The sequence below is a fragment of the Phoca vitulina genome, unplaced genomic scaffold, assembly GCF_004348235.1.
Source record: "Phoca vitulina isolate PV1807 unplaced genomic scaffold, GSC_HSeal_1.0 scaffold9, whole genome shotgun sequence".
Taxonomy (NCBI): Eukaryota; Metazoa; Chordata; class Mammalia; order Carnivora; family Phocidae; genus Phoca; species Phoca vitulina.
Window position 1 is genome coordinate 52,335,147 of NW_022589712.1, and position 111,197 is coordinate 52,446,343.

Genomic DNA, 111,197 nt, shown 5'->3' on the forward strand with positions numbered 1-111,197 from the left:
ACCTCTGAAACAAATAATGCAATATATGTTAAGAAAGAAAAAAAGAAGAAGAAGAATGTAGCAGGAGGGGAAGAATGAAGGGGGGGAAATCGGAGGGGGAGAAGAACCATGAGAGACGATGGACTCTGAAAAACAAACTGAGGGTTCTAGAGGGGAGGGGGGTGGGAGGATGGGTTAGCCTGGTGATGGGTATTGAGGAGGGCACATTCTGCATGGAGCACTGGGTGTTATGCACAAACAATGAATCATGGAACACTATATCTAAAACTAATGATGTAATGTATGGGGATTAACATAACAATAAAAAATTAAAAAAAAAAAATGAAAAGACAACCCACAGAATGGGAGAAAATACTTTTAACTCCCATATCTAATATGGGACTTTCATCAAGTATATAAAGAACTTTTACAACATAACAATAAAAAGACAAGTAACTCAGTTTAAAAAAAAAATTTTTTTTTAAGATTTTATTTATTTGCGAGAGAGAGAACGAGAGACAGAGAGCATGAGAGGGAGGAGGGTCAGAGGGAGAAGCAGACTCCCTGCCGAGCAGGGAGCCCGATGTCGGACTCGATCCCAGGACTCCAGGATCATGACCTGAGCTGAAGGCAGTTGCTTAACCAACTGAGCCACCCAGGAGCCCAACTCAGTTTTTTAAAAAAGGTTTTATTTGTTTAGTTGACACAGAGATAGAGAGAGCCTGAGAGCACAAGTGGGGGAAATGGCAGAGGGTGAGGGAGAAGCAGGCTCCCCGCTGAGCAGGAAGCCCGGCACAGGACTCGCTCCCAGGCCCCTGGGATCATGACCTGAGCCGAAGGCTGACACTTAACCGACTGAGCCACCCAGGTGCCCCATAACCTGATTTTTTTAAAGGGCAAAGGTTTTGGATAGACGCATCTCTAAAGAGGACATATAAATGGCCAATAAGCCTATGACAAGATGATCAACATCATTAGTCATTAGGCACCTGCAAGTCAAAACTACAATTCGATACCACTCAAGCCCACTAGAATGGCTAAAATAAAAAAGATAGATGATAACAAATGTTGATGAGGATGTGAAGAAATTGTGACCTTCATACTGGGTCACTACCATCCAATGCTGGTGGGAGTGTAAATGGTGCAGCCACTTTGGAAAACAGTTTGAAAGTTCCTCAAAATGTTAAACGTAGTTACTAGATGACCTAGCAGTTCAGCTCCTAGGTACATACCCAAGAGAACGGAAAGCATACCTCCATACAAAAAACTTGTCCATGAGCGCTCATAGCAGCATTATTCATAACAACCCAAATGTCTGTCAACCAATGATTGGATAAACAAAACATGGAATGGCCATATTCTGGAATATTATTCAGCCATAGAAAGGAATGAAGTACGGATGCGTGCTACAATGCGGATGAACCTTGAAAACACTGTACAAATTGAAAGAAGCTGGTCATAAAAGACCACATTATGTATTGTGTTTATATGAAGTATGCAGGATGGGCAAATTCACAGACAGAAAGGAGGTTATAGTGGTTGCCACAGGCTGGGGAGAGACGAGGGAGAATACCAGTGGTGCTACTGGATACAGGATTTCTTTTTGGGGTGATGGCAAGTTCTGAAATTAGATAGTGATGCTGGTTGCACAACGCCGTGACTATGTGAAAACCAAGGAATTGTACACTTTAATAGGATGGATGTTATGGTATGTGAATTATATCTCAAGAAAGCTGTTTTTCCAGATGGGTGTGGGCGGTGGGGGTGGGGGGCGCGGGGGGGGGGGGGGGAGGGATCTTTCCCGAAGCAGAGTTGTCCTATGCATGGAGCTGTATCAGAAAGGGCAAAGTGAGAGGGGCCTTAGAGAATGACAACAATAACAATTATAACCCCTCACTTCATTCACGGAACAAGTAGTTGTTGACGACCTACTACAGTTTAGATGCTGCGGATACAGAGAAACAGACAACATCTCTGTCTTCATGGAGATTCTATTCTAATGGGGAGACAGGCAGTGAGCAAATAAGTCAATGTGATCTCAGATAGTGCTAAGTGTTACTCAGAAAAAGGAGGGACTATCGTAGATGAGAGGCCCGGGAAGGCCTTTAGGGGGTGACACATGCACAGAGACCTGAACAAAGTGCATTTTGTCAGTATTTCTCTGATGCGGCACTGAGTTTAGATGTGCATGTTACTTGATCCTCTTAATAACCGATTGGGTAGATACTGGTATTATCCCCATTTTACTGATGAGAACATTGAAGTAGAGCAAGATGGAGCTGGTGTTCATACCCAGGTTTGTCCTTTTATAGCACTTTATAACTTTTCAAAGCTCTTTCATGCAAATGGAATAATATATGCAGAAGTGCTTTGTGCATGATAAGGTACTATGCAAATGTAAGTAATTATAACTATTTTAATGTAATCTGGTTCGACCTCCATGGCATGCATCCCTGTGAGGGAGATAAGGTGTGTAATATTATATCATTCTTAGACAAACACAAACACACACAGCTGTGAAGTGCAAGGTAAAGTGACTTGTGCAAGGTCACAAAGTTAACTACCATTATTATTCAGAACTAACACCTGTTTTTAAAGTTTTGTATTTTTGTCTCTGGGGTAATAAATTCTATGTATTTTTCTGGCCAAGCCTATTTATAAAACTATATTAATTATTAGAGTGAAAAACAGTTTAGCAGTCCTAAATAAATCTTCAGATGATCTTTTCTTCTGTATCTTTGATTCCGCTCACTCCACAGGCTCCTTCCTTCTCCCTGTCTTTCCCTATTCCCTAACTTTTCCAGACACCGACACCCTCACATACAGACTCCAGGAATTACAGAGAAGGCATCACATGCCTCTTAATTAGCACAGGGAAGAGGCACTTACTGTCTTAACTGAATGAGACCAAGTCATTAGCTCTCAAGACAGAGAGTCAGAGTGCAGTTAGTAAGGGAGATATGGATTTCTTAAGGTGACTACACAGGGTCTGAAAATCAGTCTTCAAAGTGATTAAATGTGGGGCGCCTGGGTGACTCAGTCGGTTAAGCATCTGCCTTCGGCTCAGGTCATGATCCCGGGGTCCTGGGATCAAGCCCCACATCAGGCTCCCTGCTCAGCAGGAAGCCTGCTTCTCCCTCTCCCACTCCCCCTGCTTGTGTTCCCTCTCTCGCTGTGTCTCTCTCTGTCAAATAAATAAATAAAATCTTTTAAAGAACAAAAAAACCCAAAATGATTAAATGTGCTTGATTTTAGATGCTCTAGGTCAGAGGGAATTAGCAACATCCCCGAATGTCAGATCTGTTAAGAGCAGATAGTAGCATTTATTCTCCTCTTCATCCAAGGGACCAGAGATCGGCCCTTCCCTGGACATTGAGGGCCAAAGCCAGAGGCTTTGAGACTGTAGGATTTCAGAAACCCCACGCTGGGGATTTGCTTTGTGAATGGTGCCTTGGAGCAAAGTATCTGGTTAGAGGTCTGAGGATACTTACCTTAACCAACCTCCTCCCCGTCTCCCATCCTCTGTAAAGTTTGGTTCTGGACCTCTTTCCTGAACCTTTGGATAAATTATTGCTTAAACCTTCTGTAGGGATTGAAGATAAGGCTGTATCTAAAACTGAGGACTCGGGCCCCTTCATCGTGGGCCTAGGAACCTCATGGCTGACCAGGAGGGGCCCTGCCCCAGAGGAGGGCAGCAGGAGTAATTTCTATTATGTTCCACCTGAAAAAGCTGCTAGATGCATCCTATGAGGGAAAGAAAACAGAGGGGCTGAGAGCATGTTATACGAACATGGCAAAGTCTTATTTATTTATTTATTTATTTATTTATTTATTTATTTATTTAAAGTCATCCATCCGTGGCAGCCACCTTGCTGTACCTACTAGACCAACATTTCCCAAAATGCGTTTCCGCAGACCCTTGTTACATGCATTTATTTATTTATTTATTTATTTTAATTTTATTCATTTATTTGACAGAGAGAGAGACAATGAGAGAGGGAACACAAGCAGGGGGAGTGGAAGAGGGAGAAGCAGGTTTCCCACTGAGCAGGGAGCCCGATGAGGGGCTCGATCCCAGGACTCTGGGATCATGACCTGAGCCAAAGGCAGACGCTTAATGACTGAGCCACCCAGGTGCCCCTACGTGCATTTTTTAAAAGGGGGAAATGGTCAAATACTTTGGGAAACCTCACATCTTATCCTTCATCTTAGAGATTTATATTCTTGTTAACATATCAAGGGTTTCAATCTCCTCTCTTCTCTTTGTTCTCTCTTCCTGCGTGATTCCAGTTCAGGACCCCTTCATCTGACACCTGCCCGTGAGGGGTGGGTCACCGCAGCTATAGCAGGGATGGGAATAAGGCAGCCTGAACAAATGAAACTGAGATTAATTTTTTTCTTCCTTTTGCCCTTTTTAAAAATCCTCCTTACCCTCTGACATTATATTAATGATATAGTCTTAGAATTTGACGATAAAGTCCAGATTCCTTATTTTGATCTTCAAAACCCTTTACAAACTGGCTCCACCAATATCATCTTAATCCCATAACCAGGTGACTTTGCTGGAACAGACCTAAGAATCAGATGCCCTAGGACAGTGGAGCCTAATGGCCTTCTTTACTTTGTAACTATTTACATTTGCATGTGCCAGAAATGAGGAGCCCTCTGGATAAAACACTTGAACCCTGTCCACAGTTGAGGTAAAGACATGTACAGACAAGTCTGATTGACTGGGGGTCCCAGGTGGAAGCTGAGAGAGCACATTGGTAAGTAAGGGGAATCTGGATGCAGGGAGCAGGGTAGGGAGCAGATGCACAGAGGAATGTCCCTGTCCTGCACTCTGACTGCCTGGATTAAAAACTCACCTCCACTGCTTACCACCTGTGTGTCCCTGGGCACATTTCTTCATCTCTCTAAGCCTCCTGTTCCTCATGTCGAAAATGGGTGCAGTTCTAGTACCTACTTCATAGAGTTGTTTGGGAATGAAATGACCTAATGTATGTATAGTATTCAGCAGTTCCTGTTATCAGTAAAATTCCTGTTATCAGCTATAAGGCTAATTTAGCATCAAGGAGTTTATAGGAGCAGGTCTGCAGAGAGTGGAAATTGACCTTGGAACTGCACTTTATTTGTGTGCTCTGGTGAGAAAATGCCTTTGTCTATGAACTGAAGGTTCTGTGATTCCTTGGCACTCAAGAATCCTTTCTGTGGACTCCTCCATTGGCTCTTCTATCCCCCCACCCCCAACTTCAGAGAACACTCTACTGCCATCACCAAGCAACATAGTAATATTGGGGTATATTCTTTTTGCAAGAGCAATGACATGGACTTCAACAATCAGATGCAAAGGTTCTAGCACTTAAGCAGTGGCAACAGTCGTGGTGCAGGTTGGGCAATGGCCCCTCTGGATTCCACTGTGGTCTGAGCCTGCAGGGCTGTAACCTCCTTAGCCATGGTGGAGAGCAATTTGCAAGTCCAAAATGGGTACACAAGAGAGCTCCCCCGGTCATTTGTGCAACTTCTGCATGAGGCTGGATTTCCTACAGCCTGCCAAGCAGGGATGGAGAGCCATCAAAATTGGGTGAATGAACCTAAATCTGGGGAAGCTCTAGGCCCTTAGGCTACATTTATACACTAGTAGCAATCATTTATTGAGGACCTACTGTTGCCAGGCCCTGGGTTGGGCATCTTTCATTTACTAAGCATACATGAAAAAGTTATTCCCATTTTACAGAGGAAGTTAAGCCATTTGCCTAAGATCACATGGGTAGGAAGAGGTAGAGCCGGGTTTTGAATTGTAAGCTGATCTGGAAGTCCAAACCCTTCCCTTCTATGCTAGTCTGCTTTTCTCTATCTATACTTCCAGCCATATCTTCCAGTATTGCACACACTCTTTAACTTTGTCTCAAATCTATCTTATCAGTTTGGTCTACAGTTCTTCCTACTTTTGTTTCCTAAAGTACTGCCTTTTTTGAGGTTCAGTAGGCATATAGTGCCTTGCCTACATGGGAGTCATAGTCACCAGTCCCTTCTATATTAGCCTTCACTATAGACTTTTGCAGCTTTTATCTACTGACAGCGGATTTGGGGGAAAATCTACAGCTTTCCTACTCAAAGTGTAGTTCATGGTCCAGCTAAGTAAGCATCGCCTGGAGTTTGTTAGAAATGAGGAATCACAGGGGCGCCTGGGTGGCTTACTCAGTTAAGTGTCTGACTTTGGCTCAGGTCATGATTTCAGGGTCTTGGGATCGAGCCCCCCTGGGTTCCTCACTCAGTGGGAAATCTATTTCTTCCTCTCCCTCTACCCTTCCCCCCACTTGTGCTCTCACTCTCTCTCTCTCAAATAAATAAATAAATAACATCTTCAAAAAAATTAAAAAAAAAAAAAAGAAATGAGGAATCACAGATCCCACCCCAAACTTACTGAATTAGAACCTTAATTTTAATAAGGTCCCCAGGGGATTCATATGCACACCAGATTTTGAGAGGCACTAGTCTATAACTTTGAGCAGAATCCCTGAAGCCACCAAGCTTTGGGGTAGTTCCTACCCCAAAGTACAGAGCTTTCTAAAGCTAATACGTTGCTGCTCAGCACCTCAAAAGCCCCTCAAAATCACCTGATGGGGTATCACCTACCCCAACCCTTAAGCCCCCAACACTTAAGCAGGCTGTAGGTTTTCATGGTAATTGGAGGCAACCACCATGGGAAAAGACTGTGAAAGGTGCTTCAACATGAAGAGGAGCTTAATTTTATAAATGATCGTAGTCATTCTAAAATAAGGCCACCAATTGGAATCAGAGTGGGAGGTGGGGAGAACAATTCTGATATAACTGGTATAGAGAATGGCCTAGGCATTGGAAATTTCTTAAGTTCCCCAAGTGGTTCTTATATGTAGCAAAGTTTGAGGACCACTGAACTACTGTGAATACCTTCTTTCAGTTAATATAATTCTAGGGTCTATGTTATATTCAAAGGTAACACAGGCTTTCCTATACTTGATTTTAAGACTCACCTGGGGTAATTGCTAAAAATAAAATAATCAGGCCTTATTCCCAACTCACTGAGTGAGAATCACCAAGGGTCTGGGAGCTGTAATTTTAACCAGCACCTAGGTGCTGTGCTCCTCCTCATAGAGGGGATTTGGAAGATACTGCTTCCAAAGACCAGTGGATTAGAAGCTCTAAACCCTGTAGCAGGTGCCTGCTTTTATCATTTTCTTGTTTCTGGAAGGGCACCTGATCTTTGCCCATCAGGAACTCCTTGGGTTTAAAAGTGTAAAAAAACGGTCTTGGTATCGTTCTACAGCTTTTTAAAGGGAAATGTTTTCTTATAAAGTGCTCAGGCTGACTGTAATCTAGAGCTTAGCACAGCTCTTGGCACAGGGTCTCAAATATTTGTTAAATAAATTAGTGAGTGGTAAAATAACTCTGAAAAGGAGCACCAGAGTGGCTGGAAGAAGGAACCAGCAAGCAGACTAACTCCCTTAAATTCTGACTTTTGAGTCAGGAAGTTTACTTCAGTAAACTTGACATATGACAAATAGATAAATTAGGAAGTGGTTATTCATTTCACAAAAGGCTGACTTGATTTACAGAGGATTCATTAAAGCAGTGTATTTCCCAGACTAGCAGAATCAGCATCACCTGGGAACTCACGAGAAATGCAAATTTTCAGGCCACGCTGTAGAGCCTGAATCAGAAACTCTGGGTTATGGGGTCTAGCAATCTGTGTTTTAAAAAGCCTTTCAGGTGATTCTCTTACAACTAAAGTTTGAGACCTACTGTACCAGACTAATTCTTTACATGAGACATTCCCCACAACAAACGAGACAAAGGATGTCCAAGAATACACTTGTTGCCAGAGGGGACCTTAGCTGTATTCTCTGATCAAGTATCCCTATGCATCTTCAGAAAGCTTGTACACCGTAGTTGAGTATTTCTTTAAGAAAGCACTTTATATATAAATAAGTATAATTTGCTTATATTTAACCTGAATAGTTTTATAGTGTGAGATAGAAAAATATCACAGCATACTGCACAGGGTGAGAGTTAAGTTCTCTTTTTTTGATCTTTTTTTCCGGTAATATGCTGAGCCGTAATATAAAATATATTTCTTGCTATGAATAATGGTCAAAAGCAGTTTGAAAAGCACAGCTGCATATGGTACAAGGTTTGGCAGTTCTCATGCATGTGAACAGAGAGTGTCATGTAAATAGGTATGCAGAAGGGCTCATTATAAGGATCAAATCAGTAATCCCTGCTAAGAAAGAACATTCCTTACGTTCTAAAAAGGCTTTCTATTTCTGTGGTCCTGCCTCAGATTTCAAGCAGCAAGTTGCCTTCCCAGGTTGGTCAGTTGTTTTTCCCAGAGTGTCTGGGTTTTGGTGAGAGGAAATGCAGACATTGGCAGATAATTAAGACACGTACGCTAGGCTACTAGTATGTGCATAATACTGCGAAAAATAATTCATTTAGCATTTCCTAATGTGGAAACGAATGAAGGGCATCCAAATGAGAACAAGCAGAGGCTATTTATTCAGAGCTTGCCACAGCAAGAGATTCTGCCACCATCACTTGGGTTTGGCAGGGACTTAAAGCCAGGCAGGGGAATGGGGAAGCTTTATAGTGCAAAGAAGGGAAGGCTTCACGTATGCTCTGATTAGGGGTGGTTGGCATGGAGAAGCTGGAGCCAGGCTAACTCAGAGCGGGTCATCCTGTGTGATTGGCTTAGGCAGCATATTTGGCTAGTTGAGGGCGCCTGGGTGGCTCAGTTGGTTAAGCGACTGCCTTCAGCTCAGGTCATGATCCTGGAGTCCCGGGATCGAGTCCCGCATCGGGCTCCCTGCTCGGCAGGGAGTCTGCTTCTCCTTCTGACCCTCCCCCCTCTCATGCTTTCTCTCTCTCAAATAAATAAATAAAATCTTTAAAAAAAAAAAAAAATTTGGCTAGTTGATCCCGATTTGAAAATGGGGGCAAAAAACTGGAAGCTGGCAGTTTTTGACCTAGTCCTGATGTTCTGGGCTGATTGCTGAAGAGACTGTGTTTTGATTTCCTGGATTGGTTGCTGTGAAGATTATGTGTTAGGGTTCTATTGTCGTAGAGGTCTAGTCTGTCTCATTACCCGTCAAAGCAAGGCACCAACTTAACCTGTCGGGCAAGTTTATTCATTTATTCAACAATTAGGGTCTCTTGCCAACTTGTCCAGTGAATAAGAAGTTAAAATGAGGGTTGAATCTAGGCAGCCTATAGGTCAAAGTTTCCCTCCCTCTGTCTGAGTAGTTAGTGTTGGCAGGGATGACCCATAGAAATGTGCTTTTGGTGGACTGGAAATGCCCCTGATGCTGAAACATCTTGGCTCGTGATCATTCAGCTCAAGGTGGCTACTCTGAGTCTGTGCTAATCTGAGTGAGCCATGAGAGCTGACCGTAACCACTCACCCCTCCATAGCCCAGTGACAAAGCAGGCTCCCAACCCAGCTGCTTGCCCTCGTCTCAGGCTGCCAGGCAAAGGTTGCCAACCTTAGCAACCCAGAGAGGTCAAACTTCCAATATCTTTCAATTAAGGGTCTCAGCCAGATGCCAACTGCAGCCCAGGAAGTAATGGCTAGAGGATCTCACCATTTAACTGCCCAGTTTCTGTACCCCTTCCAAAATTTGGGAATCTCCCATCTTGTGAGGCAGAACCTTCATCTCAGCATAGAAGATACTCACTTCCTCATCTCACCAAATACCCACTTTCCCAGTCTCCCCTGCAACTACGGCATGGCTGTGACCCAGACCCACCAAGTGGGCACAACTGTATGACTTAAGTCTCCAACTCTATACAAATGCAAAAATCCCACAACACACACTACTTCTTGTTACCTACATGTTCTGCTGTTCCATAGTGTGAACGAGGTAAAGTGGGGAGAAACAGGAAAGGAAGAAAAGGGAAAAAAGAGTCAGTGAAGCTTGTTTTATTTATTTTAAAGATTTTATTTATTTATTTGTCAGAGAGAGAGAGAGAGAGAGCACAAGCAGGGGCAGCAGCAGAAGGAGAGGGAGAAGCAGCCCCCCCTGCTACTGAGCAAGGAGCCTGATGTGGGGCTCCATCCCAGGACCCTGGGACCATGACCTGAGCTAAAGGCAGACACTTAACCGACTGAGCCACCCAGGTGTCCCAGTGAAGCTTGTTTTATTATTATTATTTTTTTAGATTTTCTTTTTTTGACAGAGAGCGAGAGAGAGCACAAGCAGAGAAAGTGGCAGAGGGAGAAGCAGGTTCCCAGCTGAGAAGGGAGCCCAATGCAGGGCTCTATTCCAGGACCCTGGGATCATGACCTGAGCTGAAGGCAGACGTTTAACCAACTAAGCCACCCAGGTGCCCCTGAAACTTGTTTTAAGTGGAAGATTTTGATCAGGCTTTTGCTCAAGTTTAAGCAGAAAATACAGTTTCTGAGATTGTAACAATTAACATGAATTTACATAGCAGGTAAGAGGATAGAACATATAGAATATAACAAATAAAAACAATTATAGGGGCATCTGGGTGGCTCAGTCGTTAAGCATCTGCCTTCGGCTCAGGTCATGATCCCAGGGTCCTGGGATCGAGCCCCGCATCGGGCTCCTTGCTCAGCGGGAAGCCTGCTTCTCCCTCTTCCACTCCCCCTGCTTGTGTTCCCTCTCTCGCTGTCTCTCTCTGTCAAATAAATAAATAAAATCTTTAAAAAAACACCAAACCAATTTTGGGGCACCTGGCTGGCTTAGTCAGTAGAGCATGTGACTCTTGATCTCACAGTTGTGGGTTTGCACCCTACTCTGGGTGTAGAGATTACTTAAAAATCAAATCTAAAATCAAAATAATTTTGTTGAGTAGTGGGGGAAGAAATTCAATAAATAAACAAATCCATATAGAATATATTACTTGTGAGACATGCCTTGAAGAAAAATAAAAGCAAATAAGGAGATAGAAAATGAAGGAGGATGCTACTTTATTTTTTTGTTAAGTAGGCTCCACACCCAGCGTGGAGCCCAACTCAGGGTTCGACCTCATGACCCTGAGATCAAGACCTGAGCTGAAATCAAGAGTCAGTCGCCCAACCAACTGAGCTACCCAGGCGCCCCAGATGCTATTTTATAAGGAGATCAGGTAAGGCTTGTCTGAAAAAGTAATATTTGATCAGAGACCTGAATGCTGAGGGCTTCAAAGGGGACCACTGGGATAGCTGGGGGAAGAATATTCCAGGCAGAAAAACTCACTATGCGCAAAGGCCCTGAGGACAACAAGGAGGCCAGTGTGGCTGGAGTAAGTTAATGAGGGGGCAGTGGTGGCCATGGACTGGGAGAGCTGGGACATAGGGCAGATGACTTAGGACATTGCAGACCCAAACACTCGGCTTTCATTCTAGTGAGATAGGAAGACTGTGGAGGATTTTGAGGAAAGGAGGCTTTTAAATGATTTTACAGGGTTTTGAAGGATCTTACATACATATACACCCAGATGTGTGTTATATAAAACTGGTGAAATCCGAGTAAGATCTATAGATGGTACCAATGTCAATTTTCTGATTCTGATACTGTATTTTAGTTATAGAAGATGTTACCATTGGAGGAGGCTGACTGAAGGGTACATAGGCTTCTCTCTCTCTACTATTTTTGCAACTTCTTGTGAATCTATATTTCAAAATCGAAAGTTGAAAGGAGGGAGAAAAAAAAAAAAAGGATCCCTGGCTGCTGTGTAGAGGACAGACGTGAGGCGTGACAGAGGTGGGCAACAAGATTGAAAGGAGAGAGGGTAACAGGATGTGAAACGGAAGAGCCAGCCAAGTGAGGTAAGGTGTGTCAAAGAAGTCTTTTTGGGGACATAACTTTTGTATTCGATCTTAAGAAGATTTGATTGATATCAAAGAGTGGAAACTATATTCTGGGTAGAGAAGAAAGAAGAACATAATAGAAATGGTGACCTAATTCACCCTCTTGTTTCCTGCAGGACTGTCCTTCAACCATGCTAGTTCAAACCATTCCTTTTTTCCTCTTTCTTTAAGGCATCCCAAGGGGATTGCAATGTCTCGCGCTCATGCACTCCTTTACCAAAGTTAATTTTAAAAGCAATATTGCTAATATGTAGCTTGTAACCTGGAAGCTGGACTTAAAAGTATTTTTTCAACTCTGTTCGTCCCATTCACAGACAGACTGGACTTTATGCTATTCTCCAAATGTTCTTTGAGCTGACTCCACCTGGATTTTTAAATTCAATTTCTATTTAAGTTTTGAGGCCTAGCTCAATTGCCATCTCTTCCTTGAAGCGCTCTGATGTTCTCTGACAAAAGAAATACTTCTTTCCTGTGAACTTCGCAAATATTTTTATCAGTATACCTCTTATAGCATGTATCACTTCCTTCCTTGGGTTTTTGCTACTTACTGAGATAGTATGTCCTCTTCATTAAATTGTAGGTGAATTTCCAGAGGTCAGAAACGCTGTTTTAAACTCACCACACTTACATTCTCCACACTGACTAATAGTGTGTGAGCTCTGTGGATGTTAAATGTTGAACGAATGAATTGCTTCTTCTTCTTTTTAAAAAAAGTTTGTATTTATTTATTTATTTAAGAGAGAGAAAGAGAGAGAGAGAGAAAGCAAGCATGAGCAGTGGGGAGGGGCAGAAGCAGAGTCCCCACTGAGCAGGGAGCCCGACATGGGACTCGATCCCAGGACACTGAGATCATGACCTGACCCGAAGGCAGACGCTTAACCAACTGAGCCACACAGGCGCCTCCCTGAATTTCTTCTTTATAATAATCTGCATATTTGGAGATTAGGGGGTACATTCATTTTGGAGTTAGGGAGGTATTTTTATGTAGTGTACAGTTACTTCTGTGTATGGTTGTTACCACCTTCAGGAATACTCCTTCTACCTCACCCTCTGGGCAAAGTCAAGCCCTATTGTAACATGAAAGAGTGATACATCTTGATTCAAGATATGAATGTATCCCAGGAGGCCTGGCACCTGAAGTATAAAGGTAGTAAAGGAGAAACATATTTTGAAATATACAGAGCCAGAAACTACTCTATGGAAAATTCTTCCACTTAGTAGGTGTTAAAATTGTAGGCAGAGGATTTGGTTCTCGTTGAGGCTTTTCAAAAAGGAAAATCTCTCTTAGTAGGAATATATTCAATATGCAATGTATACAATTATAAATGTACCATAGTTTTAAAAAATCCTAATGGAAATCATGCAAATAAAATTTATTAGAATTCTTCCATTTGTAGTACACAAACCTATAGCAATTATAATTATTATGAATATTAACTATTTTTAGTAGACTTTATTATTTTCTTTTGGAGCAGATTTAGGTTCACAGCATAATGGAATGGAAGGTACAGAGATTTCTCATATGATTTCTGCCCCCACTCATGCATAGCCTCTCCCATTATCAATGTCCCCCCATAAAGTGGTACCTTTGTTACAACTGATGAACCCACATTGACACATTATTATTATCCAAAGTCCATAGCAAATATTAACTTTTGTACCTAATTTTATAATCATAATTTATATTATTTTTCCTAATTAGGGTCCCCCCATCTTATATGCTTCAAGACCCACAAATATTTGCTTTTCAACAAGATGATTTGTTTTTTCCTGAAGTTCTAATCTTTACTGAGAATTTTTTTCTTCTTACCCAAATACATGGCTTTGAAATTTGCCCATAGTGAACTCTTCTGTTTATTTATGGCCATTCTTCCAAGTTGTATTTCAATCTGGGTGGGAACTCTCATCAAGAGCTATTTTATGGCTTACTGAACAATGTCAATCATTATTTTTTTTAATCAAGCAATTTGGATATGTTCGCAATTAATTCATAAAAGAATGACCTGAGTTTCTTTTTTTTTTTTTTAAGATTTTATTTATTTATTTGACAGAGAGAGAGAGAGCGAGAGCAGGAACACAAGCAGGGGGAGTGGGAGAGGGAGAAGCAGCCTTCCTGCTGAGCAGGGAGCCTGATGTGGGACTCGATCCCAGGACCCTGGGATCATGACCTGAGCCGAAGGCAGATGCTTAACGACTGAGCCACCAGGGCTGAGTTTCTTGATACATCATTGACAACTGGTTTTAGTAAAATAAATTCTCAGCTTTGTAATCACAAAAGTAGGGATAGAGTAAGAACAATGTTGACAAGTCTAACATACTCATGAAAAGAGAGGAGCCAAAATACAGACCTACTCCCAATACTTAAGAAAAGCCACTGCCCTCAATTCCTCTTTTAAAATTGTTTTCATGGGGCACCTGGGTGGCTCAGTGGGTTAAGTGTCTGCCTTTGGCTCAGGTCATGATCCCAGGGTCCTGGGACAGAGCCCCACATCGGGCTCCCTGCTCGGTGGGGAGTCTGCTTCTCCCTCTGCCCCTCCCCACTGCTCATGCTCTCTCTCACTCATGCTCTTTCTCCCTTGAATAAATACATAAAATCTTTTTTTTAAAAATTGTTTTCATGGTTCTGGAGTTGAGTATAATCAAGTCCGAACACTTTTCCAACCCATACCTCCCTTTACATTCTCTCCAAGTATAAGACTGTGGTTTCATTGCATCCTAACGGCCTTACAGGGGTAGAGAATGAAAGGATTAAAATGGTTTGATACATTTTATCTAGTCAAAGTTCCAACATATAGGTCATGATCTAAAATTTTAACTGTAATAATGTCATGGAAGCTTTTTGTAAATCATAAGTCTTGTACAAATATTACTTTGTTGATTACAAAGTTTAATGTAATGTTTAACGATTTGTCATTACTACGGTGGGGGGTAACTCTTCATCTCTGTTAGGACAAATAAAAAAGAATTGGTTACTTTGTATTAGAAGAGATTTAGCTCTTTTAAAAAATTTTTATTTATTTGAGAGAGAGAGTGCAAGCGCGGAGGAAGTGGCAGAGGGAGAGAACCTCAAGCAGACTCCTCACTGAGCACCGAGCCCCATATGGGGCTCAATCTCATGACCTGAGATCATAAGTCTGAGATCATGAGCTGAAATCAAGAGTCAGACACTTAACCGACTGAGCCACCTAGGCACCTGAGATTTAGCTCTTAATGGAAGAAAATCCTAACTCTGAAACAAAGTAATAAGGGGTTTAACATTAAAGATGATTTGCTAGGCTTTGGCAGTGAAGGTTATTGTAAGGTGGGGGGAGGGAGAAAAGAACTAGAAATAATTGCATGTACCTACCTAATAATTTGGGTCTTTCCTGTCTCTTTGAGGTTAATTCCATTAAATGGAATATTAAATAATATTGATTATGGCCACACAAATGTATTTTGGTACGTATAAATATAAGTCAACACCAGCAGTATGAGGATGATTTGGAATGAAGGACAGATTTGCTCTAAGGAAAAGGTAAATTATTAAGAAGAACCTAAAAATAGTGAGGCTTTCTATACTTGAGAGGAATTATCTACCTAGCAATTGTAATGAAGTTGATTAAAATATTGATTTAAAGACACATAGACAATACAAAAATGCCCTTTAAAACATGCTGTTAGATTAAGAACAAAATGTGTTTGTAGATCTGGTTCTACATATTCACTTACTATTACTAAATATTTCATTAAAATGATCTTTGAAAGAAACCATTGTGTTAATTTAAAAATACCACTGAATTAGAAATTGTGATTAATTAAAGGTATAGTTCAGATTTGCTTTGGAGAATATTTGGGTGATCTGAGTTTATTTATGTTCAGTAACCTTAAGTTCTAGGATAAAATGTCTTTATATCTTTAAAAACAGAAGATACCTATGAAAAGAGAGGAGCCAAAATATAGACCTGCTCCCAATACTAAAGGACAAACCACAGCCCTCAATCCCTCCATAAAGTTGTTTTCATGATTTCAGAGTTGAGCATAATCAAGCCCTAATATCTTTCCAACAACAGCCTTCACATTCTTTAATCTGCTTTAAAAAAGTCATGTTTTAGATTGGTCGGGAGGTTAGCAAATAAGTACGATTTGTTCAAAATATTATTTTATGGTTTGGTTCTGTTCAAGCCACTCTTATGCATGAACCCAAAGCTGCAGTGAAAAGATTATTCCTGCAGGAAAAAAGTCAGAAGAATATTTATCATCAATAATTTCTATTATCACAAGGTTATAAAACTGATGTATTTGCACAAATGCTGATGAAAATATATAATCAGAGTAATAAAAAATAACCTGTTCAGCATTATTAAAACCTAAGAAGACTTAATAACAAATTCAACATAAACAAAAGAAACTTAAGGAACCACCCACTTCAGTTGAGGCAATTTTATGGCTAATTTGTTTCTGAAGCAAGGCAAATTGTTCTGTGCATATCTGCATTGGGGTAATCAGAATGTGGTGCTGACTTCATAGTTCAATCCTCTTCCCCTCACTTCTCTTTTATTTTTTCACCTCTAATACAGCCTTTGAAAACTTTATATAGAAAAAAGTGAGGAGGGAAATGCAGAGAAGACGATTTTTAAAAATTTCCTTTCAAAATGGGTAGGTAGGACACTTGAAAGGGAAGAGACAATACATGTGAAAATAATCCATTATGAAGAAAAGCTTTACCGATTATGATAAATGCTAATTTTGAGGACATAAAATAAAAGACATGTGACCAGATTTCTCTTCCAACAATGGAAGGCATATTGAAAGAAAGTTAGTAAATAGATGGTAGTCTTAAAACGTGTTTTAAAAAAACAGTGTAATGTGTGGTATTTTCTTATTACATTTTTTCAAAGTATTTTCACTATAATTCACTTTAATCTTCACAACCACTCCGTGAGGTAGTTCGGGTGGGTCTTTCCTTTTGATCCATAGAGGCGAGATGGAGACACTGGGATAAGCCTCAGGTGGGGCTGCAGTGGGACCGTGGGGTCACTCCCAGATCAGGGCACCAGTCCTCCCGCTCCCAGCTCAGCTGACTCTGGCCTCTGAGACCTCAGAGGCAGCCAAGAGAGAGGCTCCTGAGAGCTACTGCTTCCTTAGCCGTCCCTTTAGAAGCACATATCATGCCCACACCTTGCAAGGAGAGCCAGCCGCTCCGAGGGAAATGTTAAGGTCCACGACGAGGTGGTGGCTAAAGGTACCGGCTTTGTGGCGTCAGAGTGATCTGAGTTTGAATCCCCAGACCTTTCTTCACTATGCATGACTTTAGGCAATCTCTCTGACCCTCAATTTCCTCATCTGGAGAGCGAGCATGCTTTGATTTATTCCAAGGGGCTTGTCTGTGTTGGCGTGTGGTTTCACCAGCTACCTTCTCATTAGATTCTAGTACTAAATCTGGGTTTTGCATTTTTGTATTATTTTTGTTTTGTTGTATAGGCTGTTAGCCACATATTAGCCCCCCACCCCAATCTCCCATTCTACTCTCTCTGCCGTCCTATCCTCTCTTTTGAAAAATGAACTAATGCTGAAAACAGGTGGAAACAGAGTGGTGACACCATTCAAAGGCAGGGAAGAGCCAGGATAGAGATGTGGTTCGAACATTCAGGCGCTAACTTCCTGTTGTGTGTAGGACCTGATGGATGTAAATGCCATTCACTTTGTATCCCTTGTGCCTGGAGTACAGAATCATTCCATATGTGTTTGCCCTCTAGGGGGTTATGTATCATTTGGGGAGAAAGCATGTATTCTGTGAGGTTGTTAGGTGTATGTCCAAGTGTCATTTGCCAATACACCCCTGCTGTCTGCTTTGGTCATGTGATGTTATTCCCCCTCACCCCCAACTCCCAACCATGCCCCTGAGGGTGGCAGGGCAGCAGCATACCAAAGAGATGTGCTGCAGAATTCCAGAGGCTACCTGGGCCAGTTAGACATGAGGCAGCTGACCTAGGCCTTGAAGGAGTCCACAGTGGCTAGAAAAAAAGAGGGTCAGCTGATGCTGGAGTGAAGAAGTCTGGGCAAGTCATAGAGACCTGATTGGAAGCTACAGCAGAGATGTTGGAATCAAGGAATGGAGATGTCTTCAGTGGACACTTGGTACCAGCTCTGAGAGCCCTGACTCCTGTTTCCTGCCATGATGTGGGTCAGATGTATGTATTCTTTATCACATCAGAAGGACAGTGCTAGTGTGTCATTTCTTGTGAGCATCCTAATAAAGAAATATATTCATATTCCAATTAAAAAAAAAAAGAACTGTGAGAAATCGATGTGTGTAGTCTAAGGCTCCCAGACTCTGTGGTATGCTGTTATGGCAGCCTGAGCAGAACAAGACACGAGTCTTCCTTCCCAAAAGGAGCGTGTGAATCTTCACCCCTTTCTGAGTGATGCCTGGGCTAACCACAAACAGGAGAGTTTAGCAGATGTCATCCCCATGAGTCAGGATTTCCAAGCATGCCTGGTGGTCCTTGAATCCCCCTTCTTTCTCCACACTCCAGCCTCCTTTATCCTGGAGTCAGCTCTCCCTGGGAGGAGTGGTCATGCTTTGCAAGGCTGTTCTTACCTGCCTGCTTGTCATAAAAAAAAAAAAAAAAAAGCAATAAAGGTCTTACTTAGCCTACTGCCTGGGTCGAAGAAAACACTGGTGACCTGGTGTCTAAAAGTATTGCCTCTGGGATGGGTAGATCACTGTCTCTATCGGCTTGGGGAATCTCCATCTGCATCTCCATCTCCATCTGCAAAATGGGTGCAGTGTAGATCGCAGTCTTTTGGTAGCAAACATTACTTTGCAAACAAACCACAACAACCCCCCGCCCCCACCCGCGCCGCCCAATTCTGAATGACCCTTGTTTTCAAAATGTGCGGACTGGAGGAACGGATCTGGAACCTAAAGAAGTATTATCAACCAGGGAAATTAAATAAGCGAGAGGGCAGACAAGGTGAGGTAAGGATGGGAGAAGGGAGAAGCAAGGAAGCCTCAGCTCTGCTCGGAAAAGCTGCGGCTCCAGGAGCAGCCAGGTGAACCGCGCGCACCCACTGTTCCGCGAGTCTTTGCTGGGACCCCCGAGACCCTGGTGGGACGCTGGGAAAGGAGGAGGAGGAAAAAGGGCGGGGAGAGCGGGTGAACTCTAAGGCTAGGGGCGGAGCTCTAGGGGAGGATCTACAGAAGCGCGAGGGGCGGGGCTGTGGCTTGGGGGCGGGATCAAGGGCGGGACATCTCTGAGTTCCACGGCTGCGCGCGCCACGTCTTCCTTAGCAAGTGTGTAGGGGAGAGTCAGAGGGAGGGAAAAACCGAACGGGGCGGGAACTATCTCTTCTCGCGAGAGTTGGCGACGGCAGCGGCGGTGGCAGCGGCGTGTCCCTGAGAGTAGCGTGGGGGCGGGGAGGAGAGGCGGCGGCAGCGTCCGAGTTACGCCACACAGGGCAGGGGTGCTGGGTGCTGGAGCGCAGAGCGGGGTCGTGGCGGCGGTGGTGAGAAGAGAGAGGCGGAGGGGGGGGGTGCCATGGCGGGACAGCAGTTCCAGTACGATGACAGCGGGAACACCTTCTTCTATTTCCTCACCTCATTCGTGGGGCTCATCGTGATCCCGGCCACATACTACCTCTGGCCCCGAGACCAGAATGCCGGTGAGTCTTGCCGGCAGCTGCCCGCGGACCCGCGCAGGCCCCGCCGGCCCGTCTGGGCCGCGCCGCCCCCGCCCAGCCCAGCCCAGCCCAGCCCAGCCCCCAGCGTCGGGGTGATCATCCAGCCCGGCCGAGCCTAGCGTCCAGGCGTCCGCCGCTGGCGGGGCCCGGCTCGGCGGTGTTTCCCTCGGTTTCTCTCGGAGCTCCTCTCCATCCCCCGTTTCATTGTCTTTTTCAGGAGTTTCGCTTCGCTCCCTCTAACCCATTGTTCTGGGCGCTCCTTGCAGCCTCCTCCTGCCTCTTTGTCTTCTCTGCCTCTGATTTTATTGGTTATTTTTCTATATGGAGGGAGCAGGATGGGATGGGGAGGATGGGAATTGGGAGGTGAGAGAAGAGTTGGCAAAGGAGGAAGCCGAATGTGCAGGCACAACTCTGAGCCCCTTAGCCAGGGTCCTCTTCCCTCACACCCCTGTTTCCCTCTTGCAGCTGTCGTTACAGATGTTTTGGGCACCGTCTGAGCTGGGTGGCATGCTTTGGACTCCCAACTGAGCTCACCAGTCGCCCCTCCCCCCGTCCCTTTCCCCTGTTGCTCTTTCATTTGTTCACTAACACTGTGGGGTTGGAAGCAATGCAGTTATTCCCCTTAGCAACAATAGGCTGTTCTCTATTTCCTTTTCTTTGGAGTTTCCTGTTTATGGCGGAAAAAGTGCAAGTATGAAGGATTAAGTCTAGTAGGTAGTTGTTAGGTAGCTGGTGCATTCGCTTTTAGTTCTAAATCTTTAGACATTAAACACGTGGGATTAGAACACAAAATAATATAGATTCTTTTGGAGGCATTTTATGTTGCACTGTACTAGGATATATGACAAGTGATAATCTTAAAGCTGATGGAACTGCCAGGCCCTAATAGGTTATTTAACAGTAACTAGTAGGTTTTGAGTATTAACATTTAGGGAAAGGAGGTACGCTAACTTGATTAAGCGTCTTCTTTGAAGTTGGGTGTGGTGGAAGTCTAGGTTGTCCAGGTTATATATTCTGTTTGGGGGAGATTGTTAACAGTGAAGCATTGAATCAGCTCAGAACTTGTTATGCTTTAAGACTGACTCAAATGCCCTGTAAAATTCTTGAGTTACATAATGGAATTAAATTGAGTTTAGGATAAATAGCAAAGGATTCCATTTTTTAGTACATTCTATAGTTTAAATATCCATTAGGTGCAGAAATCTGCCCAAAGTTACCAGTTTTCTTATTCAGTGGACAGTTTATGAAAATTGGATTTTGGACTCTTGTGCCTTCTTTTCCTAAGTGTATTTAAATTTAAATGGGTTCTTTGGACAGTGGTTGTATATAAATGATTAAGTCTTAATATTGTAATGGTTTCCCTTATCTGCAAAACCTAGGCCATTCTAATAATTTTATTTTGAATTAAAAATGCACTTTTCAGTATAGTAGTTTATTTTCACTTAACCCTTTGTGTGTGCATCTGGTTGTGTGGAAGACAAAAGGGTATTGGGAGAGTAGGTGGGTTTGGTTAGAATGTGTTACGAGAAGCTGCTGGTTTCAGAAATTAGTCATTTTAATCTACACTGGATTTCTGAAATTTGAAAGTCCTATTTTTGTGGTGGGTTTTATTTATGAAATTATGAAATTTGCCTGATAACTTACAGGCAAGTTATACTTGAGCTCCTTCAGCATATAGTTGGTCTTTGGAAAAGTGGTAGGGAATTAATAGTGACTATAAGTTATGGCCTTCAAATGTCACTTTATTTAATCCTCTTAAAACACATTGAAGTAGGTACTATTATTATTATCTCTATCCTTATGTGAAGAAACTGGAGTTTAGAGAGCTTAAGTAACTTTCTTCTTCGTGGTGGAGCTCAGTCTGCTTAGCTTCAAAGTCCTCTGTTGTCTCCATATTGCTAGATAGAAAGGTGTTGATTTCTCCTACTTTACCTCTGGCTCTCTGCTTCAGGCTTGCCTTAGTAAATGTGCATGTGTTGATGTATTTGTTTGGTTTTGCTCACAACTGCACTGTGAAGATTAAGGTGGACACTTAAATGCTATTCTTTTTTTTTTTTTTTTTAAAGATTTTATTTATTTATTTGACAGAGATCGAGAGAGAGAGAGCGCACAAGTAGGCAGAGAGGCAGGCAGAGAGGAAGGCAGAGGGAGAGGGAGAAGCAGACTCTCCACTGAGCAGGGAGCCCGACGCGGGGCTCGATCCCAGGACCCCGGGATCATGACCTGAGCCGAAGGCAGCCGCTTAACCGACTGAGCCACCCAGGCGCCCCTTAAATGCTATTCTAATCATCATGAAAATTGGTGGACACCACTTGGACTATTTTTGTGTATCTACCATAATTGAGTTGTTTCTTTAGGATTACAGTGCTATTAAAAGGATGTTTTTATCATAATGACTTTTTTTCTGAAGTTCAGTTTGCAGTGTCTTGAATATCAAAGAGAAATCTTAGAATTAATAGGTTCACCCAAAGCTCTGAAAAAGGTTTTTTTTTTTTTAGATGTTTGCAGCAAAATAATTTGGTGACTTGTATCAACAGGAGGCTACTTAAAATCTTGATTCTTCTCACTTAGAAAATAGTCATTAATATGGCATATTAATTTGGAATATTAATTTGTTTGATTATTGCTGCTGTTTTAGACCCTCGAGGGCTTGTAAAGGTAGAGACACTGTACTGTCTTTCTGAAATCTTAACAATTCTGAAATACATATTTCCTCAAGGGTTTTGAAAAAAGGATGTGGACCTGTAGTAATATTTTTGATTAACACAACAGGATATTTTATTTTATTTTATTTTTTTAAGATTTTATTTATTTATTCATGAGAGACAGAGAGAGAGAGAGGCAGAGGGAGAAGCAGGCTCCCAAGGAGCAGGGAGCCCGATGCGGGACTCGATCCCAGGACCCTGAGATCATGACCTGAGCCGAAGGCAGATGCTTAACCATCTGAGCCACCCAGGCGCCCCACAACAGGATATTTTAATACTTGATTTTGAAGCTTATTTTATTTCATTTTCCTGTGAAACTATAAGTAACCAAATACAAAAATGTTGGCATAGGAGTTTGAATTTCAGAGTTCTTATGGCAATCTTGACTTTTCAGAGATACTCTCTGTAGGAAAGCATGAAAAGGTTTTCTTTGCCAGTAAGTGTACATTTTTAAAGTCCAGTGTAAGTAATCTTTGTTTAGTTTTTTAAAAAGATGATACATGTGGGTCTTTTAGTTTCAAGGTTTAGTTGTTTCAGTGTTGCTCCTCTGGAATTATTGGGCTCTTGAGTCCATTAGCATGGCACCATTTCACAGACGGTAAAATCTAGGGTTTGAGAAATAGAAGTAGCTTGGTCATTGGCATATTTGATATGTTAATTGAAGTTACTCTATTATCCGGAACACTAATGGAATCCTTTTGCCTCGATTTTTGTCTAATCTGGGCTAAGTGCACACAATTAATACCCCTTTTAGTAGTTGAGGGGTCCTATTTATCTTACTCTCCTGGTTGTTTGCAAATTGGCTGAATAAGTTGACTGAATACTTTTTCAGACCATTATGGACAAAAGCTCTGGATGAAGTAATAACAGAGGGTTTAGATTTCCTTAAAACAGTGGTTCTCAACCCTGGCTCCACATTAGAATCACTTGGGGAGCTTTTAAAAACACTTTTACGCACCCCCAGATATTCTGATTTAATTGGTCTGGAGTGGGTGCTGTGTATTGGTTTTTTAAAAGGTCCCTATGTGATTGTAAATTGTAGCTAGCAAAGGGGAGAACTCCCTTGGTAGTGGTCTTTTGCCGGAGTTGTCATTTTGGGAGATGGTGTATTTTTATATGTGCTCTTTGCTAAAAAACAAAAATCACTAATGCCTTAGCCTTTTTGTTTTACATAGTTAAGAAGCACTTATTGTAGAACAGTGCTGTAAAGTTCCTGTAGTTGAAAGCCGAATATATATCTTAAAACAACGTTAATAATATAGGTTTACAATGGTATTTGACAAGAGGAAACTGCTTGTAATTATTAGAATTTCAAATAATCAAGAACATGCTTTTATTTGTCCCATAGGTGAAGGCTTATTGATCCTTTGAATTGAGATAAATTATATCATTACCTTTTCCAAGTTTTTGTTTTTTTAACTCCTTGACTGTATTTTTTTTAAACTTATTTGACCTTACCCCGTATCTTTTTCAAAACTGCCTGGTTTTGAAACCTGTCTGGATCTGCTGCTTTGCTAACAGTGTGATCTTAGGCAAGTTATTTAACTTCTGTGTTTTTAGTTTACTCATCTATAAAATAGAGACAGTGAGTTTTTTGTTTTACAGAATTAAAATGAGGATTAAACAAATAGATATACTGTACTCAGGTTTTTTCCCCATGGTTTGAAAGGATTAATGAAACTTTAAAAAAAGTTACATTTCTTTTTTTTTTTTTTTAAAGATTTTATTTATTTATTTGAGAGAGAGAATGAGAGAGAGAGCACATGAGAGGGGGGAGGGTCAGAGGGAGAAGCAGACTCCCTGCTGAGCAGGGAGCCCGATGCGGGACTCGATCCTGAGTCTCCAGGATCATGACCTGAGCGGAAGGCAGTCGCTTAACCAACTGAGCCACCCAGGCGCCCCCAAAAAAGTTACATTTCTTTATTCTTTGCTTGCCCCCTCTCAAGCAGTGTACAAGTGATTCAGCTTTCTGATGGGAATGTGAGTAGGAGTCCACTTTTAGTGCTTACTAGTGTAGTAAGAAAACTCTGAATTTGGAAAGTTAGAAGTTTTGGTTTTAAGTTCCAGCCCAGTCCCTATTTTGTTATTTCTGAACTCAGTCTCATTTTCTAGGTACAATAATAATAATATGCCCTATAAGAACTGATTATGAGAAGCAAAGCAATAAATGCATATAAACATGCTTGCAAAACCAAACACAGTGTAGAAATTCCTTCATTTAGTAGATATTTATAGGGCATTAACTCTGTGCTAGATGCTGCTTCTAGGTGATGGATCAGATCTTTTCAGCGCATATAACATTTTTCTTAATAAGTTGTATATACACAGTGCAGAAAAGCACACACAAAAACAGAACAAACATTGCTTGTAATCCCATCACCCAGAGGTAATGAAACATTTTGGTGTATGTACCTCTCTTTTTTTCATCCTGTGGGGATGACTTTAAACACGGTCCTTCCTCTTGGTGGGGAAGGCCCTACACCCCCCCTCCAGCTTGAGACAGATAATAGTGATTGTCCTCATCTCAGCTCTGCTGCTGTCCATTTGAATATTTGCTAGCCCCAAGGTGGGTATGCTGAAAGCACTCACAATAGCACTTTGAGCTAGACTCGGGTATTATCCCAGTTTTACTAATGAGAAAACTAAGTCCTAGAGAAGGAAGCCAATTTACCTAAACCCATATAGCCTCTGGTTGGAAGATTGGGTGTTGGATCCAAACCTGTTTTAATGCTAGAGTTTTTCTTGTTAGCCATTACTCTTATACTGCCTTCTGTAATTAATATAGCGCATTATAGTAAGTATTAAAATGGTAAGTGGAAAGTGCTGTGGGAGCACAGAAGAAGGAATGAATAATTCTGTTTGGGGATTTGGGTGTTTCATGCAGAGAAGGTGATTTGAGATAGGTCATAAAGGGTAAGTGGGGAAGTGTATTCCTTATGTAGGAGAAAGTATATGCAAAAGCATGGAGATGTTCAATAAATGGTAAAAATTTAATGTGCCCTTAAGAGTAAATCAGCCATTTTAAGGAAGCTTATACTTTGTTTTGTAAGTTTTGGGTAAACAGTGGAAGTTTCTAAATAGTTAATGACATGGTCAGTTTTGCCATTTTAGGAAGCTTATATTTTATCTTGTAAGATATTGGGTAGACAGTAGAGTTTTTAAAGTAGGGTAATGACTTGGTCAGTTTTGCTTTTGTGGAGCATTGTGTGGAGAATGATTTGGCAGAAGAGGGTGGAAGGTGGTGGTTGCTGGGTAGGGAACTAGATGGAGGAGGAGTCCATTTCAGAGGCTTATTAGTCCATTGAAATGTAGGGGAATGGGCAGATTAGAAAGAGAATTCTAAGACAGCTTGGACTATTTATATGGAATATAGAAGTACCTTGGAGGGAATGAGAGAGTGGAGTGCAGATTTTGAATTTTCACTTATTTCTGTCTTTGCTTATTTCTCCCTCTCTTAAAAGCTGTTTGGTGTTTGGCTCAATAATAACCTACTTTTATCAGTTTGGGGATTGAGTGCAGGGAAAAAGATGGGGATGATCATTTTTATTTAAAATGAAATATTGGCCTTATTTATTGATTTATCTTGATTTCTAATTACAGTAGAGTTGATTATCTCAAGCTCTTGTTGAGTGGATTTTAACAGAAAAAAACTGGCTAATATCAGCTTTGTGTTCACAGGAGAATATTTTATGAATGTTCATACTTTATTTAGAGCATATATTCTTCCTAAGACTTTAGATCTTGAAGGGATACTAGAGATCTGAGAAGTTTGAGTCATTTTATTTATTTATTTTAAGGTTATTTTTTTATTTGAGAGAGCAAGAGAGAGTATGAGCGGGGGTGGGGGTCGGGGTGTGGGAGAGGGAGATGCGAGGGGCTCCATCCCAGAACCCTGGGATCATGACTTGAGGGGAAGGCAGATGCTTAACCAACTGAGCCACCCAGGTGCCCCAGTTTGAGTCATTTTAAAATAAAGTCATTCCCCTCTGTGTTCTATCCTGACAGAAAGGGGTATCAGACATGTACTGTATGTGCACTTAAGTCCTACACTGTAGAGGGGACCAGCAGGCACGTTGGCAGTATGAATTATGGTACAACATTTAGGCTTTGTAGATGTGGTGACAAACAATGGATTAGTAAATGCATTGCGTACAATTGTTTTTATTTAAAGGTCATTTTGCATACTTGCTTGATCTTGGAAGAACCTGAAAAACAAAGATAGGCTTATTTTCATTTTCTCAGATATTTGTTCCCTTAGTCATACTTTTTATTTAGACATAGAGGAGGTCACAACAAATATATCTATATTGTAATTGGACTTCATTTTAAAGAATGTTTACTATTATCAGACTATCTGCACCATCTCACCATCACATTGTTTCTTTGAAAAGTGTTATTGGTTATTCATTCTCTTAAGAAGGTGTTTCTTACATTTTGAGAATTGTGTTTGTGTCAGTATGGATGGAAGGGATTTTCTCATGTAGATTCCAGATTTTTTTGGCTTTAGGTTTTTTGCTTGTTTAGTTAAATCTAGTAGTTATTGATTGAACCTTCACTGTTTGCCTATACTGGGAAGGCAGAAGATAAGAATATGAATGCAGTGTATATCTTGTTTACAAGATTTTATTTTGATAGCATTTGCAATCCAGGTAGGGTGGGAGGATTAGGATTAGACAAATACATGAATTATTATATCCAGAGCACAACAAAGGAAATGTAAGAAAAGTGAAAACAAGTGCTGTGGAAGTTAGCTAGATTAAGTATTTACATCTGGTTGGGAATGATAGTGGGGATCTAGAGGTATTTTGACTAAACTATTAAAGGATAAGAAAGATTTAATGGGTAGAATGGTGGGGTTGGTAGTGCAAAGAAATCACATGAGGGAGGCACCTGGCTGGCTCAGTTGGTTCAGCATGTGACTCTTGATCTCAGAGTCATGAGTTTGAAGCCCCACGTTGGGTGTAGAGATTACTTAAAAATAAAATCTTAAATAAAAAAAAATCACATGAGGAAAAGTACAGAGGCTGGAAAGCATGGAATGTATTCAAAGTACAGATCAGTTGAAGCAGAATTCATTCAGGGAATAAGTGAGAAAAGGCCGGAAAAGTTGATTTAAGTCATATGGTGGAGAATCTTATATGCCTAGCTGAAGAGTTTATGTGTGATTTGGTTGACAGTATGTCATTTTGGGACATTTTAGAATGTATTTTTACAGTTGTGGTGTATATGAATTAATGTAATAACATCTCATAGAATGAGAAAGAACAGAGATTAAGAAGCAGACAGGAGATAATGAGGGCCTGAACAGTGGTCGTGGCAATAGGAAGATAAGTGACATACTTGAGATGTTACTGAGGTGGAATCTTTCTTTTTTTTTTTTTAATTATGTTGGTAAGGTATATATAATGTAAAATTTATAGTTTTAGCCATTTTATTTTTTTTATTTTTATTTTATTTTTTAAGATTTTATTTATTTATTTGACAGAGAGAGAGATAGTGAGAGCAGGAACACAAGCAGGGGGAGTGGGAGAGGGAGAAGCAGGCTTCCTGCCAAGCAGGGAGCCCAATGGGGGACTCGATCCCAGGACCCTGGGATCATGACCTGAGCCGAAGGCAGACGCCTAACGACTGAGCCACCCAGGTGCCCTAGTTTTAGCCATTTTAAATGAACAATTCAATAACATTAATTACATTTACAATGTTGTGCAGCCATCACTGCTGTTTACATTTTTCATCACCCCAAACTCTACCTGTTGAGCAGTAACTCCCCATTCTTTCTTTCCTACAGCCCCTGAAAAACTCTAATTTATTCTTTGTCTCTATAAATTTGCCTATTCTAGATACCTCATGTAGGTGGAATCATACAATATTTGTCCTTTTGTGTCTAGCTTATTTCATTTAGCATAATGTTTTCAGGATTCATCCATGTTGTAGTATGTATCAGAACTTCATTCTTTTTATGGCTGAATAATATTCCATTGTATGGATATACCACATTTTTATTCACCTATTGATGAACACTTGGGTTGTTTCCCCTCTTTGTCTATTGTGAATAATGCTGTAGTGAACATTGCCATACAGGTATCTGTCTAAGTACTTATTTTCAGGTCTTTTGGGTATATTCCTAGGAGTGGAATTGCCGGGTCATATGGTAATTCTATGTTTAGCTTTTTGAGGAACTGCCAAACTGTTTGCCACAGTAGCTGCACCATTTACATTTCTACCAGCAGCATACATGGGTTCCAATTTCTGCATATACTCTTCAACACTTATTTTTCTTTTTTAAAAAATTGTAGCCATTGTAATAGATGTGATGAAGTGGTATTTCACTATGGTTTTGATTTGCATTTCCCAAGTAGCTAATGATGTTGAGCATCATTTCCTTTGTCTGTTGGCCATTTGTGTATGTTCTTTGGAGAAATGTCCATTCAAATCCTTTGCCCATTTTTAAATTGAGTTGTTAATTTTTTTTTTGTTTACTTGAAGGTGTTCTTCATATATTCTGGATATGAATCCCTTATTAAATACATGGCTTGAAAATATTTTCTTCCATTCTGTAGATTGTCCTTTCACTTACTTGATTATGCCCTTTGATGCACCCGAGTTTTTAATTTTGATGAAGTCCAATTTATTTTTTTTATTGCTTGTGTTTTTGTTGTCATATCTAAGAATCTATTGCAAATCCAAGGTTGTGAAAATTTATCCCTATATTTTTTTTGTAAGAGAATTACGGTTTAGGTGTTGAGTTGTGTAAGTTCTTTATATTTTGGATATTAACCCCTTGTTGGATACATCATTTGCACATGTCTTCTCCCATTTAGTAGGTTGCATTTCCTTTTTGTTGGTTTTCTTTGCTGTGCAAAAGCTTTTTATTTTGGTGTAGTCCCAATAGTTTATTTTCACTTTTATTTTCCTTATCCTATATCTATTCTTTAGTGATTATTTGCTATTCCTTTGTACCATTTGTAACTGTAGGCAAGTTACTTAACTTCTCTGAGCCTCAGTTTTTTAAGTATAATACGTACATATATATCCCCAGGATTATTAGGACATCTTAATGAGAAAATTCATGCATTTAACAAATATTTATTAGGCATGTACTATTTGCCAGGCATTGTGTTAGGCAGTGGAATGTGGGGTAAACAATGTAGGTGGGATCTCTATTCTCTTGAAGCTTACCTCCTAGTGTGGGGGAGATGATTGACATACTACATGTAAACAGTAGAATATTAGATAGTGATATATACTGTATAGAGAAGTAGAATATTCAGAGAAAGTCTTCTTGGGAATGTTCCTTCAAGCCGAGTGATGTAAGGAAGCCAGTCATTCAGAGATCTGAATTGGGCGGGAAAAGCCTGTTACTGCCTGGATGAACAGTTGTGTGTGTACAAGAGCCTTTAAGCCAAAAACAAGTTGGTCATAGTCCATGAACAGAGAAGACCAGAGTGGCAGGGGTTTGCCAGCTGAAGAGAATAATCTGGGATAAAGTCAGAGAGGGAGCTGGGGTGCAGAGCATGTTTGTAAGCCAGGGTAAGAAGCTTGGATTTTAAGTTCAATGGGAAGCTATTGAAGGTTTTTAAGCAGAGAAGTGACAAGATCTTGACTTAATATTCTCCTATTTCTTAATGAGATGAAAATAGTTTTTGGCCACCTTGCTTATTTATCCTTTTACAGACGATGTCTTTTCTACTTAAAATGTTTAATTAAAAAATTCTAGTTGCATATTTAAAAAATCACATACTATAAAATATCATACGGATGGTCCCGGGTCATAATGGTTCAACTTATGATATTTGGACTGTAAAGTGTGAAATTGATACACATTCAGTGGAAACTGTGCTTCGAATTTTGAATTTTGGTCTTTTTCTGGGCTGGCGGTACGTGGTACAGTACTCTCATGATGCTGGGCAGCAGTGAACCACAGCTCCCAGTCAGCTATGTGATCATGGGGGTAAACGACTGACACACTTACAGCCATTCCATACTATATGCCCATTCTGTTTTTTACTTTCAGTACAGCATTTAATAAGTTACCTAGGTTTCCTTCTCGTGTGTAGGTGGCAGATGAACCCAAGTTTCTGAAACCTTCCGATTTAGATAATCTGTGATTGTGTGCACTGGTGGTGGTGAGTAGTGTTTAGTCAGTCCTCTGTTCATCCCAAATCCAAATGGTTCTGACCTCACCTTGAGAATGACACATTTTGGCTACCTATTCAGATTCAAGTTAAGATCATAACAGAAGCTTTAGTTTCTCTTAGTGTATTTTGAGATTAGGATGATTTAGGTGAGCTATAGTTTTGGAGGTCTAGAGCAGTGAGTCTCAATTTTTCACTAACAGATTATCATTCTCATGCCTCTTCTCTTTTGCAGCATTCTGGGAACCAAACCGCACTATTATAGTAAAATGTGTTTTCCTATTTTTTAAAATTAATAAAACGAAATTGTCCCAACAGTGAGTGAGCCAGTATCATCATGGTGAGGTGATATAGTCTCAACTAGCTGCAGAAGGACTTTGGGTAGCTAGAAAACTAATGTATAATGTCTTTTAGACTTTTTGGATTATTGAATATAACCTTTTAACTCTTGGTACTATTTTCTTGGACCCCCGAGGGATTTAGGAATAGTTTTAGTAGTCACTGAATTTTGGAAAGAGAAGTGTGGTACTTTTTTCTTTTAAATAAATTATGTTCTCTCTATATCATTTAGCCTTGTTAATTTAAGTAATCTATATTATAAGGCATTCCAAAATTTGTTTCTCAGTGATTTTTATAATTTTCACAATATCAAAATATATATTGATATATTTATTTGAACTGAAAAATGAAGTCATACTTTTTTTTTGACCAAGTTTGATTTGTCTAATTGATTTAATTAAAATGAGGGCTGCCTTTGCCAATTTGGTTATATAGGGTATGTTTTCTATAAATTGAATGATTTAAGGTAATCTGCAGCTTCCAAGTTTCAACAAACTATACTTAAATTAGAAGATAAAGCTATTTTGTCTGATGTGTCGGATTGGCAAAAATGTACTTTTCATTTTTAAAAATAAGTTTTGGTATTTATGGGATATTTATAAGCTTATAAGTGACAGCATAGCAGATCTTTTACTCTCATTTTAGTAATTTATCAACTTAAAATATTTATGTTTTCTTGATAACACCAAAAAAGTAGCATCACATTTTAACATCTGAAAGTTTATAGATGTCAAACCTGAGTATGATAAACTTACTGATGTTCTTTGGCAATATGTGCTAAAGCATTTAGAGGTGAGGCATCTTGATGTCTGCAGTTTACAGGAAGATAGTTCAGATAAAAAAGAGTGGGAGGGGAAAAAGGAAACTAGAGGTAAGGCTAAGAGCTGCAAAATGTTAATATTCGGTGAAAGGTATTGTTCATTGTAATATTCTTTGAACTTTTCTGAAGGTTTGAAGATTTTTGAAATAAAAAGTTAGGAAAAAATAGTCACGGGGAACAAAAATTAATTTTAAGAGACATTTGTCAGTATCATAAGAAATGACTTATCATGGGGCGCCTGGGTGGCTTAGTCGTTAAGCGTCTGCCTTCGGCTCAGGTCATGATCCTGGGGTCCTGGGATTGAGCCCCGCATCGGGCTCCCTGCTCCGCGGGGCGCCTGCTTCTCCCTCTCCCACTCTCCCTGCTTATGTTCCCTCTCTCGCTGTGTCTCTCTCTGTCAAATGAATAAATAAAATCTTTAAAAAAAAAAAAAAAGAAATGACTTATCAGGATAAAAATATGTTACATTAGGATAAAATTATGTGGGGGAAGTAAAATGAGGGGTTGGCTTGTTCATGAAGTTTTGTAAATGGATGATGGTGGCTATGAAATTGCTGTGGTATTTAGATTTCATTGGTGTGTTTAAAAGTGATGGAACTATTTTATTTTAAAATGTCAACTCCATGTCAAAAATGACATCTTTTGCAACTCTTCAGACTTCTGATAAAAAATTTGAGATGCCAAATTAGAAATCTACAAGTAGATAATATGATTTTTAAAAATTCTTTTTGCTGTAATCAGGCAAACAGGTTTGAAGACTTCAATTCTGGCTAGCATTCTTTCAGTTCTTTGGCTTCAAGGAATATGGTGCTAGGAGTTCACTCAGATATACTACACCCTGGCAGATCATTCTGGTATGGACAGATGGTTGTGACTATTTTAGCAAAGACATTGTATAGCTTATGAAAAACAACCATAATAACCTTCCCCCAAACCTGTACTATTTCCACAGACTTAAAAACTTTATGTTCAGCTGCTGAGAGCAATCGTAATATGTTATATTGTTTTTTAAACCACAGAATTGTTTTACGACTTTGTAATTTCCTTTTTCTATAAATGTGGATGATTTCTTTAAAAACTATAAGTTAATGGTATTATTAATATAATTTTTACTGGCCATGACACTAGTAATTGTACAAACTAGAAGTTTATAAATGAACTTTTTTTTTTTTTTTCCTAAGTGTCTTCTAAAAAACTGTCTGGAAGGACTTCACTTGTGATATTTACTTTGACTTGAGGTCATTCATGTAGAGATTTGGAATGTGTGCTCTCAATATTTAGTTGTGCTGGAAATCTAAATGCCAGTGTGTTACTGTGTAAACCATAGCTTGTAGTACTTATTGATTGTCTTCAGTATTATCCTAAAAAGTTAAGATTTAAGTTTTGGATTGGAAGAGTGAGGCATAAAATGTACATGTACACATTGTGAAAAACTACGGGGCTGAAAACCATGTGTACTTTTTTTTGGGCCAGAGACATTGGGAGAATATCATTCCTTTGAATAGATCAAGTCATCTGTTAATAGAAACTTCAGCGTTGCTCTTATAACCTTATCAAACATTTCCTTGGTTTTATAGTTGAAAATGGAAGACTGTGGAGGCTTAATTTAATGAAATACAGATTAAAAAATCACGGGTGATATTTTCAAAAGTGTCCATAATTTAACCATGAAAATAAAAAAATTAACATCACTACCACTTCATTCTCAGACCCTATTTAAGTTTTGTCTCAGTGAAGTTCTTTATAGCAAAAGATCCAGTTCAGAATCACACATGACGTTTAGTTGACATGTTTCTTTAATCTCCTTCAGTCTGGAACAGTTCTTCAGCTTGTTGACTTTGAAGATTATAGGCCAATTATTTTGTAGAATGAACCTGCGGGTTGTCTGGTGTTTTCTCATGATTAGATTCAGGTTATATATCTTAGGCAGGAATTTTACAAAACTGATTCTGTGTGTCTCTTATTGCATTCTATCAGATCATATATGGTTGCATTTTGTCCCATTGCTGTTGATGTTCACTGATCACCTGATTAAGATAATGTCTGCCAGCCTTTCTGTATTAGTTTCCTGTTGCTGCTGTAACAGATTACTACAACCTTAATGGCTTATTACAACACAAATTTATTCTCTTACAGTTCAGCAGGCTGGAAGTCCAAAATCAATTTCACCGGGCTAATCATGGGGTTGGTAGAACTGGTTCTTCTTGGAAGCTCTAGAGTTGAGTCTGTTTTCTTGCCTTTTTTAGCTTCTAGAGACAGCCTGTGTTCCTTGGCTTATGACTCTTCCCTCCATCTTCAGAGGACATCACTCCAACATCTGCTCCCATTGTCATATCACCTTCTTTGTCTTTAACCCTCCTGCATCCTCCTTTTAAGGATCCCTGTGATTGTATTGTGCCCATCCAGATAACGTAGGATACATCTCCCCATCTCATCTTAATTTGGTTGGATCTGTGAAGTCTTTTTTGCTATGTAAGATAATGTATTCACCAGTTCAGGATATTAGGATGTGGACATTTTGGGTGGCAGTCGTTCAGCCTACCATATTTTCCCACTGTAAAATTATTCTTTTCCCTTTTGTAATATTTTGTGGAAAGACACTTGGATCCCTTGTTCTTGTTGGTGGAGAGTGGTATTTAGAAACTAGATCTGGGTGTTAATGTGCTCACTGCTATTGATCTTACACACTGCTCCTAGGCTCCCTTAGTACTGTTGGGGAATATATATGTATAGAATACATCTGTATTTCTACATTGAAAGATACTAGTTCATACCGAAATCTTCAGTTCCAATGCAGTACCACAGGATTCGTTATTTTCGATTTTTTCATATGTGTAACTCCCTTCTCTGACAGTGAAAACTGACCCCAGTTATCTTTTATATGTTAACTTATTTGATCAGTCCCCCTGCATATTACCAGTCTCCTTTGCTGTCACCACCCCTTCCCGTATATGGATCCATTGTCATCACACCTGGTTCTGATACCTCCTACCACATACCTCTCCTATGTGGGTGCTTTCCTCAAAGCCTGGTGGTAACAGGGTAGTTGGGGTTCTTACTTACATGGTGGCTTTGGAGCATTCTATTATATGCAAAGTTCTTTTACTTATTTAACATCTCATTTAAGCACTGCAGTTTTGTTGTTTCTAGTATTGTGAAAAAATTTCTATTTAGTATTAGCCAGCTGGACTCAGTGTAGGTGATCTCAGTTTTGTTGGCAACAACCAAAGCATTATAGTCAGGAGCCAGTGGACCATATGCCTTCTTCTCCCATCAGGCCTGATCAGGTGTTGACCTTGGCCCTTTTCAATGTCATAGAGCTTCTTCATAATCTGTTTGATCTGGTGCTTGTTGGCCTTGACATCCATAATGAACACAACAATTATTGTTGTCTTCTATCTTCTTCATGGCTGACTCATTGCTCAGGGGGAACTTGATGATGGCATAGTGGTCAAGCTTGTTGCTCTTCCAGGGAAAATATTTGGGCTGCCTTTGGAGTATCTTGGGCCACCAGAAGGTGGGTGACATGCAGATCTTTTGTGTGTGTGTGTGGGGGGGGGGAGGCTGGGGTTGCCTTTTAGCATTGCCTTGTTGGCCTTCCAAGCCTTTGTTTTGGCTTCAGCTTTGGGAAGGGGAGGGTTTTTTCCCTTTGCTTTCTGCATGCCATCTTCGTGAAAAGATACATTTTTATTTTAAAACTTAATTTTTTTTTTAACTTAGGAAAGTTATTCAAGTGATGGTAGTGAGTTTAGTAAAACAATACATGGTATTTTGGCTTTGGTTTAATTCCTCTTTAATTGAATTGCAGATTTTTCCTGGCGACTAAAATAATGCCTTTTCTTATAACTCCTATATGAACCTATTTTAACTTCTTACGGGTTTGGGTGACTTTTCTAATTTAACGTAATTATTCTCATAATTGAATAGTACCATTTCTGCTTAGCTTCCTTTAATAAGCTGCATGTTTCAGCTATTTTATACTTTTTGTACCTTCTATAGCAAAAGGGAAAGGAAGAGAGCATTTCTCAGAAATTGCTGATTATGTGACTAAATATTTTGGGTTCAAGTCAGTTTTTGTGTTTTCAATTAGAAGTTATTTAAGTCTCACATGAAAATGGTTGCCTGGTAGTTGAACAAGATTTTCCACATAGATCATTTGTTCTGAGTGGCAGAAAAATTAACCTATATTGTCAATTTTTCTTAAAAGTTATTTGAGTAGGTAGTCTTTTATATTCCAGTAAAATTTTAGCATGGTAATGAAGGTTAGTATGGTATTAACTGGTTTTGCCTTCATGTGAAAAATGCTTTAACTTACCACCTTATTTATTTATTTTTTTTTGACAGAGCAAATTCGATTAAAGAATATCAGAAAAGTATATGGAAGATGTATGTGGTATCGTTTACGGTTATTAAAACCCCAGCCAAATATTATTCCTACAGTAAAGTAAGTAATTGGTTTCAATAAAAAAAAATACTTAGTGCTTACTCTTTGCTAGGTAACATATAAAATATGGGTATAATGATAAATAAACCATATGTTTAAAGAAATTGTAGCCTTAGGTAGAAGTAAGATGTGAATTTGGGAGCTTTCTAAACAGTGATTTAGAAGTTCAAAGGAGAGAATGTACTTCTGACTTGGGGGAGGAAGGGAGAAAGGGAAGTCAAATCCTGAAGGAAGACCTTGTGCATCTTGTCAGGATTTGCATTTTGCCTTAAAGACTATGGGAGAATCTTTAAAGATTATCAAAAGCAGGGAGGTGACATAATCAAGTTTGCATTTCATAGTGATAATTAAAGTTTATTGAGCACATACTGTATGCCAGATGCTGTGCTAGGGCTTTATGTGTTATCTCATAATTTTATTATTAACTTCAAAGTAGATGTTCTTGCTATTTTGTCAGATGAAGAAATTAAGAGGAAGATGAGGTAACTTGACCAGGGTCCTGGAGCTAGAAGTGGTAGAGCCGGGGACCTTTTATTTTGGCAGGCCCATCTGATTAAACAGGCCATTAGCATGTTTAATTAGAGGAGGCTTATTTGATTTTGTGAGGCTATGGGGTATGCTGGTTTAGAGCCTAGGCTTTGGGTCTTCACCCTGAGTCATCAATTTTGAGGTAGTAGGTGAATCTGTAAGGTGAAAGAGTTGCTATTATTGGAGGATTGTATCTTGTGAATTACTTATATCTATCTATCCAGTAGATAGGAGGGGAAGAACTAGCAGTGATAATTAGTAAAGGTAGAGCCATTGATTTTTTAATTTTGGTTTAAATGATGATGATAGTTTTCAACATATCTGTGTAACTTCAGGGGGCTTAAATGGTTTTTCTTGGTAAGGTTTTACTCTGCCTAGTTTGGTTCCTTTGCAGAGGGAGGGAAATTTTAGCTTTGGTGTTAAGAGTTCTTCATTGATGCGAAACTAAAAGGCAAAATTAGTGTTTAGAAGAGTAGTTTTATGTTCACTGTTTATTCTTTGCTTTTGCTTCTCATTTTAAAGTTTTATGAGGTAGCAAGGCAAATAGTTGTGGCCTCCTAATCTCTTCCTTTTTTGGTTTTGGTCAATACTTTGTGGGTATCTGAACCACAGTTTTCAAGGAAAAAACCCAACTCTGTGAAGTTCTCTTTAGTGATTAGTAAACTGATTTATGTAAATGGAAACACAAATTAAGGGATGTTTATAAGTGAGGAAGAATTAAATAGATAACTGGTAACAATTTAGATAAGGTCAGAAACATCAAAACCTTTGTGCTGCTTAACCTTAAAGCATTGTTCACAATTAAGCAGTCATTGTGTGATGCTCTAATTTCAGCAAGTTGCTTCCAAAATGACCTTTAAAATATACTTAGAGTAAAAACACAAGACTTCACAAGTTGATCACTGACGCTATATGTAGGGAAAAACGCTTATCTTTTCACAGGACCTAAATATGTTTTTAAAAAATTGGGTGTAGATCATGATGAAATCCATTATGTTTCCACCTTTGCTTTGGCTTTCAGGAAATTAAAGCATAGTGTTATTGGTTGTTACAGTTTTCATCAGCCTGGGGGGTTCTATGACGAGCTTCTCTAATCCTCTCTTCATTCTTGAGCTTAGAGAGCCAGGTGCAACATGGAGAGCATCTGTCGTGGGGTATAGTATATCCTAGGTGTTTTGATTTCTCTCCCTGCTACCCTTGTTTGCTTTTAAGTCTTGTTTTAGTGGTTTTCAATTTTACTTTTATCTTTGTTTTCTGAGCTTTCTTAGCCTTTTGGGGTATTGGCAAAACAAAATGTGGAATTATTAACTTGTAGATTTTCAAGTGTTCTGTAGCATATCGAAGGTATGGCAAACTTTGGGTTTGAGTTAAAAATTACTATGTAAATTATTCTCCTTATTCATTCAATAAGTAGTCATTGTGTGCCGATTATTTATGTGTCAGGTAATATACCAGGAACTGATATATTGTGATTAACAAATAGATGTGGTTCAGCAACTTAACAGTTGTGGGAGAAACTGGCAAGTAAACAAGTAATGATAATAGAGTTTAGTAAGGGCTGTGAGGGGTGTGCCATGACAGAGCAGAGGAAGGGCCTTCTGGCTTGAGACAGAGAAGGCTTCTCCGAGTGAGGTCAGGGCTGAGATTGGGTAAGACATCCTGAGAACAGCTAACAGGAATTGTTTACTATCTGTGAGATACCTTCTAGGTGCTTTACATACCTAATCTCTTTTAATTCTCAAACCCACTCTATAAATTGGAAACTGAGTTGTAAAGGACAAAGCAACTTTCCAAGATCTCTAAGTTAAGAAGTGGTCAAGCTGGGTGGGATTTGATCTCACGTAGTTTTCCAGAGCCTGTGTTCTTAATTACCTCTCCCTAGATAGCTAGGTAAAAGTGGGAGTGTTCCAGGTAGGGCATTCTTTTCCTCTTTGGGGATATAGGCAGTATGGAAAGAAGTTTGCAGTATTAGGTATTTAATAAGGATTAGAACATTATTTTGGCTAGATGGAAAGAAATTTGTATCTGAATGCCAACCCTGTTTAAGCTACTCTGGGGTTAGTCAAAAACTCAGTAAGATCCTGTCCACATGCTCAAGGAGCTTGCAGTGAGTTAGAGGAGAAAAGTCATGGGTTTTGCTTCTTAGTGACTGTAACCCTGGTTTCCCCATTGATCACTTTGACAAGGGTAAGGACTGCTTTGAGGTGAGTCTTGAAGGATGAATAGAGTTTGGATAGGCAGAAATGGGGAATGGGAATTTTAGGTGGAAAGATTCAAGAGCGAAAGCATGATGGTAGGAAAAGCTTAGGGAACTTTGGGAGATGGGGATTTTGTTTTTTGTTTTTTGTTTTTTTTTTTTTAATTTGGGTGATAAAGGTCAGTAGGTGGATTTAAACTTGATCCTAGAGGTTCATTCCAAATAAATATTTTTAAGCTAGGTTTCTACCAAATGAGCTTAAACACATGGAATATTTTCTGTCTTTGAAAAGAAGGTCACTCCAATTTTGTTTGATTAGGCCTCGTAGGATTCATTTTATGTCTTTAACGGTTCCTACTTAGCATAACAAATTGTGATATAAAGTTAGTAAAATAAAAAAATAAAATTACTCAATTTCATCACTTAAAGATAGCCACTATTAAGATGATTTACCTTCTATATTTTTAATAAACTTTTATTTATTAAAAATAGCATATTATACATATTATACATATATCTTGGAAAGCTGTTTTTCTTGTTTTAATTTAATTTAATGATCTTCCACAGCAAATATTGTTTTTATTGGCTAGATGGTATTTCACTTTATTAATATACCGTTAATTTGTTTACTACTCTATTGATGGACATCTCTGTGTGTGTTTTCTGTTGTTATTTCTGTGTATTCTGTGTATTATTTCTGTTATATATCTGTAACCAGCTTTTTATACTTTATATACCTAATTCTAGTTTACTTCCTTCTAAATTTCTTGAAATAGTTAAAAGGGTATGTACTTCTTCAGGGTTTTGATACCTTGTTGCCAGACAGTCCTTCAGAGTGTAAAGGGTATGAGTGTTCCTTTTTTTTTTTTAGCCTCTCCAACACTGGTAATATCAGTCTTTTAAATATTTTTACTAAACAGAGCATATTGGAGAGAAGAGGTTAGGTTTGTTGTTTTTTTTAAACTATATATTCCTTTATATCCCTTTTTATCCAATTATGTACATCTTTCTATATCTGTATTGGCTAATTATTTGGCTGTGTCTTGGTTTATTAGTCTCCTATAAATGGTTTATTTAATTAGTCCCATATAAATGGATATTTAATGTGTTTCTAAAGTTTTACTGTTATAAACAAGGCTATTCATTCACCCATTATTTTTTGCAGTTTATCTTACTCAAAGTCTAATTATTAGGTTAAGAGCAGCTCTTTTTTTTTTTTTTACATAAATGGTTTATTGAATACTTAGTATTAATATATTTTGATCTAATATAATGAGACCAATAAGTTGAATTAAGTTCTATACATAAAATTCTGCAAATAGTAATTGAGGGAATATTACATGTAAGATTCTAGGTGCAGACTACTAGATTCTAGAGAATTCAAAGGTAAAAAAAGGCGCTGTTCTGGTTGTGACAGGAGTTTACAACTCAGAGATTATAGAATTGAGTCAATATCATAGCGATGTAGGATACTTTAGATTGTTTTGTTGCTTTGTTCTGCCATATGTCTTTACAGATTCTTAAAGGAAACCCATATAGGTATATTTATTTATACTTCACTTATCTTTTTCCTAAACAGGAAAATAGTTCTGCTTGCGGGATGGGCATTGTTCTTATTCCTTGCATACAAAGTTTCCAAAACAGACCGAGAATATCAAGAATACAATCCTTATGAAGTATTAAATTTGGATCCTGTAAGTAGTATTTTTCTACAATGCACATTAGTTTATTGACCCTGTGAAAATACTGTAAGCCCATATCCTAAAAGGAATTGGGTTGTGCCTAAAGAAATCAGACTTTGGATGTGTAATCCATTATTATTCTAATGTATATATGTTTTTTAAGCTGCAGATGTTAAATTCCATCCTAGTAAGGCTTGGTTTGAAATTGATAAATACAAGAATGTTTGAAGATGAGATGAGAAGTTAGTATATTTTTAAAAGACTTTTATAAGATTGGCTTAATGCAAAGTTAAAACCAGGGGGTTCATTTATGTTAGTTGGATGGTAAAAATCTCATGATCCTGTGTTAGTTGACACTAAAGCAGTGTGTTAAGTCTTTCTGTCTTACAAAGAACTGGTTGCATTGTTAATGGTTTTGTAGAAGCAAAATTTGCATCATATCATCTGATTTTTCTTATTGCGATGATCATGATCAAGAGAGATTTTTTTTTAAGATTAAAAGATTTTGGGGGGACAATTTAATGCCATAAAATTCAATATGAAAAATTTATTAATAGAAATTGAGTCTAATTAGGAAACAGGTAGGTAAACTTCTTAAGTGTTTAATATTAAAGTATTGATAAACAAATGAAACCAAATATTCTTCTGATTATTTCTTAGAAAAGGAGTTAACCTTTGATTTGAGAGTTTCTTCAGACAGACTTAATTTACTGTGATCACTTTGATATTTAAATGTTGCTATCTTTTTATTTTACTTTAATATGGCATTGTGTGGTTTCATCCTTAAATCCTTGGTGCCTGGTGTTACACAACACCCAGTAGGTGCTCAATAAAATAAACATATTGGACAAAATAAGTATATTTTTATTTAAAAAATACATGGGATGAAACTTATGGGACAAATATATAGGATGAAAACGTTTTCTCTTTCTGAAAATACCCGAATAGTTTATATTTAAAGTTCAAAATAGGGTGAATTATGTTTTTACAGCATTGTGCTTATTTTAACTAAAACAAAGCTTTCCTTTTAGGGGGCAACAGTAGCAGAAATTAAGAAACAGTATCGTTTGCTGTCACTTAAATATCATCCAGATAAAGGAGGTGATGAAGTTATGTTCATGAGGATAGCAAAAGCTTATGCAGCGTAAGTATCATAGGACCCATTACACATTTTTAGGAGTGGTAAAGATAGTTTTTTATTTGAATAAAATAGTTGTCATAAGCTTTTAAATGCTGACCTTATATGTTGAGTCTATTATTTATGGAACTGCCTGACAACCCTAAACTGCTAATTTAACTAAACTTGAATTTTAAGTAACTTAGAGTAGTGCTTTTGCCCTGTGAAGTTAGTTAAATTCAGTAGTAGGTAATATGTTAATTGAGTTATTTTCTAAGCATTCTGATTAGAAGAGGATATACTTACACCTTGTTTTCATATCTAGGCTTTTTTTAGACTAGATCTATTTCTCTTATTTTGGAAATGTAGCTTATCTTATTAAGCTATCTAAAGACTAGTTTAATTTTTGGGAAACAAGATAAGGGTATATAAAATTAGAGATAGTCTTTCCTTGAGTGTTAATATTACAAGAGATAAAAGTTAACTGGATTCTTCAGGACTCATAGGCATATCCCAACACAACTCTTATGTTAAAGAGTAAAATACAGACAAAATGTTGTCTATTTTTAGAGGACTCAGTGATGTATAATTTTGTGCTGATTTTAAAAATAGAAGTAAATAATAGGACGGGCGCCTGGGTGGCTCAGTTGGTTAAGCATCTGCCTTTGGCTCAGATCATGATCCCAGGGTCCTGGGATCGAGCCCTGCATCGGGCTCCCTGATCAGTGCAGAACCTGCTTCTCCCTCTCCCTTTGCCTGCCACTTGCCCTGCTTGTGCGCCCTCTCTATCTCTATGTCAAATAAATAAATAAAATCTTAAAAGAAAAAAAAGGTTAATAGGATACTCAGATGTAATAGCAAGTAGAAGTGGTATATGACTTACAGAAGTTTGGGAAATACTCATTTTGTGCTTAATAAAAGTATATTGACTGTGTCTCCTCTCCCCTCTTTTTTGTGAGTTGCTTGTTACATATGTGAGTATGATTCTGCGATAAAGCAGTGCCTTCAGGAACTTCTGAAGTGTGTACTACATTTTGTTTTCTGCATGGCAGATGTCCTCCAGATTGCTGTCTTTCAGTTGGTGTCTCCCCTTTTTTCATTGTGTCTCTTCCAAGCATTTACTCTCATTGCACAAGTGTTACAGTGCTTTAGTTGCTGTCTTCAGGTAATTTGAGAAGAACTGAAGATACCCAGAGGAAGTCAGGTAGCTAAGATTGTTTAATTGGTAGTTTTAATTTTAGTCCCTTTGTTCCCCCCTCCCCGCTCAGTTTTCAGGTATTGTAACATTCTTAAGTTCATGATTTTGTTCTCACGTTACTGGAAATCTGACTCTTTATGTTGTATGGTCACTATTCTAAAAAGTACAGAAGAAGAATATATGGCCTTTGGTTTTAACTCAATTATATGATCAAGCTATAGAATGCTTTTTTTAAGTAAAATGTCTTAAATAGTTGATGGTCCGTAAGACAAATGAAAGAGTAAAATAATTATGGGACCCAGAACTTTGAGATCTTGTAACTTGTATAAGTATAAATGGATTAGATAAATATAAGTTCTGGGTGATTGAAGTTCCCATTTTATGCATAGTTCTAGCAGCCTAAGTATAACTCAAGCAGCTTTTGGAATGCATTTATAGGCTTTGAACTGCAAAGTTTTTTAGAATTTGCTTTGGCTGTTCAGGATATTTTCTCTTCCCTTATTTGCCCATTATAATAACAAGCTGGGTCATTCCTATTTCTTCATACCAGTTTCTAACTTAAAGGAAAGAAGGTGGTTAGTTTCGAGGAGTTAGACCAACTATTGAATTTTCTGGTTCATAGTTTCTGGTTTCTCTTGGATATAGTTGGGATTTGGCTTTTGGGTGTAAAACCTATGTTTAAGCTACTTTATAACAAGTGGACAACATAGATGTTACTTTAAAGCTATTTTTTAAAAAAAACCGTGTTTTTGTGTGTTCTATGCATGAATATGTAACTTAGCTTTACGTAGTCAACTCAGGGTCATTCACCTATAATCTAATGAAAACATTCTCTAGATCAGGATGTAAAATCTGGGACCCCTGAAACTGTATACAGAATTTATGTGTATTTGTTAACTATGCATTTTTCCAGGGCCAGAAGGGTTAGAGATTTTATCAGATTTGTAACAGGATCTATGACACAACCTCCCACCTGCAAAGTTAAGGGATCTAATCATGTTTAGGAAACTTTATACTCCTTGAATTTTTAAAAATTATGTTAATATTATTGGTCTTGTTTAAGCTTATTATATATGAATTATACTAAAATGACATAACTTTTTTTTTTTTAAGATTTTTTATTTATTCATTTGAGAGAGAGAGCAAGAAAGCCAGCACAAGCAGGGAGAGAGGGAGAGGGAGAAGCAGACTCCCCGCTGAGCAGGGAGCCTGATGCGGGGCTCGATCCCAGGACCTAGAGATCATGACCTGAGCTGAAGGCAGACGCTTAACCATCTGAGCCACCCAGGCGCCCCCTAAAATTACATAACTTTTAAGTGTTTTGTCTTAGGAGTGGTATACTGAAGCACTAATAAGTAGCCAAAAATGTTGCTTTCTTACACTTTTAAAAAGTTTATGATAAAGTTCTTTTAATTTCATTGAGTATGGAGCATGGTGCCTGTCACACACCAGTTGTACAAGTCAGCTTAATGAGTGAATTAATGGAATGGTAATCAGCTGTGTATGCAGTTTGAAAAAATCAAGTGCTTCTATGATGTGAGCTATGCTTTATTTTGCAAAATCGAGGGCATTGTATAGAGAACAAAGCAGTTTATTATGCTGCCATCATTAAAAAGGTAGAGCGGACAGATAATTATTTTTGGGAAAAGAATCTGATTAGAGGACAGAATATTGAGAAAAATAATAGCAAAACCCCTGGATAAGTGCAAAGTTGTACAGGGAAACCAGGGCAAAATTTTTTGAGAAATATCCTTCCCTTAGCAGAAAAGAGCCACCATAAGCACCGTCCTTATGAACCTCTCTACAGTGCTTTTTGTTGGCTTCTGTATTTTACTGTGGACTTAGGTCAAATAGTATAAGTGGAGTTAAAGTTAAAAAGGGACTGAAGATGTCAATGTACTTGTTTTCATAAATGACCAAATTGATAAGTTTAAAAATATTTTCAATTCCTGACGAACATAAATGCGGAAATCCTCAACAAAGTATTACCAAGTCACATTCAACAATATATTAGAAGGATCATTCACCACAATCAAGTAGGATTTATTCTGGGGATGCAAGGACGTCTCAGTATTTGCAAAATCAGTCAGGGTGATAGACCACATTGATAGAACGAAGAATAAAAATCAGATATCATCTCAGTAGATTCGGAAAAAGCATTTCACAAAATTCAACATCTGTTTTATGATAAAACTCTCCCTCAACTCTTAGAGGGAACATAGCTCAACATAATGAAGGTCATATATGAAAAACCCACAGCTAACATCATACTCAGTGGTGAAAAACTGAGCTAAGACAAGGATGTCCACTCTCACCACTTTTATTCAACATAGTACTGGAAGTGCTAGCCACAACAGTCAGACAAGAAAAATAAATAAAAGACATCCATATTGGTAAGGAAGAAGTTAAACTGTAACCTTTTGCAGATGGCATGATACTATACATAGAAAACCTTAAAGACCACCAAAAAACTTTTAAAAGTAATAAATGAATAAATAAATAATAAATAAATGAACCCTGTAAAGTTGCAGGGTACAAAATTAATACCTAGAAATTGGTTGCATTTTTACACACTAATAATGAAATAGCAGAAAGAATTTAAGAAAACAATTTCATTTACAATTACATTAAAAAGAATGAAATACCTAGAAATAAGCTTAAGGAGGTGAAAGACCTCTGTACTCTATATAAAACACTGATGAAAGACATTAAAGATGACACAAAGAAATGGAAAGATATTCCATGCTCATGGATTGAAGAATTAATATTGTTAAAATGTCTGTATTACCCAAAGCAATCTACAAATTCCATATAATCCCTATCAAAATACCAATAGCGTTTTTCACAGAACTAGAATAAATAATTCTAAAATTTATACGGAACCACAAGAGACCCCGAATAGCCAGAGCAATCGTGAGGAAGGAGAACAAAGTTGGAAGTATAACAATTCCAGATTTCAAGATATACTACAAAGCTATAGTAACTAAACTGTATAGTATTGGCACAAAAATAGACACACAGATCAGTGGAACAGAATAGAGAGCCCAGAAATAAACCTGCATTTATATGGTCAATTTCTGACAAAGAAGGCAAGAATATACAATGGGGAAAGTCAGTCTCTTCAAAAAATGGTGCTGGGAAAACTGGACAGTTACATGCAAAAGAATGGAACTGGACCACTTTCTTACATCATACACGAAAATAAACTCAAAATAGATTAAAGACCTAGTTATGAGACCTGAAACCATAAAACACCTAGAAGAACATAGGCAGTAATTTCTTTGAGATCCACCATAGCAACATTTTTCTAGATAAAATTCATAAGGCAGGGTGCCTGGCTGGCTCAGTCAATAGAGCATGGGACTCGATCTCAGGGTTGTGAGTTGAAGCTCCACACTGGGCATGGAGCCTACTTAAAAAGATTCAAAAAATTATAAGGCAAGGGAAACAAAAGCAAAAATGAACTATTGGGACTACACCAAAATGAAAAGCTTTTGTACAGTGGAGGAAACCAATAAAAAGGCAAACTACTGAATGGGAGAAGATACTTGCAAATGACATATTCAGTAAGGGGTTAATATCGAAAATATATAAAGAACTTACATAATTCAACACCAAAAAACCAACAATACAATTAAAAAATGGGCAGAAGACCTTAATAGACATTTTTCCAAAGAAGACATATAGGTGGTCAGTAAACACATGAAAAGATGCTCAACAGCACTAATCATCAGGGAAATGCAAATCAAAACCACAGTGAGTTATCACCGTTCACCTGTCAAAATGGCTACAGTCAAAAAGAAAAATAAGTGTTGGTGAGGATGTGGAAGTTTCCGTGCACTGTTGTTGGGAATGTAAATTGGTAAAGCCACTGTGGAAAACAGTGTGGAGGTTCCTCAAAACATTAAAAATAGAAATACCGTATGATCCAGTAATTCCGCTATTGAGTTTTTACCCAAAGAAAACAAAAACATTCATTCAAAAAGATATATGCACCCCTATGTTTATTGCAGTATTATTTACAATAGCCAAGATATGGAAGCAACCCAAGTGTCCATTGATAAATGAATGGATAAAGAAGATGTGGTACACACACACACACACACACACACACACGACTATTGTCCATAAAAAAGGTTGTGATCTTGCCATTTGTGACAACATGGATGGACCTAGAGGGTATTATGCTAAATGAAATAAGGCAGAGAAAGACAGACCATATGATTTCACTTATATGTGGAGCTTAAAAAACAAAACAAATAACCAAAAAGCAGAAACAGACCCATTAATACAGAGAACAAACTGAGGTTGCCAGAGGACAAGGGATGGGAGGATGGGCAAATGGGTAAAGGGGAGTAGGAGATACAGATTTACAGAAGAAATAAGTCATAGGAATAAAAGGGAATATTTTAAAAATAAGTCATAGGAAATACAGTCAATGTTATTATAATAGCATTGTATAGTGAAAGATGGTAGCTACACTTGTGAGCATAGCATAACTTAGAAACTTGTCAATCTCTATTTTGTACACCTGAAACTAATGTAATATTGTGTGTTAACTGTACTTCAGTTAAAAAAAAATTAGGGGGCACCTGGCTGGCTGAGTCAGTATAGTGTGTAAGCCCCACATTGGATGTAGAGCTTACTTAAAAAAAATAATAAAAAATAGAATGGTTTAGAGGAAAAAAATTTGAACTCATTGAAAATTTTTGCTAGTTTTTAAAGATACTTCTGCATTTTCACTCTTAATGTGGAGCTTTATTGAATAGAAAACTACATTTGTGTGTATATTCTGGGAATGTTAAAATTAGGTTTGGATATAAACATAATCTTTTGCCACTTAGTCTTCAAAAAATGCCTTTCTTATGATACTACTGGTCATTTTGTGTGTGTCTGCCTTGTCTGCTTAACAACATTGTAAAGTTTTTGAAGGAATTGAAATTTTCTTTTAGTATTTTTTTAACATCTATTTTGGGACCTGGAATAAAACCACTCTCATTTTGTGCCTTGAGCCATGGCCCAGATCAAGGGTAATATTTCTTTTTATGTGTTTAAAAAAATCACTCTGTCATTTTTATATTGCTGGGTTAGGAAGCTGTTGCTTTAGCAGGTATTATCCTAGTCCTTCTGGCAGTTGGTTTAGGAGAAAATTGTGACCTCAGCACAATGCAAATGACCTTTTCTATAGCAATGGAATTTTACAGGTATTCATTTTTTTCTTTGAGAATGTGGTACCAGTTTTGGGGGGATTATTATTATTAATTTGTATTAAGTTTATAAATAGGTATATATTATTATTAAAGTCTAAACAGTGCTCATTGAAGAAATTTTGGAAAATATATGAGGATATAAGAAGAAATATAAGAAGAAAGTCACCTGTAATCCTCCCTGCCTTCTCAGAAAATGTAGTAACCTTTAAAGTTTTATCTTCCTGCTTGAACTCGCAAAACTTGAGAAACCACGGGCCAACCAGGAATTTCTGTAAAGGCTCAGTAGTTCTCATTTGCTTTAATGTAGAACTCCTTGCTTTCCTCTCTCTCTTTTTTTCTGATTTCAGAGAGGCTTTTCTTGATTTTCTAAAATTAATATCTATAAGAAATGAGTTGGTTAGATAGAGTTTGTATATATGAGTACTTTTCAGATGTGCCTTTCTAATTTTGCAATTTTGTTCTTTTAATGCTAGTTTAACTGATGAAGAGTCGCGGAAAAATTGGGAAGAGTTTGGAAATCCAGATGGCCCTCAAGGTGTGGTAAATAATAACTACAAATTACTGGTGATATGGTGTATATATGTGTGTGTGTATGTGTGTGTATAATGAAAATATTAGTAGATTGAAAAGAATATTTTGATTTTCTTAGTTAATAGGAAAATTATAACCTCAAGGAGCTAAATAGATATTTAAATGAGCTCTCTTTAGCTAATTTTTACTTTATTTTTCTTTCTAGCAACTAGTTTGAAAGATAGAACTTAGATCGGGTTGATGAGAAGAGTAATCACTGTAATTATTCATCATTTCCAACTAGCAGTTGATAAAAGTTGGATGAAAACAATCTGTTTTTCTTTATTGACTTTAAAACATTTTCTTGTATATTCACAGTGTTTACAGTACCCAGGACATATAAAAGAATTTAGATTTAATAAGGAATTCATGTACTTTGGTTGAGTTTCTCCCCCCCCCACCTTCTGGAAAAATCCATTAACTTTTATGTAATGGGAACACACATAATATAATCTTTCTTAAAGCTTTTTTTGGGTTGGGGGGAGTTGGGAGGAAGAATTTTGGGATATAACTAAATAATAAAACTGAAAGTGGAGATTCTTCAGAAATACTCTTTCTGTTTTAGCCACAAGCTTTGGAATTGCCTTGCCAGCTTGGATAGTCGACCAGAAAAACTCAATTTTGGTGAGTGCATGTAAATAAGACACATTATAATGTGTTAGATATAGCTTAGTAATATAAAGGGAGCTATAAAAAAATACTGCAGTGCTGTTTTTAATGTAACTGTGTATTGTGAAAACTTTTTACATAATGGAGAAAAGAATTGGTTCTCATTATTAGGTTGCTATTTGGGCAGTGTGTTCTAAATGTAGTTTTAAAACCTTAAAGTTGTGATTTCTTTTGGAGGCAGTTTCAGGTCAAGTCTTACCATTGGTTTGGAGAACTTTGGTTTTATATGGTATCCTAAGTAGTACTCAAAATTGGAATTATCCTTCATTTTACATTTATCCAAGCTAAATTAATGTTATAATATATGCTAAATTAATGCTGTATATATTCTGTATGGTACTTAGGGAGGCAGTAGGATATCAGACTTTTTTTTTTTTTAAGATTTTATTTACCTGAGAGAGAAAGAGAGAGAGAGAGATGAGGGGCATAGGGGGAGGGAGAAAGAATCTGAAGCAGACTCCGCACTGAGTGTGGAGCCCAACGTGGGGGCTCAGTCCCATGACTGTGAGATCATGACCTGAGCCAAAACCAAGAGTTGGACACTCAACCAACTGAGCCACCCAGGCACCCCAGGATATCAGACTTTTAATCAGTGATAGACGCTGCAACTCTAAAACGTTGGGAATTACCTTAACCTATTGTTCAGGAATAGATGTTTCCCTGTTTCACATTTCTTAAAAATGATTAGGAGCTGTCTTTGAAGCAATAAAAAAGAAAATTCATATAGTCTGTAATTTGTTTTGAAAATGGCTGTTTAATGTTATTTTATGGCTGACGAACATTATCTTAAGGGATATGTGGTTTCATATATAAGAGTGTCTGTCATGCTTAGGATTACTGTGGGAATACTGGAGAAGAGAAAGATAGTTAGCTACCTGATTTGGGATCAAGTAGTAGGAGAAAAATCTAAGATCAATAGATAGAAATTACTTGTAAACAGAACATTATGAAGTTGTTCCTTGATAAGGAACCAGGCTTCTATTATTTATTTCTAAGACACTAACTACTTGCGAAGGTGTGCATGTATAAATACCTGACTGGACGGAAAATACCATTTATAAGGCTGTTTTGCTGGTGTTATCTACAGAGCAGATTAAAAGGTAATTTATTATAGTGGATAAAAGCATAAAATTTTAGAGTTGAAATGCCTGGATTCCAATCCTGGCTCCACCACTTACTAGCTGTGTGACTTGGGACAAGTCATGTAACCTGTGTTTGCTGCAGGTTCTGTATTTGCAAAAGGAAAATAATAATGGTACCTTTCTCATAGAGTTTGAAAATAAGGATTAAATGAAATAATACATGAGGAGTGCTTTTGATAGTGCCTCTCCCATGTAAACCTAAAAATAAGTGTTCTTAGGTATTATAATTGACCTGTGAAAGGCATAATTATTTTCTTTTCCATTCTAGGTTTTACTTGTATATGGATTAGCATTCATGGTTATCCTTCCAGTTGTTGTAGTAAGTTCTAACTCTTTTTATTAACAATTTTTGGAAAGGGAATTGGTGGCATGCTTTAGAATCTCCCTGTAAGATTGCAATTTGTATTAGAATATAATCCATTGATCCTTGAATTTTAAGAATCTTATATTCAAGTATACTTTAAAGGTCTTCTAAAGGTGATATCATTTGAGTATGTTAGAGTATATCTCCTCCCAATACAAAAGTTACACAACTGAAATAATACAGATGTATTTAGAGTTTAGAATGTCTTCCTTCATCACCTCCCTCAACTTCATTTCTTCATTAGAGATAATCACTGATAAGTTTGGTGTTCTCCCTTTCAGATTTTTTTAAAAAATATTTATTTATTTATTTTTGAGGAGGGGGAGGGACAGGGGAGAGGGAGAGAAAGAATTTCAAGCAGACTCCCTGCTGGGCATGGAGCTCTGAGATCATGACCTGAGCCGAAATCAAGAGTTGGACGCTTAACCAGCTGAGGCACCTAGGTGCCCCTTTCAGAGATTTTTCTATGGATTGTATATACACACACACTTAAAAAAAAAAATGTCATCTTACTGTATGTATTGTTCTGTGACTTTTTTTGCTTCCTATATTGGAGGCACAACATATAGAGCAAACTCATTTTAAAAACTATTGCATAACACCTCAATATGGAGATAACATAAAGTTTATGATTTTACTGTTTCTTTTGTGACTGGGTGGTTTTCTTTCTGGTCTTATAGTTCCTCTGAGTCCCATAGTGAGACTGATAATTAACTTGTCTTGCCTTCTTCATAGGTTTGTTGTGTGAGGATCCAGCTATATGGAATCATGTGAATGAAAGTAGTATATCAACTGTAAAAGTGCTCCTGCACTTATTTATCAAATATTTATTAAATACTAACTGTCAGAAACCAGCTTGTTGCTTTTATAGCAATGGGTTGTTTTGTTTCTGTTTTGTCTTCAGCTTCTAACTGAACCATAAATGTTTTAATCATATATATGTAGTGAGGTAGGTTGGTGTTTAGGTGTTGGCCAGTATGAATACTTGCTAAATAATTTGAAATATGTAACAAAGCATTTGTTCTAAAGTTCAGGTATTGTTACTTGTTTTATGAACATTTAGAAAATTTGACCAGAAACATATTCTGCATCAAACCTAATATTTATTGTGGTTTTGATGCTTTATTTATTGTTTAATTTTATTTGCATTTTAGGGTTCTTGGTGGTATCGCTCAATACGTTATAGTGGAGACCAGATTCTAATACGCACAACACAGATTTATACATATTTCGTTTATAAAACCCGAAATATGGATATGAAACGTAAGTAAATTTAAGTAGCTGTGATATTAGATTATTTTCCAAGTCATTTATGTGATATATATTCAACTGGAGACATTTCATTTCAGTTTTATATTCTGTTCATATAACTAAAGCTGGAGGAGAATGCTAACACCCTTTATCACATGTATTTCTTTTTTTTTTTTTTTAAGGATTTTATTTATTTATTTGACAGAGAGAGAGAGAGCACAAGCAGGGGGAGTGGCAGGCAGAGGCAGAGGGAGAAGTAGGCTTCCCACAGAGCAGGGGGAGCCTGATGTGGGACTCGATCCCAGGACCCCGGGATCATGACCTGAGCCAAAGGCAGTTGCTTAACCAACTGAGCCACCCAGGCGCCCACATGTATTGTGTTTCTATTATTCCCATTTACTCAGCTATATATATATATATTTTTTTTTTCCCCCTAGAAATTGTATGGTAAAGCTTCATGTGGGTTAATTTTGTAATAATACTAGCTAATATTTCTTGAGTATTATATACCAGGCATTGCTAGGGATTACGTATGTGTTAATTCAATCTTTATTTTGCTCCCATAAGTAAGTTTCTGTTTTTAAGCACATTTTATAGATGGGGAAACTGAGCTTAAGGATACATACAGTAAGTGGTAGAGTTAGGATCAAACTCAAGAGGTCTGGTTCCCAAGCCCTAAATCAGTACGTTATACTGTATTAGTCTCAATAAAATAAGTAGAGGTCTTGGATGTGTTGAAAGAAAATTGCCAGAATATTTAATTCCCAGATTCTTATTTCAGAATTTCTTTATGGAAAAAAAAAGTTCCATTTAAAATACTTTCTTTGATTCCATAAAGCTAACAGTATGAATTTTATCCTTGGAATATATAATGTTGCATTTCAGAATCACTGCTCTGCAGAACTTACAGACATATCATAGAAAAACCCTGCTTCCCCTCCTTGGGGGAAAAAAAAAAAGAAGACACAAGTTTTAAAAAGTTTTAAATTGTGCCTCACTGTAGAATACATTTTTGTTCCAAAACCTAAATTGAGTTTTCTGTAGTTTGGATTTGCCAGTTTTATTAATTTTTTTGGTAATGAGAAAGAGACTTCTCAGAATCATGTAACTATGTGAACAGATCTTTTATTTTTGGAGTATTTTTGGAATGAGCAGGTCTTTTATTTCTGAGGAATAAGTGGTTGTTACTCTCCCTTTTACACACATATATCACTTTTCCTTATGTTGAATTGAGATATTAATATAGAAACCCCCTTATGAAAGTGTTTCATGTTTATGGTGTGTTTTAATGTGTTTTTTTGCGTCAGTGATCTTGATTCCTATTTTATTTCTGACAGTGACACTTAGCCTTACACAGTTCTATGAGAAAAGCACTGTTTAGTTGCTGGTGGGCTTGGTTATACATCCTTGATTACTTTAGTGTTGGCATCATTTATTATACAGCTGTTTTAGGAGTAGATGTTTCATGAAACATTTGAGGGTAGTGATGGTAGTTAGTGGCTCACACATACTACTGTGCTTACTGTGTGTCAGGCACATCTGAAGAAACTGAAGCCCATAGAGAGGTGAAGAATATTGTCCTAGGTCATTTAGTTAGGGAGTGGAACTCTGGGGTCTGTGTTCTTAACCTCTGTACTGTCCTGCTTTTTGTGAATACATTGCGTGCATTTTCTGCTGGAAGGTGAGATTCATGACTGTAGTGCCAGTCATCAGACCTAAAACTCTCTCTAACTCATTGTTTCTCGGCCTTGTTTAACTATGGAGCCCCTCTTTATTTCACTTAATAGTTATTAAGATCACATGGGATACTTAATAATTGCTCTGTAGAAAGTTTCTGTGGAACACATGCTTAAGTCTAGAAACAGATGCTATTTAAACTGATTTTAATGCATCCAGTGCTTTGGGGCCCTTAATTTGATGGATATTTCTATTTACTTGTGATAGGTAATATTGTACATATTTTAAAAAGTGAAATGTTTCTTTTTTATGGGAAAAATGAATACTTGTTAATGGAGTTCGGATGATTTTTAGCTTTCCATGCAAGTGGAAAATTGCCTCAGTGTAGGATTAATGAAATATCATAGGAGAGGAAGTTAATAGGTGAGCAAATGTATTTATTTACCTTCATATTACTTTTGTTTTCTTAGGTCTTATCATGGTTTTGGCTGGAGCCTCTGAATTTGATCCTCAGTATAATAAAGATGCCACAAGCAGACCAACAGATAATATTCTAATACCTCAGGTTAGGCCTAACTCCCAGATTCCTTGATATAAGCATTTAGGTATTAAAGTTAATGCTTTTTTAGGTATATATTTTTTAATAATTATTTTATTTACTCTAGCTAATCAGAGAAATTGGCAGCATTAATCTAAAGAAGAATGAGCCTCCACTTACCTGCCCATATAGCCTGAAAGCCAGAGTTCTTTTACTGTCTCATCTTGCTAGAATGAAAATTCCTGAGACCCTTGAAGAAGGTAAGATTCTAATATCTGCAGGGTTTTTTGTTTTTTTTTTAACATTTATTTATTTTAGAGAGAGAGCACACGCGAGCTGGGGGAGGGAGAGGATAGGGGAAAGAATCTCAAGCAGACTTGGAGCTGAGGATGGAGCCTGGGGTGGGGCTTGATCTCACGAACCTGAGATCATGACCTGAGCTGAAACCAAGAGTCAGATGCTTAACTGACTGAGCCACCCAGGCGCCCCTTGGCAGGGTTTTAATAGTACAAAAGCAGTGGATTTAATTAGACCTCATGTGCAGTGTTTTGGCCCTGTTCTTTTTTGCTCAATCAAATAATTGCTCAAGGACCTTTTAAAAAGAAAACTTTATGCTACATAATTCACAAATATTTTGAAAGTCTAAGGTTAAAGTCAGATACTTTGACAAATGTTAAAATTTAGTATTTCAAGGTGAGAGAAGACTCTGAGAAATGTTTATTCAGTTGCAGATTATATAGTAATTTCTAGTGACTTTTTAAAAAAGATTTTGTAAGCTTTTTAAGCTTTTCGGGGGAAGAAAAAATGGATTTCACAACAAATATCTCAGTCAACCACCACTACTACCATCACTTCCAGCAGTAATTGCTGATAAAGGATTTAATTTTTATTGAAAGCTTCCTAAATTGCTTGAAGCCACCTCTCTATGTAAAAGAAAAGCAGTGGATTGGGACAGTGCTGTTTCCAGGGACGTCATGAATTTGAGTGTCATTTCTTCTTTACTTGCATTACTTCATTTGAAGTTTTAAAAGAAAATTATTATACCTAGGGAATAAATGTTCTTTCTGAATGAAGCTCCTCTTCTTCTGTCCCTTTTTAAAGCCAATAATAAAACCAAATGCCTCCAAAAACAAGGCTAGCTGATGCTCAGTAATTGGTGATAAGATAGGATACTTAGGATGGAATGAAGGATCACTATTTAGGCATTGTTGTTGGAGTTGCAAATTAACCAGTAATTCTGATTTTTCTAATATTCTGTACAGATATGAAACCATCTCCATTTTTTACCAATTATCTAAGTAACAGGGAACAAATATTTTTTTAGGTTGAGTACTAACCCCAGTGGATGATCTTAATAGTTAACCATTACATGCAGTAAAAATGAGTCTGTCTCCTTCCTCTTTCTCCCCCTTCTCTTTCTGCATTGAGTTAAGATTTATTCTCAATCTTAGTCTTTGGACTTATTCATAGTTATAGAAACTTAGGTGCACAAGAAGAAGATTCTTAAGGTTCTTAAATATAGTAAGATTAGAATTAAGTTTAAGACTATTCTTCCAAAAAAGGAAGTTAACTTATGAAGCACACCATAATATTAAAAATTTGCCTTTGAAACATCTAATCTGATCTAGGGTTTTCTGACTGATTTTTGACAGTCCTGCTTAGGAGAAACTGTTGTGTTCAACCTGTAAAATTCTGAGGTCATCTGAAATATTTATGGGACAACTTGAATTTAGTATCAGTCTTGGACTATAGATGATAAAGATGTTTTAACTATAAAAGTGGAATGATTTGTTTCAGGTTTTCATTTGTTTTGCAGATCAGCAATTTATGTTGAAAAAATGCCCTGCCCTACTTCAAGAAATGGTTAATGTAATCTGCCAGCTAATAATAATGGCCCGGAGCCGTGAAGGTGAGGTGGAAATGTAATTACTTATGTTGTACTTTTTCTTGCAAGCTCCTGCAGATTATACTTACAGTTTTAGGATTTTTGAGTACCTACAGTAATTCTGCCTATATATTATATAAGTTGAATCAGATTTCCCACTTTTATTCATGGTTTTTCTTACTTCTTTCCTGTATGTTCCGTTTTGTAAAGTCTTTATCACAATTCACGTTTTTGCATTTATTTATTGTTTTATTGTTTGTTGTCACTTATTGTTTGTAGAGATTTAAGATACCTTTTCCTTCCTTTGAATATTTTTAGAGTTAGGTTATTCTGTATTTTAACAATGAGTTTGAAATAATTCTTTAAGTGATGTAATAATGACTCATCTGACATGTAGTGTTTTTTGCATGAAGGGAGAAAAGAATGAGGGGAAAGAAAAAAGAAAGAGTTTGTGGTCAGTAATGGAAAGGGAGACCCTTAAGAAAGGAGATAATGGTTGTGGTTTGTTGTTATGGCTGATGTCAGTTCTTGGCATGGTATCAGTATGTTATTGATACTGATAATTTACTGTTTTGGGAGGTGATGCAAAGAATTTTTCTGTTAAACCAGTGCTTGTTGCTGGATAATGGTTGTTGCATTTGAACATGTTTGTATATTTTTGGTATCTTATAACTTTTTTTTTTAATTTAAATTTTAGGTAGTTAACATACAGTGCAACATTGGTTTCTGGAGTAGAATTCAGTGATTCATCACTTACATACAACACCCAGTGCTCATCACAAGTGCCCTCTTTAATAACCATCACCATTTAGCCTATCCCCCACCCACCTTGCTCCATCAACCCTCAGTTTGTTCTCTATCATTAAGAGTTTCTTATGGCTTTTATTTTTTTTTTCTTTTCCCCCCTTCCCATATGTTCATCTGTTTTCTTTCTTAAAATTCCACATATGAATGAGATCATGTGGTATTTATCTTTCTCTGACTTATTTCACTTAGCATAATATACTCTGGCTCTGTCCACATCGTTGCAAATGGCAAGAGTTCATGCTTTTTGATAGCTGAGTAATATTCCATTTTGTATATATACACCACATCTTCTTTACCCATTCATTGGTCGATGGACATTTGGGCTCTCTCTATAGTTTGGCTATTGTTGATAACACTGCTGTAAACATCAGGGTACATGTATCCCTTCGAATCTGTTTTTGTATCCTTTGGGTAAATACATAGTAGTGCAATTGCTGGGTCATAGGGTAGTTCTAATTTTAACTTTTTGAGGAACCTCCATACTGGATTTTACAACTTTTAAAGGAAAATCAACACTATGATCTTAAAATTTGAGGTGTTAACGATATTCATATGAGTCATGTTTTCGTGATGAGTTGTGTACTCTGGAACACATAAAAAGTCCAGCCTTGTTTTTTCTTTTATTCCTGTTCTTTCTAAGAAAGGGAGTTTCGTGCTCCAACTTTGGCATCCCTAGAAAACTGCATGAAGCTTTCCCAGATGGCTGTGCAGGGCCTTCAGCAGTTTAAGTCTCCCCTTCTGCAGCTCCCTCACATTGAAGAGGACAATCTTAGGAGGGTTTCTAATCATAAAAAGGTAATTCTTTGCCACTTTAAAATTAGCTTTAAACAGTTTGTCATGTTACTTAAAGGTAGCACGAATGAAAAGTGTTCTAGAAGTGTTTACTATGACTTTCTTAGATTTAGAATGTCTTAAACACTCTACAACTATTCCTAAAGTGGTTCTATTAGCATTTTCTTGATTAGGGAGGTGTCTAAATTTACCTACTGTAAGTGATTTTACTACTTTGGAGGTCAGTGCATTTTAGCAATTAAGACTTTGTTCTTTATATTATGTTACCAGAAATAAATGTACAGAGTAAAAATGCACTGTATGCTTTCCAGTCATTTCATGCCTGGCTTTTAAGGTTGGGCATGGTTTATTGGTTGAATAGGAACAAAAAAAATTAAGTTTTCAAAACATAAGTAGATCAAATAAAGATACTTCTAATTTAGATAATGCAATCTATCGTAAAGATCTGATAATGAATCTTAAGATATGGCAAAAATATGTATAAATGAAAAAACTTGAGGAAATATAAGAAAAAACAAATTATAATTCTGATAGGAGATTTTAAACATTACTTTGCATACATTAGACAAAGTGGGCGGAAGATAGACATTGGATTTGATAGTATATTAAGGTAGAACTAATGTGTATTAGAGATTCACATATGAGTTCTCTGTCCTTTCAGGTAATCGTATTGCCCTTATAAATTTGTTCACATTTTGAATTGAAAACTGTGTAATCAAAAAGTGGGCATTCCACATTCCTCATGATCTAAGCCCTGTCTGTGAAAGTAAATATTAATAACTAGTACCAAATGCCTGGAAATGAACACACTCCTAAGTATCCCTTTAGCCTAGATGGATATTACTGCAATAACAGACAGCTGTATTTAGAAAATAACAAAAATGAGAATATTGCATAGTAAAACCTTAAGGGTGCAGTTGTACTTGGAGATAAATTCATACTCTTAAAGGTTTTTATCATTAAAATAGAAAATATGGGTCAGCAGACTGAGCATATCAAATGATAGTTGTTCTTGGTTGGGTCAAGATTCTATGAATATTACTGTTTTTTTTTCCTCCTAACTTTATTTTTTCTAAATTTAAAAAATTACCCTGTATTAACTTTGTAATTAAAAAAAAATCCTAAATTTGAATTTCTTTGGATAAAAGGCCATGAAATGCTATAAAGTTGTATTTTTTGCTTTGAAATGTGTATGCAGATCTTCCTCAGCTTACAGTGGGGTTACATCCTCATAAAGCCATCGATCGTAAGTTGAAAATATCCTAAGTCAAAAATGCATTTAATACACCTAGCCTACCAAACATCATAGCTTAGCCTAGCCTACCTTAAACATGCGCAGAACACTTATATTAACCTACAGTTGGGCAAAATCATCTAACACAAGCCTGTTTTATAATAAAGTGTTGAATATCTGTCTCTTGTAATTTATTGAATACTGTACTGAAAGTGAAAAACAGAATGATTGTATGGGTACAGAATGGTTGTAAGTGTATGGATTGTTTACTCTTGTGATTGCCTGGCTGGTGGAGCTACAGTTTGCTGCTGCTCCCCAGCATAATGATAGTATTGTATCAAATATCATTAGTCCTGGAAAAGATAAAAATTCAGAGTTTGGTTTCTGCTGAATGCATTGCTTTTGCAGCATTGTAAAGTTGAAAAATTGTAAGTAGAACCATTGTAAGTTTGGGAGCCAGTATGATCTTAGCATTTTTCTAAAAGTTATTGGATTTTGTTTTAGTGAAACATGCTAATTTTCTTTTTGTGAAAAATTCTATGACTTTGGGATTTATTTTCTTTCTCTCTCTCTCTCTCTCTCTCTCTCTTAAAATTCAGTACAAAATTAAGACTATTCAGGATTTGGTGAGTTTAAAAGAATCAGATCGTCACAATCTACTTCACTTCCTTGAAGATGAAAAATATGAAGAGGTTATGGCTGTCCTTGGGAGTTTCCCATATGTGACTATGGATATAAAATCACAGGGTAAGTGGGAGGTTTCCCTGTTGAACATTTTTTCTCTTTTTGATAGATTGGCTTTTGTTTATGTGGCTTAAGGTTCTCAAAACATTTGATATCATAATGTGTAATTAGACTTTCCAGAACTGTAGTTTACCTGTCAGATTGGCTGTGATGGAATATGATACATGCTTAATAATTTTGAGAATACTGATAGAATCCCATAGAATCTTACTTTTATTATCCTCAGAATGGGATTAAGCTTGAGGACTCTCTGTTCTGTAGTTCAAGTTTTAGGACTTTCTTAACTTTTCAAAGAATGAAGGATTTTCAGGTGCAATGGAAGATACTTGAAGTGTATATTGTTAGTGTAAAAGAAATAGCTGTTTAGTTCTAAAATTAAGTTTAAAAAGTCCAATTTACTTTAGTAAGCCTTGGAAATTACCATGTTCTATGCCACATTTCATGTGTTTTTCTCAACCTGTCTCTATCTTTATGTCTGCTGGGGTGAAAAAATAGATTTTTCTACCTACACAATTGTCCTTTGAGTGTCCATTTTAATAGCTGAATAATAGTATCATACAGTGGTTACAGAATTAGAGATTATCTGCCCATTCCTTCATTGTGACAGTATTCTGAGTTTTGACATTTACTAAGTTCCTCTTGTGAGAACATTCTTGTGGGACCAAGAATACAAGGATGTGTTAGGAATGGTATCTGTCTTTAAAGAGTTTATAGTCTAGTTGAGGAAGTAGGACATAAACATAGGATTAAAAACAAGGAAACATAAGGCAAGTGTTAAGTGAATGACACAGACAGTGTGCCATTGATTCATTCAACAACTGTTGAGTGCCACCCATTTTATTGGGTGTTGGGGAAGCAGTGGTAAGACAAAGCTTCTGCCTTATTGAGTTTGCATTCTAATGGAATTGAGAAGAGATAAATGGCTCTCAAAGACTTGGTGTTTGAGAGGTAAGGTAAACTGCAATCTGGTTTCAATTTGGCTGGAGTATAGGATACATGTAATGAAAACTGGGACTGCTTTGGTGGGGAGTTTGGATTTCCTTGTGATCTCACTGGGAAACTTCATGATGTATTTCATTCCGTAGCATCTTGTATAGACAATTTATTATATTTTCACAATGCTATCCAAATGTGTAATATGAGTAATATAGTTAAAGGAGGGAGAGTAGAAGAATTTTAGAAGCAGGAAAGGAGCATCTGCCTGATCCAGTGCTAGAGATGGTGGATCTCTTTCCCACATTGGTTAGAGGCTGTATAGAATCTCCTGTAGGCTTTTTCTCCACTTGAAAGCCTCAGATGGCAGGTAGATATTGTTATAGCTGTTAATTCACATGCAGTGCTCACGCATGTGAGCATACAACTGTGGAATGTTGAAGAATGTGTAGCCCAGGTTTGATAGGAGATAATGGAGACTTCAGATTGAAGAAAGGATATTGTATCCTTCTTTTTTAATAATAATAATTATTTTTTCTTTTTTAGAGCACGAGGCAGGGGGTGGGGGGATGCGGGGGCGGGGGGAGGTGGGGAGGGGCAGAGGGAGAGGGAGAGAGAATCTTAAGAGGCTCCATACTCTGCGTGGAGCCCGATGCAGGGCTTGATCTCCATACCCTGAGATTGTGACCTGAGCCGAGATCAAGAGTCGGGTGCTTAACCGACTGAGCCACCCAGGTGCCCCAGGATATTGTATCCTTCTCGATGCCCAGCTGTTGTACCTCACAGCCAGTAATGGAGGAGAAAGTAGTTAGAGTTTGTTGGAGGCCGTTCTTTTCCAACTGGTGGTGTGTTAATGTAGGCCAGAACAGAGTATGCTAATCTAAATCTGTGTAAAATAAACATAACTTAGAAAAATCTTAGGCAGAAATACATAGTGAAGAAAACTCTTACAGATAAAATTTGCAGGAAAAATGAATTTGAATAAGATATGTTTGGTAAGTTATTTCATTTATTAATTTTAATATTAATTTTAATGTTAAGTTTATTTTATTAGCTTTTGGCAATATGTGTAGCAAATGTGGTTTTGAAAAATTAAGCAATTGCAGAAGCTTTTTAAGGTGCTTTTTACTATAAACAAAACTTCGAAGTTCTTGCCTTAAGAAATTAATGTGACTTAGAATACTAGTTCTAATTATTTTATTTCTGACAGGCAGACTGGCATTGATCATATAGGTAAAATCTCGTAAATACAAGGTTTGTACAATTTAATAGAGTGACAGATTTTTATATCACTATGAAAGAAAGCTGTGGTACAGTAGGCCTCACATTATTCTTCGTTTTCAAAGACCAGGGTTTGAAACTTGGCAGAGCCGATATAGCCATTATGTGACCTCAGGCATTTTACTTTAGTTTTGAACCTCACTTTCTTCTAAGTGGAAATAATCTTCAGAGAGCTATTTTAAAGATTAAATGAGTGCATTGTTGAAGGCATGTAGTGGAGTGTTTTATATAGAGTAGGCAGTCAAATATTTTTTATTAAGTTTAAAATATATTTGAAATACTGAAGTACCAAATTGAATTTTATTGTTTACTCTCATTTTTTACTCTCATCTTGTAGTATTGGATGATGAAGATAGCAACAACATCACAGTAGGATCCCTAGTTACAGTGTTGGTTAAATTGACAAGGCAAACAATGGCAGTAAGTCATCTCTTTTTATTTTTATGCTTTAAGAGATATGTGTTAAAAAAAAAAAAAAAAGAGTTATGTGTTAAGGGGTGAAGGGGAAAAGGAGGTGCAGACTTCCGATTATGGAATAAGTCATGGGATTCAAAATATAGCACGGAATATAGTTAAGGATATTGTAACAGTGTTGTATGGTTATGTAGCATAACAGAAGGAGTTGTTGAATCACTGTGTCGTACACCGTGAAACTAATATAGTGTGAACTATACTTCAATGAAAAAAAAGGAAAAAAAGTTACGTGTCAGAGTTCTTACATTTATTTTCTCATTTTAAGTCACATATTCTCAAAGTCAAAACTATTATAGTAGTAAAATCTAATTTTGCAAGTCCTATTTAGCTGTTTTTTTTTTTTTTTTTTAAGATTTTATTTATTTATTTGACAGAGAGAGATTCAGCGAGAGAGGGACCACAAGCAGGGGGAGTGGGAGAGGGAGAAGCAGGCTCCCCGCCGAGCAGGGAGCCCGATGTGGGGTTCAATCCCAGGACCCTGGGATCATGATCTGAGCTGAAGGCAGTTGCTTAACCAGCTGAGCCACCCAGGCAGTCTATTTAGCTGTTTTGATATTTTAAATTAATATTCATAGTTTTCCCATTAGTTTTTACATACAGAAAACCCTTGGAAAATAGATTAATTCTTCCTGTGATGATTTGTTAATTCCCTGTAAAAACATTATAATAATAAGGTAATGTGAGTTTAGTATTTAAAGTCTAAAGTACTATACAAAGATTAATTATTGATTGTTGTGAATTTCATTACCTATTCCTTCTTGGTCAATTCTGATTTTACTCTTAATTTTTTAAATTATAGTGAAAATATTTTTTTTCTCATTATGTGAAAAATAAATGCTGTCTGGGAAAAAACTTCGGGCATTGCAGAAAAGTATAGGAAGGGATTAAAATCACCTAAAGTCCCGCCACTCTGAGATTATTGATTTTGAAGCTCATCGCTTTAGATACCCTAATGCATGAATACCTGTGGGGTTAAATGGTGTTTTCATGATCATGGATTCCTTCTCTCACCCACCTCCCTCAGGAAACCCCTTGTCAGTCCTAGGCGACCAGAATTTAGTCTTGTGTGTATCCTTTCATATCTTTCTCCATGCTCGTATTTACTGCCTGGGCCTTTACACTGTATGTATATATACACCCTGGTACTTTTCTCATTCTCTTTGATTAAATTCAGTCACATTGTATATGTTTCCTGTATATCTTGTTTTTCTTAGTTTCTATTACATATTTGTATTACCTCCCAAGTCAACTATTACCTCCCAAGTTAGACCTATAGTTGTAACTCGTTTTTAATTGACTGTACTATTTTTAACTCCGCATATTCAGCTAGTGGGAGATTTTAGCCTGTTCTACTCTGGGGCCTGTGAATATCTGCAGGAAACATACTCTGCATTTAAACCCCATCTCTCAAACTCTGGTCGGAAAAGCATACTTTGTAGTAGGATATATCAAATCAAAGATGTTGATTTTATGGTAGCAAGTGGTAAGGAAGCATTTGTGTCATGGACTCTGGATGAGAAGTGTCCCGCCCGGGAGAAGAGGAAGCTTCAAAGCCAGTGGCTAGGATTGGGCATAGAATCCAAATTTATATTGCCTACATGCTTTGGAATTCCCAGCCTGAAAAATGAGTAAAAATTGGCCTTGAGCTGTTGACACTTCTGGGATAATTGGTAGGGGAAAAAAAGCAAAATTGCCCTGGAGGAAGGGAGAGAATCAAATATTTATCTTCAAGTTCTTGTATGCACTGAACCTCAGAGTAATTAAGTATTAAAACCCAGCTAATAAATGAAGAAATGAAGCAGAGATGGTAGAATTAGACTAGGGATTGGCAAACTTTTTCTCTAAAGGTCCAATTAGTGAAGTTTTAGGTTTTATGGGCCACATGGTTTCTGTAGCAACTGTTGAATTCACAAATGGGCATGGTTGAGTTCCAATAAAACTTTACTTGAAAACCAGGCAATGGGCCATAGTTTGTGGACCCCTGAATTAGGCTAGCAGTTTAAAGCCTGAGTTATCATTGTTTTTACTTGTTAGCTTTAGTAATTCCAGGGAGTTTATTAAACACAACCAACATCACTTACTATCTTCTGGTATAGATTCTCACTGAAACCTTACTGTAATATAAATCCTAAATTTATGCCTTCTATTCTGATCCTAAGTGGATTATATGGTGGATATGTCTAGATTTTATGGATTTTCTCAGTGTTCCACCCCTTAGGTATTTTATTTACTTATATATGTAATTAATTTTTTAAAAATTCAAAAAAATTTGTTTTTCTTAAGTAAACTCTACCCCCAATATGGGCTTAAACTCACAACCCTGAGATCAAGAGTCTCACACTCTACCAACTGAGCCAGCCATGTGCCCTTCCATAGTTATTTTAAACTATGAAATATTCTTGACTTTATAATGAGTTTATATATCTTAAGTCATTGCATTTGTACTTTTCAAAATGTATTCAAGACACATGTGAGATATTTCAGAAGGTAACTTTTGAAGTGTCATTTAGTAATTGCTGAATTTGCACACATCATTAGTAATTGCCAGAAGTCTGCTGTTCTCCCTCCCTCCACCAATTGTCACCAGTTAAAAAACTTATTGGTCATCTATTTTGAAAGATTGCTTTATCTGAAAGATAAACATAGGTTGATAGACTTTATATTTTTCTTCTCTCTGCTTCTAGGAAGTATTTGAAAAGGAGCAGTCGATCTGTGCTGCAGAGGAACAGCCAGCAGAAGATGGGGTAAAACTTGATTTTTCTTACTTATCTTTCCTGGTGAAGGAAGTGTTTTCTTTTGTTCTCTGATTGATTTATATTGTTGTGGGAGAGTAATTCAGTTTGTGAAAGCATTTAGTTTAGCCATTTTCATCTAAAAATTATTCAGACTCCCAAATGAGACTGTTGCTATAACTTCTGAGTGTGTATGTGTGTTGTTATTTATAGCAGGGTGATACTAATAAGAACAGGACAAAAGGAGGATGGCAGCAGAAGAGCAAAGGACCCAAGAAAACTGCTAAATCAAAAAAAAAGAAACCTTTAAAAAAAAAACCTACACCTGTGCCCTTACCACAATCAAAGCAACAGAAACAAAAGCAGGCAAATGGAGTTGTTGGGAGTGTAAGTTTATTACTGTTATTATCATTATCTTTGTTGAATTATAACATACACTAAAATGTTCACATCCTATGTGTAGCTCCTGAAATTTTACATATGTATGTACCCATAGTACCCAGACTAAGATAGAAAACCTTAGTACCCTAGAGAGCTCAGTTGTGTCCCTTCTTAGTCAGTGACCCCTCCATCTACCTCCATACCTTCCAGTTTTGGCTGTTATTACCATAGATTAGTTTTGCTTATTCTTAAACTTCATATAAGTGGAAATACATTTGTCTGCTTTCATTCAACATTATGTCCATGACATTCATCTGTGTTGTGTGTAGCAGCTATCCATTCTTTGTGTGTATGTGATACTCCATCTTATGAATACACTCCAACTTATCTGTTCTGCAATTAATGGACATTTGGGTTGTTTCTAGTTTTTGCCTGTTATTGAATAAAAATGCTGTGCTTATTCATGTACATGTCATTTTGTGGACATTTCATTTTTCTTGGGTATGTACCTAGCAGTGGAATTGCTGGGTCATAAAATAAGTGTATATGGTTAGCTCATTGAAAGAGCCTGTTTTCCAAAGTTGTACTATTCTGTGTTTCTACTAGCAGAATATGAGTTCAGTTGTTCCACATCCTCACTAATGCTTGGTTTTACCATTCTTTTTTATTTTAACCACTACAGTGGATCTGTAGTGGTATCTCTGTGTGTGGTTTGTATTTACCTGATAACTAATGATATTGAGCATCTTTTCATATACTTAGCAGCCATTTGAATATCCTCTTTCTCTATTGGGTTGTCTTACGGATTTGTAGGATTCCTTTATATATTCTGGATATGAGTCCTTTTTTACTCTCTTAATGGAAGCCTTTGGTGATACCTAATTTTAAGGAAGTCTTTTCATTAATTTTATGGTTATTGCTTTTGAGTCCTGTTGACATTTCTGCCTATCAGAGATTTTAAGATTTTATTTATTTATTTGAGAGAGAGAGCACAAGCAGGGGCAGAGGGAGAGGGAGAAGCAAGCAAGCTCCCCGCTGAGCAGGGAGCCCTACATGGGGCTCCAGCCCAGGACCCTGGGATCATGACCTGGGCCGAAGGCAGACGCTTAATTGAGCCACCCAGGTGCCCCATAGTATTGAGTCTTTTTACTCATAATCATGGTTTATCTTTATTAACTTGGATCTTCCTTAATTTTTTCTCAGCAGTGTTTTGTAATTCCCAGTGACAGAGGTATGATACATCTTTCATTAGATTTACCCTTTTGTATTTGATACTTTCTGGTGCTGTTGCATATAACATTAAAAAAAAAAATCCATTCTTCAGTGTTTATTGCTGGCACATAGAGATACAGTTGTCTTCTAAATACTGACCTTGTATCAAGGAGTCTTGAACTGACAATATGGGCATACCTTGTTTCATTGCACTTCAGTTTCTTGCGCTTGTCAGATACTGCATTTTTTACAAATTGAAGGTTCGTGGCAACCCTGTGTTGAGCAAATCTATCAGCACCATTTTTCCAGCAGCATTTGCTCACTTTGTGTTTCTGTCACATTTTGGTAATTCCCTCAATAGTTTACACTTTGTATTATTATATTCGCTATGGTGATCTGTGATCAGAGATTACAGCTCGCTGAAAGCTCCTGTGATGGTTAGCATTTTTTAGCAATAATGTATTTTTTAATTAAGGCATGCACATTTTTTAGACAATATTGCTTGCACGCTTAACATACTACAGTATAGTGTAAACATAACTTTTATATGTAGTGGGAAACAAAAAAAGTCATTTGACTTTATTCTGGTAATCTCTTTACTGCAGTGGTCTGGAACTGAACCTGCAATATCTCCAAGGTATGCCTGTAATTCTAACCATTTGTAGGTACTTTTTAAAAGATTTTCTGTGTACACAATCGTGCCATCTGGGAATAAAGACAGTTTTACTTTTTTCTTTTTAATCTTTTTGCTTTTTCTTCCTTTCTGTCTTACTGTATTGGCTGAAACTTTCAGTGTAGTAATGTTGGTTAGGAGTGAGGACGGTGGTCACCCCTGTCTTCTTGTTTATCTCCAGGAGAAAGGGAACAAACTATTAAGTGTGATGTTAGCTATAGGGTTTTTGTAGATACTCTTTATCAGGTTTGCTGAGAATTTTTATCATGAACAGTACTGAACTTTATTAAATGCCATTTCTCCATTTGTTGAGGTTGATGTGATTTTTCTCCATTCTATAATATAGTGAATTATGTTGAAGCATTTAAAAATTTTAAACTGTCCTTGCATTCCTGGAACAAATGCATTTCATCGTAGCATATTATCCTTTTTCATATTTATCTGGATTTGATAATATTTGTTTAGAATTCCTACATCTATTTTATGAAAGAATATTGTTTTGCCATTCTCCTTTCTTATAATACCCTTGCCAGGTTTTGTATCAGGTTTATGCTGGCCTCATTAAACAAGTTAGGAAGTATTCTTTCTTTCTTTTTCCTGGAAGAGTCTGTGTAAGATTGGGTTTGTTTCTTATTTGGAAGAACTATCTAGAGAAGCCATCTGGGCTTGGAGTTTTTAAAAAGGGTTTTTAGTTTTAGAGTCCATTTCTTTAACATATTCTACTTTTTTCCTTGTATCAATTTTAGTAAATTACATTTTTCAAGGAATTTGTCCATTTCTTCTAAGTTATCAAATTTATTGACAAAGTTATTCATAATATCCTCTATTTGTAATTTCTTTTGGAGCTATAGTAATGTCTCTTTTATTCCTAATATTGGTAATTTATATTCTCTTTTTCCTTTGATCAGTCTTGCCTAATAAAAGTCTTATCTCAGTTTTATTAATCTTTTCAAAGAACCAATTTTTGGTTTTGTTTAGGTTTCCCTTTGTATATCTGCCTTCTCTTTAATTGATTTCAGGTCTCTGTTATTTACTTCGAGTTTTTTTATATTTAATTTGCTGTTCTTTTTCTTGCTTCTTGAAGTGGATTAGTAAATATTTTGTCTGGGATATTGGCTTTCCTTACTACATTATACTCTATCAGCTATAGAAGATAATATTAAATTCTCAAAGCAGTGCTTTTCTATGAGCTTTCCATTTCCCCATCTCAAATAAAATATATTGTATAAGTGGGGTGCCTGGGTGGCTCAGTTGGTTGAGTATCTGACTCTTGTTTCGGTTCAGGTCATGATCTCAGGGTCATGAGATCGAGCCCTGCATCCTTGGGCTCTGTGTTCAACAGGGAGTCTGCTTGAGATTCTCTCTTCCTCTGCCCGCCCCCCCACCCCACCCCCGCTGATGCCATGTGTGCGTGCTCACTGTCTCAAATAAATAAATAAATCTTTAATAAAAAATACATATATATTGTATGATTGATGTTTTGAAAGATGAGCCATGTTGCCATTGCAGTAGTATACTTTGCAAATAAAGATAAAATATTTTTTATTTTACAAACATGAAAAATAAATAAAATAACTAACAATAGACAAATAAGCCAAATGTTAAAGTCTTTAGTCTGACTACCACATAGGTATAAATACGTGTGTTTATAATTCTCTAAAATTCTGTATGAATAGTGAAATTATAATCTTGAGCTAATTTAATTATAATGACAATAATTAGCTTCAGGGACTCAGAATTCACTGAGATATTCAGAACTTCTGTGGTTGCTTTTTCCTTTTAGGAAGCTGCAGTAAAGGAAGACGAAGAAGAAGTTTCTGACAAAGGCAGTGATTCTGAAGAAGAAGAAACCAATAGAGAATCCCAAAGTGAAAAAGATGATGGTAGTGACAGAGACTCTGATAGAGAGCAAGATGAAAAACAAAACAAAGATGATGAAGCAGTAAGACTTTTATAGGTTTAAATAATTAGAATTATATACCTCTGATAGTTTGGGTTTTTGTTGTTTTTTCATTTGTTTACTTGTTTGTGTGCTTGTCTTAATACCGGTATATTTTATAATCTTATATTACTTTGTAAGAATATGTTTGTGGGATGGTGGTCAGAATTATAAAGAAAAATAGTTTCTAACAAGGATTGGACCTCTTAATTTTCTTAAATCTTAAATTGCTGTTAGTATAGGTTGTGGATTTGAGGAGAAGTCAGTTTGGTGTCTTACAGTAATTTTCAAAATTGGAGCTGAGTCTGGAAATGAATTAGGAAAGGTGGGTTATGGTCTAAGCAGTTACTTAGAGGAGTCTTTCAAAAGTTCTAGGTAGTGTTTAGAGTAAAGAAACATTACTGTGGACTCTAATGTCAAGAGGTTGTTTAAGGAGAAGACTAACATTTACAGAATGCCACCTTGTTTAAGAGGTATATAAGACATTAAGGAAAGGAGGAGTCTCTAAGGAACTTACTAAGGTTGTGAGGGTAGAGAGAATAGGAAAAAGTCTCGTGGTGTGGCATTAAGTTGCACCTGATTTATAGATGGGCTATAGAAAAAGAGGGTTTGGTGGACAAATAATGGGTCCTTTAGAGACTACTGCAAATGAACTGTAAACTGATCAGCTATTCCTTTATGTTTGTGGTGTTCTGTTTTTTTCTTACTGGGCCATCAACCTAAAAGTTACCCTTGTGGTTTAGGAGAGAAAAGGGGATTCCCTGAATAGCCTGTGAGGCACAGGTAGAGGCCGAAAAGAGGATAAAAAAGTAAAGGGCAAAGGATAAAAGTCTAAGGAATGGTAGGCATACCTTGGAGATATTACAGGCTTAGCTCCAGACCACCACAGTGAAACTGACATCACAATAAAGCGAATCAAATGAATTTTTTGGTTTCCTAGTGGGTATAAAAGTTACGTTTACACTATATTGTAGTGTAGTCTGTAGAGTATGCAATAGCATTGTCTCAAACAATATGCACGCCTTAATTAAAACATTCTTTATTGCTAAAAAATGCTAACCATCATCTGACCTTTTAGCGAGTTGTAACCTTTTTGCTGGTGGAAGCTCTTGCCTAAGTGTTGATGGCTGCTGACTCTTCAGAGTGGTGGTTGCTGAAGGTTGGGGTGGCTGGGGCAGTTTTTTAAATAAGATGACAATAAAGTTTGCTGCATTGACTATTCCTTTCACAAATGATTTCTCTCTAGCATGAGATGCTGTTTGATAGCATTTCACCCATAGTAGAACTTCTTTCAAAATTGGAATCAGACCTCTCAAACCCTGCCACTGCTTTGTCAACTAAGTCTTTGTAATATTTTAAATCCTTTGTTGGTATTTCAACAGTTTTGACAGCATCTTCACCAGGAGTAGATTCCACCTCAGGAAACCACTTTCTTTGCTCATCCATCAGAAGCAGCTCCTCATCTGCTCAAGTTTTCTCCTGAGATTGCAGCAATGCAGTCCCATCTGCAGGCACCACCTCTAATTCTAGATCTCTTGCTGTTCTTACCACATCTGTAGTTACTTCCCCCCCTGGAGTCTTGAACCCCTCCAAGTAATCTGTGAGGGTTGGAATCAGCTTCTTCCAAACTCCTGTGAATACTGATATTTTGACCTCTTCCCATGAATCATAAATGTTCTTAATGGCACGTAAAAGGGTGAATCAGAAGATTTTCAATATACTTAGCCCAGATCCACCAGAGGAGTCACTCATTATCTGTGGCAGCTATCACCTTAAAAAATATATTTCTAAACTAGTAACACTTGAAAGTGATAATTACTCCTTGATCCATGTGCTGCAGAATGGATGTTGTGTTAGCAGGCATGAAAACAACATTAATCTTACTGTGCATCTCCATCAGAGCTCTTGAGTGACCAGGTGCATTCTCAATGAGCAGTAATATTTTGAAAGGAAATTTTTTTTGAGTAGTTGGTCTCAACAGTGGGCTTAAAATATTCAGTAAACCATGTTGTAAGCCGATGTGCTGTCATTCAGGCTTTGTTGTTCCATTTAGAGAGCACATGCAGAGTAGATTGAGCATAATTCTTAAGGGCCCTAGGATTTTAGAATGGTCGGTGAGTAATGGCTTCAGCTGAACATCACCGGCTGCAGTAGCTCCGAACAGGAGAGTCAGCCTGTCTTTTGAAGCCAGGCATTGACTTCTGTCTAGCTATGAAAGTCCTAGATGGTATCTTCTTCCAGTGTAAGGCTGTTTTGTCAGTATTGAAAATCTGTTGTTTAGTGTAGCCATCTTTATTAATTCCCCTAGCTGGATCTTGTGGGTAGCTTGCTGCAGCTTCTGCACTAGCACTTGCCGCTTCACCTTGCATTTTCATGTTACGGAGATGGCTTCTTTCCTTAAACCTCATGAACCAACCTCTGCTAGCTTCAAATTTTTCTTCTGCAGCTACCTCACCTCTCTTAGTCTTGATAGAATTGAGGCAGGTCCTTGCTTTGGATTAAGATTTGGCTTAAAGAAATATTGTGGCTAGTTGGATATTCTGTCCAGACCACTAAAACTTTCTCCATACATGCAATAAGGCTGTTTCGCTTTCTTACCTAAAACTCGTGTGTTCACTGGAGTAGCACTTTTAATTTCCTTTAAGAACTTTTCCTGTGCATTCACAATTTGGCTATTTGGCCCAAGAGGCCTAGCTTTCTGCCTGTTTCGGCTTTAAACTTGCCTTCTTCACTAAGCTTAATCATTTCTCGCTTTTGACTTAAAGTGAGAGACGTGCGGCTCTTCCTTTCACTTGAATACTTAGAGGCCATTGTAGGATTATTAATTGGCCTGATTTCAATATTGTTGTGTCTCAGGGAGGCCCAAGGAGAGGAGGAGAGATGGGGGGAACAACCCATTGGTGGTGCAGTCAGAACACACACGTTTATTGTTTAAGTTTGCCATCTTATGTGAAAATGGTTCGTGGTGTCCCAAAACAATTATTATAGTACATCACAGATTACCATAACAAATATAATTAAAAAGTTTAAAATATTGCAAGAATTAACCAAAATTGTAACACAGAGACTCAAAGTGAGCAAATAAATGCTGTTGGAAAAATGGCAGCAGTGGACTTGCTCAACACAGGGTTGCCACAAAGCTTCAGTTTGTGAAAACCACAATATTTGAGAAGCACGGATGTGCAAAGTGCAGTTAAATGAGGTATGCCTGTAATGTGGTGGGGAGTTTGCCCTTGGGAGTGGTGGGGAAAAACAAGGATGACTTTTTAGCAGTTGCTGGCCCCAACTGTTTTTGTACTTTGGGAATTAAATTGATTGCCAAGAAATTAAAGCCTATTAAGAATATTATTTCCCCAGGTGTGCTTTGAGAAAGAGTTGACATATTCCTTTCTGAGTATAGTATTAGGATTAGTAGAGGTGGCAGATTAGTTTCTTTAGATACCAAAAATACATTCATTCAGTTGTCAAATAATTATACAAACAGTTATTCGTTATCTGTCACATTGCAAGCACTGTGTTAGATGAGAGGAATGCAAGCCAAATGTAAAACAGTTTCTGCCCTTGAATGATAGTAGGCTAGTGGGGAAGGCAGACTTATAAATAAACATTAAAGTACAAAGGAGATTATGCACATTTTGTGCAAGGTATAGTGAAAGCACAAAGGAGGGAGTGATCAACTCAGTTGAGGGAAATTTCTGGTATTCAGGAGCTCATGGTTTAGGCTTTAGCAGCTCCCAAAGGAATAATAGTAGGAATTTTCCAGGTTAGAGAAAGAGAGAGAAAACAAAAATCCAGACATGGTTTCAGAGGAGTGAAATAGCTTGGTGAATTCAGAGAAGTCAAGGTAGTTTGAAGTGACGAGAATAGAAAATGCAGAGATAGGCAGTGACAGGAGACTGGAGTGGAGAGATTGGCCCAGGTCAGGTCAGATTATGACTGTATAGTTCATGCTAAAGGGCTTAGGTTTGATTTATGAAATGATGCGTTACAACAGTTTTGAGCAGGGAAATGATCAAGTGTGTGGGACTGAACTCCGTGGTAGTTAGCATTGTCAGGAATAATAGCTGGAAGAAGATGGAAACTGTTCAATGAGAACATCTGAAAACGTACTTGATTTCAAGTGTTTGATTTTTACTTTACTAGGAGTGGCAAGAATTACAACAAAGTATACAGCGAAAGGAGAGAGCTCTCCTGGAAACCAAATCAAAGATAACACATCCTGTTTATAGTCTTTACTTTCCTGAGGTGAGTTATTCATGGCTCAGTGTTTTCCTTGTCCCGTTTACTTTCTCTCCAGGTATTTTTCAGTTGCCTTTTATCCCTCTGTGGTGTATACTGGCTCAAATGTGCTAAAGATGATCTATTCTTGATAGGCAACATTTTGAAGGATACATTTCAGTATGAATTAGATTTTCACGTGAATGTGTCGTTTAATGGGAGGATTGTTAACTTTTTAAGTATTTCTGTGGTTTCCTGGGCTTCTGTCCTTTCTGTGGCTGGATGACTGAAGGTTGTGCTGAATGATGATTTCTCTTTAGCAGTTCAGGCAGTCTTGCAGACAAATGCATATTTTGTCCTCGTCATAGGACTACAGGGGTTCTGTGAATCCTTCACTTCTATCAAGTTTTAGATAGGAAGGAAAAAGTTCTTAAGTTTTCCCGTGGGTTTTCTCTGATGGTCCTCCACTGGCCACCTGGAACCACTACACTTGCTCTGGCCCTCGTAATTGCCCTAGTCCGTGGCAATAGGCAAGCCTGTGGCTGTGGGACCAGCTAAGTTCAGTAAGAGTTGAGAGTGGCTGAGCCCCAAGCTCAGGACAGATTGATCAGTGCTGTTTGTTCTCTTGTCCTTGTTTAGTTTGTGGTTGTGGCCTGCTCAGCTGTTGATCTCCTTGAGTTTTTTGTCTTTCAAATGAATTTGGGATTTGCATGACGTTTTGCTTTTGCCATGATTCTGTCTATGGCCAAAGGTCAAGAACTGGTTGCCTCTTAGTTCAGGGAAGCTGTTCCACAGACTGCCTCACAGCTTTGCCGTAGAACCTTCTGCTCAGCACTCATGTTTGGCAGGTGATTTCATGTATAAATCTGCTTTTTGCTTTAGAATGTCAATCCAGAGTTGCTGGGGGCTGCTGAAGGCAAATTCCCAAGTAATTTGGCTTTCCTAATAATAAATGAATGGCTCTGCACAGACTGTTGTTTTGACTTGGAAAGAAGTGAGCCCAGGATTCCATGTTAATGCGCTTGCTGATCTTCTGGCATGTCCTGAGCTTTAGCCCATCTGTTAAGGGCATTTTGCCCATTGCGGTGGTAGCCTGCCAACCCCAAGGCTCCCGAAATCAAGCGAGTAAATTCCACTCATTGATTGGTTTTAGAAGTGCCATGGGATGTTATAAGCTGCATAATTTGTACCCTTATAACAGATAGTTCATTTTAGACCATGCTTAGTTAATAAGCAAAACATCCATTCACTGCCTTAGAACATTTTAGCCTTGAAAATGCCTTTTTCTAATTTAAGCTACAACTGTAGTGTAAACATCTCAAAGTACCATTTATCAGATAAAATTTATTTAGGATTTTCCTAACATCTGTCTACCTTCCCATGTACCTACTGAACTACCCTAACAACCACACTACCCACTTAAATTGCTTAAAGTTTTATGATTATAATTGACTTACATGTTACTGAAACTCATTCATTATACTTAGTATGTTAAGAATGGTGAGGAATCTCACACCACAGAAAAACTATTGAAAGTGCAAATAACTCGTGCTGCAATATATTTTCCACTTTCACTATGTGCATCAAAGAGTCTAGGCATAAGTACAATGCCATGGATTGAAATTCACTAGCTTCTTAATAAATATTTTTGAATGAATCTCATTTTAATCAAGTAACCTGGGAGAGCAGAGGGAAAGGCATTCTCTTAGTGGAGAGGTAAAGAAGAATCGCACGTTCTTGAACATCTCCCTGTGCTACTTACATTACATACATGTTCTGGTAATGAGATTTCTGACAGTGAAATGTCAGAACTCTTAAATGATTAAGGTGCCTACCTCATTTCATTAATAATCACGATTATCATTTTTTTAAAGATTATTTATTTGACAGAGAGAGCGCGTGCGCTCGCCAACACACACAAGCAGGGGGAGAGGCAGAGGGTGAGGGAGAAGCGGGCTCCCTGCTGAGCAGGACCCCGGGATCATGACCTGAGCTGAAGGCAGGTGCTTAACGACTGAGCCACCCAGGCGCCCCCATGATTATCATTTATTATGATCAGTGTGCTAGACATTCTAACATATCTTTTGCTCGTATTATCTCAGTCCATCTTCACAACACAGCCTGAGTTAGGCACTCATCATTTAACAGAGAAGAAAAGTGAGATTTAGAGACGTGAAACAGTCCGGGTCTGTGTGGCTTTAAAACAGGCATCGGCAAACTACAGCCTGCAGACGAGTCTGCCTCCCTGCCTGTTTCATGAATGAAGTTTGACTGCAGCACAGTCACGCTCCTTCTGTTCATGTTACAGTGGCAGGGTTGAGTAGTTGTGACTCAGACTCTGGCCCACTTTTAACACTGTGTGTGTGCAACACGCACAGAGGCAAACATACGTATATACACATATACCTATTGTGGTAGTCCCCCTTGGGTTAAGCAGAAGTTAGATTAATTATGTACTTGTGATTTATTTATTCTGCTTGTTAATGTTGTTGTAGTGCTTTGTAGTTTACAAGAGTTTTTAGTTGACAGTGTAGCATTCTTAGATCACATTTTAATGTCTTGTGGATAAAATAGGAAGTGCAAGTGATTTTGGCTTAAAAAGGCATTTTCCCTATGATAACTGTTTTCAGTAAAATGTTTTTTTTTTTTAACTTTCTTTTGGATAATTGAAAATTTACAACAGTCTAGTGTTGTTTTGGTTGAGTATTTAGAATATCCTAGAGTTTGTTTTATTTTTTAGCTCCAAAACATTTTTCTTTAAGCCATTTTAGAAAGCTGTCTTCCCTGACCAATTCTTAAGCAGTGGATACCAAGAGATGACTGAACAGTTACTGTTGTGTCCTGCACAGCGGTGCTCACTGAGCACATTGAAGCTTGGTGCTTCTGGACTGCTTGGGCTGCTGCTGCTTTTTTTTTTTTTTTCCTTAAAAGATTTTATTTATTTATTTTTTGACAGAATGAGACTCAGCAAGGGGCACCTGGGTGGCTCAGTCGTTAAGCGTCTGCCTTCAGCTCAGGTCATGATCCCAGGGTCCTGGGATCGAGCCCCGCATCGGGCTCCCTGCTCTGCAGGGAGCCTGCTTCTCCCTCTGTCTCTGCCTGCAACTCCCCCTGCTTGTGTTCCCTCTCTCTGTCAAATAAATAAATAAAATCTTTAAAAAAAAAAAAAAAGAGAGACACAGCAAGAGAGGGAACACAAGCAGGGGGAGTGGGAGAGGGAGAAGCAGGCTTCCAGCTGAGCAGGGAGCCCGATGCGGGACTCGATCCCAGGACCCTGGGATCATGACCCGAGCCGAAGGCAGACGCCCGACAACTGAGCCACCCAGGCGCCCCTGCTTCTTTTTTTTTTTTTTAAATACTTTTCTCTCATTGTGCATTCTGGTGGCAGTTTCTTTACTGAGCTCTTTTTCTATTCCTAATCTTTTATGAGTACAACTAAAAATGCTGCACTTATTAAAATCATGTGCAGTGAAAGGTATAAATAGACTCTTAAATCTGAGATGCTCTCTTATGAGTAATACGTTTTAATGATTTCTGATTTGGTTTCCCAAGTCCCTTCCACTCCTACTTTCTGGCTTTTGCTTATTACTAGGTAAGATTACTAAGATTATTTGCTAGATGATATTGTAGTAGTTTATATTATTTTATTTTTTAGGCTATCTTTTGTCATTTAAGGTTAATATAGGGGTTTTTAATACAGAGGCCCATCATTAGGGTTTTTTAAGGGGCCATTTGAAACCCTAAAATTACATGCAGAATTCTTTTGGACAGCAGATCTACAAATGGTTAATAATGATTTATTCATTCAGTAAATATTAAGTATCTATTTTGTACCAGGCACTGTATCTGTGCTGGAAATACTGCAGTGATAAAACCAGAACAATACCTCTGAAAGGAGACAAGGCTAAACAGTTATTTCTCTAGTTCTTTCTGATAATATAAACTTCTTTTTTTTTCTTTGCAGGAAAAACAAGAATGGTGGTGGCTTTATATTGCAGATAGGAAGGAACAGACGTTAATATCTATGCCGTATCATGTGTGTACACTAAAAGATACAGAAGAGGTAATTATCCAACAACATTATTTCAGTTTTTACAAATATATGGCATCTCACCATCATGCTGCTTCATAAAGTCTTTCTTAGAAATCAGTTTATCATATTTGGCTTATTGTATTTTATCAGTTAAGGCACATTTTGTAACTGTTCTCTGGTGTCTTTTGGGAGTAACTGATTGGAAATTTATACAGTATTGTTAAAGGTAGGCAACTCTATCAGTCTTAAAAACTTGTTTTCAACTTATTTTTGGGAGTTTTCACTGTTAGTGTCTAAAAACATATGCCTTTTGTTTTCCTGTCCAGAATTTAATTATATTTTACAAAAATTTATGATTTTCATACTCATTGGATTAGTGCTAAGATAAATATCTTTGGTCTTAAAAACAAATTTAAGAACTGATAATTAGATTTTTAGAATGGAATTTTTGATTATGTGGCATTATTCATTGTTAATGTCATTACTAATATAGTGATGAGTATATTTTATCTGTTTTTCTTGATTGTTTCATGCTACTTCTCTAGAAAAGTTCTTTCTGCCTGGATTTGGTAGACAAGAGCAAGCAAGGTTTTTTAGAATTTCAAGATAGTTCTGTGATAATTTTTTTTTAAAGATTTTATTTATTTATTTGACAGAGAGAGACACAGCGAGAGAGGGAACACAAGCAGGGGGAGTGGGAGAGGGAGAAGCAGGCTTCCTGCAGAGCAGGGAGCACAATGCGGGGCTCGATCCCAGGACCCTGGGATCATGACCCGAGCCGAAGGCAGCCGCTTAATGACTGAGCCACACAGGCGCCCCTGTGATGTTGATTTTTAATCCAAAAGTATTTTCCCCCCTTTATAACCAAGTAGTAAATGTGTGAAGTAGTTTGTTGTTGTTTATTTGATACTTAAAGTTAGTGTTAACTTAAGGGTATTTCTTGGATAGAGCAGTTTTATTATTATTTTTTTAAAATTTAAGTTTTACCTATTTTTGAACAGATCATAAATTCACCTAGTTGATAATATTTCAGAAGATATACAAAAGTACACTCATTGAAACATCCCTGTCTCTCAGTCACCCACTTTCCTTCCTGGAGGCCATCAATGTTATAAAATTTTTATGTAGTCTTCATGTGATACTGTATGTAAATTACAAGCAAATACACATGTATATTTTCTCCAGTATTACATATAAAATAGCATACACCTTTTTCTCTCAATGATATAACTTGGAATTTTTTCCAAGTTACTGCAGAAAAACCTTCCTCATTTGTTTTTACAGCTGCATTATACTCTTTTGTGTGGTTGTTTATTTATTTAGCATTCTACAATTTAATGGACTTATAAATTATTTCTTTTGCTGCAGTGAATAAACTCATATGTCATTTTGCACATGTACAAACATTTATAGGATAAATTCATAGAGTTAAAATTAATGAATCAGACGCTGTGTATATTTGTAATTTTGGTAGGTATCGCTAGATATTTATTTCTCTATAGGGAGAATGAATGTTTAAGAATGCCCTTTATCTCTCAGTATATCAGACATTTTGAATGTCACTGCTGATCAGAAAGGTGAAAAATGGCATCTTAGTGTTATTTTTTCCCCTCTCATCTTTTATTTTAAAAAGTTTCAAACCTATAGAAATGCTGCAAGCACACTACCATGAACTCCCATAGATCCTTTATCTACACTTATCAATTAACATTTTGCCTTATATTTAAGATAGTTTAATATCTTTCTCTGCATGTGCCTATAGACATCATGACAATACTTAAACATGTATCTCGTAAGAACAAGGGCCATCTCCTACATAAGCACAATGAAATTACTATATTCAGGAAATTTAACATTGATATGGTATTTAATGTGCAGTCCATATTCAGATTTCCTTAAATGTTTCACTAATGTCTGTTGTAGTTTTTGTTCTGTTTTTAAATTCAGGATCCATTCAAGGATCATGCATTGCATTTGGTTGTCGTTCTTCTTTATTCTAGAACTCTTCTTGGCGTTTTTGCTTTTAAATTTTTCATGCCATCAACATTTTTGAAGAGTCCAGGCAAAATATTTTGTAGAATATCCCTCAGTTTTAATTTGTCTCATTGGTTACTCATGATTATATTCATCTTAAATATTTTTGGCAAAAATACTACATAAGTGATACAACCTTCTAATGAGGCACATTATATCCGTTTGCCCCACATTGGTGATACCATGGCTGAACATTTAATTAAGGCTTTTCTCTACTATAAAAGGTATTTTTTTCCTCTAATCTTTCGGGTAATACTTGGACACTATGTTAATATCTTGTTCTCTACTAGTCTTCTGCCCACTCATTTTAATACACTTTGATGATTCTTGCCTTAATCACTTTTTACTATGCTGGTTTTACTCAGTATAGTTTAAATTTTGTCTCTCTCTTAAGAGTGAAACTGAACATCTTTCAGTGTATTTGAATTGTACTTATTTTTATGTCTGATTGTGACCATTGTTCATTTTTGTTGGGTTATTGGTCTTTTAATTGGTTTGGGGAATTATTGTTGTTTTAAATATTATATCCCTTAGTGATATTTGTTGCAAATATTTCTCCCCAGTTTGTTTTACTATTGCAGTTGTTTTTACCAGGTAAAAATACAAACATTATTTATTTGGGTTTTTTTGGTAGTGTGATTTAGTAATTTTTTTCTTTTATGATTTCTGTGTTTTATGGTATACTTAGAAAGGTCAAACTGAGATTAATTTTAAAAAATGATAGTCCCATGAATTTTCTAGTTTGTTTTTCCTAGTTTGTTTGTTTTAATATATAATCTTGCCTACAGAATCTGGATTTTGGAGATTGGAGGCAGATCACCAGAACATCCAAATGCCATCTTAATAACTTATTCTTCCTTTGTCTAAGTGGAAATGAAACTTTTTCTTTTAAGTTTTTATTTTAATCACCTGGTGCTTATCCAGGTGCACTTCTTAGTCCCCATCACCTTTTTCACCTATTCCCTGCCCACCTCCTCTCTGGTAACCATTGGTTCTCTATGGTTGAGAGTCTGTTTCTAGGTTTGTCTCTCTCTCTCTCTCTTTTTTACCCCCTTTTCTCATTTGTTTTGTTCCTTAAATTTCACATATGAGTGAAATCTTATGGTGTTTGTCTCTCTCTGACTGACTGACTTCACTTAGCATTATACTCTCTAGCTCCATCCATGTCTTTGCAAATGGCAAGATTTCATTCTTTTTTATGGCTGAGTAATAGTCCATTGTATGTATATTTCACATCTTTATCCATTCATCAGTTGATGGATATTTGATCTGCTTCCATAATTTGGCCATTGTAAATAATGCTGCTATAAACATAGGGGTGCATGTATCTCCTTATTTTTTTTTTTTTTTTAGGATTTATTTATTTTGGGGCGCCTGGGTGGCTCAGTCGTTAAGCGGCTGCCTTTGGCTCAGGTCATGATCCCAGGGTCCCGGGATCGAGCCCCACATTGGGCTCCCTGCTCTGCGGGAAGCCTGCTTCTCCCTCTCCCACCCCCTCTGCTGTGTCTCTCTCTGTCAAATAAATAAATAAAAAATCTTAAAAAAAAAAAAAGGTTTATTTATTTTAGAGAGAGAGCAGGGGGAGGGGCATGGGAGAGGGAGAGAGAATCTCAAGCATACTCCCTGCTGAGCACAGAGCCCAACATGGGGCTTGACCCCACGACCCTGAGACCATGACCGCTTTTTGGGTAAATACCCGGTAATGTGATTGCTGGATCGTAGGGTACTTCTGTTTTTAACTTTTTGAAGAACCTCAGTTCTGTTTTTCACAGTGGCTGCACCAGTTTGCATTTCCCACCAACGGTGCAAGAGGGTTCTGTTTTCTTCACATCCTTGCCAACACCAGTTGTTTCTTATGTTTTTGATTTTAGCCATTCTGACAAGTGTGAGGTGATATCTAATTGTAGTTTTGACCTGTGTGTCCCTGATAAGTTATGTTGAGCATCTTTTCATGTGTCTGTTGGCCATCTGTATGTCTTTTTTGAAGAAATGTCTGTTCATGTCTTCTGCCCATTTTTAATTGGATTACTTGTTTTTTGGGTATTGAGTTTTATAAGTTTTTTATATATTTGGATACTAACCCCACCTTTTTTTTTTTTTGAAGATTTATTTATTTGAGAGAGAGCAGGAGGGGCAGAGGGAGAGGGAGAGAAGCAGACTCCTGGCTGAGTGAGGAGCCTGACACAGAGCTCAGTCCCATGACCCTGAGATCATGACCTGAGCCAAAATCAAGAGTTGGACACTTAACCAGTTGAACCACCCAGGTGCCCCACTGGATACTAACTCTTTATCAGATATATCATTTGCAAATATCTTCTCCCATTCCATAGATTTTGTTGATTGTTTACTTTGCAGAAGCTTTTTTTTATTGTGATGACGTCCCAATAGTTTATTTTTGCTTTTGTTTCCCTTGCCTCAGGAGACATATCTAGAAAAGAGTTGCTATGGCCCATGTCAAAGAAGATACTGCCTATCTTCTCTTCTAGGACTCTTGTGGTTTCAAGTCTCACATTTAGGTCTTTAATCCATTGGAATTTATTTTTATATATGGTGTAAGAAAGTGGTCTAGGTTCTTTTGGACATGTTGCTGTCCAGTTTTCCCAAAAGCATTTGTAGAAGAGACTGTCTTTTCCCACCAGATATTCTTTCCTGCTTTGTCGAAGATTAATTGACCATATAATTGTTGGTTGAATTTCTGGATTTTCTGTTCTGTTCCATTGATCTACGTGTCTATTTTTGTGCCGGTACCATACTGTTTCGATCACTTCAGCTTTGTAATATAACTTGAACTCTGGAATTGTGATGCCTCCAGCTTTGCTTTTCCTTTTCAGTGTTACTTTGGCTCTTCAGGGTCTTTTGTGGTTTCATACAAATTTTAGGATTATTTGTTCTGGTTCTGGAAAAATGCTGTTGGTATTTTGGTAGGGATTGCATTGAATGTGTAGATTGCTTTGGGTAGTATAGACATTTTAAAAATATTTGTTCTTCCAATCCACGAGCCTGGAATGTCTTTCCATTTCTTTTGTGTCTTTAGTTTCTTTCATCAGTGTTTTATAGTTTTCAGAGTACAGGAATAGACCTCTTTAGTTAGATTTATTCCTAGGTGTCTTATTGTTTTGGGTACAATTCCATTTTTTGTAAATGGGATTGATTGCTTAATTTCTCTTTCTGCTGCTTCATTATTGGTGTATAGAAATGCAACAGATTTCTGTACATTGATTTTGTAGCCTGCGACTTTGTCAGTTCCAGCAGTTTTTTGGTGAAGTCCTTTGGGTTTTCTTTGTATAGTATCATGTCATCTGCACATACTGAAAGATTTCTTTCTTTCTTACCGATTTGGATGCCTTTTATTTCTTTCTGTTGTCTGATTGCTGTAGCTAGGACTTCCAGTACTGTGTTGAATAAAAGTGATGAGAGTGGACATCCTTGTTTTGTTCTTTACCTTAGGGGAAAGGTTCTCAGTTTTACCCCATTGAGGATGATGCTAGCACTGGGGTTTTGCATATATGGGTGGCCTTTATTATGTTGAGGTATGTTCCCTCTACACCTGCTTTATTGAGGTGTTTTTTTTTCTTTCTTTTAAGTAGTCTCCACACCCAGCATGGAGCCCAGTGCGGGGCTTGAACTCATGACCCTGAGCTGAGATCAAGAGTCGGATGTTTAACTGACTGAGCCACTCAGGTGCCCCTTGTTGAGGGTTTTTATCATGAATGGATCTTGTACTTTGTCAGTTGCTTTTTCTTTGTCTATTGGAATGATCATATGGTTTTTATCCTTTCTCTTATTGATGTGATGTATCACATTGATTTGTGAACCAACCTTGCAACCCAAGAATAAATCCCACTTCATCATGGTGAATGATTTTTTTAATGTATTGTTGGATTCATTTTGCTAGTATTGAGGATTTTTGCATCTGTTTTCATCAGAGATATTGGCCTATAGTTCTCTTTTTTTGTGTGTTATTTTTATTTGGTTTTGGTATGAGGGTAATGCTGTCCTCATAGAATGAATTTGGAAGTTTTCCTTCCTTTTCTATTTTTTGAAATAGTTTGAGAATAGGTATTAACTCTTCTTTAAATGTTTGGTAGAATTCTCCTTTGAAGCCATCTGATCCTGGACTTTTGTTTTTTGGGAGTTTTTTGATTACTGATTCAATTTCTTTGCTGGTTATCATTCTGTTCAGGTTTTCTCTTTCTTCCTGTTTTAGTGTTGTACGGTAGGTTATATGTTTCTAGGAATTTATCCATTTCTTCTAGGCTGTCCAATTTGTTGGCACATAGTTTTTCATAATAATCTCTTTATAATTGTTTGTATTTCTGTGGTGGTGATGGTTATTTCTCCTTCATTTGTGATTTTATTTATTTGGTTCTTTTTTTGATAACTGGGTAGAGGTTTATCAGTTTTATTGATTTTTTTTTTTTTAAAGAATCAACTCTTGGTTTCATTGATCTGTTGTATTGTTTTCTTTAGTCTTCTGGGTCATTAATTCGTTCCTCTGCTTCTTCCACCCTGCCATTCATTCCATCAAGTGTGTCTCGTTTTGTTTATTGAGCTCCTTATCTCTGCTATTGAATGTGGTCTGTGTTAATGGTCTCACTGATGTCTTCCACTCTTTACTCAAGCCCAGTGAGTATCCTTATGATCATTGCTTTAGGTTCTCTATCAGGCATGTTACTTATATCCGTTTTGCTTAGATCTTCTGCTGTGGCCTTGTCCTGTTCTTTCATTTGGGAGAGAGTCCTCTGTCTTTTCATTTTGTCTAAGTCTCTCTGCCTGTTTCTCTGTGTAGGAAAGTTAGCTATGTCTCCTGTTCTTGAGAGTAATGGCTTTTATTTAGAGGAGGTCCTGTGGTGCTCTGCAGTGTAGTGTCCCTTGTTCCCTAAGGCCTGGTGCTTCAGAGAGTGTCTCCAACGTGTGCTGTGTGGGCTTTGCTTTTGTGTTCTGCCTGCTTTATCTTTCAGGCCAGTTGTCTGCAGAGGGTCCCTTTGCCTGTTGGTGGGTGGTGTTTGGTCCGTGGCCTGAATGTGGCAAGTTTTAACTAGGTGTGTTCTGGTCTGCTTGTGAAACAAGTCTTGTTGCCACCGCCATGGGAACTGAGGCCCTGCCAAACTTGGGGCCCACTGTGCTGGGACTGAGGCAAGTGTAACTGGGAGGGGTGGTTCCACTGGAGTGCAGGTGTTCCAGGGGCTTGGTATAAGCAAGTTAGGTAATGAGAATTGGCACTTCCACTGCTTCCTGCAGGTGGTCCTGTCTTATGCTGAGAGGTGGGGGTGGGGGTAATGGCCCCAGCCAGGGGTCTCTCTGTGATGCCCTCTGAGATGAGTGAATACCCTCCCCACTGTGAGCCCCATGCGCTTTTCAGGTCACTGTTTCCATGCTCTATGTCCATGGACTGTTTGCCCTGCCTTTTCTCTGAGAGCAGCCCCAGTACCATCTGAGCTCTCCCAGAGCCAAGCATGCTGACCTTTAAAACTCCAGGCTTTAAGCCCTGCTGGTTGCAAGAACTCACGAAATTTGGGCCCTCTTGCTTTCCAAGAGGGAAATTCTTGGAAATGCTATGGGAATTCCTTTTCCCCATGCACTCCCCTATGTGCTGGTTTGTCTCTTGCTCTTCTCTGCAACTGCAGCTCCCTCCCTACCACAGTGGCCATGATCCATTTCTCTTCCAAACTATGTCTCCACGCTTCCTCCCTTCTTCGACATGGCCTCTTCTCTCTCTTCTCACAGCCCTTAGCTGTGGTGTTTGTTCTGGCAGTCTTCAGTTCGATTGCTGGCGTATTTAGGATGATTTGGTAGTTATCTAGTTGTATTCATGGGATGATGTGAGCCTAGGGTCCTCCTATTCCCCTGCCATCTTCCTTTCCCTGGAATTGAAATTTTTAAGAGTTTGTAACTCTTTGTATATATGAAGTTTATGATTTAATAGGAAATAAGTATCTTCTTGACCTTTTAAGGCACTGGGCATGTTTTAAAAATTTTTTTTTTATTTGAGTATAGTTGACATACAATGTTACATTAATTTCAGGTATGTAACAGTGATTCAACTTCTCTATGTTATACTATGTTCACAATGAGTATAGCTTTGGCTACTGCCTATCAGCATACAATGCTATTACAATATTATTGACTGTATTTTCTGTGCCGTACCTTTCGTTTACATGACTTATTAATTCCATAACTGGAAGCCTGTATTTCCCATTCCCCTTCACCCATTTTGCTCATCCCCTCATCTCCCCCCCCCAACATTCTCTCTGTCAACCATCAGTTTCTTCTCTGTATTTATAGGTCAGATTCTGTTTTTTATTTGTTTATTCATTTGTTTTTTAGATTCCACATATGAGTGAAATCATATGGTATTTTCAGCATTGGGCATTTTTAAAGGAAAACTCACTTCTGTGTTTCTCATTTCCTCACACTACTGTCACACTCACACCACTTTTGACACCAGGTGTGTGGGTTTTTACCCACACCGAGCAGTTCTCTGTCATACCAGCTGAGTGTCCTGCAACTTCACTCAGTGCTGGCACTGTTTATCTGGAGTTAGCTTCAGATCCCACAGGGTAAGGGCTCAGTTCCATAAGACTCCCCTTCCCCCATGTGCTTCAGATTTACAAGTCTCAAGTTGTCCCCTGTACTTCTGACCAGCTGGCTATGAATTGGGATTCCCATGATCCCCTCCTTGAGTCCGATAATTTGCTAGAATGGCTCCTAGAACTCAGGGAAACACATTTACTAGTTTATTATTAAAGAATATAATAAAAGACTTAGATGATGTTGTTTTTTCCATTTCTCAAAATACGGATTTTAAGTGCTGTTTTTTTTCTTCTAGGTAGAACTGAAGTTTCCTGCACCAGGCAAGCCTGGAAATTATCAGTATACAGTGTTTCTGAGATCAGACTCCTATATGGGTTTGGATCAGATCAAACCCTTGAAGGTAAGAATAGTGACTCTTTAATAAATATGGTTGCCTGTTTGAATAAGTACTAGGAAAGCATTTCTAGTTCTGAAATGTAGAGTAATAGAGGGAAAAAGATGTCTTCTCATACTTTATATATGATACACTCAATGGCTTGCTCTTTTAATAATAAACTTGAGTTGAAGGAACATAATGCTTTAGAACCTCGAATATAAGTTATTAGAATGATTTAGAAGGTTAAATATAAATTACTTAAGTGATACTCTTTTTTTATTTTATTTATTTATTTATTTTTTAAAAGATTTATTTATTTGAGAGCGAGAATGAGAGAGAGCGCACAAGAGGGGAGAGAGGGAGAAGCAGACTCCCCGCTGAGCAGGGAGCCCGATGTGGGACTCAATCCCAGGACTCCAGGATCATGACCTGAGCCGAAGGCAGTCGCTTAACCAACTGAGCCACCCAGGCGCCCTTAAGTGATACTCTTAATGTACTATAATATGCTATGACTTTACAGGGCCTCACCAACTGGGTTCTGGGTTTTTTTTTGTTTTTGTTTTTGTTTTTTAGAAAAGTACATGTATTTTCCCACAGATTCTGTTGGAGTGTTTATTAATTTCTGAGATTAATTTGTTTTTTATCATCTTACACATTTTGTGTAAGTATCATCTGAAGCACGTTCCTATCAATGTTTACCAGTTTCACTTGAGGTTTTTATAAAAGGCCTTCTGTTGTATAACGTTGTGTTGAAGTGTTGTTGCCTGGTGTACTGGAGTCCCAGAGTAAAGGGAGCTGGGAAAGGCAGGCCTGTTTTTTTCCCATGAGGGTACCATATTTCTTTCCATTGTCTATAGAATTTCACTTCATGAGTATGGAGGCTGCAAAATACTTTTTTGAAAGTCACACTTGAGTTTTTCTTCTCTCAGCAGACTTATTAAGACATAAGACTTACTAAGACATAACTCAGTGTTCTTGCTCAAGAATCACAATTATTAATCTTTCATTGTACAGAATAAATAGTATAGCTTCTGTAGAATTAAAATGTCAAACCGTATTTGAAATTTAACTGCGTTCGCATATTAGATTACCTTTTTATTTCTGGGATGAATGTCTCTTGTAAATAAATATGTTAAATTTAGAGTTAACAACCATAAAGTCTGTTTCTTTATAATTGCTGTGGTCAAAGAAAACCTTTTCTTTATCAGATATTTCTTCCATTTTTCCTCCCAAAATTTCTGATGTGTGCATTTAATTCTTCTTTATAGTTGGAAGTTCATGAGGCTAAACCTGTACCAGAAAATCACCCGCAGTGGGATACAGCAATAGAAGGGGATGAAGACCAGGAGGACAGCGAGGGCTTTGAAGATAGCTTTGAGGAGGAGGAAGAAGAGGAGGAAGATGATGACTAAGCAATACTATGAATGGACCACAGTATTTGCAACTTTTTGCTGTTTTGGAAGTGTATAATAAACCAGAAACAGTGCAGAACTGATGTTGAGGGAGGTGTTAGTTCTTTACTAGAAATGGGTGCATAATATAACTAGGCAGTGGTGATGCCTTGGTACAGTCTGAAAAATGCTTAAGGCTTGTTAAAGCCTTTCAAGTATGGGATGGTGCATTTATTTCATCGGCAAATGATAATAAACCCTTTGTTATAACTGTCCAGAAGTGTGGGCTATGTATTATCTGATCAATTTATGGTCCCAGTAAAAGTAAAGGTACATGAAAACCAATCTATAAGTGAGCAGTTTTTCTTTGTTTAGCTTTAGTTTTCAGCAAACATGAAAGTATGATAAACACCACACATGTTTTTAGTAACATCTACTCAAGTTTTAATCTTTTGATAAGCTCTGTCATTCATTTATTGACATTTTGCAGTGATACAAGACTATTTATGACAGCTCCATTCATAGCTTTAAACTTTTTATTTTTACCTGTCTTGGTCATAAGTTGGCATTCTGTCCCATTCCACATAATATAGAGGGCTACATTTGGGGATTTTTCTTTTCTTAATTGCCCAGAGTTATCAGACAGATTATAAAAAATGGCTTTTAATGGCTTAAAACATTTTTAAGCCTCTATTAGCAGTTCAGTGCAGGATCTAATTCTTTTTATAAGCTATAGGTCTAAAAATGATTGTGGGACCATATGTTCTCTGATGTTGGTGACTCATGTTATTAAACCTTTTTTAAAAGGTTCACTATAAAAGCTGAAATACATTCTTAGCTTTTAATCCACCTGACTCAGAAGCCTTTTAAGGAAAAAAAAAACACATAACTTGCAAAGGAGGCATTTTTTTGTATTCATTTTGGACTCCTGTCAATAAAATAGAAGTTTGACTCATTTTACGTTTGTAATGGTGTGTGTCTTTTTACTTCCAGAGAAAGGATATAATAGGATAATTCACTCTTTCAACTAAAAATTTAATAATGTACATTACTGCAGAAGTGATCACTATTTCTGTATGGTATAGAAAAGCCCATGTGTGGGAGGAATTTCCCCCTCACACATTGCAACCCAGAAGGATAGTGCTTATAAAGAGTAGAAGTGTATACATGATGAATCATTGAGGTAAAATGAATATTTTTATTACTAGATACTGAGGAAGCATATGTCTGTAATATTATAAGACTGATTGTAATAGTCCTCGCCTATCAAAATCTCCATAGGCCAAAGTACTGTTGGAATACTAATTTGTGACCTTATTGATTTAAAAGGTTGCCACATTCCATGCAGAATTGGTATTTTGTTACTGCGGTAGTTGGAAATAAAATTTGAACATTACCAAAAACATGAATGGTTTTTCTGGTTCTAAATTTAGGATATAATTTCTACAATATACTCAAAGCAGTTTCTTCATTGGAATTTCCATCACCTGTTTTTTTGTTAGTTTGTTTCAGAGGTGTTAGTGAGACTCTTCCTTGGCAGTCAGTAGCCCCCCTGAGGATTTGTTTCATTTTACAAGTAGAGGGCGGGTTCAGTTTTTGCGTCAGGTTTTTCTGGGAAGCTCCAGTGTGAGGTGAGGCAGCAGCTGGTCCCCTAAGTGCGATAGACAGGAGCGAGGCCGGCCGGCAGCAACAAGCAGAAGGGCGTTTGAGGAAACGTGGGACCAAACCAAACTGTAATGTGCACATCTCCTGGTTTTCTTGAAGGATAATGTTCAAGAAAAGTATTTCTGTTCTAGTGGCTATTTTGTCTGAGGTTTTATTCTTTCAAACAACTGGCTTTCTGTGTTTGAGACTCTAGAGAGGATAATTTCACAACCCAGTAACTCACTACAGTGCTTAAAAAAAACAGGATCACCTTGACCTTAGAAAATCCCACCAGTCTGTTTTCCTTTGCCCTTTGTGTGATACATACATACTTCCCAACCACGCAAGTACGTTACCCTCTAATTAGTACTTTAGGTAAAAAAAAACTTTCCATATTGCAATAGTGAAAGAACTGAGCCTTCAGTTTATAGTTCCCGTCTCTCCAGCCAATCTCAGAACTCCATATCCCTTCTTCTCTTGATCAAGATTTCATAACAAACCCTGGTTTGCATTTAATCTAATGGAAACTCTTAATGTAGTTTCAGTTTTGTTTTCATGTCTTCATGAAACTGACATTTTATCAACAGAATAAATGAACATATAGATGAAAACATTCAGTGTGTGTACACAAAGTGAAACGTTATTTATGAAATTAAGTTACTTACATTGTGTAATATTTTAATCTCTTTAAATTGGTGAAGTATCTATTAAAAGGTAACTCTTCCATGAGGAAACCACAATTGAAAGTCTAGCAGTTGTTTGTCATGTGTGTATCTCAATCTCAAAAGTCAGATGTTTGTGTCCTTTCTAAAAATTTTTAAGTTTTCATGAATATTTTTTAAAACTAAGCACTTTGAACAAGGTTCTCTGTAGAGAACAATACTCTTCTAGTTCTCCCAGCTTGTACTGAGGGGTGGAGAAGGACGAGACTGTCCACTGTACTCCACTGCATGGCGGGAAACTCAGACCTCGGGCGCAAGCAATAGGAGTAGGAGGATGCCAAAGGACTGATGGGGAAGAGGGTGGGGGAGGACGTTGAGAAATGTAATGAAGCTCTCTTGAGTGCATCATTGACCATGACGTTTATCTAGTTATTTGCTTCAACAAATCAAAACCAGATGCAGGAGTGTTCTTTAGCAACAATTACTTCAAATGTGATTCAGCACTCTACATATTTTTTGAGTGGTTGCTCATCATTCATCATATATTCACTGAGTTGCTATGATTGGATACTGGAGTTATAGAAATAAAATAATTCATGTTCTTAAGGACTCTGGTATTATGACAGGAAGATGTGTGGCAATCCATTCTAATCCATTTGCATTAGCTAATGGCCATTGTTTGGAATGCTTTTTTTTTTTTTAAGTCTTTTCCACTGTAGGCAGAGGAATTTTTTTTTTTAGATGCTAGGTATTGGCTCTTTATTTTTTTTAATAAGCGAATCCTCATCCTTTATTTTGAAGTATTTCTTTAAAGCACTTTTCTCCCCAAAAAAACTCCATGAAATCCCCTATTTAGTTTGCCTTAAAATGAAACAGCCATCAGTGAACCATGAAGTAACATATCACTAGCTGTGTTGTGATTAGTCCAAATATGTCTTAAGTTAGCATCAAACATCTTCACACATTTAAACTAGATACTAGGGCTATTTTGCAAAACTTTGAAAAGCTGTGATCTTGTACATTTTTCTGTAACCTGAGCTAAAAATCCAAATATAGCGATCATTGGCATGCTTTAGGACTGTGGTTTCAGGTGGGGGTGTGTTACATCCCTGGGGTATGCAGATAAATCAGTCCGTTGGGAAAATGTTAAAATGGTTATTTGTATTTACTCTCATCCTTTTAAATTTCTATTTTTGTGTGTTTTATAATGTACATAATATATTGTACAATTGTACACTTCTATAATTCGTAAATAAATACATTTATTGGTTCATTATTTTTTTCTGATTTCAGTGCATGATCGAAACATTTGGATACGTTGCTTTTACGTATAGATAGGGTGGCATTTAAACTGAACTGATTTGGACCTTTGGCACTCAATATTTGAATTCACAGTGTGATGTTACTCTGCGGGGAGTTGGCATTCACTCTGTCTAGCCGTACTGTAATCCCCAGGAGCAAAGTGACACTTTCTAAGATGAGAACTGAGTAGGTTTCGTGATGGGATTAATAGATGAGGGTAGAGTTCTAAGCAGATGTCGTCCGTGGAGTGGAAGTGGGGCAGGTAGAGGCCAAAGAGCTAGGGGCTAACTGCTGGGATGTCCAGCAAAGGCTACAGCTGTTAGAGGTCCCTGTAATCCGGCTGCTACAAATCAAAGGTGAGTATGGGAAGGATTGTCCACTCTCTTTTCAGCACTAGGTGGTTCAGCATTAACCTGTCAGGCTGCATATGCAAAGGGAGCTGTGTTCCTTTATCTTTCTGAACACCTGAGGTGTACCCTTTAAAATCTCGAAAATGGTAGCAATAGGTAACAGAGATGGGAGCAGTTTCCATAAAGTTTGTCAACTTCAAACTATTTCCCTGTAGTTTCCAGCCTGGTTCCGGTAGAGGGCGATAGGGCTATAATTTTTATTAGCAAAGAATGGTTGAGCTTGTGGGACTAAACCAAAACTAAAGACATGCTTTGTAATTTATTTCTGTTTCCACCTTCTAGGATTACCTTCTTCCCCTTTGCTCTTTTTTAAGCCCTATCTAACCTTTGTCTTTCTTAACATGTATCCTTTAATACATTATATTTACTTCTTGGTTTTCTAGCTGGAAATACTAGGTCCCTTTGCAACAAATTCCAGAAGACAATCCATATTTATTCATTGTGCTGGAATTGTGAGAGAGGTGGGAAATTAGGTAGGACTAAAAGATCCTTTTATTCTATAAAATTTAAATTTGGGGGTTGGTATCGAGAACTATGTATGAAGGGTCTGAGACCCTGCAGGTAACAAGGTAACCCGCTACGGTGTCATGGATGTTAGCAAAAGACAGGAGAGTCCTGGGTCAGAAGCACTGCAGGCCGTGTGAGCTTCGTGTTCCCCATCTGCTCCTCTGGTCCCCCAAGTTCCGTGGGGGCTCCGCAGAGCAGATGTTGCACAAGGAAAATACTTGAGTCACAGCTGATGAATTTCTAGCTCAGGAAGCCTAGTCTTTTAAAGGGTATACAAGCAAAGCTGTCCAAGAGGGAGATATTCTCACTTCCAAGCTAGTTTCCTACATAAACATCAAAAGTCTGGAACAAAAGCTCTATGCCTCTGCTCACAAGGCGTGCAGAAACATGAGATCCCCATGGAAAATTGTCTCTCAAAAGTTGGAATTCAAAATACATAGTACCTCTACTTACAGGGAGTCTTTGGACCTTTGGTTAAAATTGAGGAACCTCTGAAATATTCTCAACAGTCGTGCTGGCACCTATGATCATCCTTTGAGGGAAGATTTATTTTTGGTTTTGACTGTGAAAAGTTGCGCAGAGATTATGCAGATGAATGGGGAGGGTAATCAAATTTGCTGATAGACATTTTGATCAAGAATTAGGCATGTGACTAAAATTCAATGAGAGACTTTAAAAATCTTGATCATTAAACTGCATTTGAGACATCCAATAATATTACCAGGATAACTATAGCCTTCCTCATGTATATGCATTAGTCTGCATCTATAGCTTTGTAAAATTAGTCTACTTACTTTATAATCACATCCAAAGTTTCTCCAGCTTTTTCAAAAAATTCCAGTGTAATTAACATACAGTGTTACGTTAGTTTCTCTCCAGCTTTTTAATTTCTTGATTCTCTGCCACATTCTTAGGATGTCAGTCACTGGCTGTGCCACATGTCAATTTCCAAGTTTCTCCAAAAGCCTACAGTTCCTCTTCTTGATGTGACAACATACACAGAGAGAAGGGGGAGCACCAGGAGGGGCGCCCCAGCTGAATGGAGGCAAAGCACCCCTTCCAAGTGTCTTGGACTTGCAGCTCGCTCCACAAGCCACTCCTGGTTCAGAACTCTGCAGTTACTCTTTTTCCCACCATCCCAAGGAGCTCTTGCCGCACTACCCACCCCTTACTCACGGAACACTGATGGGGGCCTATTATCATGGAAATCATAAGGATTAATGTGATTTTCAGCAAAGTGCTTTTGAGAATTGGAGATGAAGCTATAGTGTTGTGATTCACAGCATTATTTCTTTATACACTGAAAGCCCCCACATCTTTCAAGTCTGCTGACTTAATGACAGGGTATCTCAGTAAATGTCAGGAGTGACATGTCAGGAGCAGCACATTTCAGACGGGAGTTCGGGTTCGAGGTAATACTAAAACGGAATTTTGAGTAGAATTTTGAATGTGTGTTAAAAAGAAAAATCTTTAGAGCTAGGGAAAAAAATCTTTAAAAAAGCCTTCCTCCATCTCACTCAGTCTGATCTGTCAAGTTTGCTTTGCATTTGGTACGAGGGTACTTAGAATCTGATCGAACCGAGGGCCTGCCTCCCAAGCCCTCCGCGGAAGCGAGCGGGAATGCAGGACTGGACGCGAAATCCCTGGGCGCTAGCGCTGGCGCTCCGTCCGTCCGCGGGGCCGCACCGGCCTGGGCAGTTAGGGACGGCGCGCGCGGAGGTGCTGGGAACCGGTGCGATGCCCTCTGCAGCTGGCGGAAAGGGCACTTCCAGTCTGACGACCCACAGCGGGCCGGGCGTGGATGGAAGGAGAGACGGAGAAGAGAAGTGACCTGTCACAGCGGGGGACAGAACCGGAGCGGGGACGCAGGCACGCGTCCGGACAGGGTGCTGCGCACGGGGCGTCTCCCGGCGCCACGCTGCTTCCTAGGGCAGAGCTGGCCCCCGGAGCCCCATCGCCGAGCTCCTGGCCCGCGCCGGCCCCAGGGGCCTGGGGCTACGGGAAGGGGCTGTTGCTTCCTGGCCCAGGTGCTCAGAACACAGAACAGAAAGAGCGGGCAAAGATCCCTGCCGTACACTCTGCAAGGGGGAGAAGAATGAACAATAACTATAATCGATAAGCGGTGTAAATAGTACATTTGAGCGTGGTAAGTGTCGTGGAAAAAAGGAGTAGAGAAAGGTAAAGAAGGTAGGGGGAGGGCAGGTTTCAGCTTTCAGGGTCAGAGGGAGTCTCCTCTCAAAGCCGGCATCTGGGCCAAGGCTTGAAGGGGTGAAGAAGTTAGTGGTGCAGGTGCTTGGGGGCCGGGTGTTCTGGACCCGGGCTGTCAGACAGGAGCGGCCTGGCCTGTGGGCAGAGCGCGGGAGAGGCCAGTGGCCACATCAGAGTGAATCAGGGGAGAGAGAATGAAGTCGCAGCAGGCTGGGCCTTGTAGGTCCTTGTAAGGACACGGGCTTCAACTCTGAGTAAGTGGGAGCCATTGCAGGTTTTTGAGCAGGGGAGTGAAGGGATCTGCTCGTGTCTTAAAAGGATCCCTCAGCCTGTTGTATTTAAAACAAAGACAAAGGGGCACCTGGGTGGCTCAGTCGTTAAGCGTCTGCCTTTGACTCAGGTGATGGTCCCAGGGTCCTGGGATCGAGCCCTGCATCGAAGAGCCTGCTTCTCCCTCTCCCACTCCCCCTGCTTGTGTTCCCTCTCTCGCTGTGTATCTCTCTGTCAAATAAATAAATAAAATCTTAAAAAAAAAAATAAAACAAAGACAAAAACAAAAACCAGACTAAGGAGAGAGGGGCCGAAGCAGCAAGACCCAGTGAGAAGGTTATGGCAGAAATCTCCCGGGAATTTTGACCCACTTACAAGGCAACAGGTGCTGTGCGTTTGTCCACACGGAGGCTCTGAGAGGGCGGCAGCTGTGGAGGTGGGGGGCAGAGCTTGGATTTGGGCTGTGCAGATTTGAAGATAAAGCTGGCAGGATTTTCTAGTGAATTGGGTGTTCTGTTAAGAGAGAAAGAGAGGAGTAAGAATGCTGCTAAGAATGTTCCTGAGCAAGTGGAAGGATGGAGTTGCCATCAGCTGAGAAGGTAAAGGCAAGATGTGGAACAGATCTGGGGGGAAAGACTACAAGTTCGTTTGAGATTCTTCAAATGGAAAAGTTAGGGATGCAGCTAGATGTATGAGTCTGGAGTTTGCCAACAAAGTCTAGTTAGTAATATAAAATTGGGGCTAAATGGCATTAACATGCTGAATGAGATCCCCAAAGAAACAAGGGCAAAGGTCTGGGCCCCAAGGGGGATTGACATTACCAGACTGGGGGGCGAGGGAGGCAGAGAAGGAGTCGCAGGAAAACCAGGAGTGTGGTGACCTGGAAGACACTGTGTCAGGAGAAGGGGTACCTCTGGCGTCACCTGCTGCTGAGAAGGCAAGTGAGATGAACATGGGCGTTAGCTGGGAAGAGGTGTTGCTGATCTCCCTAAGAGCACTTGCAGGGGAGCAGTTGGAGACAAAACCCCGTTCCAAGTGGGCTTGAAAGAGAATGGGAATTAGGGCAGTGTGGTATTGGGACAAAAGCAAAGAGGTCAGTGATACAGAATGGAAATCCAGAAACAGACCGGCACAGGTGGACAGACTCACACAGCTGGTGTCCGTGACAGGTTTTGCAGTACAGTGAAGGAAAGGAAGGCATTTTCAAAATACGGTGCTGGGACAATGGGATACCCCATTAAGGGGTGGGGGGAAACGATGCATGGTCCCCTTCTCATTCCTTATGCAACAATTAATTCCAGGTGGCTTGGAAGTCTAAATTTGAAAGGCAAAACAATAAAAGCTCTTAGAATATAGGAGATATTTATGACCTTAGGGTAGGCTACAAAGAGCATGTCTAAAAAGGAAAAAAAAATTGAGAAATTGAATTACATCCAAGTGAAGGACTTTTGTTCTTCAAAGACACAATAAAGAAATGAAAAACGGAAGCCCTAGCGTGGGAGAAGTTATTCGTCACACACACAATTTAGAAAGCCCTTGAATCCATACTAAACAAAAGACTCCTACAAATTGGTAAGAAAAAAAAAAGACAACTCAATGGGAAAATTGGCAATAGGCTTAAAAAGACACTTTGTGTCACAGATTGGGTCCTTCAGAAGCAGACACTGAGAAGGGGTTTGTGGTGTCAGATATTTATTAAGAACCAAGATGTTTAGGGGGCGCCTGGGTGGCTCAGATGGTTAAGCGTCTGCCTTCGGCTCAGGTCATGATCCCAGGGTCCTGGGATCGAGTCCCGCATCGGGCTCCCTGCTAGGCGGGGAGCCTGCTTCTCCCTCTGCCTCTGCCTCTCTCTCTCTCTCTCTCTCTGACTCTCATGAATAAATAAATAAAACATTAAAAAAAAAAAAGAACCAAGATGTTTATTGTGAACAAAAGAGAGAGGAAGCAGGAAGGGGCAGAGAAAGGAGCTGAACTTTAACGTAGACCTAGCAAAGCCTGGACCAGCCTAGGAGAGTGCTCAGGAATGAATATTGCTCATTAGTATGTCTCGTGCCAGGCTGAAAAGGCTGTGTCTTTATAGTCCTGCCTTGCTCAGTGAGCATGGGCTCCTCAGGAAGAGCATGACCTTGACAAGGTGGTTCTCTGTATCAAGGCCAGCCCTGAAGGAACCGTTGGCTGGAGGCTGTCTGCCGACCACACTCCCTGCCGCTAGGCAACATGACCTTCCTTGAAGGAGGATCTGAGTGCCGTGTCTCCCTGTCTACTGCACAAAACACTATATCCGAAGGGCAAAACAAATACATGAAAAGCTGTTCAAGTTCTTTATCCATCAGAGAAATGCAAATTAAAACCACAATGAGATATCACTACCTGTTCACCAGAAGGCAGAAGTTGAAGAATTGGCAATACCAAGCGGTGGACACGTAGCACCTTGAAATCTCATCCGCTCCGGTAAAAATATAAATTTGTAGATCACTTTGTAAAGCAGTTTACCATTAGTTACTAAAGTTGAATTTATGCATAGGCATGGACATAGTAATTATACTTTCAGGTATTTACCAACAGAAATGCATGTACATATGTACCAGTAGACATGTATTAAGAATGCTCATAGAAATAAGTCAGAGAAAGACATGTATCATATGACCTCACTGATATGAGGAATTCTTTTTTTTTTTTAAAGATTTTTACTTATTTATTTGAGAGAGAGAGAGAGAAACAGCATGAGAGGGGATAGGGTCAGAGGGAGAAGCAGGCTCCCCGCTGAGCTGGGAGCCCGATGTGGGACTCGATCCCGGGACTCCGGGATCATGACCTGAGCCGAAGGCAGTCACTCAACCAACTGAGCCACCCAGGCGCCCTGATATGAGGAATTCTTAATCTCAGGAAACAAACTGAGGGCTGCTGGAGTGGGGGGTGGGGTGGGAGGGATGGGGTGGCTGGGTGATAGACATTGGGGAGGGTATGTGCTATGGTGAGCGCTGTGAATTGTGTAAGACTGATGAATCACAGACCTGTACCTCTGAAACAAATAATACATTATAAGTTAAAAAAAAAAGAAGAAGAAGATAGCAGGAAGGGAAAAATGAAGGGGGTGAAATCGGAGGGGGATACGAACCATGAGAGACTATGGACCCTGAGAAACAAACTGAGGGTTCTAGAGGGGAGGGGGGTGGGGGGATGGGTTAGCCTGGTGATGGGTATTAAAGAGGGCACGTACTGAATGGAGCACTGGGTGTTAAATGCAAACAATGAATCATGGAACACTACATCAAAAACTAATGATGTAATGTATGGTGATTAACATAATAAAAAAAAGAATGCTCATAGAAGTTCTATTCATAACAGTCCCAAATTAGAAACAACTCAAATGTGGATTGATAATAGAATGAATAAATAAATTTTTCTATGTTTATACCAAGGTTGTGATGGGCAGCCTCCGAGATGGTCCCCAGTGATCCCCTGCCTCCTGGTGTTCACATCCTGGGCTGGTCCCCTCCCACACTGGACCAGCTTGGTCTCTGTGATCTCTGTGATTAATAGCATACAGCAACAGTGATGGTATGTCACTTCTGAGATTCAGGTATAAAAAAACACTGCAGCTTCCATTGTGAGAGCTCTCATTCCCATATTTTCTCTTAGACTATTTACTCTGGGGAATCCATGTCATGAGCACGCCTATGGAGAGGCTCACATGGCCGGGACTTAATCTCTTGTCAACAGCCATGTGAGTGAATTTGGAAGTGGATCCTCCAGCCCTAGTTAAGGCTTCAGAGATTATAGCCTTAGGCAACAGCTTGACTGCAATGACTTGAAGAGACTATAAGCCAGAACACCCAGCTAAACCAAGAATGATTCCTGATTCTCAGAACATAGGTCGTATAGTAAATGTTGGTTTCCAGCTGCTAAGTTGGGGTAATTTGTTACACAGCAATAGATAACTAATACAATGGGATAATATAAAGTAATGAAAACAAATGAAATGCAGTTACATATGTTAACATGGGTGAATGTTACCAACGCAATATTGAGTGAAAGAAACCAATAACAGAAGACATTTTTAATTATCCCATTATTTAAAGTTCAAGAAACAGGTAAAACTAAAGTATGATATTTAGGAATGCATGCCTAGATGGTAAAACAATCAAGTCAATCAGGGAAGTAGTTTTCCTAAAAGTCAGGATGATGGTTACCTTTGGGGGCAGAACGGGGTCAGAAGTGAGAGCGGGCACGAGGAAGGCTTCTGTGCTCTTGCTAATGTGCTGTTTCTTGACCTGGATGGTGATAGCAAGGGTATTTGTTTTGGATAAATCATTAAGCTTTATGCCTTTGTTCTTAAACCCCCACTCCACCTTTTTGTCTATGTGTCAATTTCACAATGCAAAGGCAAACAAAGAGGGTGGGATGAGAGAAATTAGGGACAGAGAGCACAGACAACTCTTCAGAGGAATGTTGTTGCAAAGAGGATCAAAGAAATGGAATAGTAGCTAGAAGAGAACTCCTAAGATTTCCAAAACAAGACTTTTCTTTTTTTTTTTTTAAGATTTTATTTATTTATTTGACGGAGAGAGACACAGCGAGAGAGGGAACACAAGCAGGGAGCAGTGGGAGAGGGGGGGTGGGAGAGAGAGAACCCCGATCGCACATACCCACAGAGCAGGGAGCCCGATGCGGGGCTCGATCCCAGGATCCTGGGATCATGACCTGAGCCAAAGGCAGACACTTAAAGACTGAGCCACCCAGGCGCCCCTAAAACAAGACCTTTTAAAACATGAAACAACAGTATGTTTTATGCAGAAGGAAATCATCTACTGGAGAGGAAAAACCGGTAAGACAGAAGAGGGGTCTTGCTGGAACCAGGTTGTGAAGTAGGTGAGCGACTGGTCGGGCCTGAGCTAGGGATACTGCGTTAGTCAGAGTTCTCTGGAGATACGACCAAGAGAATGTATCTACACCTATACGCTCTATAGAATAAGCTTGTACTATATCTATTAATAAACCTGTATCTGTATCTGTCTATCTACCTAGCTTTAGATTTATTTTGAGGAGTTTATCTATAGTTTATTTTAAGGTTCACATGACTGGCGAGTCCCAAGCCTCCAGGGTGGGCTGGCAGGCTTGGCAAGTGGTATATTTGAAAAGATGGGATTCCCCTATCACACATACTCAAGGTGATCCAACTGGTGGGGCTAGCAAAGCATTAAGCTACCGAATCCCTGCAGACGAGCCGGGCAAAGAGGTCCTCAGGAGGAATGAGGATCTTCCCTGGGGGACATGCAAATGCGGGCTTAGTTCGGCCAGCAGATGTGGGTGACCAGGTAGGTAGGTGCTTTGGGGGAGTCGCAGCTGTTCCCAATCCGTGAAGACACTGAGAGAGGTGCCTTCGGTGGAAATGGTCCCTTTCTTCTTCCCTGCCCCCGGGAGGCACGAGCGCACCCCACCCCCCAGCCCTACCCCCAACTCCCCAGTGCGGGTGCTCAGCGCCCGGGTCCGGACTGTGGCGCGGGCGGGCGAGCCAGCTGCGGCCGCCAGGGGGCGTGAGGCGGCCGAGGAGGGCCGGGCTGGCCGGCGGGGCCGGGAATATCCGGGGCCCCTTTCTGGAGCCGGCGGGCCTCAGCGGCGTGGCTGGAGCTCTCTGCTCCGCCCGGCCCCCTCGGCCGCGGTCCAGACCCCCCCCCCCCCCCCCCCCGCCCCGCCAGGCCCTCCGGAACCCAGGGCAGCCTCGGGCCTCCGCTGGTTCACCGACCACGTCCCCTGTGCCTCTTGCCAGCCCTGAGCTGCTCTCCTCGGACCCCTGGACGCCAAAGGGGTCCCCCCCGCCGCTTGCACGTTTGGCCTCTCAGATGCTAGAGCTGGCGCCAGGCCTCGTGCGGGGCCCTCCCCCTGTCCCCAGGCCACCCTGGAGGAGGGGGACAGCTACCTAGTTCACGCCTCGGAGGTGGCCCAGTGAGCTATCAGGGCCTCTCGCTAGAGCAGGGGGGATACAGCTTCCCTCACCTAACGGAACCCCCCTCCTCCTTAGGACCCGCCACACCCCCAGCTGAGCTGCCTCCCACTTGCTGGGCGACCGGGAGCAGGGGGTCAGATGCCCCGCACGCACGAGCAGGACACCCGGGTCCGTTTGAATTTCGGATAAACAGCAGGTTATTGAGTGTAAGTATGTCCTAGGCAGTATTTGGCACATACGTACATATTTGGGACAATACTTACCGTATTATCTATCTAGTTAAATCTCTCTGTATCTATATAGTTTAAAAAAATCCGACTTCTCTGTTTTGTTTCAGTTAAACACAAGTACACTTTTCCCCCCAAGCCATCAGCTTTCTTAACAGATTTTAGAAAAAGAAGGAATTTATCCTTTTAATCATGGCATTCATTCAGCTAAAGCTGCGGCCCTTTATGTCTGTGGAACCTTTCCTTTCAAGGAGCTTAATGTTTTTATGTTAATTTATTTTTATGGGCGAATCTGTAGTTTGCTTTCTGACTGGAGTCCACGCTGAATAGGAGCTGTTCAGTGGGGCAGATTTTGGAAATCATGATAACTTCTGTACGCCACCCTGAACAAGGCCCTGTGGGAGTCTCCTGGGGACCTTACTTCTGGGTGACCATTTCACACCCACTCTCCTACGGGAACGGGACACACACACACACAGTCTATGTGTCCATTACATTTATATTTTGGGTCAAGAGACTCTGTCCTGTAAGGGACCAAACCCTTACAATATTCCTAATAACACTCCTTGGCCCTTGTGGAGCTCATTTCCTCATTCCACTGTGGAATGCCATCCGAAATCAAACTGGCTCAGATGTAGATATGCTCTCCCTTGATCCTGACCTGCTTGGTCTGGGGGGACAGGAAGCCAAGAACATCAGTTTCCTGGGACAAAGTACCACAAAACTGGATGGCTTAAGCAACAGAAGTGTAGTGTCTCACAGTTCTGGAGGCTAGATTTCCAGGATCAAGGTGTCCGCAGGTTATTTCCTTCTGAGTGCTATGAAGGAGATCCAGGATCTTTCCTTGGTTTGTAGATGTGTCTCTTCACATTTTGTTTTCCTCTATGTATGTCTGTCTCTCTGTCCAAATATTTCTTTTTAATAAGGAGACCAGTCATATTGGATTAGAGTCCACCCTGATGACCTAATGACCTCTGTCAAAGACCCTATCTCAAATAAGGTCATGTTCTGAGGTACTGGGGGTTAGGATTTCAACATATCTTTTTTGGGGGAAGGACACAATTCAACCCATACACCAGGAAACCCTGATGAGGGAAGGAGCACTTCATTGGTATCTGAGAGATGACTCTTTGAGGGATCCCATCAACACCTCAATAGACAAGAGTTTGGCTGTCAGGCTGGAGTTTTGGTCAGGAAGCTTCTAGAACCAGGAAGTGGTGACTTCATGGGAGAGCTCGCTGTTCCTGTTGGACACCTAAGCTTGGTCTGAGAGGCCAGCTGAGCTCCCAGTAGCAGAGGTCCTTTCTTCTCTACAGGAGCCTCAGGGAGGGGTCCTTGTCTTCCCCGTATCTGGTGGTGAAGGCCACTTACCTTCTTATCTGGGTAAGAAGCCCACTTACCTTCTCTCACTGCAGGTGGGAATAGGACTGTGAGCAGAGCATTCTCCACAGAGTTGTCCAACCCACGTGGCACCCGAGTTCAATGGGGAGCTGGGAATTGGTCCAGGAAAGAAAAACAAGGGCAGGCCTTTGGAGGATTTGAGGTAAAAATTTAATAACATGTGTGGTAAATGTTCATAGTAATTTGGGTCTCATAAAACCCTGCCTTCCCACACCGTATCCCCTTACTCAGACAATAAAACTCTAATGTTGTGTCACACACAATTGAAATCTGAGGATTCAAAATAATACCTTGCCTATTTCTTTCTAAGGGAGCACAGTCAATGAAGAGTTTCAAACTTAGATTTTGGTCACCTTATCATTCTCATAAGACTTTTTTTTTTAAGAGAGAGAGAGCATGTGCACACAAGTGGGGACTGGGGTGAGGAGCAGAAGGGGAGGGAGAGAGAGAATCTTAAGCAGGCTCCACATCCAGTGTGCAGGCCAATGAGGGACTTGATCTCACAAACCTGAGATCATGACCTGAGCCTAAATCAAGAATCGGATGCTTAACTGACTGAGCCACCCAGGTGCCACTCTCATAAGATTTTATTTTATTTTATTAAAGATTTTATTTATTTATTTGACACAGAGAGAGAGAGCGCAAGCAGGAAGGGCAGTAAGCAGAGGAAGAGGGAGAAGCAGGTTCCCGCTGAGCAGGGAGCCTGATGCGAGGCTCCATCCCAGGACCCCGGGTTCATGACCTGAGCTGAAGGCAGCCGCTTAACTGACTGAGCCACCCAGGCGCCCCTCTCCTAAGATTTTAATACTCTCTTTAGTAATAGGAAATCATGCAAGCGAGAAAATCCCAGTCCCTCCATTGATTCATGGAGAAAACAGACTCAATCATTCTGTCATTTCCAGAGAACCATCACCTTTCCAACAGCTGCTAAGTCCAGTGTGAAAGAGGCTAATAGCACATGTGATCTCCCAGCGTTTCTGGCCCCATGGGAAAGAATATTCAGGCTCCAACAACACTAACCTGATAGGCAAGGTAACCTATCATGTCCTGTCATGTTAGGACAGATTTTTTGACCCCCTCCCAAGCCTAATTTCAGATGGTCCTTTTTGCCAAAGTGAGATCCTTTGAATCACTACGTTGGGGATATGATTTCTTAGTCTCTCCAAAATATATAGTGTGTTGGAGGTGTGAAATTTGGCATGTGAACATATGGGATGGAGAATTGACTTGCAGGGAGGGAGTCCCCCTGCTGTGACTGCCCACGCAATTTGGGCTTCCGAGGTAGTTGTTTGGAAAATGAATTAGATTCTGTCCTTAAAAATAAAGTTATTTCGCGAAGTGAGGAAGCCTTGATCCAGCTGCGAGCCGCAGGAGCAGCTGGGGGCTTAACACCCTTCTGCACACCTCTGAAGACATTTGAGGCTTGTGGCTGCTAATCAGTACCCGCAAATCATTTTAATCATCAGCTTCTTGTTACATTGTGAGCACATTAACAATTTTTCCTCAATGCATTTAAGGGAAAAAGAGATTGTCAGTAGAAGCCTGTTTAATTTGATCACCTGTGCCCGTGGGCACCAACACCCTTTCTTCCGCCTTCCTTCCTTGGCACCCTCTGGCTATGACCTATACCCATCATGCGTATGTGAGTCAACCCCGTGGCACAAGACCTGCTCACCCTCCCGCAGCCAAGTGGTGTTTTCTTTCTGCTCTTCATTTCCTCTTCTCCTTACACACACTCACATCTGTTTCCCATTATTTAATTATTCTGTGTCACAGTTTACATTTTATTTTTCAGTTTTCCTCTGTCTACCATCATACCTTTAGTTTTCCTTTAGCAAACACATACTCATTTCATTCTGATACTGTGTCCTGATAGTTTTCCCTACTTGGTTTGCTATTGTTTGTTTCTTTTCTGTCTTTTTTTGATGTTTTTTTCTGTTGCTTTGGTTTTTTTCTCTCTCTCAGGGCCAGGGAAACCTGGGTACAAGTGCCAGAGCTGGTCAAGAGGACATCGCCAGCAGCCCGGGGTTATACCTGCCCATCTCTGGTGAAAGTGGGGTGTGATAAAGACCCCTTCCTCCCCCCCTCGCTTCTGGGCCATTGCAGGAAGTTTGGGTGGGTCATCCCCACCTAGCAATATGTTCAGTCTCCTTCTTCCCCAAAGTTGAGTGTGCCTACGAGTACGCTGCTTTTCAACAATCCCCCTCTGCCATGTCCCCTGTGCTGGGGACAACAGTCCCGATGTCACTAGCAGGGTCTGCAGGCAGAGGAGGGAGGTTGAGGAAGAAGTCAGTGAGTGACAGAAGTGTACCTGTGCAGAGGGAGTTGTTTTCCTGGTTTACTTTGAATAAGGCACTTCTCTGTACTTTGGAATATCTGGTGGTCAAAGGGCATGCTATTGAAAGTTTTAATATTGTTGCAAAATAGGTTACTATAAGTTTGGTGAAGTCAATTTTAGATTCCTTTTTTGTTTTTAATTTTTGGATTGATGATCTTCTAAAAGGGCACAAGAATGAGGCTTCTGGCAACTGTGTGAGAGTCTCCTGCCTTCCTCAGGGAATGTAATATGCCTTTTTTCTTTGGTTGCCTTCAAGATTTCCTTTTAATATTTTATTTTCGGTGTGATTTTTTTTTGAAGATTTTATTTATTTATCTGTCAGAGGGAGAGAGAGAGAGAGCACCAGCAGGGGGAGCTGCAGGCAGAGGGAGAAGCAGGTTCCCCCCTGAGCAAGGAGCCCGATGTGGGACTCAATCCCAGGGCCCTGGGATCATGACCTGAGCTGAAGGCAGATGCTTAATCAACTGAGCCACCCAGGCATCCCATAGATGTGATGTTTTTGTTTGTTTGTTTTCTGCTTCGTGTTTCTGAGCTTCTTGGATTTGTGGTTTGGTATCTGTCATGAACTTTGGGAAATTCTCAGCCATTAGTTCCTTCCAATATTTCTTCTGCCTCCTTCTCTCTTCTCCTTCTGGTATTCCAATTGCATATATATTAGACCATCTGATAGTGTCTCACTTAAAATACAGGAACATAGATTCATTATGGCTAAGAGGATGAAAAAGAAATACCACGCAATCACTAAAGAAAGCTGGAGTAGCTATATTATATTAATATTTGAAAAAGTAGGCTTCAGAATAAGGAATATTTTCGAAGATAAATAGTGACATTGTATAATGATAAAGAGTTTAATCCTCCAAAAAGACCTAACAATCCTAAATGTGTGCATACCTAACAACAGTGCTTAAAAAAACACAAAGCAAAAACTGCTAGAACTGAAAGGAGAAAGAGACAAATCTAATTAGAGATGGAGACCTCAATGATTCATAGAAAAAGGAGGCAAAATCAGTAGACATGGAAGATCTGAATAATATCATTGACCAACTTGACCTAAGTGACATTTATAGAATACTGTACTGAACAATAGCAGAATACACATTCTTTTCAATTGCACACAGGATAGTCACCAAGAGAGATCATATCCTGGCCATAAAGGAAACTGTGACAAACATTTAAAAATGGTAATCTCTTTTTGGCTTCTGGAGGTGCAGCCTGTGGGCAAGAGTGGTGGGGCCTCCTAGAGAGTGTGCAGGGCACTGCTGCTGGGCTCAGGGGTAGAGGGCAGGAAGAAACTCTCACAAAGCATATTCTTGGAGCACAATGGAATTAAACTAGAAATCAATAACTGTAAGATATCTGGAAAATCCCCAAATAATCAGAAATTAAACAATAATACACTTTTATGTAATCCATGGACAAAAAAAAAAAAAAAGCCTCAAGACAAATTTAAAAATACTTTGAACAATATAAAAATGAAAATTTATTATATCTAATTTGTGGGTTGCAGCTAAAGTAATGCTGAGAGGAAAATGTGTGGCACTAAAATGTTTATATTAGAAAAGAAGCAATGTCTCCAATCAATAATCTAAGCTTCTACTCTAAGAAACTAGAAAAAGAAAAGCAATTAAACCCAAAACAAGCAGAAGGAAGGAAATAATTAAGAGCCTAAATTAATGAAATCGACATAAAGGGAAAACCTTCCTCCCACCCACCCTCCCCCTAGAAGAGTCCTATGTCCCTAGTGCATTAGTGGATGCAAACAGAGACGTGTGGAGGAAGAAGAATATATCAAATTACTCAGTTCAGACTGTGAGTGTTAGCTCTGTCCCACCTAGGACCTCTGTGAAAACTAGATATTATAAATGTCTTTAAAAATATTACAAGCAGGGCGCCTGGGTGGCTCAGTTGGTTAAGCGACTGCCTTTGGCTCAGGTCATGATCCTGGAGTCCCAGGATCGAGTCCCGCATCGGGCTCCCTGCTCAGCGGGGAGTCTGCTTCTCCCTCTGACCCTCCTCCCTCTCGTGCTCTCTGTCTCTCATTCTCTCTCTCGCAAATAAATAAATAAAATCTTTAAAAAAAAATATTACAAGCAGGGCGCCTGGGTGGCTCAGTCCATTAAGCATCTGCCTTGGGCTCAGGTCAAGATCCTGGGTCCTGGGATCAAGGCGAGCCCTGCGTCAGGCTCCCTGCTCAGTGGGGAATCTGCTTCTCCCTCTCCCTCTGCCCTTCCCCCACCCCATTTGTGCCCTTCTCTTAAAAAAATTATAAGCTATCTATGTCATTTTAAAAGCGAGCATCTATTGGGAGCTCATGACATCCCAGGTACTCTTGTTGGCACTTTAAATACTAGTTTACGTCATCCTTACAAGTAACTTATTTTTACTCCCATTTTATAAATGTGGAAACTGAAGCCCACAGAAGTTAAGTAATCTGGCAAAGGTTACTCACCTAATGAGTGACAGAGTCAAGATCTGAATCCAAGCAGTCTGGCCTCAGAGCTCAGACGTAAAGGAGTGGTTTTGCTGGTACCTGGGACTGTGAGGTCCATGATACAAAAGGCTGTATTTGTTTCCCCTGGGCCTGGCACCGTCTGACATACAGCAGCTCTGGATCAGTGTTAGTTGGCTGATTTACAGCTTGAGACCACTGTAGAATAAAAATGGAAACAATAGTGACTTTTTAGAAAGTAACTTCAAAGTTGCTAAGAGACTAGGTCTTAAATGTTCTCACCTCAAAAAAAAAAAAAAAAAAAAAAAAGCAGCAGCAGCAGAAGAAATAACTATGTGAAATGATAGAGGTGTTAGCTAAAGCTCTGGTGGTAATCATTTTGCAATATAGAAATGTATCAGATCAACATGTTGTACACTTTAAAGTTACACTACCTTATAAGTCAATTATATCTCAAAAAACAAAAAAGGCGATGACTACCACTCTACAATTTAAACTATATGTACTGATACTGATCAGTATAGATGATCTTTCACTTTATTGTTTGATGTTATATAATGGGGGATGGAAGACAGATGGTGTGTTTCGGGATTGAGTAGATAGGTGGGGAGTGAAGTTTCTCTGATAACATCACAAAAGTCCAGAAGAGAGCAGGTAAGTCAGTCTCGAAAATCTTCATATCCCTTCTTCACGGTAACTTCCATTACGCCCACTCTGAGGGGCCCAGACAGAGGTTAGGTAACTTGCCCAAGGCTCCTTTGCCAACATGCAGTGGGTGAGGGTCCCCCAGAGCGGATACCCCCGCTCACCTTCTTTCCACTATGAATTGCGGTGGAGGAGTTGAATTCACTGGGCTCTGCCCCACTCCCTGCTTTCAGGTCTTAAAACATCTTCACCTCCAGCAGATTCTTCTGGCTGCTCTCATTTTAATCACAACTCTCTTCCTCCTCACCATCACTCTGGCATTCTCCAGCTCTCTACCCTGCTCAAATGTTTCTCCTTAGCACTAATCCCCATTCAACATGTACCTACTTTACTTATTTACTTGCTTATTGTCTGTCTCCCCGCAGTAGAAAGTAAGGTTCCTGAGGGTAGACATTTTGGTCTGTTTCTTAAGCTGAGCCTAGAATACTTCCTGACACTCAGAAAGTATTCATTCCATATTTGTGGAATGAATGAACGAGTAAAGATTCCCTGTCGTTTCACCTACAAGTTAGGAGAAGGACATTCAGAAGCCAAGACTCTGTGAGCATCTGATATGCTAGATAGCTCAAAAAGTGCCATGTTGATGAGAAAATCCCTGCTTATGACAAGGTGTGTGCTCGGCACATAGTGGCTCATGTTATTTGTCTCCGATCAGGACCCACTGATAAATCTGACACAGCCTCTGCTATTAAGGAACTCTCTCCCACTCGTTCAGAGTTCAAGCTGGGCTATTAGATGTTCACAAGTGTGTAACAAATTATTATTTCTCATTCATTCATGATCATTTAACAAACAGTTATTGAGTGCTTACCCTATGGCAGGCCCTGTTCTAGGCGCCGCATTGTTCATTGGATGTCTCCGAGAAAAAAAGTCCAATATTCGACTAGAGAGCAATGGCTAAGTATCTTCATAAAGAATCTGTAATAACATGGCATTTTTATTATAAGTAAAAAAGCCATAAAATTAGGTTTACGTTTCTTAAAATTTTGTTTACAATTTTTATTTTATGATTACATTTTATTAAATGTTTTTTTAAAAATGGCAACTCTCCTTAGGTGAAAAAATATCATGCTCATACTTTTTGTGAACTCTTCCACTCTCAGGGGTAGAGAATCCATGATTGTTTTTTATGTTAATGAGCATGCTTAAAATGTTTTATTTAATGCTTTTTACAATCAAAAGTATGCATGCATATATGTATGTATGTATCTATTGAGAAAGATTAAAATGGGAAATAGTTCTATAAGATTTATATCAAAAGTACTTGTTTCCTGTTTTCCATCCCTTCTCTCTAATGACAACCATGGTTTTAGCTGTTGCTTCTGATATTTGCCTCTGAATTTCTAATTAACATGCATATATTATCATTTCTTGATTATTTTTTGTTTTAGATATAGTCTATTGATTTCTTACTTTGGAAGGTGTGTGTTTAGTTGAAAACCTCATCTTACTTTTTCCTCCCTCCATCCTCCCAATAAAGTTATAGCATCATTTTTAGTGAAATCAATACTTAGTGATAATATTATTTTGAAAATGTGTATATTATTTAGAATTGAGCTATATAGTATACTAGGGTTATGTTTTCTCTTTCTTTGAGTTAATAAGTCTCACTCTCTTTTTTATTTGTTCACTTGGTTTTCCAAGTAACTTTCATAAATTTATCCCCAGATTATCCACCAGCACTGTAACACTTTCATTATGTTCAAACATACCTTGCCTCCTACGTTTATTTTTTCCCTTGGAGACATTCCTCTAGGATGGACAATTCACTAGGTCCATTGATAACTTTCATTCTGGAATTTCTCCTCACTATTATTCTGGAATGAAGCATTACTACCAACTGCCTTGTGATGATCTGTCCATCTTCAAATACTCCTGCACCAAGCCTTAGAGGACACTGTGGAAGAATTAAGGACAAGCCAGACCTGACATCATGTTTCTCTTACCACCCCTGGTATATGAGTTACTTGACCACCATCACAGACATGGTTGAGCCAGAATCCCTGCTCTGAGCCACTGAGCTTCACATAAAACTTGTACATTTCTTGTTAAATTTTCTTTTCATTTTAGTTTTTGCTATTTCTATCTCCTTTAGTGTTCATATATGGGCTTCCTACAATCTGGGAAAATGAGGTCTCTCTCTCCAGAGAGTCCCCCAAACTCTCTGGGTTTTGCTCTGTCCAAAGAGGTCATTCCTAGTCTCCATCACTGGAAGGTCAGTAAAGGGCCCATTTTTAGATGGTGCTGCCTTGTCCTGTTGCTACCTGAGTCCCCTCAGTGTCCCTTGAGCCCCAAGCTCTGTGATGCTTGCTCACCAGCTCCTTCAGGTCCCCCCTGGCCATTTTCCCAAGGCTTGCCTGTACCCCCGACATGGTCCAAGAGTCCAGAACTGACCCTCCCACAATTCCCTTCAGGCAGGGCCTGGCTCTCAACTCCTACCCCACACCACACCACACACGTGCACACACGCACACACGCACACGTGCACTCGCAGCCGAGGGGCAGACTGCAAAGTCAGATTAAGGCAATCACAGTGTTCTCTTAAATAACTCATGTGGAGAGTACCAATTCCAGTCAAGTCTTCCTCTCCAGAAGATCCCTCCTCTTTATTACAGGACACAATATAGCTAAATACACATTCCACTTACGTGGCTCTAGCCCCTTTGTTAGCTGGCTGCCTTTCTGCCTTTTAAATTCCCGATTTTCACATCCTGGAAAAGTCCAGAATCTTCCTGGTATGGCTACCTACTCCCCAAGGCTTGATAGTTTCTAAATCCCGTTGGTCTTGGCCCCCGGCTTCTCATGAGCTATTTGGTTTCACCTGCATCGACCCAGGATGCAAAACTCAGCCTCTTCAACTGTTTCTACAAGAAATTCAACCACATCAAGCACTTCATGATTCCTGTGGTCTTTCCTGAAGATCTGTGTCTGAGAGCACTATAGGGGTGAGGGTCACAGGTGCAAAGCCCAGCATCCTACCATCCCACCCCTGCCCTGTGCTCTTCTCTTCTTCCAGATCTCCCCTCCCCCCCTTCTACTAGTCAGTAGCTTCTTGCCAATTTAGGTCTTTTAGCATCCATTTCTCTTTCTTTTTGCTAAGAGTACTGCAATTATTCAGGCATCTAGCCCTTTCTTAAATAACTCATTTGCCTGGGGGAAAGCAGAGCTCTTCTCCTTCCAAAGGTGGACTTAAGCCAATCAGCATATCCTGGTGGCACTGGTTGGTTCCAGGATGGGGTGTTGTCCCCATGAGATGAGAAAGATGTTGGCAGGAGACTCTAGGAAAAAAAACTTCCTAGCTCCTCTGTGGAAAAGTACCTGGAGAGGCTCTCCCTTATGTTGGATGTCAGTGGGAAAGGATTGCAGCCTGAAGGCA

The 111,197-nt window shown here is 38.9% G+C and overlaps 1 protein-coding gene across 2 annotated transcripts; it reads left to right on the plus strand.

Moving 5' to 3' along the window:
• The first annotated feature begins 19,189 nt into the window (after window positions 1-19,189).
• SEC63 (SEC63 homolog, protein translocation regulator) lies at window positions 19,190-88,706 on the plus strand. Of its 2 annotated transcripts, XM_032408128.1 has the most exons (22): window positions 19,190-19,474; window positions 35,836-35,935; window positions 40,240-40,354; window positions 41,374-41,486; window positions 48,341-48,402; window positions 49,003-49,061; window positions 50,517-50,567; window positions 51,767-51,875; window positions 54,011-54,105; window positions 54,206-54,338; window positions 55,895-55,987; window positions 57,411-57,565; window positions 58,761-58,808; window positions 59,396-59,543; window positions 62,092-62,174; window positions 64,913-64,972; window positions 65,174-65,347; window positions 69,010-69,168; window positions 73,309-73,410; window positions 77,348-77,446; window positions 86,280-86,384; window positions 87,629-88,706. In XM_032408128.1, the coding sequence occupies exons 1-22, from the start codon at window positions 19,351-19,353 to the stop codon at window positions 87,770-87,772; spliced, it is 2,331 nt and encodes a 776-aa protein (XP_032264019.1). In that variant the 5' UTR covers window positions 19,190-19,350; the 3' UTR covers window positions 87,773-88,706. The 2 variants fall into 2 exon arrangements, with proteins under 2 accessions (XP_032264019.1, XP_032264021.1); XM_032408130.1 differs by lacking the exon at window positions 58,761-58,808.
• The last annotated feature ends 22,491 nt before the right edge of the window (window positions 88,707-111,197 follow it).

Coding starts and splice junctions, on each gene's coding strand:
- SEC63 (XM_032408128.1), top strand. CDS start 19,351: ATGGCGGGACAGCAGTTCCAGTACGATGACAGCGGGAACACCTTCTTC. Junction 54,106..54,205: donor ATAATATTCTAATACCTCAG/GTTAGGCCTAAC, acceptor TATTTACTCTAG/CTAATCAGAGAAATTGGCAG. Junction 73,411..77,347: donor ATAGTCTTTACTTTCCTGAG/GTGAGTTATTCA, acceptor TTTTCTTTGCAG/GAAAAACAAGAATGGTGGTG.